This window comes from Sciurus vulgaris, assembly GCF_902686455.1.
Source record: "Sciurus vulgaris genome assembly, chromosome: 1".
NCBI classification, from domain to species: Eukaryota; Metazoa; Chordata; class Mammalia; order Rodentia; family Sciuridae; genus Sciurus; species Sciurus vulgaris.
In genome coordinates this window covers 104,344,708-104,488,886 of record NC_136461.1, presented here as the reverse complement: position 1 = coordinate 104,488,886, position 144,179 = coordinate 104,344,708, and the positions used below count along the sequence as shown (strand labels likewise).

Below are 144,179 nucleotides of genomic sequence, written 5' to 3'. Positions count from 1 at the left end.
TAAAGACATGGCTCTATGTTTACCAATACATAATGACCTAAACATCTCAGTTTCTCGGCAATCTCCATTGGTGAATGAACCTCATCTTCCCTTTCTTATCTACTTTATCACAGGAATGAAGCGTCAGAGTTAAGAAGAAAGAATAAAGTTCATTTCATACACTTTCCAAAAAATGATAAGTCTGTCTGTACAGGATGGCCACCCAGTCACTGTGAGGACTGACTGGAAACTTGGTGGCTGGATGGCAAATTCACTTTCCCATCTATGGTAAGAATATCTGATAACTCCAACTTAAATTTAATGAAGCTGTAACCAGGAAATCTTTCCTTCTCCTGCCTTGAATAGCAGCATCTATCAGAGCACTGGCTGGCCTTGTGAAAAAATAAAAGCTCGAGGCTGTCCTCTGGGACTCTGGAGCCATCTCTAGGAGCCAATGGACATCAATGAACTAACTGCTCTGGGGAGAGTTATTCTGACCCTCCAGAGCAGCTGGCCACACGTCTATGCACAAGTCATTGACCTAAAGGTCAAAAGGCAACTGGTTTCTTGTCCACTACTGGGAATTACAATAGTTTCATGGACTATCTTTAAGGAAGTGAGGGAAGGGCTTTCTTTTTCTCCTTTTGTTCTAATACTAATTATTTGTATTTTGAATATCATACAAAATAAGTGAAATTGGTCTTCCACAGCTGCCCACACAGGTGGGTTACTCAGCGTATTTCACTATAATCAAATTGCTTTTTTCTTTTCCTTTCATATTTTCAATTTTTCAATCTAGACTGACAAATGTAGTCATTGAAAAAAAAAAAAAACTAAGCCCTTGGGCCTAATGTATTTTTTTTTTTATAATTTTAAAAATAAATGGAAACTACATTGGCCTGACTTCCTTTTGTCTGAATAAAAGCTTAAGCACAGTATAAAAGGGTTGCATGTGCTGAAATGTCGCCCAAGGATATGTGTTATTATTCCTCCCCCCTTGACCAGCAGGGTCTCGGTTCTCTTTCCCTTTCAGCCTTTTGTTTGAACAGATGGGATTGGGGAAGCTGGGGGAAGAAAGCCATTCTGTTCTCATTAACTCTCCCCATACACAAACACAACCTGGGCTTCAGGGACTCAGAAACTGGACAGCTCCCACTCCATTGCCATTGAGACTGTTGTGCAGAGATACAAAGAAAGCCAGGCTGAGGACCCACATTGCCACATCAATGAGACCACTAACCAGTGAAACTACATTTATATGTGATTTTAGAAATACATTCACAAAAATACGTGCCTATATAATAAACAACACCAGTAAATAGTATGTATACAAAATAAATCAGTTGTATATACTATTTGAAATATATTGTTCTTAGAAATTCTTCATTATGTACAATGAAATCTTAAGAGTGCAAATAATGTCCTTGTCACTGAGGATATTCTTTGAGTTATACAATCCTTTTCACTTTTATTAACTCTTTTCTGTATACAATAGAATAAAAAAAAATATTGAGAATGGTAGAGTTCTTATTTCAAACTCTTGTTAAGTTGTGATGTAAAAATTGTACTTTAAGTTTCCAGTGTGGGTGATCTTATGTTTTACAGCATTCCTGACTGAAAAAAAGTCACAAAAATTTTAAAATAATTAGACCAAATATTGAACTCTTTTTCTTTACAATCCTTCTGAAAATGTGTGACCCTTTGGATATTCTGAGAGTGAGAAAGGTTTTACTGAATGAGATGGGGTGTTCTCTCCTGATGAGCTAATTCTGGGAGTGCTCTCTTTTGTGTGGGATGTGGACTAGAAAGTGTTCTGTCCTATCTGTTTGATCATATTTGCTTTTAAATCTCTGTCCATCCTCATTACTATAACGAGGGTACTGAGGCAAAGACAAAGCCTGAAAAGATGCCTTCTCATGGCCAGATGCACCTGAGCTTTTGATGCTGTGAGCCTGTGTCTTAGGAGGGAAAGGGAGAAAAGAAAACCCAGTCCAGGAGGAGCAGGTGTGTTTGTATTTCATAGCACAGCCATACATTTGGAATTCAGGCCCTGGGGAGCATTCTCTTCCTGGACTTCCAGAATTGTGGAAGAGCTTCATAAAAATAGAGTGGATCTGCTTGGCTTCTCTTGCACTGGGGTCCTTTGTGTCAAAGGGCAAAGCACATTTAGGGGATAAACAATCCTTTGTGATTCTATTTAAAAATGCCTTGGAGTTTGCTGTGATACACAAATTGGGTCACTTTATTTACATGGGAAGAAATTGAGCCTCAGAATACCCTGGGTCTGAGTTTGATTATGTGTTATGTGTTCCACTCCCTGGAATCAGACTGACTGGCTTCAGAAGAGATGGAGCAAAAAAAAATTCTCCTTATCGGTGTTTGTTAAGTTGTGAACACACGATTCTGAAGAACCTGTTGAAAAATGAAACATACGGTCAAATATCCTGAACACCTCAAGTTATACTCATACTTCATGTGGTGCTATTCAGTTTTTACCCAGATTGCCTCCTGCTGAATAGAAAAAGACCTAGAGCTGGACTTCTCCTGGAAAGCTTGGAATAGCTCTTCACATTTTTACTTTCACAATAGGTCCAGGCTGCCTCGCTGAGGACAGGGGCAGATGATTATAAATTGGACAAACAACTGCAAGAAAAAAGGCCAGTGATAAAAGGCAGCCTATCCCAAGGGGGGCTGTCTAGCAGGGTGCAGCAGGGGTCAGTACTGGGTTTAGTCCTGTTTCATATTTTTATTACCAATCTAAAGGGGGAGGGGAAACCGCATAAAAATGAATCTGCAGATGGCTATTCATTATGGAGGATTTGCAGACCCCAGGAAGAACAGGAATGAAATGCTGAGGTTCGTTTGGAAAGGTAGTCAGAAAAGAACAAAGAAGATACAGACCGAGATGGGGAATCGGAGCACAGTGCCTCCAGTGCTGTAGGGAGCGGCATCTTGAGTGACAGAAATTTTGAAAGCTCCCCAGCAGTGGTCATTAACACATGGAGTTTTACTCTGCTTGTTGAGAAACATGCACATCCATCCTTTTAAGTGATTGGACCTGAAAGGAAAAGGTATTTTCCATCTATTGTCATGAGATTGTCTTTAGACTGCTGACCTCAGTTATATGGTGACAAAGGGGAATTTAAGTTAGAATTTCTGCTTCATAGTTGCATGTTATCCTATTGAGGGAAAATCACAGAAAAGACTGCAAAACCTAGTATGCAGCCAGGGTCTGGACATGGGGACCCACAGAAGGCCATTTGTTGATACACACAGTCAGGACCCTGTCCTCAAGGCCTGTCACTCTATGCAGTGAGTCTGCTTTGATGCACAGTTAGCATGAAGCCTTTCTTTGGGAGACACAAGCTGCCATCCTGGCCTTCCTGGGTCTCATTTCCCAGTGTCCCCATGCCTGACATTGTTCCAAGTGCAGCCCCTGGGAGTTTTGCAAGTATTTCTTTCATTTTCCTTATGTACTCAACAAAAACAAGTTGCCCATCAACAGATCATATGTCCCCCATGCTCAGAATCTTCTGTAGTTCCCCAGTACCTGCAAAAAGTTGGCATTCCTTAATTTAGAATTCTGTCTTCCAAATTATATATAGTTTGCTTCATAGTCCCTGGAATCAGAGTGATCGCCTTCAAATAAACCACACACAAAATGCCCAGGACTTTAGATACTTTCTTCAATTACCAAATGCAAGTAATAAAAGTAATATCTGCATCCAATATTGCTCTAAGGACTAAGTGAGGCAAATATATGTCAAGTGCTTCCACGGGATCTGGCAAATGGCAATCATTCAAAGAGTGTCAGCAACAGTTTTTCATTTGACAATTCACAATCTAGCCCCAGTATCATCTTATAAAAGGATCTTTTAAAAGCAGTCTCCCTTGGCTTACTTATGATATATGTCTTATCTTCCAAGAAAAGTATTTAATCTAGCACATAAAAATGATATTTTTGCATGGAAATTCCATGATCTGATCCATGGTCAAACAGGTGTTGCTATTTGTAGCTGTAGTTTGTAACTCTGCCTGCCTTACTGGGGACTTGCTTGTCATATAACATCCTTTATGCTCTGATTTCTGCCCAAATTTGAAGTCCCATCTTCCACTCTTCCCCTTCCCTGGGGCCTTCACAATGTCTTTCAGGCATATTTGATTACTTGAGATTCTCCAATCCACCATGGACACTCTTACCTTTACTCACCTTGGACTTCCATGTCTTTCTGCATTACCCAGTTACACATAATTGTAAATCCCAGTTATTCTCTTTAAAACTCAAACAAGATGGCACCTCTTCTGTGAAACCTTCCAGAACTACTCCCCTTCTCCCTTTCTCTGAGAAAACTAGTCTGTTTACTTGGTTTTCACTGTTAGAACTCCTATCTCTATGCATACTGCACTTCTGTCTCTACCTATTCTGAGAGGTCGTGGGGTCAGAACTGAGTCTTACTCAATTTACCTCCAAAGTGTCTGACATAGAAGTCTTTAAGTAAGTTTTTACCAAGTGTTTTGTTTAAACTTGTTAAATTTATGAATGGAAGCTGTCTTTCTAGCGAAAGGGGGTAAAATCCCCAAGAAATGCAAGGATTGCCTATGCAAGGGGCAGATCTGAGGTTTGGAAACAGACAGAGCCTGGTCTATGCACTAGGACCCCCTGCTGGAGAGAAACGGGGGTGCAAGGAGCTATGAAGCCAGCCATGGTGCTGGGAGCTGGTTGCCTGCTGGAATAGCATCTGGGTCAGCCAGGGAGAGGTGCTGGACGTAGACTCTAACACGCAGTCGCAGAGTTGGAGCAGTCTTCTCTTCCAGCGCAGCAGCCCACATCTGTCCTGGGACAGGCAGACTGTGTAATCAGGCTCAGCTGGTAATCAGGGAACTGCCAAACAGACGCAAGACTAAATTATCTCCCTGTCCCAGACAAAGTGGCCTTCTAGATGAGGGTTAAAACCAGTGATGGTAGAAAAAACAAAGGAAGGAAAGTGGCAGCTGCTACCAAACACCTGGCCAGTGGAAGGCTCCCAAGCTGTCCCTATTCACTCACAGGCCCTCCAAAGCCAAGGTTGCTTAACAAGGAATGGGAGTTTCAGATCAATGGCGTTTGGTGCCAAAGTCATCGTTAGAGGAGGAAAACAATTTATACCCACAGTGACAACAGAAGGGGGGAACTAATTTCCTGTCAACAGCTCTAACACTTGCCAATGGCCAGCTGAGTAAACTTGGGTGAAATGTGCCTCAGTCTCCCTCTTTGTTAATTAAGGAAGATGTGCCCTCACATCAAAGGTATAGATAGTAAGATCTTTATTTAGAGAAGATTCCTTCTCTATTTGGACATTTGGGACCTTGAAGTCTCCAAAAGGGACTTTGCAGTTGTAGTAACAACCTTATTAGTTTATGAGTTATGGGATAAAAAGTGCTACAGAGAGGAAGGAAAACCCAGGACACCGAATGATTCTCTAGGGAAAGGGCAGCTCTGAGGCTTGGTGAGAGACACAAGCTTGGTCTACTCAACATATACATCTATTAAGAGCCCTACATGCCAAGCATGGTGCTGAACACTGAGCACACAGCACTGAGCAAAAACAACCTGAAGCATTTCCTTGCCCACATGAACCTCACAGCCTATGGGGCACAAGGACATTGAACAAGTATTCCTAAGAGTAAGTGTCAAATCACACCTCCAAGTTCTGTGAGGAAATAAACAGTTATGGGAGTGTCTGGTGGGGGGCTTGGTCTAGTTAGGGAAGGCCACGTGAGATAAGGATAAGTGGAGCTAATTCTGAAGAGAAGGAAAGGATGAGTCCTGAGCTACTGGAAGAGCACAGGCAGATAAGGCAGGTAAGTCAGGTCTTATTCTTCACTGTATTAATTATTTTCTGGTTCAAATCTGTACTGAATCATATGGTACTATACCATAGCATAGCATAGCATATACCATCCTATTATACTATTTATACCAAGGCTGCTTTCCACTATGGGGTGGAGTGATAAAGCAGGGTTTGTTTATTTGTTTTGTTTCTAAGTAGTATAGTAAACGTCTCCTTCAGCAGGGGACTGAAGGTAGGTCCTGTATTTCACTCAGCTCTGTGGCCAGTAGGAACAAAGTCAAGATGTTCTGATATAGTACCTGAGTAGCAGGCAGTAAGACAGGACAAGGAAGGGATTTTAGACCTGTGACTGTGTCATTTGTATTAGTCAGCTATGACAAACAAGTTGTCCTGGCCCCCAATGGTCACCACATGCTCATACTATGCTCATGGTCTGCAGGTTTTCTGCAATTCAGCTAATCTAGGATGGACTGTGGGGGAGGCTGAGTTGCAGGCTGTGGGCCAGCTAGTGGTGATCTTGGCTTCAGGATGGGTTTCTATCATAGGATCCAGGTTGAAAGGGAAGTTTTACCCAAGGCATGTTCTTTTCATGGCTGATCACTGGAATGCAAAAGTCAAGCCACATAAACACATTTAAGGCCTCTGTTCATATGTCCATCAACATTCCATTAGACAAGAAAATCACAGGGCCTGGCTCCACACCAACGGGACAAGAATGTACAATCCATGCACAGTGGCAAGGGGTGGGGAATGATTATTTGCTGAACAATAATCCAAATTATTGCACCATCCTTAAGACCACTGTATGGTTACCTTAGGATCAGAAACCAGTGCCCTGGAAACTCACTATTTGTACCGTCTGCTATTATTTCCTTTTTGTTCTTCCTTAGTATTTAGTTAAATTCTTTTTGAAAATGTCAGGTTGTCTCAGCTGTGCTATGAAGAACCAAGGGAAACAGTTTTGTCCACCGTTGAGCCTGAGTTTTAAGTGGAAACTGATGTACCCTGAACTGAAAATTCCAAGTGAGAGATGAAACTCAGGGAACTGGCTTCTAAGAATTCTTGTTTAGCAGCCCCTCCTCCTTGAGGGGACTCTCCTTCTAGCATTTTCTGCTGGTTCCGTGATGGATTTGGGAGTTTCATTTCACAAGGAAACCGTTTCCTCGTAGGGTGCACAAAATGTCCGACAACAGCATAAATAAGCACAAGGTTCTATCCCCCTCTATCCAGAGGATTCCAGGTGCCTTGTCATTTGCAGGGGTGGTGACTTCACTGGAGCAAGGGAGTCTGGAGTTCCCTGGAGGCCCCTGAGCACTCCTGAGGAAGTCATCAGCTCCAGGAATTCAGTTTGCAAACCACAACAAATCCTTGGGCCCAAATGACCTCCGAAATCCCTCTTGTTCCAAGGACCAGAGATCACCCCATCTGTAAGAATGTCCCCTACCACTAGGTAAAAGCCTGGAACTAAAGATGCCTGGATGCAAAAGGATGGGGTTCCTTTTGTTTTGCTCTTTTATACACAGTCAGGCTTTCAGGGAAAACAAGTACATATTAAAATCCCGAGTATAGTGTGCCATTCACAAATCTTTGGTGGAAAAGGACAGGAAAAAGTTCGATCAAGGTTAAGCAAGAAAAAGAAAAAGAGGAATTTGACTCACACATTCAACCTTGGGAAATACAGTCGTTGCTAATCTGAAGACAACTGGAACCAAAGACCCAAAAGTTCTCTTTTCCTTCTCTTATTTCTGCTTCTAATATGTGTGGATTCTGTTACTCTCCATGAAATGGCTTGAGACAGCTCAGAACTGTCATTCATCAAGTTTAGTAATTAGAGAAGGGGAAACCATTCTCTGACATACTATCTATATTTAGTTAAAAGCCTGAAAGGTCAGTCTCTGCTTGGGCCATCCTCCGCTGTGTCTCTCCTTGGACCTGCCACTATGGACGGAGGGCCGGGTATGCTCTGTGGTGGTCAGAATTCCCAGGAGCAACATGGCTAGAAGTAGAAGGGTATTATGAGAAGAAAGAGGGAAAGGAAAGAAAAACAAGCAGCTAAACATCACACCTGTCCTTCAAAGCTCTCCTCTGTCTGGGTCCAACATATGCTCACAGCTTCATTGTCCACTCTGCTGCACACGGCTCTCACTCCAGCCAGGCTGTCCCTTAGTTTTGCTTTCCTTGCCTGGCCTGGTCACTTTTGCCAGTCTGAATTCCGTTTTCAAGGATTGGTTCAAATCCAGGTTCTTCTAGGAAGTTCTCTTCATCCATCTTAGGTATTCTCTCCTTCTATGTAGGAGATTCTTCCCTCCTAGATAAAATCTTCTATGAATATGCAACAGTGGCATATCAGCAAATGTGTTACAAAAGCCCCCCTGAGAAACACACACACACACAAAACCCTGTCTTGTTATTTGTCAACTGCTCTGGTGTAAATATTCCTACTGTGGTTGATTTCATGCCATCACATAACATGACTGAAAGCAGAGTTGGTAAGTAGGATGTCCAATGGAGCACCACCATGCAGAATTTCCACCACACAGAAGCTACAGACTTAAATAGCCTCAAGAGCATGTATATTGGGCTGGGGATATAGCTCAGTTGGTAGAGTTCTTGCCTCACAGACACGAGGTCCTGGGTTCAATCCTTAGCACCACACACACACAAAAAAAATAATAATAATGAGGAATTTGTGAGTTTTGAATATTACTCTTAATACAATTTATTTAATTATAAGTTTATGCAATTTGATTTTAATATTTATTGTGTTTAAATATCTACTCATAAAATTTTTGGTAAGTTAACAGCTATAATTTGCTTTTTCAAGAATTTTATTTATATAGAGTCACATAATACATAGACCTTATATCTGGTTCCTTTCACCAAGCATAATTCCTTTGATATTCACTCCATGCTTTTGCATTTATCCAATATTTGTTCCATATCATTGATGGAGAATAGTCCATTATATGGATATAGCACAAAATGTTATCTGTTTGTAATTTGATTTAGCATAAATCTGCTATGAACATTTATTTACAGACCTTTGTGTGGACATGAGTTCTTCACTTTCCTTGGTTCAATATGGGATATTGTTGAGTTGTATGGTAAGTACATTTAACTTTAAAAGACACCACCAAAACAGGGTGTAGTGGAGCACACCTATAATCTTGGTGACCCTGAAAGCTGAGACAGAAGGGTCACAATTTCAAGGTTAGCCTCAGCAACTTATCAAAGTTCAATCAACTTATTGTGTTGAGGGTTGCTTGTGTAATCAAATCTATTGTGCTGCCAGTGATATAAAAGTACAGCACATACAAATATGTACAGTACCTAATAGTTCATGATAATAAGTGACTCTACCACTGGTTTAGGTATTTGGTAGGCTTTTCAGTGTTACATTAGAGTATATCCTTCTGCTTATATATAAAAAAGGTCACAGTAACATAGCATGTTGTTACACTGGCAGCAGCCTCACATATCTAGTATTTACCTGTGCATCTTGACTATACCAAGAGACCATGTCAAGTGACTGACATACGCCATCCAGGTTTGTGTATGCGCACCCCATGGTGTTCAATGCAAGGACAAAATTGCCTAGTGACGCATTTCTCAGAATATAACCTAGTTACTAAACAATACAAAACTGTAATCGTATTTTTACATATTGCTATTTCCCATTTTATGTAAGAAACCTATGACAGCAAACTCCATCTCTCTCGTCTGTCGTTTGTGCTGCTATCATACATTTTATTTTTATTTATCTACATACATCACAATACATTGATATGTATTTTTCTCTAAACAGTCATACATACCATATTCCTCTGGAGCTACTAATACTTTTTTTGAATTTCAAATTTCCTTTTGGTATCATTTTCCTTCTTGTTGGAAAAGTTCACTTAACATGCTTGTAGTGCAGGTTATGCATCATGAATTTGTCAGCATTTATTTATCTGAAACAGTTTTATTTTTTCCTTTTTATTAATAATTTTTAGAATTATTGGTGCAAAATTAACCTAAATTATAGTAAACAAAGTATGATTGTCTGTGCATATGTGTATTCCACTAACAAAATCAAGATGCTGAACATTTCACCTCCATGAGTTTCTTCATACTCCTTTTTTGTCTGTTTCCCCCTTATTTTTCACTTTTGAGAGATATTTTTTCTTAGCAAGAAATTCTAGGTTAACAGGTTTTTTAAAATTTTATCATTGTTCTTCAGTTTTGTTAATCTTGCAGTTTTTAGCAAGAAATATTCTCATATTTTTTTCTTAGTACACTATCTTCTCTGGCTGCTTTTGCTATTTCTTTTTATCATCTTTTCCAGAAACTTGACTATTTGTATTGCATGTTTTCTTTTTAACCTTTCCTTTTTAACCTTTCTCTGGTGGAGTTTGTTGAACTTCTTAGATGTGTGTGTTTATAGTTTTCATCAAATTTAGATATTGTTTAATCATTTATTTCTTCAAAATTTTTTTTCTTATCCTCCTCTACTCTTTAAGGGGCTACTTGATACTGTCTCGTAGAACATTAAAGCTCTCAATTCATTTCATCTTCTTTTTTGTCTGTTCTTTATTTTAGAAAGTTTTTAATTGCTATATCTTTTGGTTTATTGGTCTGTCCTTCAGCAATGTCTAATACGCTTTTAATTCCAGATATTTTATTTTTCATGGCTAAAAAGTTCCATTTTGGTTTGTTATGGGGAACATAACCTTGTTACTTAGACACTTAGAGAATTTGAGTAGCCTTTCCCAGCACTTAGTAAGGTCAAGAAACTTCTTGGAAATAACCTAGCAAAGGATAGGGAATTCAAAATATATACACATGGACCATCTACAGTGTTAGTTGTGTTACCCCAGGAAAATCATTTAACTTCTCCAAGTTAAGGAGTCTCATGTATAGCATTGGAGGGAATGATAAAAAGATTGTGTAGGAATTTGTTGGAGCAGGAAACAGGTGGAACAGGATTTGGGGACCCTCCCTCAGGCTCTGGAGCCTCACCCCTTTGGAAGCTATCTTCAGTTATGAGTCAGAGAGAGGATTAGCAGTCCCAGTGCCCTCAGAAGGAGTGGCAAATGGTTGTTTCTGGATGTCATGAGTCCAGACCACACGTTGCAAGACACAGAGGCTATTCCTGGAACATTGCTGAGATGATGGTGTAGAGGGTATCATTCCTGCTTGCTGCAGCCCACAGGGGTCAGGGGACACTGAGCCAACACCAGAAGGACCCATGCCATGCCTTGCTTTGGTCGTATGTCCATGCATTCCTAAGCACTTGAGAACCCTGCCTACAGGACAGAGTCTCACAGAAGCATGAGCATCTCAACTCCACCAAGTAGGTTTGTGTGCTGAGGATAATAATTGGGGAATTTTGATAAAGGGTGGCTGCTACTACAAGGATCTAGCAAATAGGACAGGCAGAAATAGAACCAATGAACTATATGAAAGCATAACTCAGGACAGATAAAGGAGCAGGCATGCTTTGAATAACTTGCCTTGGAACAGTTAAGGATAGAGTGTTCTTCCCAGTCTAAACTTATCCTGTAGCTCATGAGGCAAGGAGACCGAGCTATAAAGAGCAACAAGCTCCACAGTTGGAGCTCGAGACACAAGTTCATGTGCCAAACAAGGGATGAAATGTGCCACATGTTCTTCAGGGTTGGGAGTACCGCTACTCAAGTCACAAGGATTTACCAGGTCCTGGGTAATGTCCACAGAGGGAATCTCAATGAACACAAATGAGTTCTGCTTTAGTTCAGCCCAGAATCTTTCAACCTCAACACTAGTGGCATTTTGGCATTGGACAATTCCTTTTTGTGGGGAGATGTTTTGTGCCTTGTAAAACAGTTAGTGCACCACTGGCCTCTACACATTAGGGAACAGTAACACCCCAAAAACTCCCCCTGAATTTTGACCACCCAAAATATTTCCAGACATTGCTAAATATCTCCTTGGGGGCAAAATTACCTGATTTAAAACCACTGATCTAGCTTTCTGGTCTTAAGCCTCGGAAGAAGTGATAGCATTTGCAATAATATTTCTGGAGACTTGTGCTTGGTGTGAAATATAGACACCTGTGCTAAAAATCTGACATTTGCATTGATTTATTTATATCTGTAAAGCCACAAGTCATTGTTTATATAAGAATTTTTCCCTGAGCACTTAACAGAGGTATGAAATACATGGTTAATTACACATACTTTGCAGCCAGAATTGCAGCAGAGATCCCAGCTTTATCCCCTATGTGCGATGTTTGGCAAGGGAATTCTGTCTTTTTGCATCTCAGTTTCTTTTTCTATAAACTAGATAATGACAGTGACATCTCACAGGGCATCTGTGAGGATATATTTTCATTGTTGCATGTGGAGTGCTCAGCACAGCACTTGGCACATGGGGAGTCCTGCAGAATATTTCTTCCAGCACTTATCAGTGGGTAGTTGTTACTATGTTCCAAGTGTTCATGATGTTAATAGCACTGAGGTCTATTTTCCTATTTTGTTTTTTTAATAAATAACTAAGCTATGAACTTAAATGTCCTGCCACTTAAAACAAAACTGCTGACAGCTTTCAATTATTAACCCCTTGGCCCCTTGCAGGACAGAGGAGCCAGTTCCTGACTCAGACACTCAGACTTTCACTCAGCTGTCATGGTGGCTTCAATGACTGCAGAGCTTTCAGTTACCTTTATTATTTGTCATTACATTGTCTCATTTGTGCCTGTTACACACTTCTGTACACAGACAAGAAACATAGGAACGTTGGTGCTGAGATACAGAGACACGAGTTAAGTGGAAGCATTTTAATGCTATTTGTTCTGCAGATTCATCTGGAGATAATCTTCATAACCCTGTTAGTTTAACTTATCTGACCCAAATCCCAATTTACACATCCAGATGTCTCCTAAATATCCAAAGTCAAAGTCTAAAAGTACCATCCTAATTATAATAAATCTGCCTTTTTATTTATTAGGAATGAAGAGATCACCATAGCACAATACCTATCCAAGTGGACATTGTCATGGCTTCCTCACATTGCTCTGCCTCTTCTTTTGAAATTTTTTATTGATGCATTACAATTGTACCTAATAGTGGAATTCCTTGTGCCATATTTGTACACACACATAACAATTTGATCAATCTCATTCCAGTACTTTCTTTTTCCCTCCCCTCCAACCTCCCCGAATCTGTTTGCTCTACTCTACTGATTTTCTGTCAATTATTATTATTACTATTTTTTAAATTCGTGCATTATAATTATACATGTGTGTATGCGTGTGTGTGTGTGTGTGTGTGTGTGTGTGGCATATTTGTTCATATTTGTTTCAAGGAAACTACATGAGACTGAACAAAAGAACAATACAAAGGATTAAAAGAGAGGGATTACTACCCACTGTTCACACAGAGTAGTAAAAGGTCCAGCTTCCTCCAACCAGACTGGAAAATCATGTAACTAGTAAGACATCAGGTAACTTCTGGAGAGTCTTGCCTCAGTAGTGGAGAATAATTGGTCTTGGGCTAGTTGCTGCTCTGATCCTTCCAAAAAATAAATAAATAAATAAATAACTTAACATTAAAACCTGAATGGATCAAACTGTTTCCAAATAGCTTAACTGTGTCTCAGAACAATGGTCAACAAGACATATTAAAAAAAAAAAAAAATACAGAACCCAATGAGGTAAAATTCACAAGGAAGGACTGGTATTCAATCTAATATTATCAGGCATTAAAAATTTCAGGAAAATATGATTCATAATGATGAGAAGGATAATTGAAATGAACCCAGAACACAGAAATATTAGAGTTAGCAGATCAAGATGTTTAAAGTCATTATAATTGCATTCCATGTGTTGAAAAACTCAAGGCAAGAAAGGTATAGAAAAGACCCAAATCAGACTTCTAGAGATGAAAACTATCATGTCCAAGATGAAAAATATACTAGGAGATAGTAACAAGAGAGTCAATGTTGAAGAAAAAAGGTTAATGAACTTAAAGACACAACAATAGAAACTATCCACAGTGAAGTAAAGGAAAAAAATAATTTTAGAAATTGAAAAGTCCACTAACCAAGGCAACCCCACCTACATAACCAGAGTCCTCAAGAGTGGGGAGACAGGGAAGATATTTGAGGCAAATGTGACCAAATATTTAAGAAGTCTGATGAAAACTATAAATCCATGACTCCAAGGAATTCACAATTCCCAAGCACAACATGAAGAAAACCAAACCTCTAAAGAAAGGTATATCACAATCAAATTGCTTAAAACCACTGATAAAAAAAAAAAAATCTTGAAAATAGAAAAATTCCATACAGTGGAGCAAATATAAGAATGACAGCAATTGTTTGTATGAAATAAATTCAAGCAATATAGTGGAGCAACAGCTTTAAGGGACTGAAAGAAAACAACAGCAACTACAACTGCTAGCCTGAGACTTTCCCTGGCTTACCCAGGAAAGACAGCGTTCAGAAACAAAAGCAAAATAAATTATCTTTTCAAACTAAAGGAATCATCATAACAGACCTGAAGAATGTTCAAGGAAATCCTCTGATAGATAGAAAATGGTATCTGATGGTGATGGGGATGGCTACACAAAATACAACGTGTACGGCTACACAAAGCACAACAGGCCAATACCCTTCATGAACAAAGTTGTAAAACGTTGGTAAATGGGATCTCATAATTTGTAAAAAGGATAATATATCATGATCAAATAGGGTTTATCTGAGAAACCTAAAGTTGATTTAACTTTAAAAAACTGATTAATTTGATAATTTGCCAAATCAATAAGGAAAAACCATGAGTCATCCCAAAAATTGTAGAAAATTTATTTGACTAAATCCAACAACCATTCCTGATTAAAAACTATTAGCCAACTAGGCAAAGAAGTGAACCTCCTCAACCCAACAAAGGGCACCTGTAAAAGTTCTACTGCTACCACCATACTTAATAGTGAATAAGCTTACCTCTTTTCTCCTGAGCTCAGGGACAAGGTATGGAGGTCTACTCTCTCACCAGGTTTATTCAACATTGTCTGGAAGTTCTAGTCAGTGCAATAAGGTATGCAAAAGAAACAAAAAGGATCAGAATTTCAAATGAAAAAATTAGAAGCTCTTTATTTGCCAGCAACATGACTGTGTAGCAAATCCAATTGAATCTACAAAAATCTTCTGGAACTAATAAGTGAGTTTAGTAAGTGCACAGGTTACTACCAACAAGCAAGTGGTAATCAAAATTTTAAATTAATCATATTTAATAGCATCAAAAACATGAAATACAGATAAATTTGGCAAAAGATGGATAAATCCTATATAGTCAAATGACACAACATTGTTGAAAGAATTTTAAAAAGACCTAAATCTATGGAGAGAGATACCTTGTTCATGTTTCAGAACATTCAATATTGTGAAAATATCTCATTTCTCCTTAAGTTAATTTATAGAGTCAACACAATCCCAATCAAAATCCCAACAGACTTTTATTTAGAACTTGGTGAGATGACTCTAAAGTTCACGTGGAAAACCAAAGGACCTACAGTAGCCAAAATAATGTGAAAAAGAAGACCAAAGTTTGACGACTGACATTATCTGATTTCAAGACTTTCAAAGACACAGTCCCCAAGACCATGTGGTATTGACATTTAAAAAGATAAATCGATCAAATGAAGAAAATAGAAAGCCCAGGAATAGATCTACACATATATAGATAACCAATTTTTGATGAAGTTGCACATGCAATGCACTGGAGATAGATCATCATTTCAAAAAATGATAAAACCACAATTCTATCCTTATGCAAATAATAATAATAATAATTGGATCCTTATTTCATATCATATAAACTAAAATGAATCACAGACCTAAATTTAATGTTCATAACTGCTTTATGTGTGAAAACAACCCAAGTTTCCACCAAGGGGAAATGGATAAACACATGGTATATATTGACACAGTGTAATTTTAGGTAGCAATAAAAATGATGGACTATTAATATATGGAAAATGTTACTAAATCTTAAAATACTTATGCTGAGCCAAAGAAGTCAAACCAAAAATATAGTGTATTATTTCATTTATGGAAAATTCTAGAAAATGTAAACTAACCTGTAGTGACAAAAAAAGAAAAAGATAAAGAGACTTTATAGGGACTGGAAGGAGGGGAAGGGAATAGAAGGAAGAGGTGGATTACAAAAGGACTCAAGAAATGTGTAAGCATAGATATATTCACTATCTTGTTTATGGTGATGGTTTCATAGGTGTATACTTATGTTAAGACATCAGGTTTTATATTTTAAACATGAACAATTTACTGTAGGTCAACTTAAAAAATAAATTTAAAAGATAAAAAGTTCTAATATTTCTTACATACATATGGGTTTACCAAACTAATAAACTACTTAAAACCTTGTTTGACAAGCCAACCTTTCTTTTGCACAATTATTTTAATCAGAATGAACAATTTATTAACTTGAAAATCAAAATTCATCTTTATTCTGTATATAATAATTATTATTGGGAATGATATTGTTTTAGTTAGCTTTTTTGCTCCTGGGACCAAAAGACCTGACAAAAAAAAGGAAAAGCTTATTTTGGGCTTCAAGGTTTCAGAGGTCTCAGTCTATAGATGGACAACTTCATTCCTTAGGGCTCGAGATGAAGCAGGTGGAAGAGTGTGGTGGAGGAAAGCTGCTCAAGACATGGACCCAGGAAGGAGAGAGAGAGCGCCCACCAAGAACAACATATATACCCCAAAGGCAGGCCTCCAAGGACTCACCTCCTACAGCTGCATCCTACCTACCTAAAGTTACCACCCAGTCAATCCCGATCATGGGATTAAAGCACTGATTAGTTTAAGGCTCTCCAATTATTTCACTCTGAACTTTCTTGCATTGTTTCGCACATGAGCTCTTGGGGGTCACCTCATATCTAAACCCTAACAGATATTATAATATATCTGTTATATTATAGTATGCCAATCTGCAAATACTTGAAAATAAATCTTTTTAAAATATATTATGCAAAAACAACAACTTTTTTCTTTAATTCCTGAGAGGAAATGTGGAGAGATTGTGTATTACTAAAGAAAAAGAAGTCTAGAAGATGGGGAGTGTTGATCTTCCCTCTCTTAGAGAACGTGAGAGGTGAGAAGTGAGGGACCCAGAGACGCTGTGCCAGCTCCCTCAGAAGTGGGGGGCCAAGGCACCATAAATGCCAAAGGGGCCAATCCACTGCACTCTGCGGAGCTGTTCTCTCTTCTCTTTGGTGCTGGCAATAGGGCTGGGTGAGGGTGCCAGTTACTTTCACAGGTAAAGCAGCTGAGACATGGGGCAGGTAGCTTTTCTTCATTTTAGGATTCAGTTTCCTTGTGTTATACCCTATTGCTGCTGTAACAACTTAGACACAGTAGTGAAAACAACACACGTGTATGACAGTACAGTTCCAGTGGCTCAGAGTCAATGGGCCAGCAGAGCTGCATCCTTCTGGAGGATCCTGAGACGTACTTGTTTTGCCTTTTCTACCTCTTAGAGTCTGCCCATGTTCTTTGGCTGGTGGCTTGGCCTCATTCCAAGCTCTGCGTCCATGCTCACAACTCCTTCTTTCACTTGGACCCTCCTGACTCTCTTTTATAAGGTGAAGACTGGGCCACAGAGACAATCCAGGCTAATCTTCCTATTTCAAGAGCCTTAACGTAACCACCTCCGTAAAGTCTCTTGCCATGGAAGGTAGCAAGCATATTGACAGGTTTCCAGGATGAGCACGTGGACGTTTTAGAGAGAGGAGCAAAGCTGTACCTACCACGCCCTCTGGACAGTTTGAAGGGCCTCTGTATACAGGCTTTCCCCTTTTATTTTACTACTGCCCCTGAGAAGCCTTCATTTTCCCTCCAGATGCAGGACAACCTGACCCTTATCTTTCTATTGGTCCAAGCCTGCCTCCCTCGCCCGCCCCTGTGGTGCTGGGAATTCTAGGGAGGGCCTTGCGAGTGCTAGGCAAGTACTCTACCTACCACCAAGTTACAATCCAGCCTTTTATTATGTCAAGACAGGGTTGCCTTGGCTGGCCATGCACTTGCAGTTATTCTGCTTCAGCCTCCTTAGTTGTGTGTGGCCGCTGGGCCTGGTTTATCTTGTTTTTTGAATCCAAATCTTAGTTTTCCTTCATTTCCTCCTCCTTTTCTACTTTCCTTCCTTCCTCCCTTCCTCCCTCCCTCTCTCACCATTCCTCTTGCTCTTCTTATTAAAATATCTGGTTTCCAGCAGGGCACAGTATCACATGCCTGTGATTCCAACAATATGAGAGGCTGAGGCAGGAGGATCGCAAGCTCAAGGTCAGCCTCAGAAACTTAGTGAGACCCTGTCCCAAAATAAAAAATAAAAAGGGTTGAGGATGTGACTCAGTGGTAAAGTGCCCTGGGTTCAATTCCTAGTATCGAAACAAACAAACAAATTTGGGTTTCCTTCATTTTCTTATCCTGTTAATTCTATGTAATCTGCTTTTCCATTTTTGTTTTTCTCTGGAGAGAGTGCAGGCTGCCCTCCTTTTTTTTTTTTTATGTTTTACATATTTTATTCTGACACCATGTCTCTTAAAAACAAGAGGATGCAAACAATTGCAGTTATCAATGCCTTTTCTTTAGATGTGATTTCATTTCCTTCCTTTAGGCTTTTTGTTACCAAGAAGTAAGGTTTGAGTTCAACACTGTCCATTTGTTGTGAAAGTCTCAAAATGAGTCATCTTCAAACCAATACTCCAGAAAAATATGGAATGCTTCATGAATTTGCATGCCATCCTTGCACAGGGGCTTGCTAATCTTCTCTGTATCATTCCAATTTTAGTATATGTGCTGCGGAAGCGAGCACAGGCTGCCCTCCTTAAGCACAACAATCTGGGGTTACATCAAGCCAGACAGACCCGGTTGCAAATTCAGTCTCCACTACTTAGCAGTTTTATGACTTGGGCAGCTATCTTGACCTGATAAGCCTCAGTTTTCTCATCTGTGAAATGGAAGGAATAGCACCAGCTTGATGAAATGAGATAATAAGCCAGTGATTGAGCCACAGCAACACTGAAAGCATTAGTTTCTTTCTCTCTCCCTTCCATAGACACAGAAAGCAAGATTAGTTGGTTCAGGACAAAAGACCAGGACCTCTCCCTAAGGGATCTGTCTTTCCTTATGGGCAGACAATTATTATTACGAAGCAATTCCTGGCTTGCCTAAGCAACACAAGGTCCCAGAGAGCCCTTGATCAGGTGGTGGCTATAAGTACTAGGGAACAGACACATTAGTGCATCTGCTGTGGCCAAATCCCTGCTCTGCCAATATTGGCCATATGACTCTGGACAATATCCTTCACTTCTCTGTGCCTCACCTTGCCCATCTGTTAAATGGAGATACTATAATGACCAACCTCATGGGGTGGTCAAGAGGAATAAATGAGTTAAATTTCTAAGCACTTTTAAAAAGGCCTAGCCCAAATAATGCTACACATATATTTAATACATATTTGCTGACTACTCTCCTTTGGCCCCAAGGTGGTCATGAGGAATGTTGGGAGTGGATGCTGCCCCTGCTCCAGGGCAGCTCAACCTTGGCCTTGCCTCCTTCTTTCTTTAGGCTTTTGTCTCCCAGGTACCCTCCTTATTGTCCAGCATCTTCTCAGGCTTAGCCGAGAGGAGAAGCATCCCCCGGGGGAGGAATGTATCTGAGGAAAAGCGCACTGTGTGAGGAAGTGAACGGCAGGCCCTGGTCTACGCTGAGGGCCTCCCTGAGGTACTGACATTTGTCAAAACCTGGGATCCTACTGGAGGAGCTTTGGGGCTCATTTTCAGCTTAGCATCAACCCTTTCTGCTTGGTTGCTGGTGCTGGGAGGTGGAAGACTCCGGGGACTACCCAACATTCAGAGTTAAAAAGAAAGGAGGCTTTGGGGTTGCTGCCTCCCCTGTGCTGAGCTGACCAGAGGAGCACCAGGCCAGCCAGCTGTACCAGGCTCTAGACACAGACATTTCTGTGCTCTCCTCACCAGCCCTGCAGCTGTACTGGCCCAGCGTGCCCAGCAAAAAGGAGGAAGGAAAGGTAGTGAACAAAGAAAGATGCTGTGTTCTGATTTACCCACTGGAGGGAGTATTTTAACCAGAGAAGGCCCGAGGAGACACTGGGTGAGGACATCTGTGCTGTGGAGACCGGCAGGCTGGGACTTGTCCAGAGTCACGCCCATCAGGACCCTTCTCCACAGGGGAGTTTGTCACACTTCCTGGAGTACCACCACGCACTGTGCTTAAAGAGAATTTCAAAACAAACTTCAACATTAAAGAGTCAGAAAGGGGCCATACATCAGGAATCTAGTCATCTTTTTAACACTTAGAAATGAGAGAACTGAGGCGTGAGGAGAGCTGACCTAGGCCAGGCAGGTGGGTGACTTCCTGGCCACAGCTTTTAGTTGCTCAGATAAACACCTGTAGATCTTGCATGAAGGCGTGACCTGGGAATATAGTTGTGAACATGTGTGTTTTAATAAAAAATAAAATAGTCTGCATGAGAAAACTAATGTTGACCCAGGGAAAGGAAGAACTAAGTAGAGCCTCCTCTCCTTGTCTGGCCTTGTCCATTCCTAGAGCTGGTATGCGGCCCTTGGGACTTGACGGGGAGGCACTCTGTCCACATGCTGGGGAGAGCTTCCTCAGCAGCTTGCCTTTGGCCTCCATCCCTCCTATCTGTCAACTTTCTGCTCCCAGCCTCCTCAGAGGTATTTTCCTCCAGGACCAGGCCACGTCACTGTCACCGGCTCCAAGGTGTCTTCCTAAGCTGTTCTTCACATACTTCTACTTGATACAATATTGCACACATGCACAGGTGCACATGCAGGAGCTTGCACACTCACACACATTTTGTTTTGGATTACAATTTATCTCTCCTCTAGGAAGTAAACTCATGAATTCAGGTTTACAATGTATCTATCATCCATACACAGACGAGTATCTAGTACTTAGAAGATAGTCCATAAAAATTGGTTTAATTGACAAGTGAATGAAAGGCCATGGCTTCAAATCCTGATTCACTCATAAAATGCAGTATCATGAAGATCAAATTAAATAATAGATACAAGCTTGCTTTGCCACCTGTCAAGAATAAACAAATGAAATGGACTATGTTAGATTAAGGGATTCTTGATGATGCCCATGCAGAAACTGTTAGAAAAACAAGGGGCCTACGTCATATGTTGTGATGACAATTAACAACTAATGGCACAAAAAAATATACACATTGCAGCAGAAGCACATAAACTAGGAATGCATGCCATCATGGCTGACACTGGAAAGAAATAGCTGATTTGCAGATTGCAAGATTGACCTAGAAATGTGTGAAGCTTTCATTGGTCACAAAACAAAGTCGGTGAGCAGTAAAGCATAGGAAAAACAAAAATAGGGAAATAAAGGACAGGCAGAAAAGAAAGCTGGTACACAAATTGTAAACCATGAAAACCTGCTTCTTTCTAAGGGTGGGACATGAATTCAGATGCTTCTACCTGCCACTGATGGACGCACAGGGGAAACCGATCACCAGCCCCAGACAGTCCATGATTTAGGGATGAGAACTTCCCACAAGGAAGCTTTCAGTCAGAAGTCAGACTCCAGGTCTATATTAGGTTTTAAAAAATCTTCCCTCTGCCCTGCAGTTTTGCCAGTTGAAAGTCAATTGGAAATTCAACATATCTTACTTTAAATATATTCCAATTTTTCAGCAACAGAAGAAACACACACACACACACACACACACACAAACACACACATTAAGAAAAGTGAAGCAAATTCTAAATAAAGATAATCCAATGAGAATGAGACAACTGGGAACCGTTTTGGGAAGCTGACCTCAAAACAACAAGACATAACAGTGTTTCACTCAGAAGTCCTTCCCCGCTTACATTTTCTCACGTTTGCCAATGATCTGGACAGCTAACTGTGTCTTGGAATGGTTATGTGCCTTGGCTCTATCTTTAGAAAGTGTAGAGGCCACACTATTGGCAATAACTAAATGCTCTCCAGGCGATTAAGGATGGGTTTCCAAGGCCCTGCCCTCCTAGTCATGTAAGTGGAAGGTTCCTCATCTGCCAGACCCAGCATTAGGCTCCTGGCTGCTGCAGAGGGTCCTGCCTGATGGGGAGGAGCCACTGGGCTTCTATTTTCCTTCTATTCTTTGCAAAGGATGCAGTGACTGATTTTCCAACCAAAGGAAGACAAAAACTTGGTCAGAATTGTAAGGGTCAGGTTCCTCTAAAGAGTGAGAGGATATGACTGGATCACTGTTAGACCTAAAGAGATTGTCAAGAAGTCATTTAAGAAAATGGGTATCTGCAGGGGAATTGCCAGAGAGAGAGAAAGAGAGAGAGAGAGAGAGAGAGAGAGAGAGAGAGAGAGAGAGAGAGAGAGAGAGAGAGAGAGAAAGTGAAGCAACAGGAGCCCCAAACTTTAAGGAAGAATTGAATTCTCAGACTGACTGTAGAGTTCTGCAATCTCTCTGAAGCCCAATCAGTTCATCTGTAAAATGAGCACAAATCAATTCTGCCCCAACCACCTGCTAAATTCAAGGAAAGAATGGGCCGTAAATAGTCCACAAATAGTTGACAGTGGAGACTGACAAATAATCATAATAACCAGTGTTCTACCCCCTGCAATGAGAATGAAGTAGTAACAGCTACTGGTTTTGAGTCTGTACTCTGTGCCATGTGTTCCAAACCTTCTAGTTACAATTCTTCCCATTTTACACAGGGGGGATCTGAGAGGGTGAGCCATCCTCCAAAGTCCATCAGTTAGTAAAAGGCAGAGCAGGGATTTGAACTTTGGTATGTCTAGCTCTGAGAACCTCTAGACCATCCTGTCTGTAGTGAAGAGGAAAGGGGCAAAATGGTGCGTTAAGAGTTAACATTTAAAAAAAAAAAGTGGTAGTAGGGAAGAAACTGGGGTCCAAAACAGGTGTGGAGCTCCTGAAGCCCTTTGCGTGGAGGGCTGGTGGGAAAGGGTGTCCCTATGTCCCTGGTCTGGGGGTAAGATGGCCAAGTGAGCACAGCCAGGGCTGGGTTTCCAAGAAGAGCTGCAAAGACAGGTGTAGAATGTGATTCCACCTCTGGGCTCTGTTTGGTTCCCATGTCACAGTGAGTTGTAGCACAGCCAAGGGAGGACAGGTTGCATGACTCCTCAGCGGAGCTCAGCAAGGCAATGATGTGAGTGGCATATTCATTTTGCATATCCATTTTCTTATTGCCACCATCGTCTCTTATTTCTCTCTCATCATTTTAAATTCCTCCCTCTCTAGTTTCTTTCTCTTCTTTGACTTTTTGAGCCACCTTATTTCACATGTGCACAATTTCTTCTTTCTCTCCTGCCCTCTGCCTCTCCACTACGCTGACATACTGTATCAGTGAATCCCTCAACTGTGTCCTATCTAACTTTTTTATTCATTGCATGATTTATTTTTAGCCTGAAACAACTGCATCCTAAAAATGGAGCTCCTAATGAGACAGGGGGTGGGCAGAGCTATGTAAGGTATCTGGGGCTTGGCCTCCCAGCCTCCCTGCCTGGCTCTACTTTATGCGCATGTGTGCGTGAGCCTTGGCTCTTTGTCCTGAGCCCAAGATTACACAGCTTGTGGGACCCAAGGAGGTCAGGAGAGATCACCTCTTTGCTCTCTACTTGGCTCACCAAAGCCTCCAAGAATTTTCCATTCTTTCTCCTGCACACAGTATTTTGGGAAATCAGAAACAATACTCTTCCCAATGAAGAGAACTCACCTGTTTGTTGTGGGGGTCTATCTGCTGTCCTCCTGCAGGGCAGAAGAGGGGCTTAACTTTCCCACCTATGATGGGAAAGACCGAGTAGTGAGCCTTTCGGAGAGGAACTTCAAGCAGATTTTGAAGAAATACCACCTGCTCTGCCTCTACTACCATGAGCCAGTGTCTTCAGATAAGGTGGCACAGAAACAGTTCCAGCTGAAGGAGATTGTACTGGAGGTGAGTAAACAGGGGGGGGTGAACACCTGCTTAGATGAGCTGGAGGTGGGATGGGGCGTCTCTAGCCAGGGGTTGGGATGTGGGAACCAGAGTACAGAGAATGGATACTGACTGCATTTTAGTTTCCTATAAAGTGAAGATGTTCTTGCTGCAAAGTGGGGCAGGGTGGAGTGTGAATGAGGAGGGGTGGGTCCAAACTCTCAAAGTGGAGGGGACTGAGCCTATTGCACAACACTGGTCTGACCTAAAGTTTTCATATCATGGTCCTCTTATTCTTGTTATTTCACCTACTAGTCTTCCAAAAGAATGTTCAAACTATCATTAAAACTGTAGACTGAAATGAAATTTCAGGGCTGCTTGTAGGTTTCATTATACATGCTGATTCCTCACTCTTGGCTCCCTCAAGTCTCCCCTCAATCCTGCAGAAAGAAGAGTCATTCGATCTTGCCTCTCTTCCTAGAGTAAGATGGAGAATGTCACTAAATGGCTTTTCTCTCTGATTTGTTTTCAGTCAGCATTACGGGGTGTGGATGTGTGAGCTTCTGAGCTTCATGTTCATTAATGAGGACTTTTTTCTTTCTCAGAAAGTTCTTGGTGTGAGCTTAGGGCAGATCTGAAGTCACTTCTTATTTTATCTGCATTACGTGGCCTGCTGGCAACCTGGTGCTGGGGCCACTTCTAATCCCCTGTCAGGGCCCCAAGAACTGTCCTGCAGCACCCCCTGCAGAGCTAAAGATCTTTACCATTTAGGAGCACTGGGCTGCCAGGCATCCTAGGAGGCACTGAGTGTCCCCCAAGTTCCCAGTCTGTTGAAAGAGCTATTTGATATTCTACAGGTTATTAGCCAGCACAGTCTGAGAACTCAGGTTAATCAAATAGCTTGATTAACAGAATTAGCACAGAAAACCCACTTTTTTTTTTTTTTTTTTTTTTTTTTTTGTAGTGCTGGGGATTGAACCCAGGGCCTTGTGCATGTGAGGCAAGCATACTGACTATAATAAAATCCAGCAAAACTATCCTAAATGTATCCAAATAACTTAGAAGATTTGTAAAGCACTTCAGAATTCCAAGGGTCTCCTGGTCATCAGAGAGTTCTGGTGTTTTAAAAAATATCACCACTACCATCACTACCATTGCATTTCCCCTCAGGCTGCAGCTGGGAGCTGAATGCCCAAGTTCAGTTCTCTCTGTGGGTTGCACAGAAAGAGAAAGCAGGGATGGCGATCAGGTCTTTTGTACTACAGAAATGGGAAAATCACAGGCTGGAAAAGACCAGGACAGAGAGTGGGGCTGCTGCCGAGCCTGTGAAATCAGCCCTTACGCTGTCATCTCTATCTCTAACTGCCATACTCACTTACTGAGAGACATTTTTATGAAAAAGTTAGTTGAAGGCACAAGGATTCTACTGTCCATATTCATCACAGTCCAGCTAGCCTAGAACTAGAAAAGAACACCTGTATGTGGTACACATTTCTGATACCCTATCATATTAAATTGTGTACTTATGTGTGTGAATATATATGTGATTGCTTATCATATTAAATTAAACATATATTTATATGCATCTTTGTGTCTATATATACCCCAAATATATATCTCCCCAAAGACTTAAGTTATGGGCCACCATCCAAAATCATGAGAAAGGACTTTCCCTGGGCTCTCCTCCTTCTAGACACTTTTGATCCAAAAGTGCATCTTCCTGCATAGGTGCCAGGCCTGGGAGAGACAGATGAAGAGGTGTTCAGCATAAGGACTAGCCTGATATTTCTGATATTTCTTAGGCTCCTAGAGCAGTAATAGGGCATGATTAGGGGTAAAAGAACATATAACATGTTGCCAGAATCTCTGGATTTAAGTCTGGCTTTGCCTCTGCTAGGCACATGACACAGGGCAGGTTTCTTAATTTCTTGGAGCCTCATTTTCTTAGTGGTAAATGTGGAAAAAAAAATATTATACAGGCCTATGGGAAGATTAAGAATAATTAGCACATATGGAATGCTTACTGTGTGCAGAGACTGTGCAAAGCACTTTGTATATATTAACTGGTTTAATCCTTAGAATAAATCTATGGAGTAGGCACAGTTACTGTCCCCATTTTGCAGATAGGAAAATGAAGGCACAGGGAGCTCTGTTACCCATTGTCACCCAACTAGTACAGGTGAAGGCAGTCTTAGCCCCTACATGGCACAACTCCATGAGACAAAGTACAGGAACCTGTTGGACACCCTGCTTGGGATTGTTGCAGTCATCTTTCTGAAGCAGGGTTGCTCAGCCCAGGCCTGGGTCTGAAGATGCCACCTACATCACCTTCAGAAGCACGTAGTCCTGAAGTCCCAGCTCATGTAAAAGCCCAAAGCAGGGAGGTGGCCTGACATCCTTGTGATAGTAGGGGAAGGACATGACTTCCTGGAGGTACCTGTCAGTTCTCAGCTCTGGTTTTCAAAATCCAGGACGAGAATGGCTCCAGAAATCCCATGGGTGAATTGAGAGGGTGAATATGAATGAGTCTTGAAGTTTTCTTCACAGTCAAAGCAACTCTTTTGTCTTCTTAATTCTGTAAACCCCAAACTTACACTTTGAAATATATTCTTCCAGTTCCAGAGCTGGGACTGTTCAGCATGTGGATGGAGAAGAGGAGGCAGCTCCCTGTCCACAGGGCAGTGTGGCTTTGGCTGTGGCAAATGGCTACCAAAGAGCAGAGAGGGGCTCCTTTCCTCCCAGTGGTGTAGGAAGGTCACTTCCCATGATGTTATTGTAACCTAGTGTGACCTTGTATATAACACACACAACACAACTGAAACATGAATTTCATGGGACAATACTTACCCTTACTTGGGGAATACTTGAATTTTTTAAAAAATTCTTTTCAGTTTTCAGTCTGTTCTATTCTATTTTACTTAAAGAAATATTGATCCCAAACTATTAAATTGGGTTCATTCTGCCATCTCCAGTTTGAAACACCTGAGTAATGTTTAGGGATTGAAACATAGGGATTAGATGTTCATAACTAATCATGGAAAAGTCATCTGGTTCTGGAAAAATCCAAAGCCACTATGGCCAGGCAAGGATGATTTCCCTGCTGCTGTAAAGCAGCACACCAAGGAAAAGACCCAGAAAGAGTTCCACCCACAGAGGAGGGGATCACTGCCTAGCGAGGGGCCCTTGAAATGCTGCTCAATTATTTGTGCATCTATGCTGGGCCCTGGGGTAGATGCTGTGGACACGGAAAGAAACTCAATTGACTCACTGCCTAATAAAGAAAAAGACATGCAAACCAAAGGCTGCAGTGTAATGGGTCACTGTGACAACAGAGCAACTTACAGCAGTCCCTGCTTATCGGTGAGAATATGTTCCAAGACCCCTAGTGGATGCCTAAAATTGGAGATGGTACCTAAACTTATACATACTTTGTTCTTCTATAGGTACCTGCATACCTGTGATAAAGTTTAATTTATAGATCAGGCACATTAAAAGATTAACAAACGGGCTGGGGATATGGCTCAGTTGGTAGAGTGCTTGCCTTGCAAGCACAAGGCCCTGGGTTCGATCCCTAGCACCGCAAAAAGTAAAAAAATAAATAAAAGATAAACAACGAGGACTAATAATAAAATAGAACAGATATGGCAATATACCATAATAAAAATTATGTGAATGTGGCTTTCTTTCCTGAAATCTTATTGTATTATACTTACTTTTTCTTCTTTCCTAATTAATTAAAGAAATTTCACCTTATCACTTAAAGGAAGCAGTTTACGGCAGTTGTTTGTCAAAATTGTCAGGATCGCCACTCTTGCACTTCGGGGGCATTATTAAGTAAAATAAGGGTTACTTGAACACAAGCACTGTGATTCTGCTACCACAACAGTCATTCTGATAACCAAAAGGCTACCAAGCAACTAATGGGCGGGTAGGGCATGCAACATGGGTACACTGAACGAAGGAATGATTCTCACATCCTGGACTGAATGGAGCAGAATGCACAGATTCCATCTCTCTACTCAGAATGGCACACAATTTAAAACTTATCAGTGGTTTGTTCATAGATTTTTTTTTTTCATTTCATATTTTTGGTTCTCAGTTGAGGGCCAGGAGTAATGGATTCAGGGGTAAGTGAAACTGTGACACAGGAAAACATGTGTAAGGTTTTCTGGGAGTGCAAAGGAAAGAGGAAGAGCCCCACTCTTTCTGGGGAGAGATACAGGAGACATGATAGGGAAGAACCGGTTTGTGAAATAAGTAACAATTTACTAGGTAGGGAAGGGGACAGAGAGCGCAAAGATTCCAACAACTCTCAACTATTTTTCCACCTGCTAGCTTTTTACTTCTTCAGGATAAGATTTCCAGCCCTACTTGTCAAGTCACTCTAGGAGAAGCAGCACTTTAAGATGTTAGCAATCACGTACACCTCCCTATGACTGAGTCTGAATTCTGTCCTGAAAACAAGGTTTGACAAGAAGAGAAGGGAGAGAATGTAAGGTCATAAAAGGCTCAACAGGAAAAGGGCAAGTTAAATGTCATCAGGAGGCACCAAACTCAAACTTTGCCTTCAAATCTGGCCAGGGTCGAGTGTTCAAGGGTCCCAGGGTTGGTGCTCAATACGTAGTTCTATATAGGTGTTTTATACCTGCTTGTTGAATGAACACATGTAAAGCTAGAACTAGAAGAACCTTTGGAATTATCTGGATTGTTCCAAACCCCTCACTTCATAGATGTGGCCTTGACTTTAACAACTGGTGAGCCAAATTTTCTGGTTGGACCCTCTTCAACATCAAAATAGCACATGCTCATTTGAAAATGAGTGTACAGTTTTGTTTCCCACATTTAAAATTTCCCTGTATTATGAGTTTGTCATTAGTTTTATAATCTTTGTACACATAATGTTAATGTTGGTGTAGTATTCCAGTGTATCACCATGCATACTTTTTAAAAGAAACTTAAAAAAAATTTTTTTGGTATTGGAGATTAAACCCAGGGATGCTTTGCAACTGAGCTACATCCCCAGTTCTTTTTGAGTTTTTTTTTTTTTTTGGTTTTTTTTTTTTGAGACAGGATCTCACTAAGTTGCTAAGACTGGTCTTGCAATCTTCCTGCCTCAGCCTCTAGAACCACTGAGATTACAGGTGTGCACCGCCGTGCCTGGCTACCATATGCACTTTAAATATCACTTCCCTATTTTTGAATCCTGACCCAATTTTCATGGTTTCAGAAATCTTTACCTATTTAAATTTTCAGTCTTTTTTTTTAATTAAAAATCATAAATTTACATAGAACAATGTTGTTTGATTCATTCTGTTATTTTTTCCCTTCCCCCCACCCCTCCCACCCCTCTTTTCCCTCTATACAGTCCTTCCTTCCTCCATTCTTACCACCCTCCTTAACCCTAACCCTAAACAAATTTTCATTCTTGATGTAATGAACATTTCTTTGATTTCTAACTAGACTGATTTTGTAATAACATCATTTGCCACTTATGTATTTAATTTTCTATTAATTATTTTTCTATGCCTTTTCCCTGTTTTTATATTGGGTGTCAACAAAAATTAGAAAGGGAGTTTCTAATTGTTTTTAATGATGTCTCCTGCAGCTTTAGCCAGGATAGTAAGTTTATTCACACCATAGCAACCAACCCCTGATAGCATTATGAGGCTCAGAGACTCAAAGGCCAGGTTTGAGCAGTGAACTGGCTTCCTCCTCACTGCTTTGTTTTCTGCTTCTTCTTTCTCCTTGAAACTGCTGTGCAAGCTGCTGCTCCTGTCATGTCCTATAAACATTGCCAGAGAAACTCCTCCAACATCACTAGTCTTCTCTCAGGTTGAAATGCTCAAGAGATTGTGCACTCTAGCATGGGCTTCTAAGTCAGATAGGCCTGTGTTCCATGGTCAAGAAAGAAGCCTGCATTCAGATCACCTGTAAAGTGGAGATAATCCTGTTGATGTGAGGGCTGAGTGAGGTTGCATGGCAAGAGCACACTTCTGCCACACAGAAGGGACTTAACAAATGCTGGCTCCTTTCAGTCAGGATTTGAAACACAACACAACCTAATTCCATCAAGTTTGGAGCTTGAAATGGGCACGCTTCGCCATTTTGCTTACATGGCAGCCTGCTAAGCCCCAGAGAGGAGAAGTGACCTGTGCATGATCCAGACTCTTGAAGTTCCCCATGTCCAGTATCCCCCCCTGATCTCCAAGGCTTTGCTGAACCTGTGTCAGATGCAATAGGCAACCTTGTCAACACCCTTATTAAATTAGCCCTTCTACACTTTCAGTCATAGTTCCATCTCCCTTACTTTGAGATGTGATTTCAGTTGACTGCTCACTTCTCTTCTAAATCTAACTTACTCTTTCTCCCCACGGAGACACATGTCAAGATGTCTCCCTCCAAACTGTCAGCCTCCTGAGAGCAATCCCAACTCATAACAAATTCAATAGTAAGGGAAGCAAAACAACATCAACCCCCCCAAACCTGAATCAAGTTCACACTGGGCAAGGAGGGTCAAGGAAATGCTTGTGAAGCAGAAGTACAATGGAGTAAATGAAAAAGTTAGAAGTCCAAGCTGGTCATGTATAAGCAACATGGAACCCTCAGGATAAGTTTCCGAGAGCTCTGGAAATGGCAAACCATCTGCCAATGCCCTAAACCAGCAATGGGGAGTTGTTTACTTCTTTTTCTCCTCCTACCTTCACACAGATCTTATCCTTGATTCCAAAACCCATGTCTTTTCTCTCTATCACTCCTCTGCTAGGAAAGAATAAAGGAAGAAACAATAACTTTTCCTGGCAGGTTTCCCATTTATATAGAGAAAGTGTTCTGACCATTTTACACTTTCTCCAGAAAGAAGAGAAAGGAGATATGCCTGAACCTGAGAGCTCAGTTTTACACTCTTTGGGCACTTTCTATTTTGAATTCAAAGTTGAATTCAAACAGAATTTAAAGTTAATGCGATTAATTAAGTGTATGTATTTGAAGTAGGTGTGGAACATGGGGAATATCTAAATAGGCCAACTGGTAACATATTTATTGGACTGAGGCAAGTCATGGGTATTTTTCTCAGTCAAGTTAGTGCTTTGGAACATAAAAATAAATACTATGAATTCTTAATAGAAATATTCATTCATTTATCAAATACTCATTGCTCTCAGCAGATACACAATAATCTTGGCATGATTAAATGAATGAAAGAGTGAACGTGTGGGTGATAAGCCAGTAATGCTTTCTATATTGTGACTATTCAAAGTTTATTTGTTTTGGGTGAGCAAGTTCTATTGGAATGACAGTCCTGGGGCTTGGCACAAAGACAGCTGTATCATCTTGATAGTTGAACAAAAGGCTGACCATCTTCTCAACAGGCTGCAGTTAGAGTTTGAGGTCTGAACCTACTCTTCATTGTTCCCTCTGTGGGGACACCTACTCTTCCTGCTTAAGAAAGTCCCACTTAGCTTCACCATAGAGAACCTGTGGGGATTCTGCTGTCATCAATCAGAACCTTTGCAGACTCACTCTACTAAGACCTCTTGGGTATTAATGGCAGGAGAACTACCTTAAAACAGTTGGAAACAGCTTATCCATAGCAAGAAGAATTATTGTTAGAACGAATTTTCCAGTGCTGGGATGCAGGTTACTTTCCAATAATTTTTAGATTGTGATTTTAGCACAGATGATCCATTAGGCCCTATAGGAAGGATGAAGCTGATTCCATTATCCACAGCAAAATCCAGAATCAGGGTTCTGCAGCTGTTAGGTGAGTCTCTTGATACCGCTGCTCTCAGGCTGTGAGGGTCTCTAGCAGCTGAGCTCCCTTCTTTGGGCAGATCTCAGTTCCTCATTGATCTATATATCTGTGCAAACCAATCTTTAGCTGGAAGTGACTACAGCCTCTTCAGAATCTGCAGTGTGCTCAGCATCATTGACAGGACTCTAATGTGTACTTGAACATGTTTGTCCTTGTGTGTGTTCAACCTCAAATGAGGTAGCTATGGTTGTGAAAAGCAGACAAATGAACATCAGAACACTTGAATTCTCTCCCACTATTTGATCTTCAGGAAACCAGAAATTCACGTCCTTATACTCATGCATAAACTGAACCATATCATTTACTTCAATGAATTAAGAGAATTCAATGAAAGCAAGGGAATCAGAATGTCATATAAAATTATAAGAAGCTGTACAAAAGTTAGGTATAATTATTTTTTTGTATGTAAGTTACTGTTGAGGAAATTCATTTATGTAGAATGCCTGAGTACTTGAAATATAGCTGGTGCTTATCAAATATGAATTTCCTTTACCTGTCATTGAACTTTCAAACATGTTCTTGGCCAGTTGCAGTAGTTCTCAACTTTGACTGCATCCTGGAACCACCTAAGGAGTTTTAAAAAATACTGATTCCTTGATCTTACTCCCCCTAGTTGCTGCTTTAACTACATAAGAAATGATGCCAGATATTATAGTTTTAAAACTCCCTAAGTGATTCTAATGTACAGCCAAGTTTAAGGACCACTTGAGCCTTGATGCTGAAAATGTGGACCCCAGACCAAAGTGGCATTGCCTGAGAACATGAAAATGAAGACTCTCAGGTCTCATCCCAGAATCAGGATTACATTTAAACAGGTTCCCTGAATGATTAGGTACCTTCCAACTTGCAAAGCACTAAGCAGATCTATGTGATTGGAGAGATTTTTTTTTTCAGATGACCAAATCATGTTGCACCTGTTTGACCTTTGACTTTTTTACTCTCCTGAGTGATGATGGATCTGTCAGCAACCCTTTGATTTGGAAGAGGACTGAGATATTAAATTGGGTCTGAGAGTACAGGGATCCAGGTTTATTCTGGGACTCAGCCAGACCTCCCAATTTGCTCCCACTGATTCCCCAGTCACATAGAAATGTGTACGTTGAGTCTCCTTAAAAGGGAATGATCTGGGTACTTGAGAAATCTTGCTCTCTTTGAGAGTGTTCCCATTGAATTCCCTGGTTTTCTAAGTCCAAATCAGAAAGTGCCCTTCTAAATTTCATTATTTCAAGATTTACCTTAGAAAAGGGAAGATACACATCTATTGGATGGCTGGGTCCCATTATCCCTTTCCATAAAGGATATGGAAAATCTGAGAATCTTGGAGGTGTATGGATGTGGGATATGAAGATGTTTAACGGGAACATAGAGGAAAGTTCCTCAGAGTAAACTAGTGAGTGTTCTATAATGTGAAACTAAGTTCTGTGGAAGCCCAAATGGAAATATTCATGTTTGCCTTTATTCATCAAATATTCATCTTAAGATGCAGATGGCATGACCCCAAAATCTAAGATGGTCCTCTTCTATTGATGATAAGAAGTCACTCCCTTTAGATCTATACTTAAATGTCACCTTATTAAAGCAGTTATCTCCCTGACCACCTATATACATCACACTCTCCAAGATTCCATTTTTCTCCTCGACCCTGCCTTACTTGTCTCCATAGTACTTGGGAGACATTGCACACTGGTGACATCACCTGTAGACTGTAAAATCCACAAAGGTAAGGACTTGGTTCTATTTGTCCTTACCTAGATCAGGACCTGATTCAGTGGGTATTCAATAGTGTTTTTGATCCAATGTTGAATGAACTGAAGGGGAAGCAGGAAAAGGGAAGGAGTACCTATCATGAACTTATCATAAAACAGGCCCAAGCAGGTACTTTACATATTTCACTTTTTTCTTACAACATATTACAGAGAAACGAGCTAGAGAGTTGAGTAAAAATTGCCCCAAATCACAAAGTTACAAAATAGCAGAGCATGAATCAGGATATGAACTTACACCTCTTTGGTTCTAAATGGCATGTGTCTTCTACTACAGCAAAGCACAGCTGATAGGAATACCTTCATGTTCATAAGCAGTAACAACTTACGAAAGGGCAAGTATCTTTATACACTGGATTTTCACCCATACTTAGCAAGGTTAAATTGTACAACTGCATTAACTCTGTGTGGAGCCTAAATGACCAGTGGGATTAAATGGACAAATGCTTAGCACTTGCTTGGAATTTAACAAATGTTGGATAGACGAATGCATGGAGAGAGAAGGAAAAGGCAAGGAATCATAAATACATCACCTAAATTGGAGTTATATGTTTCCTAATCTCGTTTTTAAATTGTTACATAAAAATTTTTAGAAATATTGTGTATAATAATAAGGAGTTTTAATTTATCAGATCCAGGGACCTGTATGTTATCCTTGATTAAGCTTACTGAAATATGGGTGTGTTAGTTTTTTGTTTTTTTTTTTTTTTGCTATGACAAAATAACTGAGAAAATTAACTTAAAAGAAGGAGATGTTTATTTTGGCTCATAGTTTCAAAGGTGTCCATCCACAGCTGCTTGGACCCATCACTTTGGGCCTGTGGTAAGGCAGAACATCCTGGTAGGGAGTGCATGGTAAAGCAAAGCTGTTGGTCTCATGGTGACCAGGAAGCAAAAAGATAGAGGGAGGGGACGGGGTCCCAATATCCCCTTCAAGGTCATGCCTCCGTGATACTAAATTCTTTCCATTAGGCTTCACTTTCTATGTTTCTACTACATCCCAATAGCACCCCAGGCTTGCAACCAATCCTTTAAGTCATGAGATTTTGGGAAACACTATAGATCCAAATTTTAACAGTAGATAAAACAGATTTTTGTTAAACATGGAATTTTTAGCCCAAATACACACACACACACACACACACACACACACCCACACACACACATATACATATATAGACATACATACACATGGACAGAAACTTCCAGGCTCTGTAAGCCTGACCTGTATTCTGAACCTATTTAGCACTGGCAAATGTCCCAGTGATTGCTTTTCCAAACCCCAAGGCAAAATGCAGTTGCTGGAGTCAAGTAGATCTACAGATGGAGAGATGTGGGAATACTGGGCAGAGAATAGCAACACACACAGGATTCGGGTATTTTTTCCAACTGCTCATGGCCCCAAAGATGGCACTCTCCAAACTCACACCTGCTCCACTCTGAAAAATCAGATGAGGTCAGGCTTATTTTGGTTTGGCTTTGAGAACAAATCCTCATGTGGAGCTCGTGCTGTCCCAGGAGAGACTCACTCTTAAACTGCAGTTCTTGGTAAAGCCCCAGTGCCGTGGAGCTCTTGGATGAGCATTTGCTGGATACTTTTCAGTAATGCAACTAATGCTTGGAATGATGGTGAAAGAACAAGAAATGCTGTTGTAAGTGCATGAATTGAGTTGACTGTACTTAAACTCTTCTTTTCATGTATAGAATTAATAAGGAAATAAAGATTCTACAAAATGGAAGACACACTGTTGGTGCATAAGTTTTCAGACCACTGGAACATTCTCACTACTGTACCCCTGAAACCCTCAATAGTACTCAAGACCAAAGAGGATACCTAGTCATCATACTTCTGAGATAGACCTCTTCCAGTTACACTTTTTTAGATGAGGACATAGGGTACCATGAAAATCATCATTATGGAAATATGGTAAGGTTTATTATAATATAAAGCACTACTGTAAAAAGTAAGGTAAAAATCTGTTTGAGAATCATAAGAGTTCTCTTTAAAATCAACTGCCCTGCTCTCTTGCCATGTGTGCTTTATAGGCTAGTGAGGAGTGTAATTTTTGTGTAATTGTCAGTTACACTTAGTGCTTATCTAAAATGACTTGTTCCACCTTGAAAACCATTCCCCTGAAGTACCGAGCCTGTCTAAAGAAGCCTCTGAGACTTCTTTAGTTTATGAACTGAATGTAGTAAACCAGAATTACCCAGACAGCAGTTTCTGTTTGGACAGCCACATGGGAAGATGGCCAGCGTGCCATCTTGCGATGCTGTGGGCAAGCAGGCCAGAGCCGCTTCTGTGTGCCCGAGGTGTCTGGTTCCAGGAGCTCCCTCCTGCTGCTGGGTGCCCCAAGCCAGGCAGGCCTCTCCTCTCCATCTGCTATGTGCTGGGCGGGCCAGGCAAGCCAACAGGTCGGTCCTTACACGCTCACCTACCTCTGCCTCACACTGACTGCAGCTACTCTGGCTCAGGATATCAAACCATTAGTTAACTTGACCAAAATCCCCCAAATTATCAATAAAGGAAATGAGAGCATTTCCTGTATTCAGGAAAAAGTGATCACAACATATAAATCACAATCAGTGACAGCACCCAGCACTGGAAGAAGACCAGGCTTTAACGTTTAGAGGTTCCTTGGTCTGAGTCCTTGTCCTGGCCATGTGGCTGCAGGCATGGCACTTAACTCCCCAAGACTGTGTTTGTTGTTGTTTGTTTTGTTTTGTAAAATATAAACCACAATACATTCCTTCCTCCTGGAACATCTTAGATAAGAGGCATATGGCATGCGTAAAGTGACGTCACAGTTTTGATGCTCTTGAACTTATCATGGTTGTGTGGTGAGCACCTGAATCCTACAGCTCTCTGTGCAAGTTAGTTATCCATGATGTCTGTTGGCATTAGTTGATGCTAATAACAAACACCAGCAAACATTTCACAAAATTCAGTCAAGCAGTAACAGGCCCCTCTTCCACTTTTCAATGTGCACCATGGGAGAGAAAAGTTGAGGATTTCTTCACCTGGCCATTATTTTACATTTAGGAGTTTCCTCCATGAATAAAGGACGCACCCCACCTCCCTTTTAATAAACAAAGAGACCAACTTATGAAAACTTAATTTAAAAAAGGATGAGTTCTCACTGGCTCCAGAAAAGTACTAAATGTGATGTGGGACCCCTTCCTAGGAAGAGCTGAGAGGGGGCTTCCAGGGCATGTCAGGACTCAGACTGCTGGACTGCATGTCAAATGCTTTGGAGCACAGACCTCTGTTGAGAAAAATTGGAAAAGGGCATGCAATATCCCCATGTCAGTCAAATTCATCCTTAAATTTTATTTATTTATTTTTTGTCTTTGCAGTATTGAGGATTGAACCCAGGGCCTTGCTCATGAGAGGCAAATGCTCTGCCACTGAGCTACGCCCCCAGTCCAAAACATTATCTTAGGTGTTTTGTTTTGTTTTTGGTAGTCTTGGGGTCAAAATAATTTTTAAAAATCTCATGCAACAATATTGTTAGCATAAAATTAAAAGTCAAAACAAAACCCCTGGCCTCCAGGGACAGTCTGTGTTTGGACATCACAAAATGCTACACAAGAAAAAGTTATGATTGCATGTTGAGAGAGTAGAGCATGTGGACCCAGGGCCAGCCGCATCCAACACCTGGGACCTGATCAAAAATACATTCACTTGGGTTCTGTCCAGGACCTACTGAATCAGAACCACTCAAGTGGGCCACTCTTGGTTGTCACCAGTCTTCCCTCCTGGAAATACTGACATGCATTCGTGTTTGAGGACCATAGACTTAGCAAAATGGAATTGGCCCTGCAGTTAATTTATATGTAATAAATATTCACTAAACACTTGCATACATGTTACTCATGCAAGAATTAGAATTCTTTCTTTCTTTTTCCTTTTTTCTTTTCCATAAAGATTAGAAATTGAAGGCCAGAGAAATTATAACCTATTCAGTCTCATAGCTGATAAGGAGGAGAGGAAGGATTTCGGGCAGGACACTTTGAGACCTCACACAGAATAGACTGTGGTTCTGAGGCCTGGATGCTGGGGCCAGAGTGTCAGGTTGGAATCCCAGGCTGGGTAAGTGCTCCGTGGGCCCTGGGCAAGTTGATTAACCTCTGTGGCTCTATTTCCTCATCTGCAAACCAGGAAAATTTTGTGAAACTCCAAAAAGATAATTCATGGAAGGTAGTTGGAGCAGTTGCTAGTACCGTTAACACCCAACAAATTCTATTTCTATTATTGCTGTTTTGCTGCCTCTCTTTCTGGTGGGTGCAATAAGCACACAGCATCAGCACTCAGGTCCCTTCCTAGGCGCTGGTCAAAGTAATGGTCCCAAAAATGCTAATAGAAACAATGGCCTCCTTCTCCCTCAAGGCTCTTTGAGGGGCCACCCATTCCACCCCCAGGAAACCCCAATAAACTTGATTCTCACAAAATAGCTTCTCTCTTCCCTCAACCAGACTCCTCACGGACATATCACTTGCCAACTGCCCAGCTAGCTATACATAGCCCAGGTCCAATGTGAGGGCAGCCGAAAGTGACAGGAGATTACGGGAGATAAACGTCAGCTCTCTGGTTTCAGAAGAGGGCACACAGTTGTTGAATAGTTTGACATGTTGCCAGATGGTATCAGGGACAGTGGGTAAAAACAACCATTTGGCTTACATGGAAAGAGCGATTGCAGCCAGAGTATTTTTAATGACTGGCCTGAGGGACATTCACTTTGAGCAGAGATATGTGATATTTCCCCTCAGGCACTTCAGTTCTTGATTTTTTTTCTCCCCAGATTCTTGATCCTGCAGAAAGTAATCCCCACCCACCTCCCTTTAATAAGGGACATCCTCCTTTTTCTTTGCTACTCCATCTCTCTCTCTCACCAGGAGAGAAATTAGTCTTTCTCTTCCACAAAGGCAGTTCCTGGCAAGTGGTACAAATGTGACTTTCTTTCTCCCTGGATTCTTTCTCTCTCTCCCTGGATTAAGGCTGATGCATTCCATGAAGGGACTGGACTTGGAAGACACTGGCATATTGGATGTGCTGTTCTCTGAGGCCCAGGGGACAGTCAGGCAGCACAGGGACTGTGCCCCTCTCCCAGCTGTGTGTGTTTCCCCCTCCTTTCATGGGCAGACTTCTTGAACAAGTGATCCGCTCCTGCTCTAGCCTGTCCTTGCCACCCACTTGACTGCTTAGCTCCCAGTGCTTTGGCTTCTGTCCCAGCTCTTCTCTACAAGGTCACCCGTGACTTATCAGTCCTGAAAGGAGAGACCTCACAGGTGTCCCACGGCTCCTTGACTGCCTGCAACATGTGACAAGGCCACTGGCTCCTCCATGACTTTGGACTCATGGGGCATGGCAATCTCTTCTTCCTCCAGTTTCCTCAAAGCTCCTCTCTTGCTCCATCCAGGGCAGGCTCTTTTTCATGTATTTCCCTCCAAGGTGGCGATCCCTCGATCCTGTGGCTTTCTCATGCACTTGCTTTCCAAAGAGGTCACCACCCTCAAGCCTCCAGCTCTTACTTCCACAACTTTGTCTGGGTTCTCCCCCGCTGAGCCCCAGCTGGCACCCCAGCTCTTGGCTGGACTTCTTTGACCATGAACTCATGGCATCTGAATCCACACTGAGAAACTGGCCCCTAGTTCTATCATGCCTTCCTGTTGTCACCGTTTGTCCTTTACTCCATTTCCTGGTTAGGGACCCTGACATCATCTTATATTCTCCTCCCCTTTGTTCTACATCCCTTCTCTCTCCAAAGTCAAGAAAGACCTACCAGGTCTGACTGACTCACAACTTGTAGCATTATCTGCTCCCGTTACTTCTCACTTCCTCTGGCGTCGTCTGAGACCAGAGCCATCTCCTGCTCAGTCCACAGCATCATCCCCCCAAATGGCCATCTTCCTTCCCACTCCCTTTCTCTTTGTCTGGTCTGTGTCCTTAGACATACCTTCCTGTAGCTCAAATTAGTCATTTTGTTCTTCTAATCAGGCAACTCCCACATCAGAACTCCCAGTTCTAATATTCAAAGTCCTTATGCTTTTTCCTATATGTCTTAAACACAGGACTCCTTTTGGTTCCCCCAAATATATTCTGCTAAAGTTGAGTTGCTCCACCTGAATCAGTCAGCCTGTTCTCCTATGGCCCCCTGCATAGTCCCTCCTCAAACCTTTGCTTATGCCCTTTCTTCTTCCTGGGATGCCCTTGCTGCACCCCTCTACCTGTCCAACCACTCCATTTTCATGATCTTACTGACCTCAGCTCTTCCATGAAACTTCCCTTTTTATTCATTCATTCATTCAAGATACTATTTTTTTTTGAAACATACTCCATTCTAATACTATCCTAGGTACTAGCCTGGAGAGAAAGACAGATATGGATGTACAGCTCACAGGCTGCATCAGGGACAGTTGATAGGCAGTAATCATGGCAATGACTATGTACTTACAAACTAAGAAAGAGCTGTAGAGGGAAAGCCCAGGGTGCCACTGACAGGGCTAAAAAGAGCTCCCTATTGAAGATGGGAATGAATGCTTTCGGGGAGCTGATGCTTAATTGTGGACTTCAAGGATAGTTGGAGTTGAGGAAATGGGAGGGGAGCAGAAGTATTCTAGATAGAGTGAAGGGCATATGTGAAAACACAGTGTGTTTTTGTGACTTTGTGTGAATTTGGGACAAGTTGTCCCCTTGTAGGCAGCTGAGCCTGTGATGAGACCTAGGGCTTGGGAGCACAGCTGAATGAGGTGATCCCATGCAAAGACTAGAGGCAGGAAAGAGTCCCAAGTTTTGAGGAGTTCAAGAAGAGTGTAGTAAGTAAGACACAGAGGGGCCCCCAGTGAGCTTGTGCAGCAGTCAGGCCAATCAGGCAGGGCATTTGGGGGGATTTTAGATCCATCTTGAGTGCGTGGAAATCAAATCCACAGTACTTATCACAGCCCACTAGGCCCTGTGTGATTTGACCTTCCTGCCTACCATCTCTGTTACGTCTTCATAGCCCTTATTTTCTGTCCCGGTGCCTTACCGTCCTCCCTCTTAAAATCATAAGATCCTCTTGGCTGACATGCATCTTACACCTTACACATTTTTGTTTTGCATACTACCTGGAACATAGTAGATACCCAATTGATGATTGTTGCTCTCTTTCTATTCTGATAATTTAGGCTTTGGTATTTTTGAATTGGCACAAGATCCAGAACCTTATCCAGTTGCCATAATATTAAAAGGAAATGTAGCATTCGTTGAGCACTTACTTCATGTCAAGAGCAGTGCTGATCACTTCACATGTATTATCTTGTTTGTCTTCAAAAGAGTCCAATGAAATAGATACCATCATTGTTGAAAATTGACAGTGAAGGTTCAGTACAGGCTTTTAACCAAGTCAAGAAGCCAGGTCTCTGATATGGAGCCCTGTGCTATTAACCATTGGGATCCATGGGCCATTCATTTAAAGATGATATAATCATTACAGAAGTGCAATAAATACCTGTAGAATACAATATAAAAGAGAGTAAGGATATATTATAAACAACCTCTTCTTTACTATTGTGATGCATGTTATTTATGTAGAACTTTGTAAAAAGTTCTTTTTGTACTTAATAGAATCATCAGTGGTTAAAACAAATCTTCATGTTTCTGGAAGGAGTAAACACTGTGCCAATGACTAGGGGCTGCATATTACCAACCAGTACACAAGCCCATTCTCTAGGCTGAACCCATCAAGCAAGACTGAGAAGTAACCAACAGGCCAAATAAACAAAACCAGCAGAGGAATGATTGCAAGTTAACAGAAGAAAATTGCAATTGTGTTTGGAAAGTATTCCAGGTTTCTGAGCATTTAGGAAACATTGTCTCTACCTTTGCTTCTCCTCACATATGAAGAGTAACTCTTCTGTGTCTGGTGACAATTGCTTCTTGCCCCTTTGGCTGACAAGTCCCTTGAACTTGTGAAGCACTCAGCTCAACTCACCCATTCATCCACAAGTATGCTGAGTGTCTCCAGGGAACTGTGCAAGATACAAAAGAAGCACAAAGCAGAGTTTCTCTCCCAGGGTGGAAAGAGTCACAATACAGTAGGGACTTACACCCAACACTAATGATTACAAATTAGGTGCTAAAGTGCTGTCCCTGTGATGGGATATTGAAATTCCAGAAAGGAGAATGAGGTGAAAGATGAGCTTAGAGTTGTGCTTTGCAGCCAAGGGTGGTCAGGACTGGTAGTGACCTGAGTATAGTGAGACTGGATTGCAGGAGAAAAGAGAAGAGGTTAAACAGGAGAATTATGGCTGGAGTAGGATGAAGGCGAGGCCAAGTCAAATGAGAGACACAAATAGGCCAGCAGGGGCTCCTGGTCCTGAGGAACCTCAGAAGGCCCCAGGCTTGTACCACAGTCACTCTCCACACCCAGTCTCAAGGCACTGTACAGTTGCTGGGTTGATGGCAGTGATGATGAGTGCAGATGAACAGGCTTTGGACCTAGTCAGGGTGGGAGGTGAGAGTGACCAGAGGTACTGGAGGGTGTGTGCATAAGAGTGCTGAGGAAGAGGCAGGCAGGTCTCAGCTGATGTGGCCTGCTGACTCTCTCTAATTGCCTACTCCATATAGCACCCGACAGTGATTTGCTGGGCTTAGTTAGCCAGGAAATCAAGAGAAGAGAACTGAGTTAATCTGAGATGGCACCTCTCACTCTTATACCCTCAGAAGTCACAGGAAGTATCAACATGAAGACCACATTCTGTATGTGTAGCAGTTGCTGCCAGCAACTGTACACATTTGTATTTACCTACACATAAACACAATGTGGATGGTATGGACCTAGGGGAGGTCTGAATTTGATTCTTTGTTGAATTCTTAGAGTTAATTTATTTTCTTTCTTGCTTGTCATTCTTCCTATTATTACCACTATTCTACTGCACCAAAAGTAGAGAGGCCAAAAGAGCCAATGTGGACCCACACTTAGAAGAACACTATGTCACATCCCTTTTGGATGAAATGACAACCATTTATAGCTGTTTTCCAGAGTGTGGTTTGAGATCTGATGCATTGGAATCATGGGGTGTGGTAGTGTGGTTGATACAAATGTGAATTCCTGGGCCCCACCCCAGTTCTGGGGTTGAGGCCCAGCAGCTCCTATTAACCAGTTCCCCAGCTGATTCTTACACACAGTGAAGTTTAAGAACCCCTGTCAGAGGCTCATGCTCTAGAAGTAGGAAAACCTACTGTAGCAAAAGACCTTTAAGTCTCATAATTATTGACTTTGAACGATAGACAAGGAAACATTTAAATTGAGATTCTGACAGCACTAAATAGGACAGAGTGGCTTACATTGAAAACCAGGCATTAAAATAATTTTGTCTGATAGATTCAATGCAACAGACTAAAGTCAAGGGACTTTACAAAAGACTGGCTGGTTTAGGCATTACAAGAACACTGACAAGATCCCTTTCATACTAAACTTTTGTGATCCCAACCAAAATCCAGGACAGAAGAGAAAACTGCCTAAGAGACAGGGAATGTCATTTGTTCACTGCCCCTCCACTCCTCCATCCTGTCATGAGAGCACTCTTCAGAGTGCTTCTTTGTGCTCTGCCATGCATCCTTAACCTTAGAGAAGGGGGAATGGTTAGGAGCCAGAGACAAAGAAAAAGAGTGGGGGGCAGATGACAAGGTGAGGGAGGGAAGCACAGATAGGTAAGGAAAGACCTAAGGAAACTCAAGGGAGGAGGTACCAGGCACAATGAAAGAAGACATAGGAATGAAGAGGGAATGAAAAAGCAGCCACAGAACAGAAAGTAGAGGGACGTAGACAGTGAGTTGTCATCCCAGAGTCAATACATAGAGAAAACAAGAACATCGAAGACCCAACCTACAAATGGAAAAATTGCTAGATCAAAATGCATCAGAGTTGAAAACTTTCTGTGAAAGATCCTGGTTAAGAAGATAAAAAGACAAGCTGAAGAGTGGGAGAAAACATTTATAGACCACATATCAGGGGGGAAAAGGAGCAAATATTTAAGAACTCTAAAAACATGCAAAAAACAACCCAATACAAAAATGGGCAAAAAACATGAATAGGTATTTCAGAGAAGACAGCATACAGAAGGTGAATAAGCATATGGAAAGAATGTTAAAAATCAAAAGCTATTAGAAAAATGTAAATTATAACCACAATGAAAAATCACTACATACCTATCAGAATGACTAATATAAAAAATAGTGACACCACAACATGCTTCCAAGGATGTGGAGAAAGCAGAATCACTCATGCATTGCTCATGAGATTAGAACTCTGGAAAGCAATCTGAGAGTTCCAGTAAAAACTAGACATGAAACTACCAAACAACCCAGGCTATATAGTCCTAGACATTTACCCAGAGAACTTAAAACTAGTATTTAATCAAAAACCTACACACTAATATTTGTTTCCACTCTATTCATAATAACCAATAACTGGAAACAACTCAGACCAGCTACAGTGGATGAATGATCAAACAAAATGTGCATATATACCATGGAATTCTCAGCAGCAACATGTTGATACATGCAGCAATATGAATCTCTAGATAATTATGTTGAGTGAAAGGAGACAGTCCCTTTAAGTTATATGCTATATAATTTAATTTACATAGCATTTTTGAAATGACAAAATTATAGAAGTGGAGAACAGATTAATTAGTGGTTTCCAGGGACTAAAAAGGAGATAGGGCAGGAACCAGTGGATAGGAACATAAAGGACAACAGAGATGGTGATGGAAATATTCTATATCTTCATTGTATCCATGTCCATATCCAAGTTGTGTAATCATACCTCAGTTTTGTAAGATCTTACTATTGGGGAAAACTGGATAAAATGAATGAGAGCTCTCTCTGCATTATTTCTTAAACTGCAAAGTTTTTTTTTTTTTTTTTTTTTTTTTTTTTTTATGTACCAGGGATTGAACTCAGGGACACTTGACCACTGAGCCCCAACCCCAGTCCTCTTCTGTATTTTATTTAGAGACAGGGTCTCACTGAGTTGCTTAATGCCTCACTTTTGCTGAGGCTAGTTTTGAACTCAAAATCCTTCTGCCTCAACCTCCCGAGCCACTGGGATTACAGACTTGCACTACCATACCCAGCACAACTGCATATTAATCAATGAGTTTTTAAGCTTAACTTTTGAAAAGTAGTATCAAGATCCTCATTCAATCCCAAACACAACACCATCCTCCCCCCAAAAAAGAAGAGTAGCATTAGTATTTCTTGATCTCTCTGGTAACTTCACCCCATTTCTATTTCAAACCCCCTTTTAGTTAGATGGCAAGAATTAGATCCCGGTCTATTGTGTCTCCCATGTTACTCATATGTAAGTGTCAGGAAGCTTAGCTCCATGCCAGTCTTGCATTTGGTGTCATCCTTTATGCTGGTGTCCACCCAGAACAGTTTTCAGCCCTCTGTCAATCTAGTTTACTGCTGCACCTCCTCACCTTTGGGGTTAATGATCCCCCTCTCTGGGTTCATTTGGCAGCTGGGGAAGCTCAGCTATCCATGGGTGTTCACATACTCTCAGCTTTATTTCTGATTCTCCTCTCTTTCAATTCAAAATTTATCTACTGGATGACACAAAAGTGTGTCTGATGGTGGTGATATTCTTTCAGATATTATGTCATAGGTCTGTTCCTCAAAATTTCTGCCTTTTATTCTTAACATTTTGCTGACTCATCAACTTAGGGACAAGTACAGAGTTCCTTCGCTGCTGCTTGAATAGGTCAGAATAGCAGAAGTATGAAGAAAAACTCTCCTGACAAAACACTGAAGTATTATCCTGTGGTATTTTCTACACTCTCTCTTCCCTCAGCCCACTTATCCTCCTATTTGTCCCTTCAGCTTGTGGCCCAGGTCTTGGAACATAAAGATATAGGCTTTGTGATGGTGGATGCCAAGAAAGAAGCCAAGCTTGCCAAGAAACTGGGTAAGTGTGATTTTTTAGATATATTAGGAAGAGACAAAGGTGTCTTATAAAAAAAAAAAGTACAGTTGCATTTATCCTTATATGCTAATGGGACTATTTTTAAATACATGTAAAATGATCTTGCAAACCTTAGTCTTGGGTTGGGGAAGAGTCTCATAAATATAAATCTAGGTCTAAACAAAATGTCATCACATTAATCATTTAATGCATCTTTGTATCAGTACAACAGAGGGTTTCTGGTTTAGAAACTTACCGTAAAGACTCAAGCCTTTATTTCTAGCCCCTAAAACAGCCGAAAAGCTTCTCCTCTTTCTCTTGGAGAAAGCTACACTCTCTTCTTCCATCACTACATCTCCTTGCCTCTTGCTAAAACAGTCAGCAAAAGATAGTATTGATGGCTGTGACTCCAGGGCCCCAGGGGTTTTTAAATGTAAGGGTAAGCCCCAGCTGGACATTATCACCAAGGATGAGGAGGAGGATTTAGGGGAGGTATGGTTAAGTGACTACAAGGTGGAAGCTGTAATCTCTCATGTCAATATGTCATGCTTAAGTGCAAGTGCCCTTTAAGATTCTTACTCTACAATTCCAAGGAGAGAGGATAGAGGTAACTGTTTCCAAACAGCCTCACACATGTACTGCCCGTTTGGCATTTTCTGCATGACCAGTGAAGAATGGCTATTAAAAAAATAGCAGGAGGTTATAAAACAGGACCTTTGAAGAAAGGTTAATTGGATTTGGAGTAGTAAGCACAGAAAGAAAAAAAAAAAATAGCTTCGTGGTGGTTCAGGTACATCAAAGTTCATTATCCTAGAAAATCACAAGCAATCATTTTCTATTTTATTTTCTAGATAATTTTTAAATTATGGGAAACTAGGTTAGACACAAGGAAGAACTCAGGCCTATAAAATGATAATGATTTATTAAGAATGCATAGGATATCTCCCTGGAAAAATATTAAGGATTAGTTTTTTTCTCCTTGAGTATGGGAGCAAAATACATTGAACTCTTTTCCTAGAATCAAAATCAATTTAACAAATTCTTCTCCTCCCCTGGTAGCCTACTGAGTCCTAGTTGTCTCCCTTGCCATTGTTTTAATGAGTATTTTGTACTTGGGAGAATTTTCCATAAATTTAGTTAGAAGAAAATGCAAGTGTTCTAGGAATCTATGAATTCAGTTAGAACAAGCTGGGCAAGAATTTGTAAGGAAAAAAAAAAAAAAAACAGCAAAGGCATGATGGGACTTGGTATGTCTAAGTAAACTGTTCTCCAGGCTCAGCTAGGAAGGACTGGAAGGTAGCTCAGAGCACTTGCCTAGCATGGATAAGGCCCTGGGTTTGATCCCCAGCATTATGATAACTATATAAAGAATAAGTACAAATTTTTAAAAAGAGCTCACCTTGGGGAATTGCAGGAGATTCCTTCTGACTGTTTGATCCTTGGGATCCACAGGATGTGGTCACATTTTGTGAGCATGCCCTTTCATCCCCAGCCACTCTTCCATTGGCCTTATCTGGTCTCTGACAGGCTGTAGGGTTATCACTTCTTAATTGGTTTTGCTCAGGAAAAAAAAAAAAAAAAATTTTTACTTAGACATGCAAGCCCCGTCATGTCTTTTGCTGGTCTCTTCTTATGAATCCTTGCCCAACTTGTTCTAAGTACTTTTGTAGACTGCTGGAATTTTATTCTAATTAGATTTACTGAACATTCTTTCAAATACAACATTGGCAGGACACTAACTGATATTCCCCCTTTCAAGATCAGCTCTTGCCAGCCTCCAGGATACCTAGCACATTGCTCCTTTTGATTTATGAACAGTGCTCTCTGATGTGGGTTCCTCAGGTAGGCAGCAGTACAGCCTTCCTGTACTGAAAAGTTCACTTGGAGAAAGCATTCTCCAGCTAATAGAGAATTTGGAAACAATCTAAGGAATTAAGGATGTCTTGCCATTGGAACAAATACCAGCCTTATCTATTTACCATCAATGGGGAGCGGGAAATGCAGTTTTCCAACAAGCATTTGTTGAAGTACACAACATTACACCAAGGGCCCTGGAGGGTAGCAAAGAAGATGCAGAGCTGTCCTTGCTTAATCTATCAATGGAGTAAGGAAGATGTGCATTTCAGCTAGAATAGGAATGCAGGCTGACCACATACATTTAGGGGGTGCCAGCCAATGTGTACAAAGCATTGGGATAACAAGAAGACAATGGCCCTATCCTCAGAGAACCTGTTAGAGTGAGTACCTGCAAACAGAACTGAGGGAAGATCGATAACAGCATGAGCTCAGTGATGTTCTTAGGAAAAATGAATCCTAAGCTGAGAACAGAAGGAGGTAATGAGGATGGGGTAGAGGGTGGCACAGTGGAGGTCATTCCTGGCTTGGGGAGCATGGAGAACCTAAATGTATAGAATTGTGCTCTGGGACTCTTCTCTTCCTTTACATTGCCTGCCATTTCAGCATGTGGGCAGGATGCAAAGGGAGTGGCACAAGGGGCCAGCGAGCAATTCTCAAAGAAGTATGGGTATAGCCAATGGAGGGTTGGCACCATGGTAGAGGGAATTTGAACACCAGGATAAAGAGTCAGGTGGGTAGTGGGTGTTAAAACTTTCTGATAAGGAAAATGATGTGGTATCAGCAGTGTTTTTTTGAAAAGTACTGGTGGGTTGAAGAATAAATTTTTCTTTTAAGTTAAAATCCAGATGAAATTATTAGTTCTTGGCTATTTCAAATTATATGCCCACTTTGAGAGCCTTTAAGAAGTGTTGTTTTGAGGGGACTGGTCCTTGGGTTAATGCTAGTTCCACTAATCCTGACCCTGCTGCTACTCAGGTCCAATATGGTGACTCTTTCTACCTTAGAATGACCTTATTCTTGGGCCTCTTTGTTTCTTCCAGGTTTCAATGAAGAAGGAAGTCTCTACATTCTCAAGGGTGATCGCACAATTGAGTTTGATGGCGAGTTTGCAGCTGATGTCTTGGTGGAGTTTCTTCTGGATGTAAGCATTTATGCACAGTGGTCCTGCATGGAGTTGTTTGGGCTCAAATATAGAGGAAAAGCCAGAAGAACAGAAAAGATGGTGATAAGACAGGTTTTTCAGACTTCACACACACAAAAAAAAACTAAGGAACAATTACATCCCAGTGCTAACTACTTTTACTGGGTTGCTGGTCCTTAAGTCACCCTAGAAACTGTTGATTAGTGATCAAAGGGTCACAAATTGGGACCATTCAGTAATAACATGAGAGTTTTCTTACCTGTTAGACATTGACATCCACTGAAATTCCCTCAGCTATGCTCCAGTGCTGCTGAGGTGGAGCTGGGGATTATGGGAGAGAGTGGGAAAACCTGTCACTAGGAGAGAGAGTGACCAAAAGGTGGAGTTGCCCTGAGTTTCCTGAGAGCAGCATCAAGGAGAGGGAGGGAGTGGTAAGGAGCCCCCCAAATCACACTCACTCTCAACTATGGAGGTACTACACCCTCAGATCTATGAGTTCAGAGAAACAGGAGCAAATACTATAAAAAATTTTACTCATAGATAAACTCACATTTTCAATACCAGCTGTGGAGCTTAATGCTTTGGAACACAAGTTCTGCAAGATAAAGGACCTACTGTTGAACCTCTGTTCATTCTGATCATTCCTTGTCTACAAGCTGGTACCCTGTGGTTTATTGTTGCCTGTCTACAATCTACAACTCACATCTGACCTGTTCTCTCTCTACCATCTTGTTGACTCACACCTACAAGCCCTGAAAAATGTTGAGAAAAGTATCATAATAACTCTGGACCACCATGGTGCCCCCTGCCCCTGCAGCTTTGGAAATGAGACTGTACCTGCTTCAAACAATAAATAATGTGATTGACCAACATAGGTAGAAAGCCAGAATTAGGGCAGATTTAGACATTATCCAATCCGAGCTCTATGTCTGTAAGTTACAGATGATTCTGCTTTCAGAATCTGGCCTTGGTCTTCAGTTGACTGTTCACAAGTTAATTATAAGGTGGCCGGAATCAGGAGCTGATGCATCATGTTTCCTCATTCATAGCCAATGAAAGAAAAACCCCAATTCTGGCTTCCCATTGTTCTCTTAAGAATCCCAAACTTTCACAGAGCCTCATTGGCCAGAAGTAGGCCACAGGTCCATTCATGAATCAATAAGTGGCAAGTGAAGTGATGGAATGAACCCATGTGTCCATCAACCAATGAATAGATGAAGAAAATAGTGCATCTACACAATAACGTACTATCTAGCTTTAGAAAAAGAGAATTCGTTATTTGCAACAATATGGACGGAACTGGAGAACATTATGCTGAGTGAAAGGAGCCAGACCCAGAAAGAAAATATTGCATGTTCTTACTTACATGTGGAATTGAAAGCGATTGAACTAAAAAGAAACAGACAGTAGCATAGTGATTGCCAGAGACCCAGTGGGGGTGGGGAGATGGGAAGATGATCAAATGGGGCCAAGTCTCAGTCAGACAGAAGGAATAAGCTTTTTCCCTTTGAGATGCATTGCACAGCATGGCAAGTACAGTAAAAAGTAACATATTGTACATTTCAAAATCACTAAATTTCAAATGTTCTCATTGCTTTTTATGATAAGATAAATATATGAGGTGGTACTTATTTTAATTAGCTTGATTTTATTATTTTTGTATCCTATCCATAATTCATAACATCATTTCATACTCCACAAATATATAAATTATAATTTGTTAATTTACCATAAAAATAATTTTTTAAAAAAACTATAAATAGGAAAAAATTGCCCCCAAAACAATCGTCTCACCCCTTGATTTAAGGTCAGTTCCATCTAAAGTACTGCTGCTGTGCTGCTGGGGTAGAGCAGGGTGGATACTTCAGGCCCCAAACACAAAGTCTGCTACAACTTCCCCATGAAGCACTCTATTTCCCTGCTGGGGAGGAAAGACTTCTCCAATTTGAACATTTGTGTGTGTGTGTGTGTGGTGTGTGTGGCATTTCAGCTAATCGAAGACCCAGTGGAGATCATCAACAGCAAGCTGGAAGTCCAGGCCTTCGAACGCCTTGAGGACCAGATCAAACTCCTTGGCTTTTTCAAGAGTGAAGACTCAGAATGTAAGTTCTGTCAATGCCTGTCTGTCAGTCTAAAGACCAGATACCCAATAAGGGATGTTAGATTATCTTAACAGAGGATGTGTCTTCAGCATCTCTTGTGCCGGACAGGATAATGGTTAGAATCTCTCCTCTTCCCTATGCGGGGGGAGGGGAGGGAATCATGTGCTGCAAGAACATTAAGGCTGATTCATGCTCTCTAACCTTGAAGTGGTGTGTGTGTTGTGTGTGTGTGTGTGTGTATGTGTTCCACAACAGGGAGAAAGCCCTTTCCTCCCCTTTCCTACCTATCCACCTCCCAGTTGGATTCTCCTCTAAACTGGAACACACAGTAGGTCACCTCTCTGACATTGGCAGTTCTGTGGTCACCAGGGGAGAGCTTCTCAGTCAACTGAGAAAGAATTAGAGGAAAATTTGGATGGGGATGGGCTTAGTAGCTGCTACCGACTGTGGAAATTGTTGGTCAAACCCACAGCTGACAACCAGGCTACTAGTCCTTGGGCCACCACACCCTTGGGCATATTCCTTATGAAGACGTCATGGTCAGGTTTTGGGTGGGCACAGGACTTGAGAATAGCATGGCCCATACAAAGATGAGATGGTGGTGGGTGGGAGTCAGGAAGAGCAGGAAGAAGGGACCAGAAGGGCAGGAAGAGGAACTACTTGAGTGCATTTTTTTAAACTGCTTTGACAGTCTGAACCCAATGAACGAAGCCTTTTCCTGTGCCTTAGCCTTGGAGAGAGGGAAAGTGAGAGGGGGTGGGCATAAGTCTGAGAGAATCTGATAGTGTAGTACAAGTAGGAGGTGCAATTATGGGCTGCTTCTGACTATTTCTGGAAACCCCCAAATATTTTGAAATTATTTACAAAGCTGTGTCTTTACTCAGTCTGCCCACTGGTGTCCTCGGTCACCTCATCAACAACAACCCACCTATTTTCTCGCTTCCATGCCCCAGCTTCACCCTCTTCTCACTCCCTTCATTGAAACCTCCATTCACAGTGCTCAAAATGGGTGCATTCAGGGACAGTGCTAGCCGGGGAGTTTCGCCCCAGTTCTGTGGGCACCGACTATTCCAGGAAGCTTCTCCTGCCCGCTTCTACTTTCTCCCCTTTGTATAGTTTTCTTCTATTTCCCATTTCCTGTTCGGTCATTCTCTCTTCATTTGTTTCCATCCTTCTATTTCTCTCTCCTTCTCCACTGAGCTCAGGTGACAGGTAAGAAGGAAGGTAAAGTTGAGACCAGCATGAAGAACACCTTACCTTGCTTTCTTCATAATCATAATAACTCAATTAACACCTGTGAGGAGCTTCGTATGGAGAATTTCATTGTCACAATAAGCCCGTGAAGTAGTTATCACTGTTATCTGCATTTTAGCAATGATGAAGGGATGGTGCATAAAGATTAATAAACTGTGGTATATAAACACAATGGAATATTATTGAGCCATAAAGAATAATAATATTATGGTATTTGCAGATAAATGGATGAAATTGGAGAATATCATGCTAAGTGAAATAAGTCAATTCCAAAAACCCAAAGGCCAAATGTTTTCCCTGATAAGTGGATGATGATACATAATGGGGGTGGGGGTGGGGGAGAGAGAAGAAAGGAGGAAGTTTAGATTATATAGAGGGGGAAGAGAGGGAGGAGAGGGTGGGGGTATGAAAGATGGCAGAATGAGACAGACATCATTACCCTATGTACCTGTATGATTACACAAATGGTATGAATCTACATCATGCACAACCATAGAAATGAAAAGTTGTACCCCATTTGTGTATAATGAATCAAAATGCAGTCTGTAAAAATTTTAAAAAATTTTTAAATAAATAATAAATTAAAAAATGATTCAATGAATTCGACCAATATCATGCAGCCAGTAGATGGTGGAGCCACAATTCAAATTCCAGAACTTTAGAGTTCAGACACGTAACTACTGGGCTATATTTTTAAGACTTCAGGTCATGGCACACAAAAAATATGATAACACTTACAGGCATAAAATGAGGTAAACTGGAAGGGATTGGGGCTTAGTGAAAAAAAGGTGTAATTTCTTTATTTTATATAATGTAGAATGTAAAATAGGAAACATCACATATCACACTGTAAAAAATTTTCAGATAAAGTATTTTTAGAATTTGAATGAGAATCTTGAACTTGTTTCCAAGAATAAAGCTTTTTGATATTAGATATTATGCTTGAAGTAGCAACTTGCAATTCCTGATCAAAATTTTTAGTGAAGAGCTCTTCAAATTCTTGATAGTCACCACTGACAAGAGACTTGCTTACAAATATGGATGGTGGCCAATGAAGGACAGCATTCATTGCTTTTTCTGTAACTGATGAAAATTCTCTTCTTGCCTTTGGACAGAGTTCAGATAATTCAATCTCTAAATTGTTCTTCAAGGAGAACCCTTTCAATTTGACAGCTATGACTTTGCTTTTCATTGAAAAATATAATGTTCATATTTCTTGTGATAATTTGATTGGATTGCAAATCCAATTAAATCCTTTTTTATCATTATATATTTTGAAATAATAATGAAGTTTTTCTTAGGAATTTACAGATATCACTCTACTGGTCTTAATAATTATTCCTAAAATCTAAATAATAAAAGGACTAGTGGGTCATTTATTTCGTTTTCTAAGTGGAATTTTTGCTTTAATATTGTTAAACATTTTCAGAACATTGTATATTTCACATGGTTCTTACAATTTTCAATTAAGTTTATTAGGATGCTCTGCAAGATTCAGTGTTTTTCAGAGTCAATAATTGTCCTCCAAATTTTTTTCCAAATTGAATATAATTCACAATTTAGTTTTTAATTCACTTCTTAGCTGATAAACTCTTAAGACTCTCCTTGGACAGTTAATCTGCATTAGTGTGAAACTGCAAAGAGCAAGTGGGAGGTTCTGAACCTGCTTCTTAACCAAAAGGTAAAAGAGGAGGGGTTAAGTTGGTTTGGATGTTAAAGCACCTTCTTTTATTACTTCATTATTGTTATTTTTTTAATTTTTTTTTTTTTATTTTTTGGACACAGGATCTCGCTAAGTTGCTTAGGGTCTTGCTAAATTGCTGAAGTTGGCTTTGAACTTGTGATCCTCCTGCCTCAGTCTCCCCAGTTACTGGGATTACAGGTGTGCACCACCATGCCCAGCAAGGCACCTTCTTTATGGCAACATTTTATGTGCAGTTCAGACTCATACACAAAGCTTTATAAGACAGAGCTTTTCTGTGAGTGAATGTTGTGGAATCCCAAGATTCTCAGAGAGAACTCTGTGTATAAATCTTAACACCTTCTTGTTGCTGCAGTTGCACCTTAATGAACAAAGTAGGCAGTGTTTCCAAAATCTGTTGGGATGCTTTTTTCTACTCTTTTGAGTGTTTCATGCCTCAACAATTGGTTTGATTCTTCTTTAGAAGACAAAAGATGTTATCTCAAGCATCTCTCTTCAAGGTTTCTAACTGGTGCAATTAGCCACATCTGATTAATTACATCTGAGGTACTAATATCCCTGTGTGGAAAACCCTGAGAGAAGCAGGAAATGAGGAAACACCAAGTCTTCAGTAAGCTGGAGCTTGGGGGCCGAACACCAGACAGAGCACACGACAAGACCAGGTATTCTGGAAGACAAGGGCGATGCTAATGGTTCAACAACATGTTGAATCACCAACCTGTCAGGTCACCATGCTTCATCCTAGGGGCAGTGTAGATTGGATCTCCAAGAAAAGAAGGGAGGCTCCTGACACAGGTCAGTGCATTCTTTCCATCAGAGTCTGAGTTCAAGAGATTCTTTGGGGACGTTGGGGAAAAGGGGACAGGGGATTCTCATGGCGCCCACTGCTGCTTTGGTATTGTTCTAACCATTCCACTTCCTCACTTTCTGTCTCCTTGTTCTTCAAATGCCCTCACCTGTCTTTTCCCCCTCTACCCAATCCTCTACCCCAATTACCAGGCTGCAGAATGTCTTCTCTGACTCCCTTTACTTTGGGGGATGAATTTGGTGTGTATAATCAGTACCTATGTTCTTGTAGGTCTTCAGCCCCTCTCTCCTATGCATGCTGCTGTCAGCTCCATTAGAGCAGCTGTCACCCTGCACTGTGATTCTTTGAAGCATCCATGGCCTGGGCCTTTTTAAGATGGGTCTTTTTTTTTTTTAAACTTATCTTGGTATTCCCTTGAACCAGTATTATTCTCAAATATTTTTTATAGGGTCTTGGAAAATCCTACATGGTCCCATAATTCTAGCAGAAGTTTATCCTCCTGTTGCATAAAGGATGTGGAATTCCATGAAATGGAAGCAAGTTAATCTTGTTAAGAATAAATCATAGACTCAGGGATTCTCAGGATTATTATGTTCATTTGGAACAACGACTGCTCCCACCATTACCATCACCCACACATTGAAGGCTCCAATGTGGGTATCTTTACCAAGTACCTGCCTAGGCGTGCCAGGACATAGCATCCTGCATCAATGGGCATGCATGCCTACCTTGACCAGTTTGGACTAAAGTTTAGGACCACAGTCAAGCAGAGGCTTGATTAAATTTAAATAATTCAAAAAATCGGGAGGGAGAAAAAAAGAAAATTAATAATAATAATAATAATAATAATAATAATAATAATAAAAGGAAAGAAAGTTAGGACACACCAAAAGCTGTACACCTGCTTTGAGGAGTTTAAAATACTTGTGTGATGACATTTTTGATTATGATTACTTCACATAGTAAGGTGGATTTCCTTTTAATCAGGGCTCCTTAATAATACAGCTAACTATACTCTGTCTAGAGAATGCATTTGTAACTAGCAGCTATTTAAGTGAACTTTCTTTTGAATTTTACATGTTTTTTTAATCTCCTTTCTCTTTCTCTTTCCTGTTTTCTGCTTTCCATCCACAGTCTTCTTTATAGTGTGCAGAGACCTTCTCTTTGGCAATTGTATACCAGTTAATTCAAACTCTTTGGGGAAAATATGAGTTTAGACAGCATTAAATAACTAGCTACCTAAATAATTATTTAATTATTATCCACTTGTGATGGGCTGACAGATCTGGCTCCATGAGAATGTTATAGGCCAGACTCTAAGGGAAATGACTAAACAGACTCCATTTTGCTCTGAGACTCCATGTTATGTAGGAAATAAGTTTCTTCCATGAGAACACCCCGCTTCTGTGCCCATCATCAGTTACTTGGTGTGACATGTTTAAAAATATACAATGGCAACTCCTATGTAGTAACCAATGTACCATGTAAATGGTAATTGTGTGGATGTTAGCAACCATTCTTTAGTTTGTACCTAGGTAAGGATCAGTTTGACCCACTTCCCCCTCTGTCGATGATCTCATGATGTTAGTTTGTAATTTTGAATCATAGCAACAGACACTTATGTTTGATGTGATTTTTGGTATAAAAACCCCTACAACCCTGTGGTTGGGGCTGTTCTCCCAATAGCCATTTTTTGGGGGGCATTGTGTGAGAGAGTCAGCTGGCCAGCTTAATAAAGACTCTCAAATTCAGACTTCTCAGTGGTGATCAGTCTGTTCTTAAGTTGCGCCCCATAACACACTCAGGATTCATTGGCTTTGAACTCTTTCTACATCATTTAAAAAGAAGTGTGGGGCTGGGGCGTAGCTCAGTGGTCGAGTACTTGCCTGGCACGTTCAAGGCCTGGGTGCCAACCATAGAACTAAAAAAAAGAAATAGAAGTTGCAGAGCCTCTTGAACACATTTGTCTCTTTTATTGTTCTTTTTCTCCTAGATTACAAGGCTTTTGAAGAGGCAGCTGAACACTTTCAGCCTTACATCAAGTTTTTTGCAACCTTTGACAAAGGGGTAAGTATCTTTGAACCCCCAAGTTAGACACATCATAGGTAAGAAGAATTAGAGACTGAACTTCCTATCACTTATTCTTTGCTTTTGGCAACATGAACCATCCTCCTTTCCCTCTTTCTTCAGAAGGGTTAGAAATTTGTTTCAGTATTGATTGAGAGATGAGTGCAAAGATCATTAATCCCGAAGATGTAAGCGGATTTCTAAAAGCATCCAGAGAAAGATGAGGACCACCCCTTAATTTCCATGCACTAAGAATGGGAAGCATGTGAGCCCAGAGTGGTGGGGCACTAGCCACTCTTCCCTTGTTCCTCTCCCTGGGGTTGCACATGACCCCTTCTGCTGGGTTAGGATGGGAAATTAAATGTGGAGAAACCCTGACCACATGAAGCGCTGGTGCTTTAGAAAGTTGCCTTCAGGAGATGTTGTCAATGTAATTTTCTATAACCCAATTGCTTTTTTTAACTGAATGTTACATGCAATTTTTTTAAGCCAAGCAACAGCAAGAGACCAAGAGACCTTGAATCCATGGGTATTTTATTTGGGGTCTACTGAAGTCAGAGTGCTCCCCTCTGGTTCCTGTAACTACTATTATGAACATTATTTACTGAGTGTTTTCATGTGTTGGGAAAGTTTGATAAAAGTCACTCTGTATCTGTGGGTTCTGCATCCAAGGATTCAACCAACCTCAGGCAGAAAATAATTGAAAGAAATAACTGTGCTTCGACTGAACATGTATTGACTTTTTCTTGTCATTATTCCATAAATAATACAGTTTGACGCTATTTACAAAAGATTTATGTCATATTAGGAATTATGAGTAATCTAGAGATGACTTAAAGTATATGGAAGATGTGAGTAGATCATATGCAAGTAACATGCCATTCAATCCAAGGGACTGGAGCATCTAGAGATTTTGGTGTCCTTGCAGGTCCCAAGAACCAATCCCCCGTCAGGTACTGAGGGATGACTGTATTTCATCTATATAATCTCTAATCCTTTAAACAACTTTGAAAAGTAAGACATCCTACTTCTCAGAGAAGAGACTTAAAAAGTTTAGGTAGATCCAAGGTCTTCAGAAAGTTAATGGTAGTGCTGAGATCCCAATTTAGGACAAGCCCCAAACCTGTGCCTGCTCTCCTGTACCATGACATTAAATAGAAGATCCTATATCTGCCCTTAAGATTCAGGATGCACAAACACACACAACATATGATACACATATACATAACGCATACACATCACACATTGACACACACACACAGAAAAACACACACACCCCAACTGAAAACCATAAATTACCATATTTACCAGAACAAGTAAATCCAAGACAAACTAAATCCTTGATCACACTCCATAAAAGTTAATCAGAGTAGCCTCCTCAGGAATCAAGTAATTGGTGAGCAGTGCTCATGGGCCTTTCTGCTATGATGAGTTCAAGTATTCCAAAAAAATAAGGGAGACCAGTAGATGCTGGGGCAGGGAAGAGGCACAATAAAGAGATCATATATATATATATATCCCACTTCTGTGATGTGGCCCATGTCTTTAAACCTACAGTTCAGAAGAAAAGTCTATAATCTATGTAATATTATCTAAACTTGAGCAAGTTTACTTGATCATATTTTAGAGTTGGAAGAGATCTTAAGCAAAAACACCCCAACAGTAGTAACTATCACTTATTAAGTACTTGTTATGTGCCAGGCTCTGTGCTAAGAGCTTCTCATGGATTTTCTCATTCCATTCTCTCATCGGGCCTGTAAAAGTGGAATGAGTATTCTATAAAGGATGAAGCTGAGGCAATGGGAGATCTAGTGATTGTTCACATACTGGAGAATAGTTAAGCTGGATGTAGTCTCTACTCTCATGTTCCAGAGAAAGCAGCGGCATTGGTAAAATGCTAACTGGTGTTGGGCATGTAGTAAATATTCTCAGTGTCAGCCAGATATAAGGACTGTTGTTAATAAGAAGGTGGACATCTAGGCCTGGAACGATGGGAGGTTGGGATGGGATCTTAGAGAGGAAGGAACACAGAAGCCCAGGCTGGGTCCATCTCTGGCATTTAGCTCTGACAGGCCAGGACTGGCTGAGGGGCTGCTGGCTAAGAACCCATCTGGAGGGAAGAGAGTCAGGCAGATGGACTTGGCCAGGCAACAAAGCTCTAGTTTTTTGGAGGGGTGGTTCCATTCTGAGCTCAGGGTAGTATTTGTTTTCAGAAGTGCCTCCCAGTCTTACTGGATGGTTTCACATCTGTGGCCTGTGAAGAAGGTGAGGTCAGGCTATAATTAAAAACTCCAAAAGCCTCTTTAAAAAAAGCTTCTCAAAAAACTCTGAAAGACACTGAGTCATAAGCGCCACTGTTCATGTAGCCTTGTGGGATTTCATAACATTTAAAAGGAGACACATTTTCTCCATATGGGACACAGAGACTGTTGCATCTATCATGGGGGGGTGAGCAGTGTAGGTCCCAAACCTGTGCTCCCCAGATTCCTGGACCCTGTCACAACCCAAATTTCTGGTGTGATCCCACAGATCATTACTTTTAAAGCTCCTTGGAGAATACCAATATTGACAGTGGTTGGGAACTACTGACTTCCACATCTACAGAACCACCTTTGACATCTCTCTTTCTTTACAGTTCTCCAACTTGTAATAAAATTCTTGGTTTATTTACTTATTTACTTTCTGTCTTCCCATCTTCTTTCTCACATTAAACTCTAAATCCTATGAGGTCAGGAATCAGTTTTGCTCAAGGTCAAGACCTGCTGATTTTTAATAGTAGAAAGTTTTCTTATTTAATTGCAATGCACATGTACCAGTCTTCCTAGATCTATGTCTTGGATACAAAAGACTCCACTAAATATTTACTGATGAAATAAATGAATAAATACTTCAGTCAGACAAACCTCCTTCTGTCCTTACCATCCAAGACACAATTTTAAGAATGAGAGAAAGGGGTTTTCTGGGAGACAAGATGAAGACACTCTGTGAGGGTGGAGGAAAGAGTGAAGAAACTTTTTTTTTTTTTTTTGGAAGAAACTTGTTTTACTCAGGTTTTTCACCACTGTGACCAAAGGATCTGACAAGAACAATTTTAAGGAGGAAAAGTTTATTTGGGGGTTTATGGTTTCAGAGGTCTTGGTGCATGGATAGCCAACTCCATTCCTCTCCATTCCTCAGGACTTGATGTGAGGCAGAACATTATAGTGGAAATGTGTGGCAGAGGAAAGCAGCCGGGGACATGGTACCAGGAAGAGTAGAGAGAGAGAGAGAGGGCTCTCTCCACAGACAAAATATATACCCGAAAATCACACCCCCCAATGACCCACCTCCTCCAGTCACACCCTACCTGCCTTCAGTTACCACCAGGTTAATCCCTATCAGGGGATTAATGCACTGATTAGTTTAAGGTTCTCATAACCCAATCATTTCACCTTTAAGCTTCCTAGCATTATTTCACACATGAGCTTTTTGGGGGACACCTAATACCTAAATCATAACAAAACTTCTGGGAATTTTTGCTTAGATTTCCCAGTACTCCAGCTAAGGTCTTACATTCATAGAACTGGACATTCAGACCCAGACACTGGCATTCAGGGACCAGAGGCTGTTACCACCACTACACACACATACACACACACACACACACAGACCCTTGCCAGATATATGATCCTAATGAATTGCTAACCCAAATCACACCTCAGATTTCTCATTTGTAAAATAAGTTTGATAACAGTTTTTAACCTCATACAAAGTGAGGATTAAATAAAGTAATCCGCCTGAAACACTTTGCCCAACCCATAGTAAGCACTTCCTGTGTTTGCTATTATTACCCTTTTTGTTCTTCCAATCACTTCCTGTTTCAGAAAAGCCGGGGTTCCTGGTTCCTAGAATACATATCAAGTGAACTAAAAAAGACCAGAATCCAATGTCATTTTTAAGTCCATTCTACCCTGGACCCAGTTTTGCAAAGAATTGTGTGTGTGCAGGGACAGGAATACCTAGCCATCTCAGCCCACCTCTTAGTATTCATACCCCTCTCCTTGAATGTGGGCTGGAGCTTAGGACTTCTGTCTAATAAATAGAATACACCCTCCTCCAAGAAAAACGAATTGTGTATAAACCCAGACTCTGGTTGTATGTTTGCTCTTCCCCCCTCCATGGCTTCCTGCCTGATCACCCCCCATCCACACTGCATAGCTACCCCAGAGAAGAGAGAGGAAAAGTAAGGAAAACCCCACAGTTCTCTCTTAAAACAAAATGAACATGACAATAAGACTGTAAGACTGCCTGATCTTACTCTTACATGGCCTGATTTTTATTTTAACTCTGGGTAGGCTGCTGGAATTTCTTTCACTAAGTACTGTAAGAAATATCTTTTGGGATATAGTGACCTGGAATCAACAGCAGTTGATGACAAAAGTCCTATGAACATAAGCGTTTCCTCAGAATGGACTTCCTTATGTAAGAGCTTATGCAACGCCCAGTGCCTCCCCCTCCTCAATTAGTCACAGCTCCCAGGTCACTGGGTCACTGCATTGTGGTTACCACCACAGGGCGTCAGCTCTTAGGCAATTCCTCTGTAGTTTCAAGGGAACCACTGTTCATCCCTGTGCTTTCTTGGACCAAAGCTCTGAGCTAGAAAAGAACGGCATTTGGTTTTCTATTGAGCATTGCACATTCCAGGCCTCTCAAATCATGTCACAAAGAAAGATCCTGAGTTTAGTGGCTTTGCAGGCAAACACAGCAACCATTCTGCCTCGACAACAAACTGACATGTAGCCACTTTAATCAAGAGAGAAAATGTGTTCCAGGTTAAGGCCTCGGTCTCCAAGATTTTTTTACCTATTATAGGGTGAGCCACTTATCCTGGCTTGCTGGGAACTATCCATATTTTAGCACTGAAATTCCCACATTCCAGGAAACCCCTCTGCTTTGAGCAAAGCAGGATGAGTGGTCACTTTATGACTGTTAACAATCTGGGCAGTTCCCAGAACCTGACAAACCAAGTAAGCCTGGTACTAAGAGACTGAATCGTAGGGCCTGTGCTTCAGCCTAAACAGAAATGAGGGTGCATGAGCTGGTCCAGGACAGATTCATGGATTGCCTCCTGGTTCTGTGTACTTGTATGCTTTCACAATTTTCATCAATTACCTGTTTCGTCAAAATTGGTTCCATTGAATTCATACAACCCAGTGCAGTAAACATGGTTTGTTGGCATCTCCTTCCTCCTCCAGCCCTGGCAAATACACAAGAGTGATAGTGATTGTACAGTTAAATTTCCTACTTTCCATTCCACCTCTTCCCTGTCCCCGCTTGACCTTCTTTTGCCTCTTTGATCACAGAGGGAGTCTCGTCCAGCCAGCCCAGGCCACACGTGATGAGTTCCTGTGACTTCAACCTTCCAGTTAGAACTGCACATATGCTTTTGTGTCTTCACCAGGGAATATGTACACTTCTGTTGGATGGGCAACCCACTACTACTCCAAATTACCAATCAAACAAATAAAACTATTGTCTTATTTCTGTTACAGGTTGCAAAGAAATTGTCCTTGAAGATGAATGAGGTCGATTTCTATGAGCCATTTATGGACGAGCCCATTGCCATCCCCAACAAACCTCACACAGAAGACGAGCTTGTGGAGTTTGTAAAGGAACACCAAAGGTGCCCAGGATGGCATGTGGGAGGAGGAGGGGGGATGGGGAATTGGGAAGAACCTCTCAGTGCTGACGATTTAGACCCACAAGAGCAGCAACCTAGAGTAAGTTCCTCAGAAGAACAGAACTCAGTAATATGGCTTTGTAAGTCATTGATAAACAGCAGGGTTTCTCCCATAGGTTACTACTTCTGAATATGGGTCTGCACGTGAAAGTAGGCTTAGACTGCCTCTCACAGTCAGAAAATCCCTTCTAAGTCAGAGTAAGATAGAAGTAAAATTCCACACTAATAATGATATCAGTTTAGTGAAAGCTTCCTATGTGTCAAGCACCATGCTGGGTGCTTTATGGGAGCTTCTTTATCTCACCTCCAACCTTATGAGGTGGTCATTATTATCCCAGTTTTACAGACCAGGGAGTAAGACTCAGAGTATTTAAATAATTAGTCAAGGATGAACATTCTGTACATACAACTTCTGGGAGAGGAATATTTGATCCCTCTTAGAGTAGTTCTAGTAGAGATCAACAAACTTTCTCTAAGGGAACAACTAGTAAATATTACAGGTTCTGTGGGCCAGATGGCCTCTCTTGCAGCTGCTCAGCTCTGCCCTTATAGCATGTCCACAGACCCTGTATAAACAAATGGATGTGGCCATGTCCCAATCAAAGTTTGTTTACAAAAATAAGAACCACTGACTGGATTTGGCCCACCAGCTGTAGTTTGCCGACTCTGCTCTTGTGGGAGGGACAATACTGGAACATGGACCATGTCAGTGGATTCACTGCCTTGCCCATCCTCCCGGCTCCACGCATGCAAAGGTGTGCTCACTGAATCTGGAGAATCATGACCCTGGTGCCGGGACAGTCCTCTCTCTGTAGGGAGGCAGCTCTTGGAGGAACAAATATTCATATGTCTAGCACTATTGCCAACGTCCAGAAAGAAAAGAAACTGTGAGCAAATGTAGATCCTACCTGCCCCCTCAAAGATTCCTAAGGGGCTTTTGATGGATGGACTCTGATAAAGCAATGGCAGATTCTGGGCTGGGACAACAAAACTTCCTGTTTTTTTCTCTCTAGCTTCCTCATTCTGGGCCTGTTCCCGGCTCTCAGGAGTGGCGCTGTCAGTTAGGAGGGAAATGCTTCTTGCTCTGGGAATGGATGGATCCTGAAGCTTCTGACTCACTGTACTAGGCTTTACACGCCTTGAATCAAATGGGTCCATGAAGAGGCTGAGTGATTAGACTGAGTTCTGAGCCCCACGCAGCAGGGTAGAGCAGCTCTGCTTTCCTAAGGCAGAAAGGGGTTTGGGGCTCTTCATCTTGTCTCATCTCCATTCAGAGAGGCTGAGGATGGTCTCTGACATGGTGATCTCTACTCAAGGAAGCTCCTCCTCTTTTTTCAGACCTACTCTTCGTCGCCTGCGCCCAGAAGATATGTTTGAAACATGGGTAAGAAATTGGCAAGTTCTTTCTGCCTTGTAAGAAGGAGTATATTCCCTAAGAGGTGCCCCTTCAATTAAGTCCCAGGACTCAAACTAGGTCTTATTTGGCTGGGGCGGATGTCCAGATGGTGCAATATTTGAAACACGGACAGTGTCATGCTCAGTTTAAACCCTGTTTTCCATAGATCCAATGTAACCCTCTTTAGTATTTCTTAGTGGGCAAAATTACTGTATTGAGCTCAATTCCCACATGTTTTGTTGACTTCCACTGATAGACCACCAGAGCCGCAGAGTAATGTAGTGGAAGGAGCTCAGACTATAAAGTCACAGAGACTTGGGTTCAAGTCCAGAATGTGCCACCTTGTAGCTTTGTGTCCTACATCAAGTCATGTGGTCTGTGTAAGCTTTAGTTTCCCCATCTAAAATCAGGACTTTTTGTAAGGATAAGTGAGATGAAGAGTTTAGCTCCATTAATAAAAGGTAACTTTTTAAAAAATATCAACTCAAGGCACTGGAAAGTCAGCTTGTCCTCAAAGTCAGTGTCATAGACACTGAACCAGATAGCTCAGATAATAATTAGAAAGAGGCACCTGAAGATACACTCCTCACCCTAGCCTCAGATTTATACAAATCCCATCAACAATAACAACCAAAGTCTGTGCAGCATTTTCCAAGGCATTTTGCATGTCCTTTTAACTGGACTCTCAATAGCTCTAGAAGGTGATGTAGAACAAGTATCATTCTAGCCCATTGTATATATGGAAAAACTGACAGTCATGCAGATTAGGTTAATTACTCAAGGACACATAACACATTAGTTCTTGGGACTTAAATTAAGGCCATCTGGAGCCAACTCTAATGTTGTCTCCTGTATGCCTCCCTAGAGTGACCCTGTCCCCACAGGGTGCCATTTGGGCTGGGAGTCAGGGAAAAACATGGAAGCATTTTTTTTTTTATTCTGTAATTCATAATCCAAGGTGATGAATAAACAGGACAATGGAGTAACTTGATACATACTATTTTGTTGGCATGTAACTCACTTGAATTTTTGTAAAGAGAACAAACATTTCATCAGACACTGAAGGGCAAATAATTGAATCTAGAGGAGTGCATTATTTAAGAAAAATCCAGTACAGTAGAAACCTATTTTCCTAACATTTAAGCCTTTCAAAAAAATTAACCTTTAAAAGGTCTTGTTACTAAATTTAAAAATAATAACAATAAAAGGGTATAACAATGCTTTAAATGTAATATGCCTTTTAAAAATTGATTTAACCTTTTACTCTGAAATAATTTCAGACTTATAAAAGTAGTGCAATCATTATTTCTTCATCCAAATTCCCCAAATGTTAACATTTTACTATCATGACTTCCTATCTCTCTCTCCCTCTCTCCACAAATATGTGTGTGTGTGTGTGTGTGTTTGTGAACTGTTTGAAAGTAAGTAGTAGAAATGATTCCCCTCTATCCATAAATACTTCAAGTATTTCTAAATTTAAGGATTTTCTCTGATAGTCATAGAATAATGGTCAAAACAGGAAATCGTCACTGATTTAACCCTGCTATCTACTCTGTAGATGGTACTGATATTGACCAGTTGTTCAATTAATGTCCTTTATTGCAAGAGAAACACTTTTTTTTTTTTTTTTTTTTTCCCTGATCCAGGATCCAATGCAGGATCTCACATTTGCATCTGGTTGCTATGTTTCTTTAGTGGCCTTTAATCCTGAATAGGTTCATGGTCTTTCTATCATAACACAACCATTTTAAATTGAGAACAATCATTCCTGTTCTGTTCTGCTGTATCTTTATCGTTAGTTTTTCTGTTTCCCTTATCCCTAAAAGACAATTCTCAATTATCTAGGCAGGGGTATTTAGCTTAACCAAGTACAGAAAGGACACTAGAATGGTTTGCTCCTTCCTAACACCCCATTCTGGACCAGCCTCTGACGTCCATAGAAACCCTAACCAGATCCAGATAGCGCCCCCTCATCCAAGTTTCCAAATAGGGAGAAAGGCAGGGCAGGCCTCTCCAGGGTTATCTTTACATTCTTAAAAAGGAAGAGCAGAAAACAACGGTCAGAAATGCTTCTGAGAAACTACTCCCCTACCCTTCTTCATCCACCTGTGCCCACCCACAGGGCATCGCTCCAGAGTGGCATGCACATGGGCCACTTAATCAGATATTGTGGAAAGTGACCATTAATGAACTTAAGAGTCTTTATCTTCAACAGTCACTTTCTCAGACACTGAAAAATATTTAAATAAGATAGGAAAGCCAGCTAGGATAAAGTAACTATTTACCTTTTTCTTACCACCCCCCCAATCATGCAGTTGTAAAGTAGCAGACCATATACAACCCATCACATATTGCTAAAGAAATTGGTGCCTAGTAATATCTGCTGTGTGTAAATCCAAGAATATTTATTTATTTAATTTATTTATATTACTAGAAGAATTTCAAAGGTGAAGAAGGGCAATCCAAACTCAGTGCTGACCTGTCATTTTCCTTGGACACTCCACCCCCATCCTGGCAAATGGTCAGTCAGAGTCCTTGGCAAGTGTCCAGAGGGGATGAGAATCAGTGCTTTCTTCTAAAACAATCCTCCCTCTATTGCAACAGCAAGGCACTTCCAAAATGAGGCCAAAGACTCCTAGACAAGGCCCGAGGCCACTACATTGCAACTCAGTTAGGAAGCCTATTAGCCTAAACTACATTTTTCCCTCTGTGCCTCTTCATTCAACGGGAGAGCATTCAACAGAGATGAAGGAAATAAAATATTGACACTGGTAACAGCTTGTTGGTAGATAAGTGATAAGGCTAGTTTCTTCTTGGTATTTCTACACGTTTGTAATTTTCTTTAGTGACAATATAAGATTTTTATAGTCACATTCTTTCTTTAGTCAACAGATATTAATAAGAACCTATAGGGCTGGGGTTGTGGCTCAGTGGCAGAGCACTTGCCTGGCACGTGCGAGGCACTGGGTTCAATCCTCAGCACCGCATAAAAATGAATAAATAAATTAAAGGTATTGTGTCCATCTACAGCTAAAAACAAGAAAGAAAGAAAGAAAGAAAGAAAGAAAGAAAGAAAGAAAGAAAGAAAGAAAGAAAGAAAGGAAGGAAGGAAGGAAGGAAGGAAGGAAGGAAGGAAGGAAGGAAGGAAGGAAGGAAGGAAGGAAGGAAGGAAGGAAGGAAGGAAGGAAAAAGAACCTATAATATTGTGCTAACAGAGTTACTAAAGTAGATGTGCTGTCCTGTCCTTAGGGGCTCAGGGTTGAGGAGATGAAACAATTTCAAAACATAACAGCAACCACAGCTCACTGCTATGACAGAGGGCCTTTGATGTGCTGGGGGATCCAGAGGCAGGTACTCAGCAAAGTCTCAAATTTCCAGTTCTTTGGGGAATCTAGTGCATCGTCATTTTATCTATAGGTTCCTTTTCAGCCTCTTTCAACTTGAAAACCACTGATCCAAGTTTATAACATCTTCTGCAAACTCTGCAGAGGGGCAGTCAATTCAGAGCCTGTTCTGTGGTTGGTGTTAACAAAGAAAGAACGTGGGCACTATGGTCTGTGTGTTTGTATCTCCCCAAAATTCATATTTGAAATCCTAAAGTCCAAGGTGATGGTATTAGGAGGTGGGGCCTTTGGGAAGTGGTCGGGTAATGGTGGCCCTCATGATTGGGGTTATTATCCTTTTGAAAATAGCCCCAAAGAACCCTTTAGCCCTTTCTGTCTATGAGCCAGAGTGCAGCAAGATTCATACCCTGAATTTGCTGGTGTCTTCTTCTTGGACTTCCCAGTCCCAAGAACAGTGAGAAATAAAGTTCATTGATTTCTGTTGTTTATAAGCTTCCCAATTTGGTATTTTGTTATAGCAGTCAGAATGGACCAAGACAGTGGGCTTTTTGTAAGACAGAACTGGCTTGAATCCCACTGTGTCAATTACTAACTCGGTGGCCTTGGGTAAGTCACCAATCCCTTAAGTAGTAAGTAGGAATAGGATTTTTATTTGAGATTTAGAGATCATGTATTTACAAAGTATTTACAGTAAAAGTGGCAAATGGTAGATACTGTCAACATTTGAATCATCATTGTTATTTTAAAGCATTATAATTCTCCTAGAGAGCTTATCACCTAGTTGATAAGGAAAGATTTGTGTAATTAAAAAGAAAATTTCTAAGGCAGAGTGATGTAAAGGCCAGATGGGTGTTCTAGGTAGCAAAGACTTCCAGGTTCAGAGAAAGTCAGTGATTTGCTAAGTCCTGTGGAGAACTCACCATTTTCTGGTCTGTGCACAGTGGGTTCTCACCGAGTAACCCCGACTCATGGACTTGCATGGATTCTTTTTCTGTGAGTTTATCACTGAAAATGCCTGGCCCCTAGCATGCATCTGCTTCTGTTCAATAGGGGTTCATGTGCTGAATCTGTGAGATTCAGGCAGAGAAGGGCTCTGTCCCTTGATTACAGCTCTCCAGCCAGGGACAGTGTCAGGCCTGGAGAGTGACAGGCGTATTACGAGCAGCCTCTTAGAAAACGAATATGGATTCTTAATTCTAAAACCAATTTCCAAACGCCTTCTAGAAGGGCACACAGAAATGAGACCTGCTTCAGAGAGTTAACAGCACTCACTTCCAACCGATGGCAGGAGACAGAGACGCCAGGCAGCCTAATGAGAACTGACCAGGATATTCCGTCTGGCAAGAATAGCAAATGTAAAACAGTGAGACCTCAGACTCCCCTTCTGGTTGCTGTCGGATTTGTGTAATAAACTGGCGCGCGCACACATATCTATATCTGTAAAATTCAATTCCCCAAAGAATCTGACCAAGGCAGTGCCCACTGTCTTGTTTTTAATAATAATATTTTCTATTTAATCTCTCTTAGAATTTTTGGAGGTTTTGTCCATTTTAAACTCAAAGGGAAAAAATTAGCATTTAGATAGGATTGCACCAGCATTAAAATCAATTGAAATGGAAACGGAGGTCTGGGGAGGGTTGAGCTGCCTGGAGTTTTTTTCTCCCATAGGATGATTCTGGTATGACATTCAGGGTGCCCAGTGAATACCTCTCCCGTGTCATAATCAGTATTCACTTGGCTTTGTCCCCCGGTGCCTCAATCTCACACATATTCCTTTCCAAATCTCCTGGGCATCACGTTGCTCTTCACAGAGGCCCCTCCATGCTCCCATTCTTCCTTCTCCAGCAACAGTCAATGCAAAGGAGCCACAAGGCAGAAGGCCCTTTGTGTCGAGGATGTGAAAACACAAAATACCCCTTGCTTGCCCGTTATTTGAAATACTCTCTCTAGTTTCTTTTCCTTGTCCTGGCCCCAACCATCACACTCACCGTTCCCAGTCACACACCCCCAATCTTCCAGAGATCCCAATTCCAGAGTCTTCTTGGGGCCTCCCACACTCACAGAAGTGCTCATACGGATTTGGCAAGCTTTGGTTTGAGAGCAGAAAGGACCCCAAGAAAACCACCTGGAAGTCACAGCCAGCAGGGTATCCCCTACTTACTTCATGGGCTGTTTCTTCAATCAGAGTCCTGACTTGTACACAATTCTTGTGTAGACAACAGCAGCCACGTTCAAATAGACCTACGTGGAGTGTTCTCATCTGCTGCCCATTTGGGAATAGTTTCAGGATCTGTCAGCAGCTTGCAGAAGTTCCCATAACTGGATACATTGCTGCTTATATCTCCTGGTGGCGAATTCTTGAAACAGAGGGGTAGCTGCCATTCCTGAGTTGTCTCTGCAGTGCCTGCTGCCCTGGGAGCTCCTGATAAGCCAGATTTATTCTTCCTCATTTTACTTTTCACTGATGCTCTTCTGGACTGACCAAATGAAGGAGTGAGATCCATTTAGTGTAATGTCTTATTATGTGTAGCTGGTGTTTTGCTGTCTAGCAAACCCATTTATACAAATCCCTGATCAAAATTCAATGCATTTCTGCCAGCTGCTCATCACGGTCCCCTTCCTTAATGTGTGCCCTGCTCTGTTCTCCTGTGCCTCGGTATCTGTTCCCTTTGCACATTTTGCACTCTCCCTAAACCCCCTTTACAGTCCAGCCTTTGTGTCCCTGTCCCTGGCTCCCTCCTTTGTATTGTTCCACCTGAGAGTGTGACCTTCGTTTCTTCTCTCCATCAGGAGGATGATTTGAACGGGATCCACATTGTGGCCTTTGCAGAGAGGAGTGACCCAGGTAGGAAACCCCCCATCTGCTTAGCTCTTAGAAGGAACTGTCTCACCTCCCCCAGCCCTCACCTTCTCTTCCCTAACATTATTTCTACAAGGCAACCGCAAGATATTGGGCACCCCCTGGTGGTCACCTGTTAGGTGTGAGTCTGTCTTCAGTTGTGCACACAGTTAAGGGAAAAGAAGGTATGGACAGATTAGAATTTTAGACATTCTGCTTAGCTGCCCAAACTGGAAGGAGCATTGAGCACTGGCAAGGGTACTAGAACATCTGAGCCTGACAGGGCGTGTGTGTATGAACTTCTGTTCACTTTATATGTTTATTTACCAATTTCGTGATATAGCCTATATAAATCACCATCCTATGTTAACATAATCATACATGTATCCTTCAACAGAATGAAACATATTTCCCTAACCTATGAGAACTGAGCAAACCAAGCAGCTTATTTTAAAAGGTGCAAGATTGACTCTATAAATGGATGAGTAATTATTTTTATTGCAACTTACACAATTTTTCCCTGGTCAAGTGCAGAAAAATTGAATTTTGCAGAAGGCAAAATGCTGGTTCCCTATGTCAATGCTCTGTGAGATAAAGTGGTCCCAACAAGACAGTGGAAGTAGAGATTCTGTGTTCTTTGAGAAACCTGGAACCATCCAGAATGCAACCAGGGATGCAAGGAACTCCATCATGGATGGCTCAGCAGCCAGGCTTTGGACCATGAGGTGCCTCGGCAGGATTCCAAAACCTGACAGTGTCCACACTGCAAAACATCAAAGATCCCTGAGCTACCTGAGACAGAACCTTAGCCAAGTTGTGATGTACCATCAGGTTTAGGAGCACTGCTCCAGGAAATATAGACGCGAAATGTATTTGTCAGGACCTCAGCTGCTCTCATAGGGAGACATCTAGAGCTGACCTTAACAGGCTCAGAGAAATTTAACTGGCTGTCCAAGAAAACACACTTAGTGGCACATCATGAAGGAGGGAGAGATGTCTTTCAGTATTTACCTAATTCCTCACAGTACCTTGACACAGGGCAGGTACCCAATAAGTATTTTGGGGGCAGATTGTCAGAATGACCAACAGATTGAAATTCCAATTTTTTATAATTTAAAAAATCAAAATATATTCTATATAACATAAACATTACCCTTTTAAAGTGTACAGTTCAGTGAGGTTCTGGATTTCACAAAGTTATGCAAACATCAGCACTATTTAATTCTAGGACATTTTCATCCTGCATGTTGCTTTCAAGGTGTAACCATGATACAGCATGTATCAGTATTTCATTCCTTTTTAGGACCAAATAATATTCCATTGCATTGAAACCAAATTTATTCTCCAACTTACCTGAGAGCTTTCTCTACCTCTTCTATTAATTTTTTTGAATATCCATTAATGTGCCAGATTTCCCATTATAAATTTGTAGAGTTGGAAAACCTCTTCAAAGAGATATTGACCTTCTCCATAAATGAGTAAGTAAGTAAATAAAAGCCAGAATAGTTTCAGCTTTTTTTCACAGTTTCTGACCATCCCTCTGTCCCTGGGGGAGAAAATACCAAAGGAAGCCAATTGCCTAAGGTTTACAAGCAATAATCAAACAGAAACGGATCCCTGGTGTTGTGTGAACTGAGATGAAGTTGCTACTGGCAGCTGCCTGCTGGCATGACTCCAGGGAACTTCCTTCCCCGCCCCACTGCCCCCTTTCAGGATTGTGGGGAGGCCTGTCTGGCTCTCTGCAACAATGGAACAAAGAGCCTTCCCTGAAGTTGCAAAAACCTGTTTGACGGAGATTGCTGCTGTAATGAATCAAGCTCCTGAAACTTCTTCTACCTCCTCCCTGTACAAATATCCCTGGGCCTGAAAGCTCTGCCTTTCTCCCAAGGAGGCCAAGCTAGGGCTTGTTTCTGAGAAGCTGAAGCACTGCACTGAGGTGAGGGGGAGGAGCTCTGGAAGCATCATCTTTCAGCAAAGGGAGGACCTGGCCAATCGGCCGGAAAATGAAGGGCTTTTCCATCCTAGTCCCTGACTTTGACTTTGTGGTTAGTCAGTGATTTACCTGCAGGGCATCAATGTGTAACCTGGGCCCAGAGGCCTGGCTGCAGGACTGAGAATTTCAATTCTGCTCAGGACAGTTCCTTGGATAATTTTGCTCTTGCTAACAAGTTGCACAGGACCTATTGCCTAACCAGACTGCTACCTGTCTGCCAAAGGAGGAAGTTTGTACATCTAGGAAAGCGGCATAGTTCTTCTTAAAGAGCTAACAGTATTGAGGAACTGAGCTGGAAGTTTTCTGTAGACGATCTCATTTAGTCCTAAAGCCACTCTGTGACATGTGCATGGTGAATTAATTATTGTTCCAGTGACATGAGGAAAGGGAGTCTTAAATAATTTGCCTGCAGCATTCACAGCACCTAAGCCAAAATTCACATTCTCGTAGGCTCTCTAGAGCATCAGGATTATGTACCATGATTATGATGAAGGTGGTGATAATGGTCGTTTACTGTGGCCTTATATGACATAATCCCATGAGGGAGGTTCTATTTTTATTCCCATTTTACAACTGAGGAAGCTGAGACTGAGAGATGTTAACGTACTGGGAAGCAGTGGAATTCAGCTGAGGGCTGTTTGGCTCCCCAGTCCACACTCTAACGGGGAGACCTGCTGCAGACACTTATATGCCACTTTGAGTTCCTACCATTCAGTGCACCTTCGTCCCTCCCCACTGTCTTTCACCACCCCCTCCATCTCCAACGTTTGAAGGACAAGAAAGTGGAAACCCAACAAGTTTGGTAGCATGATCAAGATCACAGGGTTATGGGATCGCAGAAATGTGTGCTTAGATTTCTTGGGTGCTCCTTCTGGGAAAAGTCCACCCTATCACACCACCTCTCTGACAGTGCCCCTGCCAACTGGCAGGCCTCAGGCTCAGAGCATGCGCAGTGCTGCTACAATGTAGGGCAAAAGGGCAAGGGCTGCACAAGCAGGAGGAGGGTGGGGAAGTGAGAGGAGAGCGGAGCCATCTGGGAGCTTGAGCGTCCAGTTAATGAAGACAAATCCCACTTTCTCCGCTGCTCACTGATGTTCCCAGAACTGGAATCTGAGATTGCAAAGCAGCATCAACAACTAGTATCTATCCCAGTGGTCTGGGCCCTCAGGGACTCTTGTTGCAATTCTGACCTTTACAAGGCTATGGTTGCCCACTGCAGAAAGCTGAGGGCGGGCAGGCCTCCCTGGGAGAAGGCTGTGCCTGCTCTCCTGACCCTGGAGCGGAACCACCACGTTTCTCCACTCCCGTAAGCTCCTATCTGGGTACCTGAGTGCACACCTGGCTGGGAAGGACATTGCCCAGGTTCTGTTGTCTTGCTGGTGGCCCACAGCAGCCCAAGAACCTTCACCCGAACCTTCTCTCCCACAGCAACACTCAAGTGTCGGCCCAGAGCTGCTTGTTTGATAGGTTTGAAGATGAACGACTTTTTTCCCTGCTGCCCCCAGATGTGTCAGCATCAGGCTGACATCTTCTTTATAACACTTGATGAAAGGTTTGCAAAGCAGCGTTTCTACATGAGCGCGTGCTGGATGGATATTCTCCAAGGGCACGGGGAATATTAGCACTAACAAGCTGGAAAGGCAAGGACAGGCTGCTGTCTGTGAGGAGTGGAACAGAATTAGTGACAGGCCCTGGAAGGAAGTCTCCAAGCACTCTTGCACCTGAGCTTCCACTGCCTCAGGTTCTTGTAAAAATGATTTTGAGACCCGTTGTCTCAAATGGGAACACTAAATGCTTCTTGGAGTTTTTAAATTTAAAGACAGTTTGCCAAGTCCAATATTCAATTCCTTACTAGGTTAGGTGCTGAGTGTTATTCCGAACATCAGTGCGTGTAATCTTCACAACAATAGTGTGGATAGGGGCTGTCACATCATCTTCCCAGTGTATAGATGAGGAAGCACAGGTACAGGGGGTTAAAGAGCATCCCCAGCTCATGCGTCAAATAAGTGGTAAAACTGGAATTCAAACCTAGCATTCCAGCCCCAAGTCTGGGCTCTGTAACTGCCACCTTATGCTTCTCTCCATTATGAAAATGGACCTGTCTCCCCAGTTCTGGGATTTGAGGGCCAGGAGAAGACAGAGCACAGAAAGAAGGTTAGGTAAGGAGCAGCAGGTTCCTGTATCTCAGGCACCATCTCAAAATCCTAGGGCCCTTACAATGTCCCCTGTTCTAAGTGGATGTCTTGCTCTGACATATGGCTCCTTAGTGACTGTATCTAGTCAGGGAGAGCTGCCAGGCTTGTCTTTCCTTCTGAGCCTCCCTACAGGGCCTGGGCTCACAGAATTCTGCTGTAGGAGAATTCCGTACTTACTAAGTGGGTTTTGCTTAAGGACCCCCTGGGCCTGAGAGCAGTCACCTGCCTCACACACCTTTGTGTCCCAGCACCTGGCCCTGGGCCTGAAACATTATAGGGACTCAAAATATACTTACCTAAGGCAAAAAACCAAAGGCTTCCATCAGTGGAAAGTGAAAGTAGTAAGAAAAAACTTAAGATGAGTAAAAGATTGATGTGGGTGTGGGAGAGAAAGGAAGAAGGCCCCAGGGCATATGCCCCACTGTCCTCACATGATGATAATAGCATCTCCTAATTATCAACAAGCCTGCGAGGTAACAAGGAAGCTATTTGCTCTAATTTCAGAGGGGAAAAATGGAGGGCCCAGAGGGGTTTAGGGAACCATGTGAGGTCTCCAAACTTTGGACTTGGTGTCCTCTCCAAATATAACCTCTAAGCTGTGGGATGGGTTGACCCCTGGCCTACTTATTTGTGTACCTGCCACATGGCTGTCCCAAGCCTCAGCCTCTCTCCCCAGGCAGAGATCCTAAAGTTCACAATACTCCATGGTGTGGAGTCAGGGAGGGCTTCTTTCAGTGCCTAGTGGACTGAGCACAGCCAGTTCCCCAGGATTAGGTTACAGGACAGAGGTAAGGGCAGGGGGCAGTACAGCGGGCCTGTCTGCTTCTGGGCCATGGCTTGGACTGAGACACATGTGCCTCTGCCAAGTGGGGCCTTGGCTCCCATCATGGCTGCTCCCGGCCTGAAGCTAGTCCCCCAGGGCTTGGTGCAGGCTCATTCCCACCAGACTCTGCCAGGGAAGCAGGAAAGGATAATCACTGGTTTCTCTTCCCACAAAACTGTGATTCCCAGAGGCCACTTGCTTGCCGTGGGAAACCTCCTGGCTCAGTGTGCATCCCTCAGACCTGGGTCCTAGACTCTGGAGACTAGAGCCCAAGTGGCTGGAAAGGAAGTGGAGTTCTCACAGCACTCCTCTTTATTTTGGTTCATCTCTGAGATTCTAGTCCTACTCAATGTCATTGATTAAACCACCCATCGCACTGCAGCTGTGGGCAGGACAGGGCTCAGGAGTGTGAGCAGAAGTAGGGAGGGACTCTACTTCAACTGCTCCACAGGGAAGGCAGGCGCAGCCCACCAGCACCAAGGCTACAACACAGGCTGGTCCCTCTGCGACCCAGCTCCTGCCTCCCTGATGTTGAAGCTTTGCTCAGGGTTTGAGGTTCTCAGGCACACAGGAAGGAAGGAAGATGGCAGCAATATTGGGAAGAGGACTGAGACCTTAGAGGGAAGATGGATGATGGAAACAGCACCAGACATACAGACTGAAGACCTGAGTTAAACTCCTGGCTCTGCCACTTGCTCACACGTGATATGAGCAAGTCACTTCCTCTCCCTGTATCTTGCTTCCTTCCTCTGAGAAATGGAGATAAGACCATCAAGACCAGATGTGAAGACTAAATGCAAAAGTACTTTGTGCCCAGTAAGTGCTCAATAAGTGCTTAAGAAATAAAGGTCAGGGCAGCATGATTACGGACTTTCAGCATTTAAAGAATAAAGTACTGTGTCCCTAAAGGAAGAAATCCGGAAATGAACTTCTTGTGAAGAAGGAGATTTCACAAGGAGTTGAATGCAAGGAAAACATTCTTGACTGTTAAGGATTATCGACCTCATATTTGGCCTGAAGGAGGGTCAAAGGATTTTAGCCCTGCAAATATTCAAAAGAAAAGACAGGGGGCTGTTCACCTGCTTGGTGCTCAGGATGTTCAGGGATCTCCTGTGGCTCTGAGAATTGGTGCTTCTCCTAGCCCCAGGGAATAGTCCTCTAACTGACAAGTCTAAGGAGCCTTCAGCCTGCAAGTCTCTGAATAGCCCTTCCCCCCTTTTTCTTTACATGCAGTTTTGAATTATGGGCTATTCCTTTTGAAAGCTAGATGTTCACAATCTAAAAAGACCTCAAAGCCAGGTCCATCACTGATAAAGGAAATATTTATTCACTTCAAACTTACTGGTTCACTCTCATGATTCCAGCTGTGCTCTAGACCTGTGCTTAATGCCTAATTACAAAAGTGAACTAGGTTTCCTGCCCCAGCCTTCCCGGCCAGAGCGGGGATCCACAGTGGCTGTTTTCCTTGTCCAGGGCATCTGCCAGTTTTACCAAGAAATTTAAGCTCTCCAGCACAGAAAATGGAACTTACAACTTATGATTTTAGCACCTGAATACATATGACACCAGGTTAACTGCCCTGATTTAGGCTTCCCAGCCTGATGAGAAGCCATTCAAACAGCTGTGCTCAAGGCTGGGGACTGAAGAGGGGGCAGCCATGGAGGCTTACATGCCTCGAATCAGGAATATCCAAGTGAGCTAATAATGCCTCACAAACAAAGCAGTTAAACTGGTTCTAATCAGTTATGGAGGCAAGGTTCTCACAGCTGTCCCAAAACTCATTCACAGAATTAGCAACAGGAGCCAGAAAGAACCAGCCCTGGACATACTGTCTTGTGGGATATTTTTCTGTGAGCATGTATCTTCTCCATCACTTGGAACCAAGACTATTCCTAACCTTCTCCTGGCACCTAGGTCACTGCTCTTAATACGTGTGTATTGAGTACACTGATGAATGGCTGAGCTGAGAGGGCTCGCTGGCTTCCTCGCACTCAGACAGAAGAATGTCAGATCACTAAGGAAAAATAAGGGTTGAACCTTACTGGGTGCCAGGCACTGTCTTAAATGCCTCAGACATACCCATTTAACATACTACCACCCCATGAAGTAGGTAGTATCATCATCCCCCCATTTTACACACAAGTTAACAAGACATTAAGTAACTTGGCCTGAGTCACATGCTGATCTAGACAAGGTCATTTGGCCCCAGAACCCCTGTATTTCAGTGTTGTGCTGTCTATCTCTCTGAAGAAGGGGCAGTTGTGTTATTGAAAGTATCCAGGGCCATCGATGGCAGCCCATTACAGAATCCCTCACCCCTCAAGTCAAAGGACTGCCCTTGATCTCAATGAAACTTCTCTGGCTTTAATGCCAATCTTGTTTATTTTTTCTTTGAATAGGTTTTGAGCTTCCCTTGCCCTTTCATCGACATGAAGAATATTCCCTTCACAAACATCTTTCATATTCTTAAGAACAGGCATTAAATCCCCACTTTTGAATTCTTTTTTTATGTCAAAATTCTAATCCATTTTATTTTTGCTTCTAGAACTCAATTTTTATTCTTCCATTTTTTTTTTTTTTTCTCTGAACCTGCTATAAAATGTAGACTAGAAATGTGCTGTTGGTTCTTACGTGGGACATTCCTTTTTATAAACCCTAACATTATGTGAATTTTTTCCATCACAAAACTACAGTGCTCTGGTTTGTACATTCAGCCTGTAGTTCTGATTCCCTGAGAACATGAGCTCCTCTCTGTAGGCTCAGTTCTCTACTTTTCTTTTACGTAAATCAGTCTCAAGTTGTACTTCAGGTATACTCTTGATTTGAGTTTGGATCTGTGTTGTTGAATTTTATCCTCTTTGTGAATTTTAGATTTATCAAGGCCACTTTAACTTTAGACTCTCATCTTCCAGAGCATAGGCAATGTCACCACAATTATTGTTCCTTTTCTTCTCTGCTGCTGAAAGCAGTAACTGTAGTGTTTTGGGGGAATTCCTCCTAGTGGTCTGTGCATTATGATCCATAAATCCTCAGATGCTCTGTGCATTTCCCTCTTTCCCTCTCCTGTGACAAGGGCACATGCCTGGAGGACAGCCACAGTCTCCACATAGAGCAGCTGATGACATTCTGGAGGGACTGGACCTTCTCGGCCACACCTACAGGAAGCAAGAACAGAACCCTCATCCTTGATAGGTTTATGGACTCTAAAACACAGGCCCTATCAGTTTCAGGTGGCTGCCTTGTAATCTCATTTGCAAATAAGGATGAGCAGAGATTGACAAACCACTTAGGCCAATACTGTCATCTCTGCAGGAAGAGGCTGTAGGCCTTAAAGACCCTCTTTTCCATTAGCTGTCACTTTGATTTCCAGGTAATGATGCCTAAGGGCACCAGTGGGAATCTTTAGTACCAGTTAGTAACATTTAAAGAGACTTCACCCACCCAAAGCAGAGATGCTAGTAGTATGCATTTTATCTGGAATATACCAGAGAAGAATAATTGTAAGCAACACCTTGACCAAGAGGCTGAAATGGCCAAACAAAAGCCAGTTTCTGGAGAAGGAGGTTTGTTAAACTGAGGTCATGGGACAAGGGTCAGTTATGGGGAGGGAGAAAGAAATGCTTTTCAAAGAAAGGGCAGTTGCTGCCCTGAATTCCCAAGCAGTTGGTGAGCTGTTTCTATAAAAGGTATAAATTTCAGGTCACAAATTCAGCTATGCAAGAAAATAACTTTATTGTTTAGAATTAAACCTAAATGTCTACTTTGAGTTGTGTACCATTGAATGGTGGGAACTGGCCTGACAACTAATGGTCCCCCCAACCCCACCCAACCATCCTAAGGACCAGACTCTTGCTCGTACCCAGTCATAGCTGATGGAGTCATCATCATCTGTCCACATGGGCATCTTCAGAGAATTCTGTCATGCTGTCTGCTCTCTGGTCCTTGTTTCAAGCAGGTCACCACTGGCCCTTTTCCCTCCCACCTATAGTAAATGATCATATCTGCCTCCATCTTGACTCTAGCCATGTTCCTCAGAAGCACAAACAGCTCCATCAAGCCTCCCGACTCCTTCTGCTCTAATGCTAAGGGCTTCTCTCAAGTATTCTGGGGACTTTTGTTACCTAAGTTTCATTCTGAAGCAAAGTGTGAGTCCTTTCTACTTTGGGATTCCCTGACCTTGTGGAGATTCTATAGGTGGATACATATGCACACCTGGCTTGTGTTTATTCCTGCACACACACACACACACACACACACACACACACACACACACACAGAGTTTTTTCTCAGGAACCTGCCAGAATCGATACTCTTGTCTGTGCTAGCTAGGGATAGAAGAGCGGCACTGAAGGTTTATAGTACACCATCTCTTACCAAAAGTTCTTCCAGAATTTTTGCTTATAGCAAAAATTGTATGTACCAACTCTTCAAGGTTTAAGCTTTGAAAATGAAAGTTTGTTTCTTGAAGGTTAGAAGGCTTGTCTCTGCTTTTCCTATGAATCATCCCTCCCTGAGGGTGGTGAATACTGCTGACTGAATAGAGGGAGCACAGAGTATAAACAGAACTGGTGAAGGAGGGAGTGGGAAGCCCTATTTGACTGTGGATCAGGAGCACACTTAGTTTGAAGATTTTAGGAATTCCAGGTTGTAAAGAACCAAAGGTAGACTTAAATGTTCTTGGTCCATAGAGCACATGTGGGGAACTCTAATGGATAGCACACGCTTCAAGAGATGGCACAGGAGGCCACTGGGAACAGGAAGTGGTCATCTGCTTGGGAACTGAACTTTTTCACTAAGGCCATTCAAGTGAACAAATGGGGCTTAGCTTTAGGTTAGAAACTGGTCAGTTTCATGTGAGCTTTTTAATTTCTTTATTCAAAAACTTTTATTGTTTCCTTCATATAAGCTACTTTGTGGCAGGAACCCTTATATGACTCATTTTATAGACTAATCCTATAATTGAGGGTACACACCAAATGGCTTAAGACACCTTCATGGAAAGCTGAGCTTCCCGCTCTCCACGTATGTGCAGGGGTTACTCAACCTTCTTGAATCCTACTTCAGATGGCTATGAGTTCCTGGAGATCCTGAAACAGGTTGCCCGGGACAACACGGACAACCCTGACCTCAGCATCGTGTGGATCGACCCAGATGACTTCCCTCTGGTGAGTGGCTCAGGCCAGGGCCCTGTTTCTGGTCATGTTTGTGTATAGTATGAGGCCCACAAGCATGAAGGAAGAGATGAAACAGGTAAGGGCACTCGAAGAAACCCAGTGGCCATCCCTTGTGGGGTAGAAGATCCTGGCTCATGGGAGAGCATTGACCTTGGGGCCTGGTGCAGTCACTGAAATGGCCAGACTTAATACTGTTCCCATTCCCTAAGACAGGAGTTGGAGACTCTCAGAGAGACCCGCCCAAGTGAGCTGGGTGGACTCCTTCTGTCATTCTCTATAGCTACTCCTCATCGCACCGCTACCCCTCCCTGTAACTCCTTTCATTTTCTGAGTGGGGACCATCATTTTGAAGCAACTAGAATTACTAAGTGATAAAATCCAGAGATGAACATTTTTCACAGAGTTAAGAAGTTGGTGGAGAGACCTCTTCGAGGCCAGAGACCATGCCTACCTCATCCATTGTGTTCCCCAGGAGCTCAGGAGTATCTAGCGTGTATTGAAGGTTCAAGAACCTTGGAGTCCAAACTCTAACCAGGGTCAATGATCAATGCCCAGGAAACTTTCATTATGCTTAGCTTTAAAAAGAATAAAGTGAATCTGTGTGCTACATGAATTCGGTAGAAATAATTATAAACATAGGTAATGCCCTCTACTGTGTATCTGCAACTACAGTGAGTTGTTTGAGTTGTTTCTATGCATTATCACATCTCATCCCCTCAACAACATGATAGTACCCTGGGATGCAGGTACTATCATGATCTCTATCAGACAGATGAAAAGAATAACAGCTGGAGAGATATTCCAACCTAGGTCTACAGTGATCGTTTCTGATAGAGCTAACTGTTGGTAATGAGTATAAGTTTAGTTATTGGTCAATTATAAATGAAAACTTTACCTCTAAAGTTTTAACTAATATCTAATTAGTATTAGTTGTATAGGTTATAACTGATGATTAAATACATAAAATCATGAGTACTGTGATTAAATACAGAAAATTGAGGGATTTTAATGATCTCAAAGATCCTGATACCCAATCCTGTGTAGAGAACGGGTGAATGAAAGACAGAGACTTCTATGACACTTGAAGCCAATGTCATAATTCTGAGTAATTCTAGAAAGTCCTGGTCATATAAGACTGCACAGAGCACAGCTTCATTTATTTTTCTTCTGCCTGGTTGTATTTCTTGATTATCTTACTATTTGTTAGGTAAGCTTGTAGATAATCTGCAATGCTGGTGGTCACTTCTGTGTGTTAGTCCTGGTTTTTGCAAAGGAGTAATCTTCACACTATTGTGAGTTCCAGATTTCTGAATATCCCAGGGCCCATCAGTCTCTATATTTCCCTGGGACACTTTCTACCAGTGAGCATCTCCATTTTCTAAGCCCCATGGCCTCTGGCTCCTTCAGTCCTGCCCCAGTCAGACATTTGTCCATATGGAGCCCAAGCCTGGCTGAATGAAGAATCTTTCCTCTTATTTATTTGTTTTATGCCAACTTATGGTAGATCACTGCTTTCCCAGCCATTTCCTATAGCAGAATGGCACAAGATAAGGGATTTTTCAAATGGGACAGTAAAAGAGAGATGGAAGGAAATGGCTCTTTCATCACCCTTGAACTATAAAAGAGCCACAAGTAATTTGGGAATCAATGTTGGACCATCTCTGTAATTTTCTTCCTTACAGCTGTAGAAGCTTTTATATTATATGTTTTCATAGTTCATGCTATGACATCTTTTATTAAATGCTTATTTAAAGTGCCTGAGGGCTGGAGCCAAGTCTTCAATTTCCTAAGTGCCCACAGCTGTGTGGAAGACCTTTAACCAATGGTGACCCAGTTACTATGGTAGGATGGCAGGTGAGTCCAGCCACAAAAAGTGGCTTTAACAGGGATTTCCCTCTGCCTGCTGTGTAATCTGATTTTTTGCTGTTACAGCTTGTTGCTTACTGGGAGAAAACTTTCAAGATTGATCTGTTCAAGCCACAGATTGGGGTGGTGAATGTGACAGACGTGAGTATACCCTGTGAAGGTTTGCTCAGGCGCCCTCAGGCTGCATGGTTTGCTGCTCTGAGGCCCAGACTGTGAGATCATCAGCTCCTTCAGAGATGGGCAGAACCCTTGGCCCTGCCTGAGCTTAGGAAACTTTCCGGTGTGGCCCAAGCCTGGTCTCTGAACCAGTCCTAAGCTATGGTTCCTCCTTGGGTACGTTCTCTTGCTTGGGACCAGCTTGATCCAACTCATCAATCTACAACCTTCCACCCAAAAAATTCTTTTGTATCCCCCTCCCACAGCCAAACAGCAAGGTCTCTTCATATAAGGAAACCCACACCTGGAGCTGTTATTGCACACTCAGCAAAGGGGCAACTGTGGTCTAGAAGCTCATGCAGGCAACACCCCACAGTTGGGAGACCAGGTCATGAAGAGAAGGAAGAAAACCATGCACAGTTAAGGTGGTCCCCTCACAATTCAGGTGCTGGTGAGCTGAGGGTGGGAAGAACCAGGGAGCTGAACGGGCAGAGTGTGAAGGAATTTCAGACGTCAGTCCAGATTTTGATGCAATTCCACCATAACAAACAAGTGAGGACAGATACAACCAGGCAAACGGTGGGCAGAAAGGATGATCACAGATCACACATTGGAACCAAAGTTAATTGAGGTTGATAATCTTGTGAACAGGGATCATTAGCAATGTCCTTTTGCCCTATTGGTGAGTGTTCATTCACTTCATAAACTACTTTTAAAATTAATAATAATAATAAATAATTTTTAAAATGTGCTTTCTGGGCTTGGTGGTGCATATCTGTAATTCCAGAGACTTGGGAGGCTGAGGCAGAGGGATTGCAAGTTGGATACTAGATTCAGCAACTTAGTGAGACCCTTTCTCAAAATAAAAAAATAAAAGGAGCTGGGGATGTAGCTCAGTGGTAAAAACACTCCTGGGTTCAATCCCCAATACCAAAATGTAAACAAATAAGTAAAAATATGCTCAAGTTAAAACAACTTCAAATAAAATCGTAGGATATAAATGAAAAGGAAAGGGCCTTTTTTTCCTCACTGCCCTAACTTTACCCCTAGTCCCATTCCTTGACAAATCATTGGTGCTTGTTGCATTGGTTTTTTTTTTTTTTGTTGTTTCTTTTTTGTTTTGTTTGTTTGTTTTGTGCTTTATTTTGTTTTGTTTTTGCAGTACTAGGGATTGAACCCAGGGGTGCTTTACCACTGAGCTATATCCCCAGGCCTTTTTATTTTTTATTTTAAAACAGGGTCTTGCTAAGTTGCTTAGGGCTGTGCTAAGTTGCTGAGGTCGACTTTGAACTTGCCATCCTCCTGCCTCAGTCCCCACCTTCACCCTGCCAGGAACTGGGAATACAAGCACACACTCCCATGCCTGCTGGTTGTTGCATGAGTATCCTACCAGAGATTTCACATACATGGATAGCCATTGGGCAGTGGGATGCACATTTTGTTTTATGTTATACAAACAGGACACTACACATACCATTCTGCAACTTGGCCTTTAACAATGTGTACACATTCGTGATAGGTGTAAGAGACCTGGTGGGTGACTCCACACAGCTACTTGGAACCCTTTAGTCTGACCCCGCCTTCATGCATCTGCTCACTGGTTCATGTGTCCCTTGCTGCAGGCTGACAGTGTCTGGATGGAGATTCCAGACGATGATGACCTGCCCACAGCGGAGGAGCTGGAAGACTGGATTGAGGATGTGCTTTCTGGAAAGATCAACACTGAAGATGATGACAATGAAGACGAAGATGATGACGATGATAACAACAATGATGAGGATGATGATGAGGATGAAGATGAGGATTCTGATGAAGAGGAGAATGATGACAGTGATGATGATGATGAATAACTCCGACTCCAAATGGTTCTGATGAAGACAAGATCCCAGCCACCTCCCACCATACAGATGGCCGGCGTGGCAGCCAGCAGCCCTGCCTCACGCCCAGCCAGCTCCGTTCCTTTTTCCAACAATGTCTCCCACCCCCTTCTCATCAGGAGCCGTATAGTTCAGCAGATGCCTTTTCAAATCCAGCAGTCCCACTCAGCAGGGACAGGAGAGGCATGTTCCCGTGTTGACTTGTCCTGACTGTCACAGAACAGTTCTTGTTCTTTGCTAGACCATCCAGGGTCCTAGCTGTGCCTGAATCTGACACTCTGGGGAGAACCATCTCCTAAGACCTCTACTCAAGTTCACTTGTCACCTTTGACTATGCCAGTAACAGAGCTGACAGTTTGCTAATTCACAAGCATGGGGTGACCTTGTCATCAGAGCCCAGGGAGGACATACTATTTATCAATTCAGCCCCCAGACCTAGAACATCAGTGGACTTTGACCTGAGCCCTTGGATGGCTATTGAGAGACCTTGGAACTTCTGTTAAGGTGTCACTGTCATTTCTAGGGTATTAGGAGGCTGGGATGGGAGGTTGATTTGCTCTCTGATCTTCCTACCAGGTGACAAGTCCCTCATATTCATCAGTAGTGGGGGAAAGGGGAAGAGACTGAAGGCTTAGATGTTTTTTTTTTTATTTTTCTATTGGGGAGGGCTCATGTCTCTGCATGGATCAGCTGGCTCCTTAGCCTGAGCTGGAATACGCCTTCTCTGTGCTGCTAGTGAGCCTTCCCACGTAAAGGTTGCTTTATCCAGTGGTCAATTAACTCTCCATTTATCAGCTCTCCCACGGTTGACCAGGGCAACAATAATTGGAGTTCATAATGATGCCCTGAGGCCATAGGGGGAGAAAAACCCAAAGTGCCTTCTGAATTGCCTAAAAGTTACATTGTGCTTGATTAATTTTAGTATTAAGTGTGCAGTAAAACTTCTTGTTTATTTTCTCAATCTGTTAACAAATATTTGCAATCTGTGCAAATTTTTTGAAATTAGGGACATCCTTTTGTGGAATAGTCGCTAACTAACTCTGCATTAAATTCAGATTTTGAAAATGCTGAGACTATTTTGAAAAATCCTACCTTGGGTGTTCTGATCCTGTTCATTTTCATTCAGGTCCAGTCCTACCTTTCTATCCCTTCTCTGCTTTCTTCTGGCCCCTCTCCCTTGGCCTGCCCTTCAAATGTTGGTGTTTTTCACGGTCTCTCAACTCTGTCCACTCTTCCAAGGCAGTATCATCCTTGCACATCAACTACCACCTGTGTACTAATACTGTCAAATATGGCTCTCTAACCTTGACTCCTTTCTTGCCCTAGTTTTAGATCCACATATTCAACTGTCTCTGATCACCTTGGTTTGAATGCCCTTCACCCACTTCAAACTCAACACAACACAACCTGTAGTTATTACTGTCCATCTGAAACGACTTCTCCTCCTCCTCCTGGAGTCCCAGCTTGGCCATCTCTACCATTGTCTGTGCACCCTGTTCCCCTTTGCTTCCATGGCATTTTGTGTATACTCTCCATCATGGCCTTTATCATTTAAATACTTGCTCATCTGTCCCTTCACTAAATTGCAGGCTCCCTAGAAGTAAGAAATTTATTTATCTTCAAATCTCTAGTATTTAAAACTTTGCTTATCACCAAAAAGTGGCTCATTTATTGAGTTAATACATGAATAATTGATTAACCAGAATAGCTATAATTCCCCAGCACTACTGGATAATGGCACTTACAGGGTGTATTAGGCAGCTTGGGCTGCTATAACAGAATACCACAGATTGGGTGGCTAAAGCAACAGAAAATTTTCTCACAGTTCTAGATATCAGAAGTCCAAGATGAAGTTGCCAGCAGGGTTGGTTCCTGGGGAGGACTCTCTTCCTGGCATCTCACTATATCCTTGCAAGGCCTTTCCTCCATATAGAGACAGAGACAGAGATAGGGCACACAAGCAAGTTCTTGTGTCTCTTCCTCTTCTCATGAGGATAACTGTCCTATCAGATTGGTCCCCACCCCTGTGAATTTACCTTTGATTCCCTCCTTAAAGCCCCCATATAGTCAAATTGAGAGTTATGGATTCAACATAAATTTGGGGAACACACAATTGGGTCCATAACACCAGACCTTGCTATTTATTCTCCTTTCATGAAAGGAGGGAGATGCTCTTCAGGCTACACTGTGTTGCTATCCACCCAGGCCCACTCATACCTTCAACAAGCTCTTGGAGAAGGAATAAAGCAGTCTCTAATGCTAATCTTTCATGCAGCCAAGGAGTGTGGCCCATTGCAAAAGTGGTCTCTACTTCTCAGCTAGAGAAAATTTCCTTGTTCTCAGAGGCCTGAAAATATGCATTAAGTTAAAATCTTGATATGGTACTCCCACGTTAGACTCCCACATTAGACTAAATAGCATTAATCTAATGCTATTAGAGTTAATGCCGGTCCTTTCTGTAAGTCCTAATGCCATTTGGTCTAAACTTTTTAGGCTACATTCATGAAACATTTATGTACCCAGAGTACTTTAAGTACTTCACATGTGTTATCTCATTTAATCTTCACATAGGCTTAAGAGATGCATCTTGCTATTGTTCTCATTTTACAGATGAGGAAACTAAGACCGAGGACTCAAGTAATTTCCCATGCTCACACAAACACTTTGAAGGAGTATAAATGTAACTCCATTTTTGTACTTATAAGGATTTAAATTTAATTACCTCCTTAAATTAAGGATCAAAGAATTGATTATTTTTCTCAGATACTGTCCAAAGGTGGATTCAGTGAATTTCCCATAATCCCCTTTATTGCTAGAACCAAATGCCCCTTTTCCTTTCATTCTGAGGCCATAATCAACTTAAATAATATTTGAAATGTGGGCTAATTAGAAACACAAGATCTGGCTATCCTGTTGGAAAAAGAAAAAAAGAAATAAGATTCATTGTGTTATCCAGGATAAATATTTTCAATGTATTTCTGTTAAAAAAAAAATTCCAGAACTTGAAATGAACTTGTGTCTTCTGTAACAAGGTTGTGTCCCATTCAGGCCCTTGGGAATCCCATCCTGTTAATATCACTCATCATAGGTCATTATCAAACGACTTTTGTTCCACAGACCCTGATAATCCAGATTCCTTTTAAATGCTGATTCCTGAGACTGAAAACCTAACATTTCCAACAGGGTTTCTCAGCTCTGCTCAGTGAGCATTAGGATAACACTTGAGTTTATTTTAGAAGACACGGAAACTTGTCACTAGCCCAGAACACAGCTATGCCCTCTCCAGAGCTGGAAACTGACCATCTCCATAGTCATTGGAGACTGACACAAGCCAGGATTGGGGACCAGCACTCCTCCCACTCCGAGTCATCTTGTCCCACCTGTGGCTTTCTCGCCTCCTCTCTCTGTGGCCTGGCCTCTCCTTAGTTCCAAGCTCTCAGTCCACTGCCCCTGTCTAGCTTTCTCTGTGCATCCCTTGGGTACCTGGGATCAACAAAGCTTTGGGACTCTAAATGGATTCCCTTAAAAGGTAGCTCTTTTCCTAAGATATCAACCAATTGAAAAATTAGGTAAAAAAGTGAACACATTCCAAAATATCACTGTTCTTATGGAAAAGCAGCACTTAGGAGACTAGAGTTTAGGAAAATGGGTTTCCCAGTTTCCTGCCCCCAAGTGAGCTTGCAAAGGGTATCTAATGTGCAGAAAAGATGCAGGCCATTGCCTCTCAGTGGAGAGGGAGGAGCAAAAGGTTGGACCCCCATACAGGAACTTTACTCTTAAGAAACATGAACAAGTGTTACCTAGTAACCAGGATAGCAATCAGGGCTGGAAAAAAGCCCAGCAGCATTTTGGAAAAGGTCCATCCTTGTAATGCAGGTGGTGGGAAGGGGCATCCTCCTCTGACAGTGTTCAAGCCAGACGCCCTAGAGCCCTTCAGTTCCTCTGGCTCCTGCAATAACCAGGAGCAAGCCCTGCAATCTTCTCTTTCCCCACCATTTCTACATTGACAGGGCTTTTTTCCCCCCCTCTCATCTGGATTACTTCGACTTTCAGATTGTCCTCTCAGCTCCAATCCAGATTGAAATCAATTATCATTCCACAACAGAAAATTGGTCATGTCATGCCCATGCTTGAAATTCTTTGATGGCTCTCTATTCCTGATATGCTATGCCATCCTGATAGATGTTTTAAAACTATTTTTTTAGCCTAAGAGGCCAAATAGTAAACTCTGAATGGAAACATTTTAACTGCCAAATGTAAAGTCTAGGCTGAGGGGTGTGAGGTTGGGGAGGAGATACAAGTACGTCTTGTAAAACTCAAAGTCCTCCAAGTGTCTCTCCTCCCTAGGAGCAGAGCAAAGTCTGAGTAGCACTGAGTCTGGGGATACCAGGCTCATGGGTTAGAGAAGCCCTGGACTGGCTGGGGTGACCTCCACTGTGCACATGGAGCATACGTAGTGTCCATTTTGGGATTATGGCATCCAACTACCTCGTTGAGGATTATGGCACCCAGTTGGTATTTTAGCAGAAGTCAAATTAGCACTACTGGCAAAAGGTAGGGGGTCAGGTCTAACTTTGTCATGGGCAAAAGTCAGTGTCCTTTGTAGGACTCCTAAGGTCAATGTGAGTTGCTTCTTGTGACAGCTCTCATGATGTCTCCCACTATCTGGCCCTCTAATCTTAGAATCTGAAGTTGGTGGAAACTGCCTGGTTGCTTAAAACCTCCAAGTCTTTTGTTCATGCCCTTCTGTCTGTTGGAATGTCTGACCTGCCTCAGCAAACTCCTGGGTATCTTACTCTATGACTCTTTTCCATTCATGCCCCAGGCAAGATGGCCATTTCCTCCAGAGTCCTCACTGCATCCTATGCAGCCGTCTTTTGTGGAATCTACAGTTGATTGACCTTTCACCAGTATGTGTTTCTCCCCTGTTAGTCTGAAATTAACCTTAGTGAAAAGACAGTTTGATTTGGTTACACCTTTAGTGCCTAAGTTTTGATGGGTACTTAATAAGTCTTATCGGTCTAAATACTCTTTAATCACAATGCAAAGTGAATTTAACAGCAATTATTCCTGATAAGAATGTGCAAAAATCAATCTAGTGATTATTGAAGGTAAATCTTATCATAAAAATTTTTTGGCCACACACCATCATCTATTCAATTTGCATAGGATCGATAATTGCTACATAAATGGAACAGAGAATCTCCTTGGTCTAGTGAGAAAGTTTCTAGTGTGGGATATTTCTGTTTTTCTGAGTGAGCAAAGTCTTCCAGAAACATATCCATCATGAGGAGAAGCAAAGCAGACTGGAGGTGAGAGCAGAAGTGCCAAGTCCCACTCTCTGGGAATGAAATGACCACAGCCATCTAAACGTCAATTCATCTACTTAATGCATCCACAGACTCAAATGCTTGCAAGGTGAATTAACAATCTCTTTCAGAATTCATGTGACAATTTAACAATCTGAACTCTTTAGAACAACGATGACTAGACTTCTTAATGATAATTTTGGGACCTCACAAAATCCTAATGATTCCCTCAAAACAATCATATACAGTTAGATTGAAGCTGGTAATTTTAGCATTGAGCATACTATCATGTTCTCATTGGAATGAACATTTGTTCATTCAAAACTTCAATGGATGTTAGAATAAGATATACCTCATGTATATATAATATATCAAAATATATGCTACTGTCATATATATCTAAAAAGAACAAATATAAAAACAAAAGAAAAAAATAATTAAATGGATGCACCCTTAAATCTAACCATGTGTAGGTGACCAAAGGTAAAAATGTGGGGTAAATGGAAGAGTGGAGCAGAGAGCCAGGAAAGAAAAAAATGTTTGAGGCACCTTGCAAACGCATCTTCATTTTGCCTGAAACATTGTAAAGTCTCAGATCACAGAAGCACATTCAGATGTGAACACAGAGTACACACCCAAAAGTCAACTATGATTTTGGATTGTCCATGCCCATGTGAGCCTGTGTGGCTAGAGAATACTTTCAGGAACACTGACTCCAGTGGGTGTCACCACATCTCTCCTACAGCAGGGATCCTGCCCATGTGCACCCTACTACTGGGGGGCCTTCTCTGGCTCTGTGCTACATTTGGTCCCATCCTGGTATTCCTCACTTCACTTCCATGATCTGATGGTGTGTCATCTGAGATTCTCGAAATGCCTCCAAATTCTATAGCTACACCAGGAAGAAAAGGAGAAGAGCTTTTGGTTATATCTGCATAGGCTTCAGTCTTTTCTCTAGCACTGTTTGAATGTACAGTTATGAACTGTGCACATCTTGGCCAATGGCCCAAAGAGCTTATCAATAATCTACATAATGAATATCTTCAAGTTAGTTGCTTCCTTTGATCTTTGTCCATGGCAACCGATGAGAATATAATCGTGTGCTATCAACATTCCATGCAAGTAAAGGATATCTGAGTTTAGCAGAAGGCAAGTGTCACCATTTCTGTTAAATCAAGTTCTCTTTAAATTATGCAAGAGTGAAAATGTTCCCTTAAAAAAAACTTTCTAGGTTGAAATAATCTCACAAAAGAAAGAAACAATATACAATTTGGGATTTTAGTTTATTTTCCATGTTTACAGTATAAAAAGTGTAATGTGTAAAATGTTTTATGTTAATTGAGATGGGGGAGGGCTATCACTGGAGGACCCAAAAGGGAACAAAGTAACTTGGATACCAGATACACTGTGACCATGACAGAGGCTAACACTGCTACCAACAACACAATGAGGTTTCAGAGCGTAAAACTTGTGCAAGTAAATGGACTTGTGTAGATGACTGCTGGTAGTATAATTCATTCATTTACATGTTTAGGAATGTCTCAATAGAGCCCACCACCCAGTTAATGCAGCAACTCCCACTCAGGCTTTGTCTTATACATACAGTGACCAGTGACTTTGAGTAGAGGCTAGCTTGCAAAACTACCCCTCCTGGTTACAAAGTACAGAACTAACTAATTGTAAAGAACACAAAAGGTCCCTGACCACATTTCTTTGCAGTTGGCTCCATCAGAAATAGATAGATGATTTTATCATTAAACTTTTTGGATTGATGCTGGAGTATAAATTTAGAAATATGAAGTACTGCTAACAAAAGCAGTTGTCAATCTCTTCTCAGAGAGTCCTGGCTCAGGACTCTCTGGTCCTCTGATTAGCACCATTGTTGAAGATGTGACATCCACAAAGTGGTTAACTACCCTGGGGAGTCAGTATATGTCCCACATCACCCTTTCTGGTGTTCTGCACTCTGTGCAATAGTTGTGTACATAAATGACTGCTTAGAAATCAAATCTGGTTAACCATGTCAAAATGTAGGGGACCCAGAAGAGCTTGCAATTTAATTAAATCCCAGAGTAAGCGCAGCAAAAAATAAGGAGTTATCATTAAAGTTTAGGTTTTCTTATGTGTCCCTTAAGAACTAAGACATAAGTATGAAGACATAATTCTAAGTACTTAGTACTAAACACTTAGTACCTAAATACTAAGATATAATACTTACGTCTATTTTCTGTATATTTCTGAATATTTCTGTATTTCTGGAACTGAGGGGCACTTGCACATGAAAGCAATGGCCACCTCTTTCTTCCTGGTCCCTAGAATGGTGATGAATGTTTATTTGTCTAAATCTCCCACAATATGAGTTGAACTAGACTTGTCACCTGCAGATCAGATGCCCGGGTCCCATAACAAATTCCCTGAGCAATAGTTCCTTGTCCTCTCAGATAAATCTTTCCTAGAATACTTAAGTTTTAAAAACTCCTTAAAGGATGAGCAACTTCACAAATGAAAGCTGCCGGCCACAAGTGAAATTTCAGATAAACAGAAACACATATAAATCTAGGCACCTGTGCATTCAAATATTGTCATCCAAATACAAATTCAGTGCCAAAAGAAGTACCTAAGACACAGTTCAGATGATAGCCTAGGGGCTTGTTACATTTGTCCCCAAGACTTAAGAGAAAAGTCTCTTCTATGATAAAGAGAAAACACTGATGTTTCTGAGGGCGACATAACTCGTAGGCTGGTAGTGCCATATTGAAAGCAACCTTCTCTGTGCTGCCTCAGGCTTTAGGAATCTCGGTTGTGCTTGGGAGACTCTAAAACAATTCATTAGAGTGATTTATTTCACAGATGAAGTAAACTGGGCTACCAAAGTAGAAATGAGACAGGACCTTGCCAAAAGGACTCAGAGTCCTAAAGTCTAATTTTATTCAGTAGCTTTTTATTTCTTAACCACCCTTTGAAAGCTCATCTTAATTCCACAGGAGAAGCCATGCTGAGGGATAAGCATACCACCCCCTCTCTCCTGCCTCCCACTGAAACAGACAGCAGGGCAGAAAATGATGGTTTACGCACAACTGAATCAAAACTTACAAATAGTTCCCCACCCAAGTCCCATTTTATGTCTGTTTTGTCAAAAGTCCTGAGGGCAGGTGTGGGGAAACAGCGGGATGCAAATTGCTTGCTGAGAACACCCATGCCAAGGAACCATGCCAGGAGCCCCAGCTCCAGACCTCCCAGACTGCTCTGCAGAGAGCATCTCTCTCAACATGGGCTGAGCATGATGGTGCCCTTGCACCAGGAAGAGGTCAGGTGTACCCAAGGCCCAAGGTGCCCATCCTGCCCAAGCCAGCAAGGAGGGGAGGAAGGTGGAGAGGCAAAAGCACCAGGTGTCTGCTGAGACTAACAGCACTCCTGTGTCTTGCAGTAGCTGCAACACTGGCTGCCTGGAAGGCTTTCTAGAAAGAAAGGTCTTTTTGAATTTTTTCCATGGACTTACCCCAAGAACTCTGCCAGCACAAGGGAGAATATCCAAGGGACTATATAGCGCAAACCCACAGTTGAAAGAAGTGATGCTGCCTCCCACACAATGTGCCACTGCAGGTTCTGATGCAAGGTGTGTCTCTAGGTCCCTCCTCCACATTCAGAAATGCCAAGCCACTTAGATCATGCTTCAGGGTACAGTGGACAAGAGGGACTGGTATCAAACACCTCTTTGAAATTCCACCTACTAGCCATGAGTCCTTGGGCAAGTCCCTTCCTGTCTGACCTTCCTTTTTCTCACCTGTAAAACTGAATAATCCCTATCTCAAAAGAATGTGGGGATTGCAAGGCTACAGAGCAGGATCTGCTATATAATACCTGATAAATTCATGTCAGTGCACTTTCATTCCTTCTGTGACCAACATATGTTTTGTCTAAAAGCAATCCAAAATCTAATATTAAGGCTGAGAACAGTGGTTCTGATGGAGGGTCCAACTATTCAAAAACTACACTATGGGCTTAAGAACAATCCGCATTTTATTTATAATGGAATATGACATGTTGACATAGTAAATTCACAGTCGTGATTTATTTTCTGTATGTAACAAGATCCATAAAGCACAAACACTACCTAGACATACTTAAACTTTATTCTAGCAGGGTCTCTGCTGCAGGATTATTTAAATAAATATACTAATATTTTTGTGCTCCTTTTAGTGACCAACCACTGGTTATTTTTTCTTTCTTTTGGTAAGTTATATTAAGAAATATAAGTAAGGCTTCCAAGGTAGTGAAGTTTGAGAAGTAATTCTCATAGAGCTTGACCTTTCTTCATTTCTTGCTATTTTCAGGTTGTAGGATCCCAGAGCAAGAATTTAGCTACTAGGAAATCTCTCAAACAGGGCATCTATAGCAACACACACACCCTCATGCACTCAGCCATATACACACTCACACACCCACCTGCCACAGGTAATATGAAGTTAAGATGGCTATGTGCACAGATGCCATCTGCCTGTTACTCAGAGAAATGCTCACATATACGGAGAAAAAAACCCACCCATGCATAGATATACACCTCATGTAGGGGGCCTTCCTCAGCAGGGCCCAGGAGAAGGAGGGTAAACCAAGGGCACGACTTCGTTGGTTTCCCTGGGTGTCTGGAACGCTCACTCAGTTCGTGCGATGGTGGAGAGGGGACACACGCAATGAGTTCCTATCATGCAAGGCGCTGGTGGCATCCCAGAGCTACAGCTGTTGTGTAAATACTTGCACTTGAGAAGACAAGTGGCAAAAAAGGGAGCTGACTGCCACCATGGACTGCCCTGGAGGGGTAGGGTGAGCACCTCATCCCTCTCCCAACATACACCAGCAAGGCCAGTCTCAAAACAGGAGTCCCTAGTTCTGAGCAATGAACAGCAATGAGGCAAACACACCAGGGCCACCTGCCTCTCACCGTGTGCTATTAAGAATTTGTCCTCTTTGTAGATTTCAAGAGGGAAGGACAGAGGAAGAAAGGGAGATAATAATAGTTCAGCCAAAAATTGGTGGGCAAGCACTTTCTCTACAGCTTACTTTATGAACTTTAGCAAAATGATTATGCATTTTGACTTAATGGATAGTGCAAAGAACGGATAACCACCCAAATTTCTCTCTTCCAAGTCCCAGATTGCAGGCTTTTAAAAAATCTAACATTGAATTCATGGACTATTAAAAATTGTCATATTTTTGAAAGCATATACTATGACCAAAAGTTCCTGATTGGTTAAAACTCCACCAGGAAAGCCAGCATTCTGAGACCTACACTCCTCATTAAATTCTTCTTTCACATTTAATGTTAGATTTTAATAACTTAGGTTGAAAGTTATAGAAAATCTATAAACATTTAAGGTAAATGAAATCCTATCTCCTCTAATAGAAACATACATTTTACTAGCCTTGGGGCACCCTTTAGCCCCATTAGAAAGAACAGCCCACTGGTTCCAAGAACTGAAATAAAAATTTATTGTGTTCAATTGTGTGATGTAGCTTTCTGCAACCTTACATTTTTAATGCCATTTACATGGTTCCCATTGCACCAGTAACTCTAGCTATTAAGATGATGAAAGTACAAAGGCTTTATAAGATCCTGTATTTGATTTTGTTATTCTTTCAAGAAGGACTCAATACAAAGTTAGTGTAAAAAAAAAAATCGATATTCAATTTAAAACAGAAACAATAATTTCAGAAAGTCTGACATTCTCCTGTACAAAGACTGGAAGAGGGAGACGAAGGGGAGAGAAGGAGAGAGAAAATAAATTCCTTAATTTAAACCTTTCTTCCCCCTGCTGGGAATGTACATGCCAAAGTGAATGAATCCAACTTAACTCCTTCCAGACTGGTAATTTAAGATAGGGCTAAAAGCACAGTATTTTCAAATGCTAACGAACAGTATCATTACTGACTCTAGGTACATAGGTTTATGGCACTTCCCAACTGCACCGTATTCATGGCATAGCGGCTGGTCTGAGATGTTCTCTTTACACAGCCAAAGTCTCACATGTATTCACCCTCTCTTATCCTACCTACAAAATATTTCCTGAGAAAGACATCATAAGGAACTTCCAGTTTGAAGGGACCTAGAGGCAAAACTAAAAACAAAGCACCATGGTTACATGGTATGTGTTTTTCTTAAACAGAACCATGCTGTTGAATCGTACACACCCACTGGTTTCTCCTCCTTCCTTCTTCAACACATCTTCTTGAGCTGAAGGCTGTTGAATCAAGAACAATGTTCACTTTTTCAGGTACAGCTGTATTACAGATATCCAAAGCCTATTTTAATTTTACAAAAGGACACGCAAAATACCATGCCACTTGCAGAATGCATGGAACAGCAAGTGCGTACTCAGACATACATTTTAACATTGCCATCCTCCACTGAGACAAGATAACTGGTCACCCTAAATATTGGGGGAAAGGAAGAATGAATCCTTTTTACAGATTTGCTGCAGATAAGGGAGGGCAAACAGAGGCAAAGACAGACCACTGCAATGTGTCCAGATGGGGCTCCTGAAGGCACTCCCCTGCAGCAGAGCTTTGCCAAGACAGCTCCTCTGACCCCAGCGTAGGCAGCTTGGGGACAGCCCTCTGAAGCCAGCTGCATTTAAGAAGCAGATCACAGAGCCACCATTCTGGACTAGAAGATTGGCTCCCTATTCCCCTTTCCCCAAGCTCTGCAGCCTCTACTTTTCTTCTCTCCATCTGACCAATAACTATGAACAATTGATACATCAGGAACCAAACAAGCCCCAAGCAAGTGGCTGAGGTGATAAGTTGCACAGTGATGGTGGTCAGAAGACACAGGGACTGGCCAGCAGTAGTTGCCAGAGTGGTAGGCATTGTTTGGTCTCCCTTGGTAGGGCAGTTTGAGCTACATGAGAATTTATTGCCCTCAGAAATCAGATGGCTCCAAGTGGCACATGCCAACCCCAGAGTCACAGTGAGTCTCCCCTGACTGGTATGGATCAGTGGGGAGAAGGACTAGGTAGGATGGGGTGGAGCTTCTTCTCAGCATTCGAGGGGCATGCCAGCAGGTCTGCTTTCTTGTGTTCTACCTGGTGGGCCATCCCTCCCCCTGTGGAACCAAGCTGTGGGGCGGGGCTGAGGCTGTGCAAAGAACCTGTAGGCACACATGGAGATCTTTGGAGGGCTGAGCTTGACTGGCCAGGGTTGCCTGCCAGATGGGGCCATGGTGTGTAGCTACGGAGGGTCAGATGGAGTGAAGTCCAGGTGGGCGATTCCAGGAACAGGAAAGGGCTAGCTGGTTTAACTAACAGAGGAGTGGGATCAGAAACAGCAGGAAGGTTTTCTCTTCGAAAAAAAAAGTAAATCACTTAATAGCTGTAACCTGATAGTGCACATTTTGTGTGTATATACCTTTTTCTGAGGAATCTAAGGCAACAAAGAACAAAGATGAAGGCAGGTGTCTCCAGAACCGCCCGTGACTCCTGTGGGTGACGTGGACAATTACATACACACACACACGTGGACGTGCAGTGTCTGGTGAAACAGAATAAAGATGGGTCCCCTAGAATCCAGGAGGGGGTTGACCAGAAGCAACGGGGGGGCGTGGTACTGGACAAGAGGCAGGGACTAGTTGTAAGGCGAGGCTCCCAAGGACACAGCAGCTCCGCTTTGGTTTACAGCCATCACAGAAACTCCAGAGGACGGCTTTTGAGAAGTCCCATCTATGAATGTCAGGGGCCACCAGTCACTTTTTGTCAGGGTGGACATCCCTTGTTTCTTTACAAATAAAGTGCAGATGGTCAAAGGATACTGGTCTATCATCTGCCAGTTTCAGTCATCAATGAAGAATAAAAAAATTTTTTTCTTAAAAGACACCCCTCTGGACATATATATCTCTCTATATATTCTTCTTTTTATATAAAGACACAAATATAGAACTTTTAAACTGATGTCTCAGATTGTAGACGAAGAACAAATTTGTGAGATTTGGGGTCTATGAACTCTTCAGAGAGTACAATGAATGGAATTTTCTTCACATTGACTACGAGGCTGAAGTCCAAGCATTTAAGGACAAAAACGATTCCATCCCGTAATCCGTTAGTCACAGCCTCGTCACTAATAAGTCTCCACTGTGTAGACAGCCAACGCTCCTTGTCATACTGCAAGGTGGGGCCCGCACTGAGGTATCGTTCCAGGAAGGCCTGAAAGGAGAGAAAGACTGTTAGGGAGGAAATGCAACCCAAGGGAAGTCCTGCCAGTAGCACACTTAGGAATATGTTTTCCAAATACACAAAGACCTCACACCAGAGCTCCTCTGTTCCCAGTGAATTCCCACCAGATCCTCACAACTGAGTCATTACTGGGGAGGGAAGATTTCTTGAACTTCTTCATTCTCCTTTGCCAAACTCCAACCAGAGGGTGAGGTGGTGGTACCCACAAAGGTGAGGGAATGTGGGCTGGCTGGAATCCACGGTTACCCGGAAGTCACTGTGACTCAAAGGGCTGGACCCCATTGTTTATACTCCTCTACCTCTTCCAACTAAACCAAGCATTCCTTTGGGTCAGAGAAAATAGCACGTCCAGAGAAGTACTCAATAAATATGAATATTATACTGAATAAACAGACAAACATTCTAGCATGAACCAGTGTGTGTGTTTTATGACTTACTGATAGCATGACCTTCCTCCAGTAATTTCCCTTCTCTGCAGGGGGAGTTAACAGAATGGGAGGGTTAGCTCTCAGAAAGTACTCAGAGCCCTGCCTGGCACGTAATGAGCACAATCAGTGTGAGCACTGGTAATTGTACGTTGAACTGAGTGCACACATAGCCAACCAATGTCTCCCTCCCTCTCGAGAGCGCTTGCTCCAGAGAAACCTAGCTCTCTGAGTTTTCTGGCTGAACTCCATCTTCATATGTATCATTCCTCCGGCTAAACACTGTTGTTCAAAAAGTCCTCCCTGTCCTCCAAATCTCCTCAAACCATTTCCCTTAACCTCTCCAATGGATTCACATGCACTTCTCAAAGCTCCTGTAATCACTGGCATGGTTCCATGTGACATTCACTTTCTGGACAATTATTGCTGACTTGCTTGTCTCCTTCCCACAGTAGACTTCACTGTATTGGAGGGCAGGAACTGTTTCCTTTTCTTTCTTTTTACATTTGAATTTCCAATGTGTGTGGCATGAACTAGGAGCTCGATGGCATCTATATGAAATCAAGTATATACATTAGCTTATCTGTGAGAAGTAGGCAGAAATACATATAGAAAAATATTAGGATATATCTATTTAGTCCTAGACAGAGGTCAAGGACCATTTTTTAAGTGCTATTCGCTTCCATCCATACCTCCCTGCTACTGCCAGGCTGTGGTGGGGTATCCTAAGGCAGAAAGTGGGGTCCAGCCTACTTTTACACTTCTAATATAAAAGTACCTCTTATGAATCATAGGAAAAAGAAATGATACTAGCAATTTATAATAATTAAAGAGATGATTAAATAATTAGATCATAAAGAAATGCTACCAATAATTTGTAGAAGAATTCATATTAATGGAAAACTAATATGAAAAATTTTCTATCACATTAATAACAAAAGAAATCTAAAATAATAAAACTATTTCCTCCTCTTAGATGGGCAATGATTAAAAAGAATGATAATGCTTTGTGCTGCAAAGAATGTGGGAAAATACAAAGTCACAGATGCCAGAGGCAAATATACGAAAAGAAAACACCCCTGTGAAGACAATTTAGCAGAATCTGCAACTTTGATTCAGCTGTTTCTCTACTAGAAATTTATCCTTCAGAAATGAAATGCTTACAGAGATACATATGTAAAAAAAGACTCGCTACAATACTGTTAGGCCAGGGGTGTAGAGACTTCTCTACAAATGTCAACATTTGCAGCTCTTCCAGCAACACTCTGTCCTAACTACTCAACTCTGCTGATAGAGCAAGAGCAGCCACAAAGACATATACATAAAGGGCGTGGCTCTGTCCCATAAAATCTGATTCACAGGAACAGGCAGCCTCTGGCTTTGACTAATGAACCTCTTAATCCAAATGTGCATTAACAGGTAATCAGTTAAACAAATCATGGTATCTGGGAAAAAAAATCAAAGAGCTTCACATGAAAAAAGCAGGTTTTTCAAAATATATACATGGAATATGATCCCATTTCTGGTTTTTGATTTCTGCCTTAAAAATAAATGCACACCACACCCCTCCACCTGAATGAATATACACCAAATGAACAGAAAGGCCTGTTGGAGGTGGGGGATGAAAATGTCCATTTTTATATTAGACTTTTCCTGAGTGTTTAGATTTTCATACAAGAATACCTATTATTTTTAATTCAGAGAAGTATGCTTTTTAAAAGTGAAATAGGAAGCAATCAGGAAACTAAAAAAAAAAATTCTTGAAAACAGGAGAACAACTGCTTTTTCTACAGGATTCAAGCCAAAGGCTCTGCACGTGCAGACTTATTTTCCTCATTTGCAACCAGTGTAGGTACTTTGCATTCTGCTTTTTTGTAACTTTATATTCTTAACAAAAATTTCCCCTACATTTCAACAGTTGATATACCATAATTTGTAAATCACTGTTCTGTTTTTATATTATTTCCAGTTTGTAGTTATTACAAGTTATTTTGCAAAAAAAAACAAAACCTTCATGTATATTCTTATATACAGTCATTCCAGGGTATCCACTGAAGGACTGGTTCCAGTTTCAGGTCCTTTTCGGATATCAGAATCAGAGTAAGCTCAAGTCGAGGGAAATAGTATTTGCATGTAAGTCACACACACCCTCCTATATTCTTTATTCTTTAAATTACCACTAGATTACTTACAATATCTAATACAATGTAAGTGCTGTTTGGATAGTTGTTATTCTGTATTGTTCTGGGACTAATGATAAGAAAAAACTGTGTGCGTATTCAGTAAAGATGCAATTTTTTTCCTGAATATTTTCCATGTATAGTGGAATTTGTGGATGTGGAACTCACAGACGTGGAGAGCTAATGGCTTATCTGATAGTGCTGTGCTGAGTATTTTTCTGGGAAAAGGAATTAGTGAATCTAAGAATATGGAAAACCTTATTTCTTACTGAATATTTCAGTATTGCTTTCCTACAGGCTGTACGACTGCTAATGTAACCAGCAGGATCTTCATATGGTGCAATATGCTCTTTATTATAAATAGCTTCCAAATGCTACATGTACATGATGCCAAGCTCATTCACTCTGTACCATGTGATTAACATTTATATATCACCATACTTAATATTATTCTTACACAACACTACGAAGCAGATATTATTATTATCATCCCCATTTTACAAAACAGAACACAAGTGTAGAATAACTTGTGCACAGCCACAAACCAATTTGGTGGTGGGGCCAGAATTGGAAGCCACTGCTCTCTGAAGAGATGGCACATACTACACTCTAACTCTACTTTGCCTCCTTGTCCACAACCCTCTATCAGACACATGGATGTTTCTTTACTATCTCTAAAAGTGTATTAATTCATAATCCAAAAGATCATGCAGTAAAATGAATTCTACAATATCCAAAATGCCTAACAAAGTGATGGCATTATTTTGATCAACAGCAATGGCTATTTTGTTGTCCTTATCATGACAGGTGGTATTTTAAGCACTTTATATAAATTAACTCTTTCAGCTCCCCAAGTGACTAAATGAGGTAGCTATTACTATTATCTCCAGTTTTCAGGTTAGGAAGCTGAGACACAGAGCCATGTGGCTATTTGTCCAAGGTTGCATAGCTAGCCGAGGAGGAGCCAGGGTAGAATGAGTCAATTCAGCTCCAGCACCCACAGAGTACCCCGACCACCAATCTAGCCTGTCTCTGGGTAGTTCTTTCCTCTTCTAGACTCTAGAGGCCTTTGAAAGGCATATTTAAAAAAAAATTATACTGAGGTAATATAAAATAAATGAGAATCACTAATTCTTATCCCTTGGGGTTTTAGAGAAGTCTCTTATCATTCCTTTTACCTTCTGGATTAGACTGAGTATCTCTAATCCAAATATTCAAAACCTATAATGCTCCAAAACCCAAAACTTTCTGAGCACTGTCATAAAGCCACAAGCCTGATGGTCAATATACAGAGACTCTGCTTCATGCACAAAATAATTTAAAATATCACATAAAATTACCTCTAAGCTATGTGTATGAGGTGTTTATGAAGCATAAATGACTTTCCTTTTTAGACTTGGGTATTATGCTCAAGATATTTCATTAGGCTCATGTAAATCTTCCAAAATTTGGAGGAAAAAACCCAAATATGAAACGTTTCTGGTTCCAAGTATTTTAGATAAGGGACACTCAACTAATACCCTAAATTGTGACTTGTCACATTTGGTGACAAATTTGGCTGACAGGAACACCAGCTGAACAGCGTACCTTGGGGGTCATGCTATTGGTGATGCAGAAGGCCAGGTGCTGCAGGATGCTCTCCATGCTGTGGTAGTGCTGCTGCCGAGTGGTGCGTAGATACTTCTGCAGTGCCCTGGCCATGGAGGGGAAGATGGCCTGTGCTGCCTCCCTAGGGTCCATCACCTCCCCTGGGGCTTTCTGCTGCTCCTCAGCCTGGAGACGCTGGATATGGATGAAGGCCTCTTCTACTGCCACCACCAGCCTAGAAAATAATGTGACACAGTCATCAGGGGAGAATCACCTGGCAATCCTTAGAAATACAAACTTCCAGGTCCCACCCCAAACCTACTGAGTGCATAGTGGTGCCCTCCCCTGTGATCTGTGTTAATCAGCCTCCTGGTGATGGCTATGAAGTCTGGAAAACATGGGAACCAGCTACACTTCAAGGGCTCATACAGATTGTTTATAAAGAGAAACTTCATTTGGGCAGAAATGAAGAAAGGGGAAAGAAATCCATAACAAAGGGGCTTGGTGTAGGGAGGGCCACATACCTTGCTCTCCGCTTCTTCACCCGCCGTTCATGCTCAGCCTCTTCGTAATACAACTCATTGTGGCTGGAGTCCCTGCGCCGAGCGGCTGCAGCGATCATTGCCCGGGACTGACCTGTGGCGTTGTTACTGGGGCCTTTGGGGAAAGGACAATGAAGAACAGCTTTACTACCAAGGGGAAACAGCAGATAACTAGATAACTAGCAGATAACTAGAACTGTGGTCTGCCCGTGCAGTCCACCCCGCCCCCAAGAAGCATACACACAATCCCTAAAAAGTAACTTCCCGAAAGGGGGAACAGGACCCTGGCTGCACTTTCACTATGGCCAAGGCACAAGAGCAAGGAAATCTAACCCCAATCTGATCAGGGGAAATGGAGAAAGATCTCAGAATGCTCAACACTTGAAACATTGGCCAGAAACAACACCCAGAGTGTGTTGAAGATGTCACTTACCATCTGTTACACAAAGTTTCAGTTTGGCCATAAGGGCAGCTGGGACATCACATTTCAGCAAACAATGAGAGAGAATGAGCGGGATGGGAGAACAAGGACAGACAGAGAAAAAAGAAAGTCAAGGGACATGAGACACTGGTCACACACAGGAAGACAAGCTAAGCTGGAACGTCATGGCAGCCACGTTTATAGAAAATACCAATGCTTAAGGACATGCAAAATGACCCCTCTATTAGTTCAAACTTAGAACCCTCTCGTTCTCTAACTGCTGACCATGAATTTATCAGAAAGACAAGGCAGATTTCAGGCTTTGTTATGTGGCTTACTTGGCTGGTGACTTGGTTTCACTAATGAGAGCCTACTTAAGTTTTTAGATCACAGGTATAAATTACCAGACCTTTAGGATTTACCAGGAAGCTCATATTTCATATTACTCCCACCCCAAAAGTACAGGGGGAGAGATATTGCCACTAAAAATTGATATATACAAATCAGTTCACTTGTTGACAACATAATCCTCCTCTAGAGTTTGCAACCATCTTGCCCTGACCCAAGGTGCCCTGTAAGAAATGACACCGTGTCTTGTTTCTTCACTTTACCATCTGATATCCTGAAATACAACTTGGACTTCCCCAGCCTGGCCACCAACCTCCTGCCACCCACCTCCTAGCCAGGATTAAGAAATGTTCCCTAAGCATTTCACCAGGTGCCTGAATCACTGAGATTTCTAATCTGAATGGATTTGGAAGCTTTCTGAGTCTTTGAATAACTTATTCAAATTTTGAAAAGTTGCCCTTTCCTAATGGCCTTTAATATAAAGTATTCTCAGCAGGAGGCAGGAAACACACCACTGTTGTTTTCAATCATAAAATCCCAAAATGAATAAACTTCCCACATAGGTAGACAGTAAATCAACATTCCTCTGCAAATGTTTGCCTACGTTAAAAAAAAAAAAAAAAAAAGAAATTGTTCTGGAATGAGAAAGTACACAAGGTAAGCACAAAGAGAAGGTAGAATCAAATGTACCATGACGTTTAAACTATACAATCATCCAACTGTGGCCCTGCATGCACCAGATGGTGTTTCCAAGTACGTACCATCTACGTTATAGACTTTCAGCCCGGCCATGTGCTTGGCTGCTCGGAATTTGGAGGCTGTTAGGAGGTTTGGGTTATAGATGGTGAAATCTTTGTAGTAATTTTCCAGAACCACCAAAGCTGCTCGCTGGATACTGCAAAAAGAAGGTAAAATTAATAGGAAGGCTTTTCAAGGGATAAGCAGGCCTTCAGTGAAAAATCCTCTTTCTGAGTCAGGTTAAGTCACAAAACATCAAGGATAATTTCCCTCCAGAGTCTTCTGAGTTTCACACACCCTTTGCCTCCAGGATGAGAATTGAAAGGCCAAACTAAGTCTAATTGACATATGGCTTCTTTGTCTTTTCCCAGGCTGTGTGACTAGCTGTATTCTGTCTGGTCAACAGTTGGAAGAGGAAGAAGTGACAAACTGTAACTGACGTTTAGACTTGGGTTGCATAGAAATTTTCTTATTTTTTCTGGGTTTACAACAAAGGAAAATGAGGATCCCCAAAAGGGCAAGAGACGTTCTGACGGTCACAGAGCTCAGGAGCAAAAGAACAAGTACAGATTCAAGTTTCTGAGGACCTAGTTGAGTATTTTGTCTCATACAGCACACTGCCCCTGGGAGTAAGGAAACCTGGGGTTTAGGTCTATACAGATCAGAACAATGGCAGTAACATAGTGCAGAGCCCACTTAAAAGAAGGTGTCACCTGAGATCATTTGAGATTTATGGTCCACAAGGCTTCCTGCCCCTTGGACTGCTGTCTCTGGCTCTCCACAGAGAGTATGAAGAGGAGGGGGCCACCTCTGTCCCGGTGCCCAAGGTCTCTAAGCTTTCATCTGCTTGGATCATGGGTGAGCCACAGAGAAGCAGAAGACAGGTAATGTCCAGAGGTAGGAGTGCAGATGGGGGAGGGCACCCATACTCAGGAATGAGCAGGGGCAACACAAAAAAACACTCCTGGTGCCAGATGCAGGATAAACATGACCTTGAAGAGCAGCTTGCAAAGGTAAAACAAAGAGGTTTACATACCCCATTTCACTTGGCTCATTTGATCATTCAAGGTAAGAACACTAAAGTTAGAAAATTTAGGATCTGCAAAAGAGCATGCATCTGACACACAGGAGAGCTGGGATTCTGATGCAGATTCACAAACCTCCTACGTGGGCTCTTTCTGCTATAAGATGTAGCCCCTAAGCACATGTGTCCTAACATCTGCAGAACTCTAAGCTCTTCACCAAACATCAGGGTGCTAAATACCACAACTATATTTTTGTCTTGCTCTTTTGATTCTCATCTCTAGTACTCTGCTGAGTGATGGTCTTATGAGGATAATTTACAATAGCCAGAGCACCTGGAGGGCTGCCTTCAATTCCTGGATGACCAAGCTGCATTCCAACACTCTCAGGGTAGCTCAGGGATCTTCACTTCACAGGAAAACAATGAGGTCCCTATCCTACCAGCTGGAAAACCAGCAAACTTCCCTGTCCCCTTGGGGGCTCTGCTTTAAGAGTTTAACACAAAGCCTAAAGATGATCTAAAAATCAGTCAGCTAACCTCCTTGAGAGGGCAGTCAGGGCAATGTTATCTTAGTTATATCCTCAGCAGTGCCTCAGTGATCTGCATTCAGTTGGTGCTTAATAACACACATAGACACAAACACACAAAAGAGTCATGCAAACCAATGGAACTCTGTCAGAGGAAATTTGGTGATCAACTTTGTGTTATGGAAATCTAAGATTCCTAAAAGCCAATTCCTATTTTGAAAGTCCTAGTCATCCCATTATTCAGTCAGTCACTCACCACTTTGGAGGCAGGGCAGGGGTACTGGAGATTGAACCCAGGGTGCCTAACCCCTGGCCATATCCCCAGCCCCATTTGTTTAGAGACAGGGTCTCTCTTAAGTTGTTTAGAGCCTCACTAAGTTGCTATGACTGGCCTCAAACTTGAGTTCCTTCTGCCTCAACCTCCTGGGTTGCTGGAATTACAGGCATGTGTCACTGTGCCCAGCTCACTCGCCATTCTCACACTTAGGTACTTGCATCTGCCAGTGCTGGGACTACAAGGGTAGATGGAAGGAGTTTCTTCTTAGACAGGTGCATGGAATGTGGCAATGTGGCAATGAGCATGCTATCATTCTGGAATGCATGGGGACTGAAGCAGCACAAGAAAGAGCTTCAAAACCTCCCAGGGTATTGTCTCCCAGGACAATGAGGGTGCAAGAACAGCTTTCCTGGGGAAGTGGTCCTTGAGCTGAGTTTTGTGTCATTATGGATTTTTGTGCAGAAGTCCACCCTGCTTGCTCTGAGCTCTTGGTGGGTCTCCAGTTCACTGTGGTCCCACCATTCTTCCTGACCCTTGGCCTCTGGCATTCTCCCTAGAGGGGCAAGTACTTCTCCATGCCTACCGCACCCAGAGGTTTACCATGGCTCCTCCCTGGGTAGCGCACATGCATACTCCATCCCCTTGCACCCCTAAGCTTTTCACTCCTGGTCCTGCCCCTATGCTGATTTTCCAGAGTCTTTGGGTTTTTAGGAAACAGGAAGCTCTTCTGCACAGAAATGAGCCATGGTCACACATACAGATACTGGGGATCAAGCTATTTCATCCCAGGCCCCTACAATGACACAGAACTAGGTGCTAGGATTCTAGCAGAAAATTATTTCCCTGATCAAAATTTTCAAATTAAAAGGCCATTTTAAAGGTTCTCCTGAGGCTTAGCTTCAAAGTAAATTCTCCAGTGGTTATGGGTTTTGCATTTCTATTCGGCAAGGCCACAAGGAGGAGCCCAGGGAATCCCACTAAGTCAGGCTGTGAGGGAATAGCTGCGATTTGCAATACCACCATCCCATGACCACAGACAAGAGCCTTGCACTGCCTGGGGAAGTGACTTCTGTCCCTGTTCTGCTCCAGCAGGACCTTCCATTCTGCCGCCTTCCAGCAGACACCCTCCAAACTGGGGCAAGTCTACTGTCCCTGGCAGCCCACTGTGGAGCAAAGCCTTAGGCATCCCCTGGAAAGTGCACAGGGATGGGACAAGTACCATCTGACACAGACCCAATGTTAAAGCATGGGTCTCAGTCTCCCCAAGGCCCTAGACCCTCTGCTCTGAAAAACCACACAAGGGGAGAAGTGCAGGCATCCTCCTCTCCCTCCAGCACCTCCTCAGAATGACTCAGAGACAGCAGTGGACCTGGCTGGCTGCCCAAACTGACAAGCTAAGGCCGGCACTGAAGGACTGGCAGCGTCAAGCTCATAGATGCCTCCAAGAGCTGGGCACACTCTCACCTACAGAGAACGGTCTGTCTGACACTCGACAAATCCAGCAATATTAGGGAATGAGAACTTCCACAGAACTAAAGATAATACTTCACCAATGTGCCCAATGGGGGAAAAAAAAATTGTGATCTTTAGGATTAAAATTCAGTGTGCCACCCTTCACATGTTTAGAGAATAAACCACAAAATACACAATTTAAGTGTTGTTGAGTCTCAGGAAGATGATTGGGTGACTTTGTCACTGAGCTGCACTGTGTCCATCACACAATGAAGATGGGGGTTCAACAGCAGGCAGAGGCTACCAGTCCGCATGCTCTGTGCCCCAGGCTACAGTCCGAATGCCCATGTTCTTTGATTTATGCTTTTTTCTATGTTCTCCCTTACCAAAGGTACCAAAGTCACTCCAGTTGCTGTGCCCTGGCACTGGCCTCAGTCACAACCCACAAGGCCAGGAAGCAGGCAGCACCCACTTCCTCAGCCAGCAGCAGGGCTCAGGATTCTCTATTCCTCTGCCTCCTCCAAACATAGTACCGCAGAGGATGAGAGCAGGCCAGCTTCTTTCAGGGAGTCTTTTCACACTTTCTAGTCCCCCCTGGCTAAACTCCTAGCATCCCCAGCCACCACCACTCATGACCTGTGACATTCCCCAGGGAGCCAAGTGTGCTAGCCTCACCTTTTCAACAGCTATCTGCAGAAGTCCCTCACCCATAAGGGACATCACCTTTGATTTTTCCATGGGACACAATAGTTGTTTCCTGAAACCCTAGAATTCCTGAAGGTCCAGGATCAGTCCTAAGAATACGTTTCATAAAACCATAGAATTTCAGAGACAGAAAAGGCCTCAAAGATGAACAAAGGCATATCCTTCAACTAATCCCAATCTCGAGACCAGGTCATCTCTGGGGAAGGAGAAAGGCGAGAAAAATCAAGTTGGTGAGAAACTGCTGCTGCTCTTACTATGTTCCCAGAGACAAAAGGCAGTGACCTGGCTCAACAGTCCCCATGCAGGCCTGAACTACAGTCAGTTGGAGCCAGACTGTGGAAATGACTCCATCAAGCCTAAAGCAAGAATCCTTCTCCCAAGAGAGCGGACCCTGAGCTCAATCACGGAGAACCCAGAGTTCAATAAATACTACTTGCCAATATATCCTCCTCTACCATTCTCCAAGGAAGTACACCTTCTCAGACCACACACATTTGTGGAAAACAGCATGCAGAGCATGACTAGTCATAGAAGAAATTCACTCGACACCTACATGTAAAAATACAAACACAGAACCCCAGATACCTATATGAAAAGACAACATGGACGATGGCACACACAAGACCGAAGAGGTTGGTGGTGTCATCGGTGGAAAGGAAGCTCCTTTGCTGGGCTGGGGCCAAAACTGGAACACATCAAGGGATAGGATGAGGCATTAAGGGGTCAGCGCAAATGCCTGAAGGAATCTGGCAGCTATGTCTTCACTTAAAACTTATTGTTGACCAGTTTGCCTTACTGGTCTACTTTCTTTTTTTTTTTTTTTCTAATTTGTTTTAATTAGTTATATATGACAGTAGAATGTATTTTGACATATTATACATATGGAGAGTATAACTTCTCATTCTTCTGGTTGTACATGATGTACAATTACACTGGTCAAACTGTGGAATATATACACTAGGGAATATTACTCAGTCTTAAGAATGAAATTATGGCATTGGCAAGTTACACACAGGCTTGCAAGTAAATGGATGGAGTTGGAGAATATCATGCCAAGCGAAGTAAGCCAATCCCCAAAACACCAAAGGTCAAACATTTTCTCTGATAAGTGGAATCTGATCCATTATGGGGGTGGGGCAAGGGAAGAATGAAGGAACTTTAAATTGAGCAGAGGAGAGTGAGAGAAGGGGAGGGGGAGGGGGGAGTTGGCAGAATGGGACAGACATTATTACCCTATGTACATGTATGATTGCACAAATGGTGTGACTATGCATCATGTACAATAAGAGAAATGAAAAGATGTGCTCCATTTGTGTATAATAAGTCAAAATGCATTCTGCTGTCATGTATGACTAATTAGGACCAAAAAAATGGAAAAAAGAATTACAGTGGTCTTGTATTCATACATGCACATGGGATAGTAAAGTCTGATTCATTCTACTATCTTTCCTATTCCCATTCTCCTCCTTTCCCTTCATTCCCCTTTGTCTAATCCAAAGTGCTTCTATTCTTCCTTACCATACCCCCATTGTGAGTTAGCATTCAAATATCAGAGAAACCATTCAGTCTCTGTTTTTTGGGGATAGGGTGCCCTGTAACAGATGAATAAAGAAAATGTAGTATATATACACAATAGAATATTACTCAGTCATAAAGAAGAATGAAATTATGGCATTTGCCAGTAAATGGCCTATTTTCTTTGCAGAACAAAGAAAGTGGAATATGAAAGGATACGGATTTTTGTATCTATATAACCACAACACTTCCAGTGTTGAGGACTGTTACACTAACTGACCAACCACAGTGGTGACAGGGAAGAGGCTCACCTTTGTGAGCCAGACATGGAGAGAAGCAAGTACCTGGAAGGATAGCTCAAATTGTAGCTCATAAAATCTGAAAGATCTATCTGGAAGATAAATTCCCAAGAAAACAAGAACGAACACACACACACACACACACACACACACACACACACACACACACACGCTTCACATACCTGTACCTTCCCCTGCATCCCCAAAGCTCTGACCCCACCTGAGTGCTGGTTCAGACAATGGAAGGAATGGTGCAGATAACAAGAAGACTGGCTTGTTCACCTATTCTTTGAACTTAAAAAAAGTTATTAATTTCTCCAAACCTCAGATTCTTCACCTGCAGGACAGGAACAGTAACCCTGACTACCCTCCTATGCCATAGTAAATGGGCTCCAAAATATTCACTGGTATAAAATATATTCCCAAAAGGCTAATGAAACGATGGGAACAAGACAGCACGGTTGGATATTCTAGTGAAAGATGACATGATCCAAGTATACCAGACACTGCTTAAGGCTGGCTTCGGCATGGAGCAGTGTTCGTGAGCTTAATTATTACTGGGGAATTCTGAGTTCTAGTACTTCCCAAGACTTCAAATTTAATTGGCATTTAAACCAGGAAAATATTGGAGGCTTGGAAGTTCACCATCTATTTTCCTGCTTCCTAAAGAAGAGCTGCTTACCTAATTTAGGTTTATTCTAAACATTAAGTAAGATAATATATTTTAAAGTGCTTGGCCCAAAGTAAATGCCTCATAAATGGTCACCATCATAAGCTAATAAGTCAATGTAAGTCATGGAGGCTTATCTGTTCCCCACATGTACCTGCATCAACCTTGCCACCAAAGCCCCACTGGCAAGGGATTGCCACAGGATATGAGCCATGGTGGGTCCTTCTGCATGGTTTTCCTTAGGGACAGGGACCATAAGGTTAGGTTACTCTTTGTTTCAGTATTTCCTCTCAACTCTAAGCCTCCTGGAAATAGAAAACTACCTACAGGGAGACGTCCATGGTGCACAAGGTTGAAATAGCACTGGTCTTTGAGTCAGAGGGTCTGGATTCCAGACCTGATCTTGCTATACTACAACCTTATAGAAATCATTTCCCTTTCTTGGTCTCTGAAGGAGAGACAGTACCAACCACTGCATGTGGTTATTGAAAAGAGCAAATGCCAGTGAAAGCATTTATAACTTCATAAAGCATTATACAAATACAGAATGCTATCATGTTACTAATAATGAGCATGAGCATTTTGTAACAGAAATGGGGCTGTTTGGTTGGCAGTGGGCATAAAAGCATGATCCAGTTTCCACTTATTTTGAATCACTGTTGTGGTCTGGATCTTAAGTGGATCCCAAAGGCCAGTGTTAAAGGCTTGATCACTAACCTGTGATGTTACTGGGAAGTGTAAAAACCTATAAGAGGAGTGGCCTAGTGGAAGGAAGTTAGGTCACTGGAGCATGTCCTTGCTGGGGACCTTGGGACACCAGCCCCTTCCTATCTGACTCTGCTTCCTGGTTGCCATGAAGCGAGCAGCTTTGCTCTGTCTGCCACATGCTCCCTGCCATGTTTCACCTCACCTTGGGTCCAAAGGAATGGGACCAAATGACCAAGGCGTGAAACTGAGAGCTAAAATCTATCTTTTCTCCTTATAAGTTGATGATCTCAGGTATTCTGTCACAGAATTCACAGAAATGGAGGGAATCTTAGTTTACCCAGAGAGTCAAGAATTGAGGATACTGGAGTCCATCAGGTTCAATCTCCTAATCCCGCTGTATACCAAGCTTATTGATAATACCTTGGACAACCTCCTGCCTCGGACTGAAAACAACGTTCTCTGTCACACGGATCTAAAGTACTCTTTCTTCTGTTGGTCTATCCACCACTTCCTCTGGGCCCAAGTCCCTTTCTTGTTAAAGTCCATCAGATACTTGAAGGTAATATCTATGGACATAAATCATCCCCTTTTAACCCCTTTATTTTGCAGATAGAGGCACCCAGGCTTAGATCAGTGTGTGTCCACACACACATAAATGCACGTGTAGATAAACACATACACCCACACCCACAGGGTTCCTGGGAACTATATCCTATTCGTTCGCTTTTTCCTGGACTTTACTACAGCCTTTGCAATCAAATTAGTACACGTTATTAAAGTCAGAAATTAGCACTGAGCTTTGGAGCTCATCCAGAATGAAGCCCTCACACTGCACAGCCTCCAACTTCTCCCCGAGCAGGGAGAAGAGTAGAGGACAGGGCCAAGTGGAAAAGCCCCTTCAAGTTTTAGCCACTTCTTAAACATTAACTGGATCCCCTTAGCTCTGTTAAAAATAGCTCTCTTCATGTGTGGAAAACGTGAAAACCTGTCTTGCATGCTAACACTCCACATCAATGCCAGGCCATTATTCTGATTACCTAGGTATGTGCTGACGATAAAAGCACCCAACAGTTTCTCATCACATGGCAAAATCTGGAAAGACTTCCTTTTAGGGTATGTAGTCATTATCCTGTGAGCCAACTAAGGATGCTGACATTCAGAAAAACCCTAATAACCAGCCTCTCCTGCTCCATCCCAAGCAATTATGAATTATGAGCACCTGCTAGGTCCCAAGTACTGAGATATGGATGTGAGTCAGACCTTCAAAAAGGTTTCCACTCCAATCAGTGGTGACAACCACCCAAACAGTAAGTACAATCAAGAGATTCAGAGGCTGTGACAGGACATGTGTGTGGGGAGGAGAAGGAAGGGGGGTTTTAGCTGACATCCATGCAGGAGGCAGAATAGAGTTCCTCAGTTAAGCCTGAAGAGATGAACTGTGTGGACCACAGGCTAGGAGGCAAATTCCAGGCAGAGGAAGCGGTGTGAGCAGAAGCAGGGTTAAGCAGCCGGAACATCTACAACGGGAGCGGTGGGGTCAGCGTTCAGTCACAGGACAGCTTTGAGAAATCCATCACAGGGAAGTGTCTCGTGAAATCTGTATCCACCCAGGGCCTCAGAATGTGACCTTATTTGGTAATAGATGTTATTCTAATTAATTAAAGTAGGGTCATACTGGTGTGGTTAGAAGAAAAGAGGACACACGGGGTAAAGGAAGCAGAGCCTACAGTGATGCCGCTGCAGGTCAGCAAAGCCAAGGGCTGTCAGTAGCCACCGGGAGCTGGGAAGAAGCAAGTCAGGATTCTTCCTGAGACTCCTCAGAGGGAACATGGACCAGCCAACAGCTAGATTTCACATTTCTGAGAAACCGAGAGAGGAAACTGTTTTAAGACACCCATTGGTGGTAATTTATTATGGTAGCCTCAGGAATCTAATACATGTATATTTAGGGAAAGAGGAATGGAAGCAGGTAGAGGGGAAGAATGGGCTAAATCACTACCCACTTAGGCTCTGAACAAACACAAAGGTGAGAAAGGATAAGGCACAAGACAGTGGGACAGAGTGTGGGCAGGTGAGAGAGTGGGCAGTGGGAAGCCCAAGCACACCAATGCCAAAGGCTGCCTGGATACTAAGCCTCTGTCTCCTACCCTTTAAGGTGTTGTGCCTGCTCTGGTAGCTGTACATTAGTGCCCAAACCTAGGTCTTAGAACATGCTAAAATTCAGGACCCTGACTTAAAAGTTAATTCAGCTTTTTGTGAAAGTCCCCAGCCAGGGCAAGATAGCCAGTACCCATTGGTTACCTATCTACAACTTCTCCCCAGAAAAGTCTATGAGAGCTGAGTCTACCTGCATGCCTAGGCTTCACTGCTCCCCAGACATGAAGTCAAACTGACAGTTGAGGACCCCTTGTAGAAATATTCCTCCAAGTCCCAGAGAAGCAAATATAATTAGCCCCTGAGTGCTGCTGCCTCTGCTGACAACCAGACACATGAGTGTTTACGTCTCCTGACCCTCTGCCTTTTAATTAAAATGTTAGTCTTGCAGCTGCATCTGGGAAGTCAGCATACCCCAGTCTCACACAGATAACAGGCAATGATCACCTTAGAACTTGAGGGGACAAACTGCAACTGGCTCATTTACTGGCCTTGGGGAAAGGTTAGGTTTTCTGGGACTCTGTCAGGACACAGCAAGCAGGACACACTGCTTGAGATCTTCAGGATAGGCACAATGCCTATCCTGAGAAAGGATGCAGATCAATGGCTCTATCCAGCAAGCAAGGCCTGCAGGAAGCCCTTTATCCTGGCTACCTGGGTTCATAGGTGCCCCAGGCCTGCAAGCTTCTCAGGCAGGTGGAAGTTTTAGCAACCAGGTTCTTTGAATCAACAATTGCAAGCTGGAAAGTGTGCAGGTCTCTGCTCTGAACATCAGGTTGTGCACAAGCCTTGCAAAGCATCCACTCTGGAAGGACAGCAAGCAGAGTGGAAGCCTGAGACACCTCATCCCAGAGCTTGAAGGGGGTAGAATCAACAGGACTTAGTCATCATGGAATGGCCTCCAAGTGTGGGATGGGGACATGCATGGCACTTCTCCATACTCTTTATTGTCCCCATTTAAACTTTCTGATGATATAGTATAGCCCTGGAAAATACCCACTTTAATACTAGAAAAATCACACCCAAAGCATGTGCAGGGGTGACCACTCTCTCCACAGTGGGAGCAGTCTGTGAGAAAACCTGTTTCTGTGGGTCTCAGGAATGAAACAACACAAAGCTGTCATGATCCCACCATGGGTACTGAGTGAGGTGACAGCCCTGTTGAGCAGACGTCCTCCTCCTGAGCAGCTCTAGTTACCCTTCCCACAGCACAGAGATGCCAGAGCCCTGTTCCACTCAGTACCTAGGAGACACATCCCCACAGGTGGCAGGCTTGGCTCTGCCTTTGTCTGCTTGGCAGGCTGGCTTGCAGGCCTCAGCACAGACCCTGCCACACTGCCACCTCCCTGCATGGCCCAGCCTGGATCGTGCCTTCCGCCTGGGATGGGAACTAAGCTTTCTCAGTGTCTTAAATTACTGTGCTGAATCACACCAAGATAAACAGCAGAGATCCAAGGATCAAAGACAAGCGTCTGCTCAGGGTGCTCTAACAAGTCTATCTAGATACAGACTAAGAGCACCTCCCAGATCCACGTGGGTGTTCAGCGGGCCTCACTTTCCTACCTCACCTTCCTCAACTTTAGCACCTCTGGTCCTGGAAGACTGCAGGGACACAGGCCCAGAGTTGGAGGACCACCAACCTGCTCAACTGGATCTCAGCTCATAGAGACAGGGCCAGGCCAGAACCAGAGCAGAGCTGGGTGGCAGCCTGACAGGACAGGGAATGGAGGCCCCAGGCCATCAGCCTTCCTGATGTCAGCAGCCCACCATACACAGTGTCACATCACACCCACTGATCTGTGGGTCAGTGTGTGCAGCCTGGGCCCTGCCTGTGGAGAAAGTCCTTGAGGGAAAGAGCAGCACCTGGTTCAGGGTCACGACCATCTGCCCCCAGGAGGGCCATTTACACCAGATTTCCCTTCAAGGGCAGCCATGCTCCATGGAGGTGAGTCCTCCAGGCCTTAGTGCACAGAGGAAGCAGATGCCATGAGTGCGACAAGCCATCTAGCTATGGCCACTGCCAGTAAGCAGCTGTATAAACACAGGGCTTCAGTGTCCAGCACCTTACACACTCATTAAAGCCACTTTCAAACAGGCACCACAGCACCAAACCACAAACGGCAGCTCGGTCCCCGCCTTTCAACACCCCCTGCCCCCGGCTCAACGGCAAAGCAGAGTCTGAGCAGAAACCTTTAAGCTCCATCTTTAAGCTTGCATTCATTTTTATCCTTCTGCTTTTTTAGGGAGTGGGGGCAATGACTGCCAACTGCTGAAATATCTTTATTGAAAAGTAGTTAGAGAAGTAAAAAAACATTTCTAAAAGCAACACTGTATATGAAACCATGTTCACAGAAACATGAGCCAGAAGCTCTGATGGTCATTTTAAGACACTTTCTGCTGTCACAGCCAATGGTTCTGGGTCCTCCGAGATCCCTCCCAAGACTATTGGTACCAGTTCTAAGATGGGAAGGAGGGGCCTGGCCCAGCGTGACAGTCAGGTCTGATCAACCATGTGATTGCCAGCTTGGAGACCTTCCACTCAGAATCATAAACATAAGATTTCACAGGGAGCTGGAATGTCCTGGAATTACTACAGTAACTTTATCTTCCCTGGGAGACCTGCCCTTCTTCATTTTTAACTAGGAAACCAAAGTGCAAGCCTGAGAAGAAAGGCCCCCACTCAAGCTGGGAGGATGTGTGCATGAGCTGGAGAAAGGACAAAAAGGGCTGAGCTGCACTTATGGATCCCACAGTTTCCTGGGGCTCCAGGTTCAAAAATTTCTAGTGTGCAAATATTCCTGTTTTAGCTTGAGCTGTCATAACAAAATATAAAAGATGGGGTGCCTTACACAACAGAAATTTATGTTCTCATAGTTTTGAGGGCTAGAAGGCCAAGATCAAGGTCAAACCATTTGGCTCCCTTCCTGGCTTTCAGTTGGACACCTTCTTTCTATGACCTCATGTGACCTTTTGAGTCTGTAAGGGGATGTCTGTGGGGTGTATGGAAATAGAGCAAGCTCTCTGGTGTCTCTTTGATACAAGGACACTAATCATCAATTAGGGTCTCAATGACCTCATTTAATCATGAATATGCCCTTAGAAGTCCCCATTTGCAAATACAGCCACACTGGAGGTTAGAGTGCATATAAACTTGGGAGTGAGGAACATATTTAGTCCATAACAGTCCCTTTTTAACAGAGTAATAAAACAATCATGCACAATCCAAAACTTCCACAAATTGAAAGCACTCCAAGAATCACTCTAAAGCACAGAAGGTTCTGTGACTAGTTACTAGAACTTTGATAAAGAGGTTCATGTTCAAGGACAATTTATGAGATATACTTGGTCTCAATGAATGGAGCATTCACTGGGGCTCGGAATGTAGCTCAGTGGTAGAATGCTTGCTTAGCAAGTGCAAGGCCCTAAAAAACAACAAGAAGAAACAGTTTAAACCTGCTGGCTGAATTAGGTACAATGGAACTTAGCAATTTGAAAACCCTATAGAGTAGGTCATTGTGAATAGGGGTTCCCCAGAGTGCAGCACATTGTGTATACTTTTGTGGATTCTCTGCCTTTTCTTGCTGGTGACTATCAGTAATCCCTTTCCAGTGATGTCCATGGTCTCCTGAAAGCAGATCCTACTCCTAACATGTTACTTCTGGCCTTTATAAGGTATAGAAATCAGTAATTAAATCTGTTAGAATTATACGGAAAAGAAGAATAAACAGATGGGGAATGTCAGCCCAAGGTGGTGAGTGTCTGCTACATTGAAACAGGATTCTTACTAGTCCCCACCTGTGTAGTTGTCACTCCTTAAATCTGGGTTAGACTGGGACTTGCTCTAATGAGAGAATGTAGTAGGAGTAATACTCAGTCAATTCCAGACTTCAGCCGTAAGGGGTCTGGGAACTTCTAATTTGTGTTAGTGGGAACCCTGAGCTGCCATTTAAGAAGTGTGAGTATCCTAACGTAGAAGCAACAAAGAGAGGCTACATGGAGAGGAAAACCCCTCAAAATATAAGGGAAGGAAAAGAAGCATGACCCAGCTGACTCACCATGGAGTGCAACCACACAAGGACCACCAGCAAGACCAGCAGAAGAACCTCCTGGCTGAGCTCAATCCACATTGCAGAACATGAGAAATAATAAAATAGTGGTTGTTTTAAGCTATTACATTGTGAGGTAGTTGTTACACAGCAATGGAGAAGACATCTTCCTTAAGACATATGAAGCAGAGACAGTAAAAAGGTCCGACCAAGGCTCAAACATATTGCTGTGGTCCCAGGCTTTTTTCTCAACATAACAAATAAAAGCACCAATGAGCTAAGGAATGGACCACATAGAGCAGATGCCAGCCCTGACCATCCTCTTTATTCTGTCCACACCAACCCTGAAGCTAAAAGTTGATAGAAAAAAGATAATGTGTACAATAGATAGCACCCAGCCTAGAACACAGTAGCACTCCAACAATGCTACCGGAGTTTGCTCATGTGCTGTGGTGGGAATGTGAGCCCTCCATTCACAGGCAGAATGGTGGCCAGTTGGGGTCATTCTGCAGCCAGATCACTGAGGGCTCAAAACCTGGTTCCTCCATTACGAACCACTTGGGGCCTTGCAAGACAACTTACTTAACTCGCCGTGCCTCAATTTCCTCTCAAAAATGAGGATAACAGTGCCTTCCCCTCAGGATTATTATGAAGATTGAGTTGTACATTAGGAGCTGAGAGACCTGGCAGAGTCAGAACCGTGGAACTGTTCACTGTTGAGGTTTTCTTTGTCTCTGTTGGTCTTCATCTCTGGTTTAAGCAATGACACCAGGGTCTACACTCCAATATTCACAGTCCTTTCCTTTAAAGATTTCAAAACTGGGAAATTCTTTTTTTTTTTTTTTTTTTTTTTGTGGTACTGGGGATCGAACTCAGGGCCTTGTGCTTGCAAGGCAAGCACTCTACCAGCTGAGCTATCTCCTCAGCCCCGGAAATTCTTAATTAGAATAATTACACTTCATTTTTAGTCTCTTCTCTATTCATCTGGATTTCTCTTCAAAGTCAGATCAAAATTCTCTAGTTCTTGATGAAATGGTAGAAAAGTTAGCAAACTATTGTGAGAATGGGGTAAGATGATGGGGGGAGTGTATGGAAAGATACAAACCAACTATGCCAAGACCTCAGAGTGCTTCAGAAAGTACAGGGATGTGATGCACAGCAAGGCGCTGGCTCCTTGTGATCTTGAGCAGGTCCCTTAACCTGTGGCTCAGACCCTCAACTACAACAGGGAGACATTGTTACCCGACCTGCTCTGACTCCTGAGGTGGGGTAAATTAAGACCAAACGTATGAAAAAACCCTGTAACTTCTAAGGCAGGTTCAGAATTATCTTGATCTATTTATGGCACTTTACATCCTGTAACAGTAACCTTTTGCATTAAAAAAAAAGAAAGAAAGAAAAAAGATTTCAAATAAGCCCCAAATTCTACTCTTGCCAACAAGCTGGGCCACAGCAAGTACCTTTTATAAGAGCTAACGAGAAGCCTATTTTCCTTAAGAAACTAAAGAGTAGGCATTCTTTTGACAACTCTCAAAAATAGCTCAGCCCATTCAATGAAGCCATCTTTGAAAACAGGAAAAAAGAACTTCCCATCACTCTGCACCTAAGCCCAGTAGGTTGCTGGTGCAGCGAAGGCTTTGCATAAAGGGAAAATGGAACGGCCTGTCCTTCTGGTCGGGTCTGATGAAGACCTGCTATTCTGATGTCTGAGGTTGGCTCTGTGCATTCCCATGTGCCCTTCCTCCTGTCTCTATACTTTACAAAAAGGCTTAGAAGTTGTATTTCCAGCCCAGTGACTCTTCCAGCCACCGCTGGGTTTGGATCAGATTTAGCCCAAGGATCAGTGGGTGACCGGGCCCACACAGTGGCAGGAGAAATGCCAAGTCTGCTCCAGCTCTTGCAGACTGGCTGTCAGAGGGCAACCAACCCTGCTGAGGGCTCTATTTGTGAGAAACGACATCTCTCCTTCCCCAGCCAGTTTTTCTACCTCATAATTCAGGGTCTCCACGTGAGGGACAAAAGGGACCATACGCAGGGCAGGAAGAGGAAGAAGGGCTGAAAAGAAGATAATGGGAACCACTCAGAATGCTCTCTCCACCTCAGCTGCTGGACATTTGCTACCCCCTAAGTCTCTCTGGGGAGCTGGGGTGACTGGCTTCACTTTAGAAAGTAAAAAGGGGCAGTAGTTGGTCACAGTGAGAGCAGCAAGCCTGCGGGCTATGTAGCACCACTGGTCTGGCTTCTCCCACTCAGTTCTACCCTGACCACTATAGCTATGTGGTGAGACCCTAGGACTGCCATCAGTTATGATTTTATACATTTTAGGGGCTGTTTGTTCCCCTCTTGACCCTATCCAGATTTGGGGTGCAGATCAGCTTAACCAGCCTTACAGTGAGGAGCAATGTGAGAATTGATGGAGGGGCAGTCAGTCAAAGTACTCTGGACTGACCTAAGGTGTGAGAAAGGTATCACTCTTCCCATCACAGGTGAGATCAGCACCTACTAGGGACGACAGCCAAAAACTTAAACCAAGGTAGGCCCCACTCCTGGCCAGCGTGCTTGCTGCTCACATTCACAAACAGTCCCAAATGCTACTTATCTCCATTTGCCCACAGCAGGATTTCTCTCCATTGCTTCAACTTCTGTAAAACCTGTCCTGAGACAGATTGTTTCCTGGCTTGGTCACTACCTGAAATCTATCCATTGTCCCCATCACCTGTCTACAGACCTGCTTCACCAACTATCTAACACATAGCAGTGCGCTGGTCTCTCTCCAAGTGACTGCAAGTCCCCAGAGTCCTGATACAAAGCAGGCAGTCACCTAAGTGTCTCTAGAGCCCCAGGTTCTGGGCTCTGCACACAGCAAGTGCTTAACACAAATCTTCTGGTCATTTTCCAAAATGGAAAGAAAACTGCAATTAATATGTAGCATGACTTACTTGTCTTCAGAGCCTACAGGCATTTTCAAAAGGCTCAAACCACCATATTTGCTGTGCAGAGCATGTAAATCAGACACCAGTTCCTTCTGAGGATCAATTAGGGTGGCAAGCAACCTTGAACACTAAATCACCCAGTCCTCAAGTGGTACAAGCTGAACCAGAGGGATGAAAGAGGTGAAACCAACTCGATGGCTTAGCAAGTGTGACCCGACTCCAAACCAGAGCTGGGCCACCTACCTGAGCTCCTACCAAAACTATTTCAAAGCCAATTGTTCTGGTTCTCATCAAGGTGCCCTTGCTGACCTTAGCCACTTGGCCAGCTTCACCACTGCAAATTACACACATCAGCACATTGTGTCCAGGAGACAGAAGAGCCCAGGGGAGAGAGAGGCTTGAAGTCAGATATCTCAGGGACCATCTGACCATGTACCGTGCTCCATGCTGGGCAGTGAGGAGGCCAGGAGAGTAAGAACTAGGTCCTGTCCTCACAGAGTTCATCGTGGAGGAAAACAGATGGAAAAGTAAGCTATTAACACAAAGTGGGAGATGCCACAATGGGGCCATTAACTCAGCCCCAGCTTCATGACATCTGAGTGAATTCTAACAACACTAGACAGATAATTTTGTACAAATTACTTAAATTTCCTAAACCTCAGTTTATCTGTAACAATGGGATTAATAATACCTGTATCACAGGGTTCTGTGAAGACTATGTAATTCATATGAAGTCCTTACCTTTATTTATCTATGAAATAAGTGATGATTCTCACTCTTTTAGTTAACCAAAAAATCACTGGACTTTATGCACAGGTTTAATCTATGACACCCTAGTTGATTTCTAACTTTTTCTCATGCATGTTTTCAAAACACTCAACCCTTACACATCTGGGAGTCTTTAACCTGTTTTTGATTCTTTATTAGAGATTCAGTAGAGTGATCATATAATTTACTGCCCAAACCAGGATATCTCTGAGTGTGGAAAAAAGGGAATGATTAGTAACTCCACTGGAACACCAGGGTGAACCAGATATATAATCTGGGGCAAAATGGAACTAATAGTCACTTTGTGTATGGCCCAGAAGACAATGTCAGGGTCAAGGTAGGCAGTCATCACCAGGCACATCCTTTCTGCACCACTTTAAGGAGCTGCCAACAAGTTTTGGGAATAGTCCTGACAAAACCTGTTACGGTTTGGATGTGAGGTGTCCCCAGAAAAGCTCATGTGTGAGATAATGCAAGAACATTCAGAGGTGAAATGAGTGGGTTATGAGAGCCTTAACCCAATCAGTGAATGAATTCCCTAGCAGAAATTAACGGAGTGGTAACTGAAGGCAGGTAAGTTATGACTGGAGGAGGTAGGCATTGGGGCTGTGGCTCTAGGGGTATATATTTGTATCTGACAAGTGGAGTCTCTCTCTCTCTCTCTCTGCTTCCTGATCATCATGTGAGCTGCTTCCCTCCAGCACACTCTTCCACCATGATGCTGTACATCATCACCTCCAGCCCTGAGGAATGGAGCCAGTTGCCTATGGACCGAGACCTCTGAAAACATGAGCCCTCAAATAAACTTTTACTCCTTTAATATTATTCTGTTTGGGTCTTTTAGTTGCAGCAGTGAAAAAGCTGACTACAATAAAACTTGACCTGGTTGATCCCATCCAAAAGTCCGGCAATCCAATGCACATGGACACCCTGACCACCTACACACACCTGCATGCACACAGCTCCTCCTGAAACCAGAAAGGAATCCAGCCCTGGTCCTGGCACGTGCATCTGTCATACTGATGAACAGCTATCTTCCTGAGGTGCCAGTTGTCCTTTCTGCCTCCTGAATGCCCCAGCCCTTACCTCAGGTGTCCCAAGCTGTAGAAGCGGGACTCTCCATCAGTGGAGCGGACCACCTGCAGCGTAAACATGGGCTGCAGCTGCCTGAGCTCCAGCAGGACGATGGCCAGGTAATGGATGAAGAGGAGAGCGTCCACGAGGGAGACCGCGTATTGCACAATGCCCTGGTAGTTTCGGTCCCGAGAGTCCAAAATCCGGACTCCATAAAAAAGCCAATAGGAAACCACAAAAAGAAAGATGAGGACCAATAACAAGGCTCGAAACACAAACACCCGTGGCACGTCGGCTCTCTGCTTGCGGAAGAAAAGGGCCCAGGTTCCGATGAGCAGAATGAGGAGTTTGAATGACACAGAAATAAAGAGTCCCTCACAAATTGTGCCACAAGGTTCCAGCTCATCCCTCCACAGGATTGGGGGTAACAGGATGAAGGCAATGGGGGTGAGGAAAACTAGAAGTCCCAGAAATGAGGCGATGGTGAGGCCCAGGTAGCGTTTACAATCCAGCCCCACACTGTCCTCCATGTCCTTGCTGATCCTGGCAATGTCCTCTTGGGATATGCTGTGCTCCGAGGTGCCTGTGATGGCCGTGGTGGTCTCTCCCCAGTTGTCATCCTGATGGGAAAGGTGATAATGAGGACAACGAGTCCAAAGAAGCAGGTCATTTGTAAAAGATACGAGAAGACAGTGTATGTGGAGGATGCACCCCATTTACCCAAATCTACACACTGGGCTTTATAGAAAATGGGAACTGAATAAACATGGAATACAGGAATTTTTTTTAACTTTAACAATTTTCATTGAAATTTTCAACATGCATTATGTATTTGCTTTTTCTTTTTTAAAATGTTATTTTATATCATTTATTTATTTTATTTATTTATGTTTTGGTACCAGGGATTGAACCCAGGGGCACTTAACCACTGAGTCACATCCCTAGTCCTTTTTATTTTGTATTCTGAGACAGGGTCTTGCTAAATCGCTTAGGGCCTCCCTAAGTTGGAAGGCTGGCTTTGAACTTGTGATCCTCCTGCCTCAGCCTTCCCAGCTCTGCTGGCTTCTATGTACATTTTCAAACAGAGAAAAACATAATTAAATCTTTGTATTGTTTGGATGATTCATTAGCATAAAACTGATTACCATCCCGCACTGTTGGAAAGTTCCAAGAAGCTCTGGGCCTGGGGCTATTTGCCCTGCAATAAAGGACCCAGCTGTTAGATTAACCTTGTGAAAGATCACTTATAGAAGTCCCTGTGTTTTCCTCCTAATGCAAGAGGAGTTCTAAAGGCTTACAAAGTCCAAATTCTGGAAGTGGAGAATGTTACTGTACACTCCAACAGCTCTGAGGAGCAAAGGGCATAAGAAGGGAATTTATATCACTATACAAATCCAAGCTCACCTGTAGCTGTGTACATGCATTTTTTGTTTGTTTGTTTGTTTTAAGCTCTGTATGATGTCTGCAAGACCCACTCAGGAAGCAGCAGTATCAAGCACTTGTTGACAACATTTTTTCAGTGATCAAAGTAAGCAAATTCAAGGGTCTATCTATGGCCAGAACAGCTCAGAAATTCTTTCCAAAACATGTTTTCAGAGCAAACTAAATACCTAACGCATACAAATAACCAGCATTATTATCACGGAGTTTTACTCTCTTGCTTTCTCTCTCTTTTTAAACTTCTAGGTAGTTACTAGCCAGAGCAATCAGCCTATTCATTTAACAAGATCCCGTAGTTAGGGTCTCAAACATGCCTGCTATTTCACTGGCAGCTGTGACTTCATTCCAAAGCACAATAAAGCAAGAAGGGACCAAAAAGTTACATGAAACTCAAAGAGGTTTTGCCTCAGAGATTTGTGCATATGATTTAACTCACCAAAAACAGTGAGCTGCAACAGAAGATGGGTAAAATGAGGATATCAACTTGAAATCTAGGTGAATCAGCTATACAGATCTCTCATAACCCAAAACTCCAAATCTAGTAATGATTAAAAAACAAAATGAAATCACCCATGATGCATGAAAGTGCAGGTTAGGTTCAGAGGTGGCAGTGATGATAAAGGTCCCAACCTATGAATAAACAGACCTTCATCTTGGGAAGTCAGAAGTACCACAGAACATGAAGGCCATTACTATGAACAGCCAGAAGCAGCCAGGACACTTGGACATCACTGGTGCAAGTATAAGATGGCAAAACACCTTTGGAGAACTGGCCTGGCAGTTTCACAGAAATCTGAGTATACCCTTAACTAGATGACCCAGCAACTCTCTGCCTAAGCTCTACCCTCAATTAGAACGTATGTCTACAGAAGGTTTGTACAAGAATATTCTTAACTGCTTTGTTCGTGAACAGCCAAAATGATGCAACTCCAATGTCCACCCACCGGAAGAACAGATAAAAAAAATTGTGGTAAATTCATACAATAGACTACTACTCAGCAAAAATGAAAAAGAATGAACTGTTGAAACATACCAAACCGTGGATAAATGTCAAAATCATGCTGACTGGGAAAAACAAATCATATGATTCCAATTACATTAAATTCTAAAACAGACAAAACTAATCCAACAGAGATAGAAATCAAAACAGTGGTTGCCTTGGAGAGGTGGGGATGGGGATAGGAATTGACCAGGAAAGGCCTAGGAGAATTATTTTCTGTGGTGAGAAGTGTGGTTGTAGAGGTGAATTCATCTGTGAAGACTCATTGAAATGTTTAGGATCTGTTTTCTCTGTGTATAAATTTAGGTTAATTTTTTAAAAGAAAAAAAAAAAAACACATCAACCAGGGAAAAAGTCACAAATTCAAAGATAAACAAATTTTGTTTCATTGAAGGTTAGTTTGCAGGTTACAGGAAGCAACTGTTTTGTAACACTTTTAATAAAGGCAAACACTGGCTTCCATATTTGTATCAGGGTTAATACAAAGTTGCAAATCAATGCTGAAATCATTAGTAGTAGTGCCTTGTGATCATTTGTTGCCAACCACACTGCTCTGATTTAGCTGCTCATTTTTTTTCCTGCCAAAGAGTGACTAAATCTCCTGTCCAGTTTAAGAATTTGTACACATCTGTGTCTAAAACAAAATATAGGTATACAAATATTTCTTTGGAGCCTGAGGTTTTTAGCACAAAAAGGAACTAACTCCTCTAATCCAATCCTCCACATTTTCAATGAGGAAAGCAGAGGCCCACTCCACTTGGTTGCCCAGGGTAATGTAGCTATTGAGATATACAACCTCTGAATGCTTCCTCCACCACATCATCCTGCTGTAAACATCAATAGCTTCCCAGCGAACACATGGTGCACAGAAGCTACAAACAAAGAGATGCCTTCATGGTATTTAGCATCCACTTCTAGGAGGAAGCTGACTCCTGAAGCACTTAAGGAAGGTTCATCTGACTGTCCATCCATCCATCCACCCAACCACCTATCCAGAGCCAAGGCAAGCAGTGCAACACTTCTAAAGGCACCTGCTCATCACTGAACAAACCCCACATTCAACCCACAGCTGCATTTGGGATCCCAGAGTACCATGTGTGCTCTAAGGAACTGCCAGTTCCATCCACGTATGTGACTTTAAAAACACTTATCTCTGTGTACCTACAGGTGTGTTCAGATACATGCTGATCTGTAGCCCTCTATCTTTACAGCTGTGTATGCACACTTTGTTTTGTTTATGTGAGACAAGGCTGGACACGTATGTATTCCAGGAGGTGCAGAGGTTGTGCAAGCATGCTTCTGAGTCTAGCTCACATGTTGATTTAAGTCAAGCAGGCTGCCAGACAGGGACCCACAGAAGAACCTACATAATGTTTTCAAAAAAGTAATAAACGGACAATATTTCAAAATTGGGTGATTTCCTAATCACCCTAATGCCTGGCCTTTCTTAGACACGGTAAAACCCTGCAACACATAGTCCCTGCATTTCTGAGCAGCAGAAAGTATCTGTAGTCGAGGGAGCTGCTGTCCCTTATTAGAGGAAACACCCTCTCCAGTTTGTCACAGCTCCTTCACTCCATCCCAAGGCCTTCATGCTGAGGTACCACAAAGGCCACTACCTCCCAACACCTGCTTGATATATTTCTGTCCCTGCTCTTTGATCCAGGGGGTATCTCACTCATGGCTGTTTTGCTACCAGGCCTGAGCATCTGGCCCCTGGTTTGTTTCACAGGTCCAGGAGTCCATCTGGGTTGTCCTAACTTCTTTTCTCATCTTCCCAACACTACTTAGGTTTGATGGAAAGGGAGTTTCCTCTCCATTTTGAAATGAATCTTCAGAGACTCTAGCCTGTAACTTTTCCCTCCCCTGCCCTGTCGTCAGCAGTTCTGGCTTTTGTCCAACACCATTCAAAGCAAGCCAACCAATCATACTTCAGAATAGTCCCAGAGCTACCCAATGGCAGGACAGGCTGTCCTTAGACCAACAAGAAACCACAGGACATAGATAAACTAATTAACATGCTAGAAAAATAAAGATTAAAACCCCAAGAGAACCTATTGCAACAAGACTTAGGAAAACATTTATAGAAAGGAGACGTGCTCAAGGGGCAGCAGTGCGCTTACGGACCACCTTTGAGCCTTACCTGAACTTCCTCCGTCCGAGTAGAATCATTTGCCAACAGGGGTTCTCCAGTGGGAGCTTGAATGGTGACAGATTTTTCAGACCCTCTGCCATCTTTATTTCGGGGTGATTTGTGTCTCTCTCTAGTTCTCTCCCTGGGAGAAAAAAAAAGAGAGAGAGAGAGAATGATAACAGCAAGCACATTCAGGCCATGTTAATTAACTTCTGGTTCATCAAAATACATATACATTTCATTTAAAAAAATTTTTTTCAAACCTTTATTTTATCTATTTATTTATACATGGTGTTGAAAATCAAATCCAGTGCCTCACACATGCCAGGCAAATGCTCTACTACTGAGCCACAAACCTAACCCTATACATTTCATTGTGAATTTAGGAAAACTGTACACACACACACACACACACACACACACAGCACCAATACCCATCCATCCCCACCCCTGCAAGGAGTAAAGTGACCTTTACCCCCTACCTAGTATTTTCTTTCTGCCATTCCAAGACCCAAAACAAAGAATGTCATATCTCCTCTATCAACAGTGATCTTAATTTTCCAGAGCCTCAAATTGTAATTTTTTAATTCCTGAAACTAAGGCACATTTTATTGTAATAATTACTCACTGGACTTGGTTACTTGGTTATAATTTTCCTGAGCTAATTTTCTCAGGTTTTATTGGGACACCACTGCAGTATATCTAAGCTTTGTTCTACCCCCCAAAAATCTGGGACACATTGTCACCCTACACTTTTTGGACAAGAGAAGAAAGGAAACTCTAAACCAGGACAGAGAATCATTTTCTTCTAATTCTTACAAATTCAAAACTAAAAGTTATCCCCACAGGTTCTAGCTGAACTCGAAGACACCCACAGAAACAAAGAAAGGTAGGACACATGACACCCTGGGATGTGTGTGTGTGTGTGTGTGTGTGTGTGTGTGTGTGTGTGTGTGTTCAGACCTCCTAAGGAGAGCAGGCTGCTGCATACTTTCAACCCAGATGAACTTTTCTGGTTGGTCTTCCATACTGACTGAAAGGGTACCCTGCTGTATGGGTCAATCTTGAAGTTACAAAATGAATCATTCACTGTGGTCAAGCCCAGAGGTCTCAATCTGGTCAACAACCACCCATGGAAAGTAGCACTCTAGCCTCTAGCTGCCAATGGTGAATCCAGGAGCCACCAGCAAAGGAACCCATTAGTGGTCAATGGTCAATACGTTCCCTTAGCCTCCTGTCCCAATAGATCACATGACATCAGTTCTCCTTCCTATGACCACTTGCCCTCATTCCCAAGATCTTCCAGGTAAGACAAGGACAGTATTGCACATTCAGGTTGTGCAAACAGTCAAATCTTGATCTGTCCCTACGAGATGTGCAATCTTGCACAACCTCTAAAACCTCAGTCTCCTCATGTTGGAAATGGAAACAATGAAAATACCATGTAGATAATGTACATAGTACCTTATTAGTACATGGTAGCCATTATTGATTACTGTTATAATTATGTCATTACTATTATTAAAGACCAAGAATGGTATCTTGACTTTGTGAAGCAGAGTATACCTTGGAGAAAGACAACCATCAACATAACATCTAACTCCTGTCTTTTCCACATACAGATCTTCTATTAACCTACCATTTAGCAACAACAATAACAAAATAAAACAAAACAAAAACCAAAAAGCAAAAACTGCCACATGTAGATTTCATGTCAAACTTGTACCTTATCATAAGCATTGGATAAGTCTTTCTAAGAGCCAAGAGGCTCCCGGGGCTACGGAGGATCTTTCAATGACCACAGTTCTATCCCTGGAGTATAACTAGGAATAGACGGATTCTGGCCAACTCCTTGTTTCAACCAGGCAACTAGAAAAAAGCCAAATAAGTGGAGAATTTGTTTGTTCACCCAAAGATGTAACAACACAATGCCAATCATCTTTTTCCCCTTTCCAATTTCAAAGCACTTTGCTAAGTGCTTGATAGTTTCACTCAATCCCAGCAATAACCCTCTGAGGCAAGTATTACTGATTCCATTTTACAGATGAGGAAACTGAGGTTCATAGATGTTAAGTGACTTCCCAAAGGTGTAGGAAGTGACAGAGTAGTTTCTGAATCCAGGTCTGTTGCCACTACCTCTATTCAAACCCACGATGCTACAGTGTTTAAAAAAACAACTGGAAGATTTTATAGCATAAAATTCCTAATCTTACCTTCACACCCTCAACACTTGTCAAAACTATGAATTATGCCTTTGAAGATACTACTAGGAGTCCTGATTGTACTGTTACCTCAGATAGCACCAAGTTGTGTGTCTAACACTCTGAGTTGTCTAATACGATTACTTCAAAAGCTACTCCTATGAGAAGCAATGAACAATGTAGGAGAAATCCCCCATGCATGGCCAGTTTTCAGAATGAGTTGTCAGATGAGGGCCAGAATCATTTTTCTGGTAGGTCCCATCTGCAGCCAGACAGCTTCCTTTCTATCTTACTCCATTTCCATTTTCCCTTACTGCTGTCACATTTATCACTGTCTTGGCCATCAGCCAAGTCACATGCTTACCTAACCCATCTCTCTATTCACAAGTCCCAAGGGTCAAATCCTGTGACAGCACAAATTCCACTGGACATCAAAATCTTTCACTGAGTGCCAACTCCTGAATCCTGAACACCACCAGGGCAGAAAGCAGGTGGGGAACCACCCAGGGCTGGAAAGACTCTCTGCTCTCTCCCAACCCCCAACCCACCCAGCCTGGCTCGTACAGGGCCAAGATCACCAGATATGGAACAACAGTCTAAACTATCCTGGTAACACTTGAGGAGAAACAGATAAAAACCTTTAACCTGATAATTTGAGAGAAGTTTCCCATCCTCCATCCTCCAGAGCCAGAAACCAGTGCTTCTCAAACCCCAGTGTGCAGAAAAGTCACATGGGGTGCAGATATAGGTGAATTGGCTGGCCCCACCATCAAGGGATTTATCTGGAAGGGAGTTAATAGGAAGTCATATTTCTCGCCAGCTTCCCAGGTGTTCGGGATGTAGGCAGTCTTAAGAAATTGTCCATAAGATTCTCCCACCAACTGGTCCTGGGAAAGGGGGCTGCTGGAGTGACTGCTCAGAGTATGCTCCTGTGTGAAATGCCTTGCACATGGCAGGGGCTCCATACTGGTAGTGTGAGTGTATGCTCAGCTGTACCATGATACAATGCACAGTGCTTCCTTACTCAAATAGTGCTAAGCAGGTGAAGGACAGTGTGCCATCGTGAATGAAGCCTGCCCAGAGCTGAGAATCTTCCAACATAGGATGTTATGGTTTGGATATGAGGTGTCCCCTACAAAGCTCCTGTGTTAATGCAAGAATATCCAGAGGTGAATTGATTAGGTTGTGAAAGCCATTACCCAATCAGTCCATACTAGACTAAATGGATTAATGGTTTAACTGTGGGCAGGTGGGGCATGGCTGGAAGAGGTGGGTCACTAGGGGCATGCCCTGAAAGGGTGTACCTTCCCTGTGGCCCTTTCCTGGCTTCTCTCTCTCTCTCTGCTTCCTAGCCATCATGTCCTGAGCAGCTTCCCTCCACCACGCCCTTCCACCATGATGTTCTGCCTCACCTTGAGCCCAGAGCAGTGGAGTTGGCCCACCATGGACTAAACCTCTGAAACCAGGAGCCAAAATAAATTTTTCCTCCTCTAAGTCATTCCTGTCAGGTATTCTGGTCACAATGACACAAGGATGATAACACAGGTCAACTGAGGGGAACAGGGAGCAGCTCCTATCACTGCACCAAGTCTGTGCCAGGGGGCTGTTCCTTGTACTAGTCCCGTTGTGGAGGAAGCACAACCTGCCATACAGCTTTTACAGAAATCACTACTACTCCATTACTGTTCCAGGTACTAAGTCAGAGCAGGACTTAAGAATTCAACAGAATTACGGCCATCCATCTAATGCTTTCCAGTCTGCAGAACTACAAGTGGCCCAAATGCTCCAGATGCTGTCACTCCAAGGAACAAATGTAGCTTCCAAGTTTCCTCTGGAATAGCATTCCCATTCATGCAGACAATGGGTCCACATGTCTATGAGTATGGAAATAGGCGATCAGAGGAGCAAAGAGTCTACCAAACCAATGAATGAGGTGTTAGGAATAAATACATACTAACATATTTTTCCAACTCCACCTAATTGATTGGGATCACCTGTGGGTTTTTGCTGAGTAGTTGTGTCATCCAAGGGAATCTTCATATCTTCATCTCTAAATATATCTCCCCACACTCTGCCCATATGAGCAAAGATAAGTATATTTCTCTGTGTGTATATGTGTGTGTGTGTGTGTGTGTGTGTGTGTGTGTGTGTGTGTGTGTGTGCGCATACTAATGTGCATGAGATGGTGGGAAGAGCAAGCAGCAGTGTGCAGGAGGCACCTACTTATGTCTGTGTGTATGTAAATGCATCTATATAGGCCAATTCTGGAGTTGAGCTCTTGGGGGCTGTTGTAGCCCTCTCACTATATAGCCAGAATTCCTGTAGGTCCTATACTGTTTCCACTTACAGTTGGAATTTCCTGGGAAGATTATTTACTCCTGATTCTGTTGTTTGCCTATTTCTATTTGGGGAAAGCCAGCCCCACCGGTTACTCCTCCCTTTCCTTCTCTACCACCACCCACTACCTATCCTTTCTCTACCGACTGCTGGGCCTGGCTGGCTGCTTCCTCTGGGCCCTGCCTGGGGTAGGAGGGCTGAGCACAAGGCAAACTGGAGCTGAAGTGGCCTTGGAACAAAAGCACCAATTCCTCCACTGTCCAGACAGCCCTCTTTTGGACAATACACTTTAGTACATTAGTCACACCAGCTGCCCTTCACTTCCCTTGCAAAAGTGGCATTTCCCTTCCAAGAGACTGATCAGCCTGAAATCTGCACAGTGCCTCTACAAACCTTGTAACTTCCAGCAACAATGCGGTCCCAGAGCCTTGGTTTCATCATCTGTAACATGGACTACCACCTCCCATCCTTCTAGGATGGCTGTGAACATGTTAGGTAATAACAGGGAGGAACCAGCAGAGACTCCCAAAGTGGTTGTTCATATTGTTGGCAGCTGCTGTATTGAAATCAGGATTCATGCTCTGAATCCCCAGGTTAGGTGAGGTAGGCTGAAGTTGACTGGACACTCTCTGGAGACTGCAGGCATCACCAAACCAGGCCAATAATCTCTTTGCTACCAAAGAGTCATTTGTCATTGGCCAGTTCTCACAATGTCATCAAGCAAACTGTGTTTGGTGCACTTCATTATTCCTCTCTGAGTTGAAGTTGTACTAAAATTATCAAAGCGAAGTCCCTCCCCTTTCCTGCTCTTTCATTCAAACACCTGACAGGCCACAGAGCAGAACAGCCTGCATAGGGAAACTCCTGGAACAAAATAAATGCCCTTGGCTGCATCTCAGGCCTGCTCTCATGCCTGTGGAGGGTACTAGTACTGCTTAACATTCTTTATGCCCCAACAAAGCCTCTATAGCACATAATACTATCTACAGGTCACAACCCCCAGCCCCTGTTTCTGTACTCTGCTTTGCCTACAATCAGACAATTCACCACCCAGGGGTAATGGTGTTTTGTAAAGAACTATGGTATGCACCTCCAAACCCTTGTGCTCATATCCTTCACTCAGAACTTCTCTCAGAGCAGCATCAGTAACATTCCCTGAGTAATTGATGAGAAGCCCCAGCTTGTATTAACATTTGCCAAGTACTTTCCACATGGGTCCAAGAAGGCACTGTGTTGTTTTAATGGAAAGTTACAGTTCCTTAAAGTTCCCCCAACTGCACTGGGGTATCAATTTCCAGGGCCTCCAAGAGGCGTGAGAAACAGCAGAGAGCAGCAATGGGCCCCGAAGCATAGAAGTCAGAACTCAAGTGTAGGCAAAGGGGGCCAGAGCTGGCTCCCATCCTGCGAGCTGTCACCCTACTCATCCCCGAACTTCAAGAGAGCCTCCAATTCCTACTTCCATCATTGTGGCAGGGAAAAGGAAAACCTGGAACACTGATAAGGGAGGTGCTTTTCCTACGTAGGTCCAAAGAGTTGCTATTTTAAAACAGCTGTTTCTGGTATAACTAATCTGGTAAATTCACCTGCTGGTTGAAATTTGTGACTGGATTCTTATCACCAGAGGTTTCTAACTTTCTCAGGACCTGGGCTCCGGCAGGTGACTGCAGGCTCCCTCGGCCCACCCCAGCAGCACCCACACTTGAGCACTTCAGCTTTGTTTCCTGACTAGAAAGGCCCACCTGGACTCCAGTGCAAAGAGCCAAATACGTAGGATATAAGAGCAATATAAGAAAGTTCAGAGAATAATCAAAGTTTTAAAAAAAGTACCACTCACCCATAATCCTATACTCAGAGACAGGCACAATCAATGCTGATCTTATTATGTGTAGCTATAACTATTATAATATACCAAGTTTTGAATCCCTTTTTTAAAAATATTTTATTTAGAGATAGGTTCTTGTGAGTTGCTTAGGCCTTGCTTGAATCCCATTTTTTAAGTAACATGGTCTCATGGACATTTTTCTCATATCAGCAAATCATCTTTGAAAACCTTTCCTTTATACTGTCTTATTCATTTTTTAAATTACAAGACACATTTATGAAAAATTGAACAACTACAGAAAGACAGTATAATTGAAGCTCCCATCAGTCACTGTCTATGGCTGAGTCCCTTCCCTGGGAATGGCCACTCCTGGCAGCTTGGAGACTATGCTTACAGACCTCTTTCTGTGTGTGTACATCCACACAGGCTCATAAATAAATTAGCAAATTTGAGATGCACAAAACAAAAGCTCACTCTACAACAGCTGCTTGTGTGGAGAACCGCTCAGCGAGGGAAACAAACACCATGAGTCACCATACCCACACCAGTGCAGAACTGTGGCTATGGTGGGCCCTTGGGCTGGGGTCAATAGGTACCTTTGAACATGGTGATACAATGTCAAGGCCAGTAGGAGCTTCAACACAGTCGCTGATTAGCAACCTCCTACTATATTGCTAGTTTAAATGCTTTACATAAACTAAGATTAAATCTTGTTTAATCTTCTCAAGAACCCTGTAAGGAGGGGATTGCTGGACACGTTTCAAAAATCAGGAGATCAGGTTAAGTGGCAGCACTGCAATTTCATTAGCTGTACTCTTAACCAGTACAGCACCACCTATTTATTCATTTATTTCTTCAGTCATTCCCTCGTTCCTCTACTCAGCAAGCCCTCTGCATTTCAGTAACACAGCAGGCCCTGTGAATACCAGTGCAGACGTGCTCACTCTGTAAAGGGAAAATCTGGCCCCATCACCCAGGACAGTGTTCAAAACCCAGGCTTGTTCACTTGGAAGATTCGTCAAAGAGAAATAAGGCGCCTGGCCAATCACGCTGGTTCACGTGAGCCCCACGGCAAATGTGTCATGGACAATGAATCAGCAGTTTGGGGTGAAACTAACAAATTAGCACTCATTTTTAAACTTTCATTTGCATTATTGGTAAAGGTTTGGGAGAACTGACATCTAGAAGTGCTTAGAAATGAAGACCGTTTCCACTGCAGGGGGAAACTTTAATTTAAAACCAATTGTGAGAAATGAAGGTCATCGACTGTAATGATGGCTATAAAATGTAAATTGGTCACATAGCCACTTTCAACACATGTCAACTGCTCTCAGAGCTCAGCTTCTCACGCACCAGTGGACTGAATCTCCAGCTCAAACAGCCCTGCAAGCAAGTGGTTTGAAAACTGAGTCTAGAAAGTTCCACCAGCCTGCTGTTTTCCCCAAATAGAAGAGTGGAACAACTGACAGCTTACATACCCTTGTCTGTGAGATTTTTTTGAATGGCTTGAATAGTACGAATATCCAGAATATGTGGATTCGGTATCCATAGCAATGGAGAGCTTCGTCTTGATGAAGGAGCAGGCACTGTTTCTCCTTCAAGGTAAAGAATTTCACCCACTGGTTCCTGAAGCCTCAAGGAGTCTGGGAACCAGAGGAGCGGCTTCTCTTCACCAGGAACAAATTCTGGGAGAGGTGAACAAAAGAGAGATCAATCTTCAAAGCCAATCTTAACTGGGCTGAAGGATAATGGACAGCAGTCACCTCTCAAAAGCAGCAAACATCTCTATTATGGAAGGAGGAAGTAAGGGTGATGCACAAACCTCTAAATGCTCCACTCACGTAGAAAAAGCTTCCCAGGTGCCTGGGATGGGTGCCAATTGAGCCCAACCCGATCCCAACAGCAGGAAGATGGGTGGTGGCAGAGCAGGGACAGTGGTCCATTTCCTGGCTTTAGCTGTAGGAAGTGGGTTCTCACACCAGTGCTTGACAGAATGCCCAGCCCCCCACTGCCAGTTTGCTGGTTACAAAAACAATACTCAGGAAAGTAGCTTTTGAGGGTTTCTGTCATAATTTCCAAAAGTCAATTTAAAAACAAATTTTGTCTCTTAAGTTCAAGACTCCAAACACTTAAAAATTCACCTTACAGAACTAATTCTTAAGGAATAATTATTATTCCCGGACTGTCTATAATACCAAAAAGCTAGAAACAATCTGAACGATCCCCAAAACAAAGGAATCAGTAAGGAAACTCATGGTTCACCTAACCAAAGAAATATCACATGCCTGTATAAAGTGATAATTATAAAGAATGGAGATTTTTATGATGAATGACAAATTCAAAAAGCAAGACACAGGATTGTAGACACGTCCTAAATCCAAACATTACAATCACATAAAATAGCTTATGTAAGAAAAAGAATTAAAAGAGGATATCAGACAATGAAAGCAGGTGATTTATTGGTTGCAGGCTCCTGGGTCCTTCTCCACACTTTCATTAGGAACTGCTTTGCAATAAAAATAAATTGCAAACATTTCCAAGTACATTCCTGAGTTCCCACTTGCTAAAGCTTTACTTCTAGGAAATTCTGTCTCTCCCAGCACCCTTCACCCAGAGCTGGACTCCACCCAACAGGGCTCCTCCTTCCATTGCCCCTGGAAGCTGAAACTGCAAATAGAGCCAGTGAGATAAGTGTGAAGAAAACACAAAGGAGTGGAAAATGCCATACTCCTGCCCCTACTGAGAGGATGCCCTGTCTCCCTGACCCCAGCAACAAGTGTCTGAGGGAATTGGGCAGGCTGAGGCATGAATTGGGCCTGCGTGTCACATCATCACACACCAACACAGTGCCCAGGGCTTCAAATACTGATTAGAATGAGACTCTTCTGAACAATTGTGCAAGGTCTGCCTGCTACCCAGGGTGAACCCCCTTTACCCAGGGTATTCCAACTCATCATTTCACTGCTCCTCAGCCATGAAGTCCAAGGCTAGCCCCATGACAAAGCCTAGGTTCCAGTCCAAGCTCAGTCACCAATAGTACAACCTGGGATAAGCCACTAGCCTTCTTGAGCCTTGTTTTGCTAAACAGGGATAAATTAAGCAGCCACCAGCCTCACAGGGTTAATAATGAAGACACAAGCAGATACTGTAGTATCCAAAGCTGGGTTCCAACCTCACACTTGACAAACTTCCTAGGTACAGGATCTCAGTCAAATGATTACACCTCTGAACTTGCAAATGGCAGGATGGCTGTAATGACCAAACCTTGCCAAACACCAAATGAATAAAAATTGGAGGCCATCAGCACTCCCTTCAGTGGTTCCAAACTCCAAGTTCCCCTTGTCCTCAGTGAGAGAAAAGCATGGGAAGGAGCTGGGGGGGAGGCTTCCTACCCTGAGGCTCACCTACAGTCTACCACTTACTAACCACTTAGTTTTGCGCTTCTGCTTAACCTTGGAGCCACAGGCTTCCTATTCCAGACCAAAATAAATACATAAATAAGTAGCCTATTTGCAGGGGTAACTGTTAAGATTAAATGTGAAATACAATGAGTATTTAAGAAGATGCTAATTTGGCTCCTGGACTGACGTCCACCTTTCTAGGAAATTCAAGAGCTCGTCTTTCTCTCCCAGTTCCATTTCCCACCATTATCACCAGCAGTTTCAGTGAGCTGTCAGCATCTTAGAGTCTCACTTCCTTTCTGCTGCAGGCTTTGCTGCTTTCTCACCAGCTTCATACCTGGCAGACACCAGCCTTGGGAGATGCAGCCAAGATGTGCAGCCTGGCATGAGCTGAGCCTCTTTCCCTGAGAGCCCATTGCCCAGTTCCCTACTGACCGGCACATGTCAAAGTTTGGATCCTTCACTCAGAAAACTGACCACACTTTTTCAGATTCATAATTAACCCTTCATAATCCCTACACTTTTTTCTGCCTTCTAACCCATAACTCTTAGTTCCTTGTTCCACTCTAACCTCTAGTTATTTCTTGCTAAATATTGAAGGGTATCTAAGAGGCAGGGGCCCAGGCAATGCACACCAGTGGTGATCCTGCCTTCATGCCTCCCAGCTGTGACACCACAGGACAGATGTTAACCTCTCTGAGTTTTTGAAGTGCCACCCATCCACAAAGGCCCCCCAAGAAAATGAGGTTTATTTAATATTCTCTTCCAAAGGTCGCTGGTGAGGATCAAACTAGTGAGGATCCAAAATTTCCAATGTACAGCCTCCAGCTCAGAGAACCCAAGTTTCATTTCCTTCCCCCACCCTCTGCCAAAGGTCATCATTTTTCATCCTCATTAAAACCTCTACTACCCATTAGGGCAACTTCAGGCATGTCTCTCAAAGGAAATCACAGCCCCCAAGTGCCCTCTGGGGAAAGGCTTTTCCTAACCCTACCAACCACCCTTGCCCAGTTTCCCTCCCATGCTTCCTGACCATACTTGCCAAAGGGGGATCTGTACACGCTGTCGCTCTCTATCATCACCAAATCTTCCATCCTCAACTCTCCAATAAAACAACTCATTGGAGTTGCCCCAAGACTTCTGTGAGCAAAAGCCAAAGGTCACATCCTTGTCCTCCTTCTCCAAGTCCTTCTTACCCAGGTGATTCATTCATTCTCCTCTGTATTTAAAGAGTAGCCATGAGAGACCATACTCAGCAAGACTAGGTGCACAGCAATGACAGAGACATGCTGCCTGTCCTTTGGGGTTCTGCAGCTGACTATCTTCTGATTTGATGGCACCTATATCTCTATGGCCTCTCCAGCATATCCTTCCTTCTCCCATTAGGTCATCCCTTAACATTCAAAAACATGCACCACTGTTATTCTCCTTCTATTGATTTATTGTGGTGTATGATCCTTGGAGGCAGCAGCTATGGCTTCCCTACCCGCAAGACACTTTAACCATAGTAGGTCCCCAACAAATAATGACTGAAGAACAAAGCCCAGATGAACATTTCCTGCTTGGATACCTCTTGCTCCACTTGGGATTATCACCACCCCCTGCTACTCTCTCACCTCTTGGCCTAATCTTTCTAATTTCCTCTGCTGTGATGATACCATCACCCCATTAATCTTATGGATCCAACCATGCACCATTTTGAACACTTGCTTCCCTTTTCCCCATACATCTGACCATTGCTAAACTCTGCTGGTCCCAGGTCCTGCCCTTATGCTGCTGATTCACAGCAATGCCAAGCTAACCTTAGTAAGACCTCTGGGTGTCCTCAGCTAATTCATCAGTGCAGAGCCCAGGCCTTCTTCTAAGTCAGACTGTTGCTACTGTGGTTACCAACTCTTGTTCTATCAAAGATCTGAGTAAGGATTAAGGAGAAGCAACAGGTAGCAAACTAATAAAATTCACAGTGTACTCATTTTAAGAGGGTTTGAGCTCAGGTTAAGAGTTTCGATCCAGTTAATAAAGAAGCGTATCCTAAAGCTGATCCCTGCAAAGACATATTTATGAGACAGTTCCCTGCATGTACCAGGAACTGACAGCACTCATGCAAAGTCAGAAGGGATTCCATTACCAGGGAAGATAGTAAAGTATAAAAAGGAATCTGGTTCCCTGGGTAATAAGCTTACAGGCTGTTGCACTGGCCTGAACAGATGAAGTCATGCAAAGGGGAAAATAGTTCTAGGGGACCCTAGAACTTGGAACTGCCTCCTTATCATACCCCTCAAATGACCTATTTTGTTTGGTCCAGGTTGGGCAGCAAGCAGAGGGCCAGAGTGACCTTTAAAATTACAATGCAGACATCACTCCCCTGTTTAAGACTCCTCCATGATCTCTCCCTGAATTCTGAATAAAATACAAAATCTTGCATTTGCTCTGCAATGTCCTGCCCACTAGGCTCCTCTAAGGCACTGGCTCTTTCCAGCCTCCCGACTTTGGCAGAGTGCATTGTTCACTCTTCACATGCCATGTTTTGCCCAATTCGTCTTAAACACAGCTTCTTTCAAGGGGCCTTTCTGATCCTCCAGTCTAAATCAGGCCCTTCTCAGCACCCAGCACTCTTCCTGTCCCAATATCCAATCTTGGATGATCATTCAGTGTCTGGCTCCTGTATGGACTATGAGTTCCACAGGACAGGAACCACTTTCAGTATTCTCTCTCCAGTTCCTAGAATATAACTGGCATCCAATAAATGTTTGCTAAATGAATAAAGGGTTCTGCAGCAGATCTCAGGACACTGCAGCATACATTCATTCACTGTGGAAGAAACCTTGCAGAATGTAGATACAGCAGTGGTGTTAGAACTAGTTGTAGGCACACCATTGGCTCACAGCAGAGTTCATGTTCTAGATGTGCTGAGCAAAAATTGGCAGCAACCTCTTTCAGTTGCTGACCAAAAGAACCCTGACCCTCCTGTCACCCACCCTCTCGAAGCTACAGGCACTGCTTGGTGAGGGGTGGAGGCCCACATCAGGACAGGAAGGGAACTCCTCAAGCTACACTGCATGCCAGCAGCAGGAACACTGTCCGGACAGGTGCATAGGGTGCTTTTGTCTAAGTGGCAGTGTCTTCAATTCTGGAATTTCCAGGTAAAAATGCCCAAAGAACCTCTTTCATCACTCTTTATTAAGAGCAAGTGAAGGTCAGTGGCCTCGAATCGAATCTTTCCCTAAAGTCATGTTCACTCATATAAAATTCACCTGACTTCTGACTTAAAAGAAAAACAGTGTTCAGAAAATCATGAGGGAAATAATAGGTTATGGTAATGACAGTGGTAAACATAAGTTAATCTTCATGAAAAGCAAATTATAAAAACATCAACAGTTTTGCCTAGAGCTATTAAATAATTAAGGGGGCTCTGGTTGGGGGAGTAGAACATACTGTGCAAGAGGCACAGAGATGCACACGGAACTTCAAGAGTCATCCTGCTCCTCCTTCAATGGATGCATTTCCAAGGGAAAGCATAAAGCATGTTTATATATAAACTGTTTATATATGAACTATTTATATAGGCTATGTGCATTACTTTGAATATTTTATTTTTACCATACATAGAATTCTAAGGGTTTACTCCATTATTTATTGTTTATATTTTGAAGTTAATATTTTGCTCCAAGCACCCACTTTTAAGTATATGACCTTCAAGGGGAAAATTACAATTTAAATAATTTTGTTTAGAGTCAACTTTTCCTCCAAAGAGGACTAACATATGAGCCCAGATTCTGGAGCTAGACCACTGCCATTCAAATCCTGGTTCAGGGTACTCCTTAGCAGTGTGAGCTCAGAGCAAGTTACTTCTCTCGTCCTGTTTCCCTACTATAGTAACAGAATTATATTTTTACTTACTTTATAAACTTATTGTGGGTATTAAATGAGAGGATGCAAGAAAATCATTTAGATACTGCCAAGGACATGGTAAGCACAACTGTTGACTATAATTTTTCAGTAAAGTGAAATTCCTTGGTCAGAAAGAATACCTTTGTGTGGCATATGACTTAACATATCATTTTCATTGAACTTACATGTATCATTTTGCTTTGATAGTCTTCTTTTAACAACTATTATTAACTGTGGCTAAGTAATTTAATAATTTCTACTCTGTCCCTTGCAGGCCTCAGTTACTGTTCCTCAGGTTGGAAGTGAATATCAAAGAGATCAGAGAACATGGTGTGGGTTTATCTGGAGGACCACAAGGTTGAGAAAGGACAATGAGAACTAGTTTCTGAACCTGTGTTCTATAAATCATATAACATCATCCAGGTCACTGACGTGAGGATCTACACGGCCTGTGGCACTTGTGACATACCTAATAATCCTTTTATGGCAATAAAGCTCCTATAAATGAATGATTCTGGGTCACTACTCACAAGGAGAGAAAATATCAAACTCCTTTTACCTGTCTTGCCAACAATTTCAACTCACCTTCCCAGAATAACTGTTCTTGGCTTAAATCATTAATTACTTCTGAAATGCCTCCAACTGCTGGATATAGATTTCTAAGAGCTGTGAAAGGTAAATGCATTGAGGCTTTACAATGGATTTTTTTTTATAAGCAACCCCCTACCCCTACTAGACTTTAAAGCTTCAGAAGAAGCCACGACGATAACAAAAAGAAACACAATTTCAGGAGAACTTGCTCCTCTCTTAATTCCATGGTGTCAGGTCCAATGAGAGCTATCCCATAACTGGGATTCAGGAGAAAACGGGCCAGAACAGACAGTAGTAGAACTTGCAGACGCCTTTTCAGCAGGCTTCAGTGAGACCAAGACTGCTTATAGAAACACAGCCCAGTCAGCAAGCCACCTATGGAGAATAACAGAGCACCATGCCCAAATCACCTGCCACATACTGCTTGGCCCCCAGTTCACTTTACAGAGAGATGATGGCAACAATAGTCTAACAGCTTACATTTATCAAGTGCTCACTATATGTAAGACTGTTTTAAGTTATTTGCATGTAGTATCTCACTTCTCATAACAAGTCTTTAAGAGAGATAAAATATTAATTTCATGGCACAGTTAAGGAAACCAAGGTCACACACCTGGTATGTGCTACAGCCAGGGCTTGAACTTTGGAGAGACTAATTCCAGAACCTGTGTTCTTTGCTATGGAAAATTTATAGCGATGTAGCAATTACCAGAACTGTTTATTTATATAGGGGAAGGTAGGCAACAATCATAAATTGTTCCAAACCACACATAACCTCACAAAGAATTTTGCAATTTCAACTCCTACTCACAGGTTCGGTGTCATAAGCATTTCGGGGCGGGGGGCAGGTTTAGGAGAAAAGAAATTAATCTGAAACAGTTCTAGTTCTTAAGGAGCTCCAAACTCAAAGGCAGACACCTCAATTAAAATCCAGTGTGATGAGGGCCCTCCAGGTCAGCAGCAGATGAAGCCAACAGGGTATGTGTATGTATTAGGAGGATAAAAGAAAGGTACTTTCCTTATTCAACACTTATTAATTTTTCAACAGACAAGGATGACATTGGAATTGTTACTTTGTAAGGAAACTTTAAATTTCCTTTATGGTTTTTGCCTATTGCTCAATATATAAAACAATAAACCGCACTGGCACAGAGTCCTTGCAAATACGCCACTCTCGGAATTCTCCCATTTTACTTACAAATTAAGTTGCCACCAAGTCACACTGCCAACACTGTAACAGTGCAAATTTCACACTGGGAATTTTCACCAATCATATTAACAGTCACCAACATTTGGAAGTGCTAAATGCTCACGGATAGGTGAAGGGTGTTATTTCTTTGAACTGCAGAATAAAACAGTTTCCTCCCAACAAATCAAAGCCCCAACCATATCACATTGATTTAATTCAAAAAACTCTAATTAGTGGTTACATAAAATAGCTAATTATGTCTCCCTGGATTCAGACAGTTTCTGCCATCTCACTTAAAGAGCCTGGGAGCTGTGTAATCAAACAACCCACCCACAGGAAGGAGAATGCTAATTAGCATTGTTGATTGGTGACACAAGTTGTAATATTTTTCAGCAACCCTGTAAAATTTATAAACATGTCAGTGGAAACACCAGATTCTTTACAGCTTGCTAGCTTTTGGAATAAGAATACATCCATTTCTAACCACAGCCCCCTCAAAAGGGCTTTAACTAACTGCATATACTAGCCATACAATTGAAACCCGCCCTAACACCACCCCATGAGCATGGAAAGGAGCTCTTTCACAGCGTGGGCATTATACCTGGTTTGGAAAAGTAAAAGCTGAGCAACAGATTTCTTGGGCTGCAAGTCTCACCAGCTTCTCGCCGAACCGCCAGGCCGCGGCTCCGCCCCACTTCTACCTCCACCACCGACGCGTTGAAATTTTTATAAAGCTTCACACTTTTCTGGGCGCGTTACTTGGGGCAGTTCAAAGACTGCAGGAGGAAATGAGGTCCTACCAGTGGCGAAGACTACCCTAGCGCAGTGAGATTTCCCAGAGTAGGGACATTCTGGGCAGAGACTGGCCGCACGCCTCTGCTCCACCCCGGCTTTTTTGAAAGTAAACTCCTACCTGCCTGTTGCGCTCTCTGATGCGGACGCGCCCCCCCGCCCCCCCAGGCCTCAGGGCCGGCTCAATTTTGCTAGGGAGGTGTGAAACACAGGCCAGCTCTGTCCCGGTACCTGGCAATTGGCCAGGTGGCACCCGGGCGTTAGCGATTACAAGGGTCCAGTCCCGCAGCGGAGTGGGAACCCCGGAGCGCGCCGGGATCCTGGAGATCGCAGGGCCGCCGAGTCCCCACCCGCTTGGCCCAGATAGCTGCCCCAATCGATGCTCCGCACTCCCTAGCGGCCGGCACGCGCACCCAAGGGGCGCACCCCAAAGGCCAGCCAGGGGCGAAGAGGGGCGTCCGGGATACGCGCCGGGGACCCGAGGGAGTCGGGTGCGATGGAGAGCGCAGGGCAGGGGCAGGAAGGCGCCCGGTGCAGGGATAGGAGTGGGGTCCCGGGAAACACGATTCGGGTGCGATCTGGAGGAAGCCCCGAGAGCTCGGAGCCACAGGAGGGAGGCCCGCGAACCGCGATCTGAGTCCGGCGGTGGGAGTGCGGGTGGAGGGTGCAGGGGCACGCTGAGTCGGGATGGGGCATCCCCACCCGAGGTCTGCCCACAGGCCGCCGCACCTCAGCGCTCGACCTCCCGCGGGACTCACCTCTGCGCCGGCCGGCGGGGCTCAGTGGCCCGCGGTCTCGGCTCACAGCGGCCGCGGCTCTGCGGCCTGCGCTGGGCTCCTGTAGAGGCAGAGCCCCGCCGCCGCCGCCGCCGCCGCTGCACTGCTGCTTTCCGCTTCCTGTCCCGGCGCCGCCCCGCAGCCCCAGCCCAGCCCTGCAAGCCCAGCGCGGCCGCGAGCCAAGAGCTGCGAGCGCTGCGGGCCCCGCGGCGGGCCCGGCCCACCTGCAGCGGGGGGCGGAGCGGACTAGAGCGCAGTCACACTCGCGTACACACGGGGCTGGGGACGTCCCCCTCTTACACACATTCACCTCATGTACACACACTCGAACACAGACACACATCCAGCAACCCACCCTCTTTTGGCAAACACGCACATACATCATGAATACACGACCCAGGAATTTACCCTCCACTCCAGGACCCCGACATACTTGCACTCTCAAGCTCATGCACATACACGAACGCACACTTACTTAAATTATGCACAAAATCCAAACGTTTGCTTTCACCTAAACCCCATCCACATATTTACAAGGCTCAAAAACTAACTTCCACCCCCCCACACACACACTCAATTACACACATTACAATAACTGACCCACAAATATTCATATACACCCGTGCCTCAATCCACATACCATCCACACTTAAACGCATTGATAGCCCAAGAAATGATTCCACAAATAACCAGCCATACACACTCTCACTACTACAGACCTACAGACGCTCCCTCCCTGCTCCTCCCCTAACAGAGCAGGCACTCCCTCCCCCTTCCCAAGTCTCCTAGAAATTGCTGATACAGCACATTTCTGAAGGCAGGTAGCCTAAGGTTCTGTTCTGGCTGATTCAACCAGGTCTACTTTCTTTCTGCACCTTTGTTTCCCTGTCTGAAAAATGACAAGGATGCTAATATAGAACTTGCAGGATCATGGTGCGGTTTATGGAAAGTGGAAATGCCCAAAAGGCGCGAAGCAGTTGGCAACTATTTTCGGGAATATTTGCACTTTTACTTGCCTTGCTTTGTTAGGGTTAGAGATCCCCGTTGAATATGTCAGAT

General features: G+C 42.7%; 2 protein-coding genes across 4 annotated transcripts; one reads left to right on the top strand and one right to left on the bottom strand.

Annotated features, from left to right (window-relative positions):
* Positions 1-23,403: 23,403 nt before the first annotated feature.
* CASQ2 (calsequestrin 2) lies at positions 23,404-84,698 on the top strand. Its single transcript, XM_079117311.1, has 11 exons — positions 23,404-23,806; positions 45,228-45,312; positions 48,207-48,307; positions 50,298-50,409; positions 56,167-56,240; positions 61,772-61,902; positions 63,298-63,343; positions 69,490-69,544; positions 79,614-79,714; positions 81,656-81,730; positions 83,368-84,698. The coding sequence occupies exons 1-11, from the start codon at positions 23,573-23,575 to the stop codon at positions 83,593-83,595; spliced, it is 1,242 nt and encodes a 413-aa protein (XP_078973437.1). The 5' UTR covers positions 23,404-23,572; the 3' UTR covers positions 83,596-84,698.
* VANGL1 (VANGL planar cell polarity protein 1) lies at positions 83,766-143,259 on the bottom strand. 3 transcript variants are annotated; one of them, XM_079117211.1, is made up of 9 exons: positions 143,103-143,259; positions 133,959-134,165; positions 126,130-126,262; positions 121,559-122,166; positions 103,418-103,551; positions 102,321-102,359; positions 101,870-102,002; positions 101,346-101,580; positions 83,766-97,123 (listed from the first exon to the last, which is right to left on the bottom strand). In XM_079117211.1, the coding sequence occupies exons 2-9, from the start codon at positions 134,027-134,029 to the stop codon at positions 96,863-96,865; spliced, it is 1,614 nt and encodes a 537-aa protein (XP_078973337.1). In that variant the 5' UTR covers positions 134,030-134,165; positions 143,103-143,259; the 3' UTR covers positions 83,766-96,862. The 3 variants fall into 3 exon arrangements, with proteins under 3 accessions (XP_078973337.1, XP_078973335.1, XP_078973336.1); XM_079117209.1 differs by lacking the exon at positions 102,321-102,359; XM_079117210.1 differs by lacking the exons at positions 102,321-102,359; positions 143,103-143,259 and adding an exon at positions 142,154-143,073.
* Between the last annotated feature and the right edge of the window lie 920 nt (positions 143,260-144,179).

What these genes read in the sequence shown, in the direction of transcription:
- VANGL1 (XM_079117211.1), bottom strand. Translation starts at nt 134,029, where the DNA reads ATGGATACCGAATCCACATATTCTGGATATTCGTACTATTCAAGCCAT. An exon ending in CTCGGACGGAGGAAGTTCAG is followed by an intron (nt 122,167 to 126,129) that starts GTAAGGCTCAAA and finishes CTTTCCCATCAG; the next exon opens with GATGACAACTGGGGAGAGAC. An exon ending in CCAATAGCATGACCCCCAAG is followed by an intron (nt 97,124 to 101,345) that starts GTACGCTGTTCA and finishes CTCTCCTTTCAG; the next exon opens with GCCTTCCTGGAACGATACCT.
- CASQ2 (XM_079117311.1), top strand. Translation starts at nt 23,573, where the DNA reads ATGAAGAGAACTCACCTGTTTGTTGTGGGGGTCTATCTGCTGTCCTCC. An exon ending in TTTGTAAAGGAACACCAAAG is followed by an intron (nt 61,903 to 63,297) that starts GTGCCCAGGATG and finishes CTCTTTTTTCAG; the next exon opens with ACCTACTCTTCGTCGCCTGC. An exon ending in TGCAGAGAGGAGTGACCCAG is followed by an intron (nt 69,545 to 79,613) that starts GTAGGAAACCCC and finishes ATCCTACTTCAG; the next exon opens with ATGGCTATGAGTTCCTGGAG.